Source organism: Alnus glutinosa, chromosome 7 (assembly GCF_958979055.1).
Source record: "Alnus glutinosa chromosome 7, dhAlnGlut1.1, whole genome shotgun sequence".
Lineage (NCBI taxonomy): Eukaryota > Viridiplantae > Streptophyta > Magnoliopsida > Fagales > Betulaceae > Alnus > Alnus glutinosa.
The window spans coordinates 29392258-29536436 of record NC_084892.1 but is presented as its reverse complement, the minus strand read 5'-3'; the positions used below and the strand labels follow the sequence as shown (position 1 = coordinate 29536436).

The 144179-nt window shown below is 35.9% G+C and overlaps 10 protein-coding genes and 1 non-coding gene across 12 annotated transcripts; all 11 read right to left on the bottom strand.

Annotated features, from left to right (window-relative positions):
* Window positions 1-10126: 10126 nt before the first annotated feature.
* On the bottom strand, window positions 10127-14001 carry LOC133873459 (cationic peroxidase 1-like). Its single transcript, XM_062311158.1, has 4 exons — window positions 13702-14001; window positions 11360-11542; window positions 11054-11225; window positions 10127-10672 (listed from the first exon to the last, which is right to left on the bottom strand). The coding sequence occupies exons 1-4, from the start codon at window positions 13948-13950 to the stop codon at window positions 10287-10289; spliced, it is 990 nt and encodes a 329-aa protein (XP_062167142.1). The 5' UTR covers window positions 13951-14001; the 3' UTR covers window positions 10127-10286.
* Window positions 14002-23411: 9410 nt separating this feature from the next.
* Window positions 23412-25050, bottom strand: LOC133873782 (cationic peroxidase 1-like). The gene is made up of 4 exons (XM_062311536.1): window positions 24735-25050; window positions 24400-24582; window positions 24149-24314; window positions 23412-24003 (listed from the first exon to the last, which is right to left on the bottom strand). Exons 1-4 carry the CDS (start codon window positions 24966-24968, stop codon window positions 23618-23620), a joined length of 969 nt encoding a protein of 322 aa, XP_062167520.1. The 5' UTR covers window positions 24969-25050; the 3' UTR covers window positions 23412-23617.
* Window positions 25051-41337: 16287 nt separating this feature from the next.
* LOC133873450 (uncharacterized) lies at window positions 41338-42453 on the bottom strand. The gene has a single exon (XM_062311150.1). The coding sequence runs from the start codon at window positions 42451-42453 to the stop codon at window positions 41338-41340; it is 1116 nt and encodes a 371-aa protein (XP_062167134.1).
* Window positions 42454-42486: 33 nt separating this feature from the next.
* On the bottom strand, window positions 42487-43074 carry LOC133873449 (uncharacterized). The gene has a single exon (XM_062311149.1). It carries the CDS (start codon window positions 43072-43074, stop codon window positions 42487-42489), a length of 588 nt encoding a protein of 195 aa, XP_062167133.1.
* An 8862-nt stretch (window positions 43075-51936) lies between these two features.
* Window positions 51937-53607, bottom strand: LOC133873601 (cationic peroxidase 1-like). The gene is made up of 4 exons (XM_062311332.1): window positions 53285-53607; window positions 52921-53103; window positions 52657-52822; window positions 51937-52482 (listed from the first exon to the last, which is right to left on the bottom strand). The coding sequence occupies exons 1-4, from the start codon at window positions 53516-53518 to the stop codon at window positions 52097-52099; spliced, it is 969 nt and encodes a 322-aa protein (XP_062167316.1). The 5' UTR covers window positions 53519-53607; the 3' UTR covers window positions 51937-52096.
* Window positions 53608-69606: 15999 nt separating this feature from the next.
* Window positions 69607-69692, bottom strand: LOC133874434 (small nucleolar RNA snoR118). Its single transcript, XR_009901294.1, has one exon. It is a non-coding gene; the product is annotated as a small nucleolar RNA snoR118 (small nucleolar RNA).
* A 5614-nt stretch (window positions 69693-75306) lies between these two features.
* LOC133873493 (cationic peroxidase 1-like) lies at window positions 75307-78322 on the bottom strand. Its single transcript, XM_062311194.1, has 4 exons — window positions 77998-78322; window positions 76527-76709; window positions 76261-76426; window positions 75307-75877 (listed from the first exon to the last, which is right to left on the bottom strand). Exons 1-4 carry the CDS (start codon window positions 78235-78237, stop codon window positions 75489-75491), a joined length of 978 nt encoding a protein of 325 aa, XP_062167178.1. The 5' UTR covers window positions 78238-78322; the 3' UTR covers window positions 75307-75488.
* A 4530-nt stretch (window positions 78323-82852) lies between these two features.
* LOC133873504 (cationic peroxidase 1-like) lies at window positions 82853-85173 on the bottom strand. 2 transcript variants are annotated; one of them, XM_062311210.1, is made up of 4 exons: window positions 84857-85173; window positions 84009-84191; window positions 83748-83913; window positions 82853-83364 (listed from the first exon to the last, which is right to left on the bottom strand). In XM_062311210.1, exons 1-4 carry the CDS (start codon window positions 85085-85087, stop codon window positions 82976-82978), a joined length of 969 nt encoding a protein of 322 aa, XP_062167194.1. In that variant the 5' UTR covers window positions 85088-85173; the 3' UTR covers window positions 82853-82975. The 2 variants fall into 2 exon arrangements, with proteins under 2 accessions (XP_062167194.1, XP_062167196.1); XM_062311212.1 differs by lacking the exon at window positions 84857-85173 and adding an exon at window positions 84379-84511.
* Window positions 85174-90689: 5516 nt separating this feature from the next.
* On the bottom strand, window positions 90690-93787 carry LOC133872923 (cationic peroxidase 1-like). Its single transcript, XM_062310585.1, has 4 exons — window positions 93480-93787; window positions 91875-92057; window positions 91613-91778; window positions 90690-91266 (listed from the first exon to the last, which is right to left on the bottom strand). Exons 1-4 carry the CDS (start codon window positions 93708-93710, stop codon window positions 90878-90880), a joined length of 969 nt encoding a protein of 322 aa, XP_062166569.1. The 5' UTR covers window positions 93711-93787; the 3' UTR covers window positions 90690-90877.
* A 15313-nt stretch (window positions 93788-109100) lies between these two features.
* LOC133873814 (cationic peroxidase 1-like) lies at window positions 109101-111674 on the bottom strand. The gene is made up of 4 exons (XM_062311585.1): window positions 111359-111674; window positions 110324-110506; window positions 110063-110228; window positions 109101-109636 (listed from the first exon to the last, which is right to left on the bottom strand). The coding sequence occupies exons 1-4, from the start codon at window positions 111587-111589 to the stop codon at window positions 109248-109250; spliced, it is 969 nt and encodes a 322-aa protein (XP_062167569.1). The 5' UTR covers window positions 111590-111674; the 3' UTR covers window positions 109101-109247.
* A 10868-nt stretch (window positions 111675-122542) lies between these two features.
* On the bottom strand, window positions 122543-124063 carry LOC133873447 (uncharacterized). Its single transcript, XM_062311148.1, has 2 exons — window positions 123728-124063; window positions 122543-123640 (listed from the first exon to the last, which is right to left on the bottom strand). Exons 1-2 carry the CDS (start codon window positions 124061-124063, stop codon window positions 122543-122545), a joined length of 1434 nt encoding a protein of 477 aa, XP_062167132.1.
* Window positions 124064-144179: the final 20116 nt, after the last annotated feature.

Sequence of the window (144179 nt, the reverse complement as noted above, 5' to 3'; positions counted from 1 at the left end):
TTAAAATAAGTATTATCATACTATGTTTTATTCTAAACCTTGCATTTTACAATTGATTGTGGAATATTGTTTAATTATGAAAGTTGAGCTTAAATTGACATCAATGCAATAAGTTGTATTTTTTTTTTAAGGAATTAAGAAGCGAAATTCGTGATTCTCTCAAAGATTGGTGCCACGTTTTTCTCAACAGCTCGAGACACACTATTATCTCCAAGGAAAGTTCCAGCAGCTACACGTTATTTCCAAAGGAGGCATCACTGAGATTTCATGGAGAGTGGAGGCAGATTTTTATGCTTTAACCTGTAGCCATGTGTGGGACCAGGGAAATAAAAGAAGACAAGAAGAAAGGAAATCAGAAAAATAAAAAGAGAAAGAAACATAAAAGGAGAGAAGACGAAAAAGGAAGTGAAGCCAGCAGCGCCATACAGGGTACACGATTCTTTCCAAAGTTTCTATAATGAGCATCACCTTTTCTTTTGTAATCATGTACGTGGGTGAGTGGTAAGAGCCAAACACATAAGGAAGGACGAAGACCTGGCCTGCTGTGCACCTAATTAACTAAGACATGAGATTCTTTCCATGCAAGGGACCGAATAGAGATTCATATGATTTTCTCCAAGCTTAGCACCGAAGACACGTCCCTTAGCAGTGTGCATGCGCCGACCTACCGAGCATTATGTATAAGGGTAATTACCTTTTTCCCCATGAACTACTAACTTTTGCGCAAAGCCCCCACAAACTACCAACTCGACCAAAATAGAGCATTCAACTACCAAAGTCAACCCTTTTCCCCCATTCCGTCAGTTAGAGGAGTTAAAAAAAACTGTCAACGGGTCATGTGCCGTTTTACATGAGGCATGTTAGAAGATGGTGGTAGTTCATGGAGGGTAAAGAAGAAGAAAATGAGGGTAAAACGGCATGTGACGGTCACGTGACCCGTTAACCATTTGTTTTAACCCCTCTGACTGACGGAAGGGGGGAAAATGGTTGTCTTTGGTAGTTGAATGCTCTATTTTGGTCGAATTGGTAGTTTGTGGGGGTTTTGCGCAAAAGTTGGTAGTTCATGGGGGGAAAAGGTAATTACCCCTTATATATATCATGTTTTCTGGTAAAAAGGGGGGGGGGGGGGGGCAGGAGGCAAAGAGCACACTGAAGATTTCTGAAGCAAAGTTTTAACTTTTTCTCAATTTATTTTACATTTAGTACTTTGATTATGAGATTGAAGCCTAGTATTTATTTATTTATTTATTATTATTATTTTTTTTTGTATTTGTGAGACCATTTTATTTGTTGCTCTTCATGGTTTAATAATTGAATGTCAGGGATAATTTTAAGGGTAAATGTATAATAAATCTCTGAGTCGACGCGTGATTTGAAAATGCTCCCTAACTTTTTAATTTTCAACATTGACTCCTTAACTTTTTCGTGTTTTTGAATTGGGCCCTTCCGTCACTTTTCCATCCAATTTTGCAAACTCTATTAGTGCCACGTGTCCATTTTTGCCATATCACCTTAAAATATTATTTTTTTAATAATTTTATTTAAAAAAATTAAAAAAAAAAAAAAGTGTTGGGAACCACCCCTAGAGGTGGCCGAAAATGGACACGTGATACAAACAGAGTTTGCAAAATTGGATGGAAAAGTAACGGAAGAGCCCAATTCAAAAACGCGAAAAAGTTAAGAAGTCAGTGTTAAGAATTAAAATGTTAGGGGGCATTTTCAAATAGCGTGTCGTTGACTCAAGAATTTATTATACATTTACCCTAATTTTAATTTGAAAGAAGTTTCATGATAGCAAATTTATTTTGATTTGTTATTATTTTCGTTTATATCAAATTCTTATTCTTTTTGTTTTGATATGATCTGAATTAATAATAGATGCTTAATTTATTGTGTCATGTTATCAAAATCAAATTCTAATTAAACCATATTTAGTTTATTTTATTTTTAAGAGTGCTTTATTGCCGTATTTTTTGATTAGGAGACTTAAGATTCTACCTAATTGAGCTATCGTTATATGTCTCATGAATAAGTAAAACGATGCTAGGTAGATCCTTGAAACCCTAGTATTTTCCAATAGTTTCTTCCAAAGCCTATTTATTTATTTTAGTTTCATAGTTTACTTTTTAATTTAAATAATATTCTTTTGCTCCACTTTCTAGTGGAAACCAAAATCAAATTTCTATTTGTTTTTCTCTTCTGCATAATAATAAGAATTATTCTCTCGTGTCTGATCATTCCCTATGGATTGACCTCGTACTTACCGAGAATTATTACTTGCGAAAACCTACACTTGGGTTTGCACCATTTTTGGTACAACACTAGATAAGTGGCTCCCAACGCCTAGTACCTTTTCAGTTCAGTTTCCGAGAAAAATCTTAGAAACCAACACTAAGGTGCGTGAACTTATAGATATGGATATTAAAGGGTGGAATTTTGCATTGATAAAAGAGATATTTAACATAGAAGAGGCGGCTACTATAAGTAAACTACCTCTAAGCAGCTTGGTTCAGTTTGATATGTTGACCTGGAGAGGAACCATGCACCACTGGTCAATTCACTGTGCGTAGTGCTTACCATTTGGAAAAAGAAGTGTACGATCACCTGGGGGAAGAAGGGTCAATGAGCAAGGAGTGTAGAGGAATATGGTGGTTAATTTGGAGCCTGAATCTACCTAATGTAGTGAAGATGTTTCTTTGGAGAGCATGTCAAAACATATTTCCAACCAAAGAGAATTTGCTGAAACGAGGTATAGTTAAGGATCCTTTTTATCCTTGTTGTGAAATAGTTGGTGAAAGTCTATCTCATATACTTTGGAGTTGTCCGTCAACGATGGATGTTTAGGGAGCCTGTGGGAATACTTTTCAGAAAAGTCCTTGTAGTGGATTTGAATTTCTACTGGTTGTGGTGAAAATGGCTACCATGTGTAACTCTGAAGAATTTGAGGTTTTTTTTTTTTATTATTTATTTTTATGTGTGTGTGTTTGAGAAAAATTTGGCTTAGAGGTAATACAATGGTCCATGGGGGGGTCAAATTTAAGGGGCGGGGGTGGGGTGAATTTTATTTAACCCAAAAATAATCAAAAGATAAGATACTAAGGTTTTTGAATCCACACCTACCAAATCACAGCAACATATTCTCTTATTCATCAATACATATTTGAAGTTCTCACCATATAAATCTTATGTATGTTCTACTATGCTTCAAAAATTAATTAAATCATTCAATGAATCCATTCTTTACACAAATCACAAAAGATATCCAGTTTAAACCAAATCATCAAATGTATCCGTAGTACGAAACACAATGAATATCCAATATTTTAATAAATAAAAACCCAAGCAATCAATTAAATGAAACTATCTCAAATCATCACATGTATCCGTAAATCACATTAGATATCCAAGAATCATCTCAATAATTGAATTGAAGTAGAACAATTAGAAATAAAAAAAAAAAAAAAAAAAAAAAAAAAAAAAAAAAAAAACTTATAAAATTGAATAGTAAAAACTTACATGAAAATATTGTTGTTCTTCAATGGTGAGGCTTCATCCTCGACCTTAGTTGAGAATTTAGTTACACATGATTATGAAAAATAAAACCTAAACCTAAAGAAAAACTAAACTAAAAGGGAGAAAATATGTGGAATTTTGTTTCTGGTGTCCTACTTCATTACAAGAGAAAAAAATATATATATAGACTAATTTGCTACGTCTTTTTTTTTTTTTTTTTTTTTTTTTTTTTTTTTTTTCCGGTGCTTCTATTTCCTTATCAAGGACAACTCGATGCTGCTAAGTCTGACCCTTCTTCATCTCGCGCACGGCTTTATTCACTAACTTGCTTTCTTGATTCTTTCATTCTTAAGGATTTTGTTAGTTTGTAATAGGCCACATTCTGTTGGACAAAATCACTTTCTTTGTAAAGATGCTTTTAACAGGGATTCCGCTATTCAGAGTTCTTCCAGAAGATTCTGTACAATTTACAAGTCAGAAAAATCCGATTCCCTGCCATTTGTTCGGACGACGTGTCATACCGTCCGAACGCCCATCTGTCCAAAGCATCATCCGTCCAAACGACGTGGATTCCGGTCCGGACCTTTCTCTATGTCGAGAAGCTTCAAACTGCTCCAGCTTGCATCTGTCTGGACGATTCAGCAGCCCGTCCGGACGACTCTCGGTGTTTGACAAGCTTTAAGATTTCTTTCCAAAACACAGATATGGGAAGATTGCTACAATCGTCCGAACGATGTGGATTCCCGTCCGGACGCGCTCATCCATAAGGCAAGTATCGCAATTCAAATCTAGACGTCTGGACACCAGTCATCATGGTCTGGACGCGCGAGGATAAAATATGGAAATTGCGTGCATCAGATCAGCCGTCCGGACGACCATCCTCCTAGTCCGGATGCACGAAGCCTTTATATGAAAATTACTTGCAGCGGACGTGCGACCGTCCGGATGACAGGGTACCACCGTTCGGACTGGCTCATTTTAGGAAAGAATTTCGACAAAATTCTCAGGCAATTGATCGCACAGTTGTCCATCCGGACTGCCCATGACTACCGTCTCATTTGAACCGTCAGCCTATAAATAGAGGCCTTCAGGCTTGAAAACAACAAGAATTCGGTATTGAATTCCATTAGTGCTTAGAGAGCTATATTGTGAGTTTTTTGAGCTGAGTTGATCTCTCTAAAGCCGTTGTTATGTGTGTTGTTGCTGCGCTTAATCTGAAGTCTATTTTAGGGGTTAGCCCTAAGGTAAAGGTTTCCATTGAAGACCCCTTCAGGTAGGAGACCTGGTTGGGAGGCGTTCGTGTTGGGTTACACGTTAGAGTGCAAGGTACGACCACTGCATCAGGGGTATGTGATAAGTCTTGAATTATTCGATTCAAGACCCCTTAATTTGCATTTGTTAGACCTAGTTCTTGTTGTATATATAACGTGTTGTTGTAGTTTTTGTGTTTTGTCTTATTTTCAAGTCTTAATTGAAATCTAATTCAAAATACTTGAATTAGACTTGGAAATACATCAAGGGTATTTTAGTCATTTTCAGAGTTTGAGATTGTTCCTGGGAGCTGAAGAATTGGTTAAGGCAATTGGATCAATCGACTTTAAAGTAGATCGATCGAAAATTGGATCGATTGAAATAAAAGTAGATCGATCGACTTCGCGTCTTCCAGAAGGTCAAGATATTTCCAAATCTTTGTGCGATCCAAATTGAAAGTTGAGTTTAATGGACAGAAATGGACGCCGACCAGCTCTGTTTGTGCGGCTAGAATTAACTCTTAATGGTCTTTTGTAAATCCAATTCTCTATATATATGAGATGAGGGTTTTAGGTTAGAATATGCATCTTTTGGGGTTTGTTCGGATTTTCTCAGGTGTATCACTTTAATTTCTCATGTTTTCATTTCCTTTAATGCATGTTTTCTGGGCTTAGTTCTAGAGAGCTTGTCTCCTTTCTTTTTCTTCTTTGTTCTTTATGTTCTAGCTTAGGTTTTTCTCCCTTTTTGTAATCCGAATTTCCTTAGTTTAATATAGTTGTTTTTAATTCATTTCCTTCTTGTTTCTTTACTGTTTTCCTTTAAATTCATGCTTAGATAGATTCAATTCTTGTCTAGCTAATTTAGTTCTTAGGGTTTGATCCTAATCCTATCCAAAACCATGTAGTGTTCTTGATGTTCTTAGGATTTTCTAGATGTGTTTGATGATTGTTGAGGGCTAGTGGATATCAAAACCCATGCTAAAAGGTTTTGGTATCAAGATTCCAATCTATTTATTCATGAAAAAGAGTTAAACTTATCTATGAGTTTTCTTAGATTTCTTGAGTAAAACCAACATTCTTAGAAATAAGAATGATGTCTTTTGCAATGGTTCTATATGACTTGATGTATGACTACCTATTAGAGTCACCTTATAGGGTATGCTAGGGAACACCGATCATTTCATACCTTTGGTAGTATAGAATGTCTTTCCATTGTAGTTTAATCTTTACATGGAATAGATTGGTGTGAAACTAGATACCTTATTATTGTGGCCTAGTTAGGGTTTTCGTATATCTTGTATGCTTATTGGGATGTGTTTTAGAGTAGTAAGCTAGGGAGCATTAGTCACTCCACACCTTTGGTAGAGTAAATGTTTTTCAATTATAGTTTAATCTTTACGTGGAGTAGATTAATGTAAAACTAGGTGCTTTATAACTACGTCTTAACAAAAGTATTTTTATGTCGAGGTCGTCGTAATGGTTGACGCCCATTACGCGCTCATATCAAGCATGTTAGGAAGATCCATATAGACTTTAAGCATTTCATTGGTTGAGGATTGGATAAGATCAACACCCTAAGTTTTCTCTTAGTTTGTTTTCAATTTCCGCTTTCATTCCTTCACTTTGTTGTTGTAGCTTAAATTCTACAACTTTTGCTTTTATTTTTATCTTTAAGTTAAGTTAGATACGCTCTTTAATATTCTATTACGCAAAGCAACCAATAATCTCTGTGGTTCGATCACCCTTACTATAGTACAATCGATACGTACTATTGCGAGTGGTAAACTTATAAATTTAAAATCCACGTAGCCGCTTGGCGCGCTACCAGTATGTGAGTGCTACTACTTTGTAACTAGTCTTGTCTTTTTAATAGTGGATATTCTGGGTTTGGCTGCCACGAAGTGGTTTTTCTCATATTGAGTTTTTCACTTCGTTAACAAAAATCTTGTTTTATTTAATTTCCGCATTGTTATTATTTTGTTAACACTTAGTGCATACACACACTTTCTTTGTGTTAGAAGTCAATTTCAATTTTTCAGATTTATTGCAGGTCTGGCCCTTCTTGGAACAAATCACGTACTGATTGGTGCTATTCTTTCCTTAAAGAAGACGTGCATGACTGTTTTGGAAAGAGAACATTTGCTGCTTAGTATGTTCGGCGCTGCCGTTCACACGTCTTCAAGAGAAAAGCCAACATAATATCACAAGCCCTAAGTTTCCTTTTCAGTTGCTAGCAGCCACATTAATGCACTCGCCCAGGTCTGGAAGAATTGAGTCTTGGAAATAATCGCGTCATGGAAAGACCCGTGTGTTTCAGTGCTGCTCTTGTGCATATGTCTTCTTCGGTTGGTGCTGCACTTGGAAACAATTCATGTGCTGCCAGCTGTGCGTGGATTTGGTCTTCATTTATGGAAAGATGTGTGTGCCGTTTCTTTGGTGTAAGAGGCCAGCAGGCGTGATATATTGAAGAGCTTAGGTTTTGGCACATGCTAAGCTTTGCGAAGAATAAGTTGTTGCTTCCAGTGATGGAGAGTATCACCTTTTTGGTGTTGCTAGGCTGAAGAGAATGTGAGTCGATGCCTCATTTTTACTAAAAAGAAAACTTGTACATGTAAAGGGCTGCCTCTTCTTGGAAAGAATATTGTCTTGATATCTCTTAGTGCTGCATGCCATCCTAGAGAATAATGTGTTTCATATATATCACTCATCCTCATGTGTCTTCCATTAGACAAAATATTATTCTCTCCAAATTTGCAATTTCACATAAAAACCGCTATTTTCTCTCAATGACTTGTAAAACACCAAAACTAACCAAAAATATCAAAACTAAAGATTTAGCAAATACAAATTAAGGAGTCTAGATATACAATATTTGACATTCATCATGAAGGGTCAATAGAGCGAGAAGAAACATTGCCTCTCAAATGAAAAACTCTTCCTGTAGGCATGCAAAAGGTAAACTGGGATGTTGCAGTTGACACTACTACTGGTCGATTGGGAATGGTTTTCATAGTGAAGGATCACGAGGACTTTGTCCTTGCAGCTAGAAGCTAGACTAAAGTGGGGAAATTAGAACTAGTTGCGGCTGAGGCATGGGCAACATTTTATGTAACCGAATTCAGCAGAGATTTCAGTCTAAGAAATATTTTTTAAGAAAGTGATGCATTCCAAGTGTTGATTGCCGTCAAATCTCAAGGTCGAAATTGGAGCAGGTATGGTCATATTATTGATGATATACGTGAAGTACTTAATTGTATACAATCTTGGCAGATTGGCCATGTTAATAGAGTGGTAAATTATGCTGCCCATAATTTAGCAAAAATAACTATTAAACAAGTCATAGATTGGGTATGGATAGAAGAAATCCCTAATTGTATCTGTGACTTAGTTTTGTTAGAACAACTTGCTCTATCTCTATGAGTTTAATGAAAGTTGAATCATTATAAAAAAATAAAAAATAAAAAAAAATTACAAAAGGTCTCGTATAGCTTTATTTAAATTGTGGTGGTGGAGATATATATATATATGACATAAATAAAACTCTCCACCTATTAAACGAGTGATCTTAATATGCATATAAAATTTCTAATCTAGCTAGTATAAATATAGCAATGCATGCGGTGATATTGGAAATTACATGTGAGTGTGAGATTGTTGAGTATATACATATAAGTGTAAAAATGTTAATTCCTGCATAAATACCAAAAAAAAAAAAAAACAGAAGAAGAAGAAGAAAGATGTCGTATCTGCTGGTGGATAATAACGGTCCATTTCGAAATGAAAGTAGGGCTGACGATATTCATGGCATGGATAAAGGCCTCCCCATAGCATATAATTGATATTAAGAATAACCTATAAGATTGATAAAACTTTCAATCGATGGGCAATATATATATTTGTGTGTGTGTGTGTGTGTGTGTGTGAAATGTTGTTAACATGCATGGGTTAAATTTTGTTAATATTGAGGCATGGGTGTTTGTTTTGGCCACCAAACCCAACAAGCTTCCATCGGTTCATTTGGTCGTCAACTTGGAGTTTATAATTATACTTAGAAGAGTAATGTTACTCTTTGCACTCAATTAGTATTGGTTGGTGTGACGTATTTTAAGTGACTTTTTATTTCGGTCAACAATTAAAAAAAATTTAAAATTGTTAGTTTTATTGACTTCATTCTGTTGATAAAATCACTATCATGTAATGTTGCTGTCCGAAACAGAATTACCGTATTATTCAGAATCTCTAGTTTATTAGAGTTTATTTCTCTAAGATAGAAGGAGCCTTATTATGACAAGTTCGTGTCACAAGCATCAAGAAGGCAATTTCAGAAGTTCCAGGAAGATTCAGCACAGTTGACAACTTAGCAAAAGTCGCATCCCTTGTTTTCGTCCGGACGGTCCAGTGTAGTGTCCGGACGCCCTCTAGTGTCTAGAAGTTTCTGACAAGCTCAGTGTTGTATCCGTTTGGACTTCAGGGCAACACCTCTGCACACTCTTCAGTGTTCGAGAAGAATCCAGTTTTCCTTTGCAGATAAGGATCGAGAAAGACAGCTTGCAACCGTCCTGACGCTAGGGCAATACTGTTCGGATGAGGCCTTAATATGAAAATGCGTGAAGCACATTATGGAAAGGTGGTTTCACATTTCACCATTCAGGCGCTCTATAATTCCGTCTGAAAGCCACTTAGAGAAATCTAAATCAGTGGTGATTTAGGTCTTTTAAGCTTATAAATAGAGGCATCTAGGCATGTATTATTTACAGAATTCGGTATTGAATTCTCTATAGCTTAGAAAAGGGTTTTTAGGGAAATATTGTGAAGATCTGCTAGCTCTCTAACTGTTTTCGGTGTGTGGTTACTTTGTTCGTGTGAAGTCTAGCTTAGGGAGGAGCTCTAAACTAAATGAATCTATTGAAGGCCCCTTCAAGTAGGAGACTTGGGTGGGAGGCATTCACGTTGGGTTATGTGTAGAAGTGCAAGATACGATCTCTACATAAGGGTATGTGAGTGTTACTATCTTGTTGCTAGCTTTATTTTCTAAATAGTAGAATTCTTGGGTTTGGTTGCCCCGGAGTGAGTTTTATCTTAATTGAGTTTCCACTTCGTTAACAAAATATCTGTCTCATTTAAATTTCACACTTATGATATTTTGTTACACACTGTTCACACACACACACACACCATAAATTAGAAGTCTATTTTTTTTTTTTCAAAAAGACATAACATCAACTGGTGTGATAAATGAGTGTAAAAAAAAGTATTATTGGACTTAGAAAGATTTGAAATTCAGTATTATAATTCATCACTCCTCTTGAACCAAGATTAAGGTGTATATATATATATTTATATGATAATCCATTTATGTCACATATCATAAAACAAATGCCCTTATTATTTAATACTCAAAAGCACACAATATGTAAACATATATATGCTCTTATTCTGTCACTCGGGCAGTTTAACAACAGAGAATCTTAATTTTATTGTGATCCCCTTAATCTTATTGTTTAGCCCAATAAGTGCCTTAACTCAGTTGACTTTCCTGCAATTTGTCCTGATCTGACCACTCGTGCCCGTAAGTAGGCCAAGGTTACCCATCTTCTTCATTGCCTTCATAAAGTCTTGTTGGAAACTTATCGGGTTAAGCTTATAAGCAATAACTTGAGAGTCGGTGGAACCACCATTAAAGAGCTGTTGGTCAGAGTGAAACAGACCCTTTTGGCTTACCAAATTAGTGTAGTAAGCATTGTCAAAAGACGTTGTGCTAATGGCGTCAAGAGGGGCAAGATTGTCATCACCTCCAATCCTTGGACAGTTTGATTGTCGTGCTGTTGCGAACGAGGGATTTATGTTTGTTTCATTGTATATCCTGTCCCGGAAGACTATGCATCTGGCTTGGCCTATTGTGTGAGCTCCTGAATAAATGTATAAACAAAATATATGGGGGTTATTAACGAGTCTTTTCTATTCGATTTTTTTTTTCAACTCGCTTGTATTGCCCAAAGTTTATAAACATATGATTTCAAAAACCCAAAAATTAGTCCAAAAAGGAGCCCAAAATGTAAAGTGGATGTCACAGGCAGTTAGTACAAAAAAAGTCGCATGTATGTGTGCAGCTTTGGACGGATTCTACAAAGTTTAGATGTGGATATAGATACTAAAATTCGTTCTTTCCAAAGTGCGGATGCGAAATAAGAGTATTATCCCACCCATATAGTGCGATTTACACCCCTATCGTGGACCAATTTATAGGTTAAAATTAGAGTTCTAGAGAATTTATTAGGATTTAGACCCACCTGATAGAGCAACCATTTCTTCGGCAATGAAACCTTTGTTTGCGAACGAACTAATAAGGCCACTAAGATCCAGAAATGGACTAGGGAGGTCAATATTAGCAGCAGTTTTATTTGAGGTGGTAGAGTCTCTTCTGCCCAATAGAACTTGCCATATCCAAGTAGCTCCACCTAGCTGAATTGATTGATTCAATAATATATAAGGAAAATGATACCAAAAGAATAAGAACTATATGATCTGCCAGTATCGTGGCTTATAACAATTCAATATATTAATTATGAAGTTAGAATTTTTCTTTTGTTTCTTACAGCAACAACGGAGTCTCTTGCAGCGACGGTTAAGATGTCAGCACAGGACACAACACCAGGACACTCTTTCTCCAGGTTAGATTTGATGGAGTCGATTACTTCAAATCCCCTTAGTGAATTATTATTGGGAAAAGCTGTTTTCTCTCCATCGATGCCGTCCAACAGCACTGATGCATCACATCCCTGTTACAGAAATGTTACTCAAACTTATTATTAATCTTATTTCAAAGAATCCTATTATGTGTCTCAACACCAGTATACCCATGCTTCAACAAATTGAGGAGATCAATAACAATTTTGAAAATAATAAACAGAATCTAACAACCACGAATAAGGGGGTGGAATAAATGTATACCAAATAAAACATGAATTACAAATAAAAACAACCACAACCAAACAATTACCCAAATATATAAAGTAATAAAACAGTTTACAAAGATATTTGGTTACGAATTGGAAACTCTTTGAACTCAGAGAGAAAAACCACTCCGGGGCAGCCAAACCCAGAAAATCAATTCAATCCGGAAGAATAACAAATTAAAAAATGTTCAGACTCACAAAACCTTTACAATCGTTAAATTCTTGAATTATAACAAGTAACCCACTTGTTTGCTTCTCTCCCATAACATTTGGAGAGTTCTTCTTCTTGATCTCCTTAACCGGAACTCCAATTGGCTTCCAATTCAAGATTGATGGTTGAACTAAAACACTAAGAGAGATATAACATAAGTATCCCAAATTTATAACACTATCTTAGCATACGAAATTCTAGAGTTGAAATTCACAATAAACTATTGCCGAGAAACCTCTTTAAATAAGTTTCAGAAACCCTAATACAAATCAGGAACAGATTCCTAGGCGGCGGCCCTTGAATAAGTTACTCACGTGTCCGGACACAACAAAACAAATGATCTATTTGTAAGATCTGTTCGGATAGGAATATCACCTGTCCGGACACAGAGAAATATGAACTTCCTGGAAGTCCTGTCAGGGCACAGTCACAAGCCGTCCAAACAAGAAACACTTTTTGAGAGAATCTAGAAGTTCTGTCAGGACATGGCTTTTGGTTGTTCGAATAGGAGGAATCTTTGATTGTTATTGGAAGTCTTGTCTGGACACGGCTTTTGACTGTCCGGACAAGCTTGGCTGCTTGAGACCTTTATCTTCATACTTAAAGCACACTCTCAAAAACTAAAAGCTTTTGTCATTGAATGTAGCCAATAAATAAAACTAACAAGTTTCAATTTAGCGCAGTTAATCAAGTTTCTTATTTTTTTTCTTATATATATAGCATGTGAAAGTGAAACATATTAGCAAGTAGGTTGGCCACAAGTGACTGACTTGAGCAGGAGACTGACACAGTCTCTTTTATAAAAGGGAAAGGGACTCGTGAAACAAGGACCGGAATTTCCTAGAATTTTCTATTCAAACTTAAAGAAATTCAAGTAGGGAATAAAAGAGGGGACTCTGGGTCCTAGGGTGCCCGATCAAGTTCCCGAAAAAGTTCGAGTGCAGGGCATATATGTCTGGGATTCGAAGTCCCCTCTTTCATTCTCTACCCGAAAGCGTGATAATTCCAATTGTTCAACCAGGCCTCTTCACACCATTTTAGATCAGGGAAAAATGCTCTACAGGTTCATGAGGCATCACTTTTTTATCAAATCCCTCCCTACGATTTAAATTTTATTCATTAACTTTTTAAGGTTAGAACTGTTATTAATTTTTTAATAGTGCTTTCACACTAAACACAACTAGAATACACGTGTCCCCTCTAATAAAAAATAATAATAATAATAATAAAGAAACTGAATGCAATGCAATAACGGCAAATCTTTATCGAGATGAAATGCATGCCAAAAAAAAAATCCATATATGTGTGTGTAAAACCCTTGAAAAAGGTCATGGTGTTTTAAACAATTCAACAATCATGGCATAAGGCCGATGTAAAAATATAGATTTTCTTTTCTAGCTTTCTTCTCTTTTCCGCGAAAAGGGAGAGACTATGAGGTATATATTCTCGGGGACTATTTTGTACGTCCTCAAAATTTCATGTCATGCACATTTGGTCGACACGAATTGCTCCACCAAATGATTTTTTAAAAAAATATTATTTAATTCGGGAAGGAATAGCTAGGCAAGTGGAATATAATACATGCACTCAGACACTCACAACACATGCAACCTGTTTTAAGATAAGGTGATCACAAATTAATCAGCAACCTTCTCTACGTTACGATTCACAAATTATATTCAATCACACACTCACAACTCATGCAAACATTTGCAGATAAGACACTGAGGAAAGGAAAAAAAAGGAGGAAGTGAGAGATGAGATGACTTGCTTGAACGAAGCAGTCATGAAAATGAAGACGGAGCAACGATGCGCCCATGCGTGCCTCTTTACTCACAGCAGAGACAATAGCTGATTTAATGATGGAAAGGGCTTTAGGACAGGATTTATCATAGAAAGTAGAGGATAATTGGGCAGAGGCCATTCCCGTCATTCCCACAAGAAGTACTGAGAATAAAAGGCACACTTTTGTGGTTGTGTGAACGGAGGGGGCAGAACGATGGGAAGCCATGAGGCCCATGACTAATTGTGACTTCGTGTGATGTGAAGAAGAAGGCTTTTGGCTTGGTGCGTGCATGTTTAGGGCACAAGAGTTGTCGTGTATTTATATAGGTGCTCTACCATTGACTGGGGCATGCATTTTCTCATGCACTTTGTGATAGCGATCCACGTCGTCAACAAAAAGAACACAGACATAACTACAAATCACTGTACACGCCCGACTCGCAAGGCATGTCGAGCTAGAGCCTATCGGCCGCTCGAAAACAGTACGGCTAAAACCGGCTTGGTACATCAACAAAGCGTCCCCGTTTGACCTTCAACCGGTCCGAAACCACGTGCACGGAAATCATTGACGCAGACGATCTGGGTGTACTGTCGGGTGTCGAGGCCTAGAAACTTGCGCCACGGGGCTTGACTTTTTGGATTAGGTGGTAGATTAAGGATGATGCCACTGGTTGATCTGAGCCCCATCCTTAGCTTTAATTCTCCGGCGGCTCCAGTTGACCACCCCTCGCATTTTTTTTTTTTTTTCCCGATCAGGGTATCCCAGGGAGCCCATTTGCGGATGATACCACTGGTTAACTGGCCCACACACAATGATAGTATCCGTGTGCAGAGGTCCACGAGCGTCTACAGGCTAATCCCCGGCCCCAGACCCATGGCCACTCAGAATCGAAGCGTTGAGTCGTAGGCTTTTCACCTAGGTGGCTGGCCCCAAGAAGTTGGTAGCACCATGAGGATTCGATCAAGCGACCTCATGGGGTTATCCCCTATAAGCCCCTTGTCTAACCACGTGGTCAACCCCAAGGGGTTGACCACCACCACCACATTGCTCGCAAGAAGGTGGTCATTGGTCTACTTGAAACGTTTTGAACGAATGAGTGGTTGATTTACTTGGTACGTAAACACACTCTGACGAGGGAATAAGGATTTGGCTTGCATCATGTAAATTTTTCAATGGAAATTCCAGTTCGAAAAACACGAATAAACAAGATCGTACGGTTGGACGAAAAATTTAGGGAAACTTTACTTGTACTTTGATTTATCAACGTTTTTTTACAATCACGATTTCGAACTTTTATTTTTTGTAATGTTGGTATCTTAAGAAAATTTTTTTTCTCTTAATTTTACTCAATTTTTTGTTAAAAGCCCCCCCCCCCCCCCCCCCCTTTTTTTTTTAAAGAAAGTAAAAATGACGTGCCACCAAAAATTTTACTTTCTCCTTTTAAAAAAAAATAAAAAAAGGAGAAATTTTGTAAATTTTAACAAAAAATAGTAAAATTAAAAGAGAAAAATGATTTGACATTGAAATAATTAAAAGTTCGAGATTATGATTGCTTGAAGTTTCTCCAAAAATTTACTTATAAGAATCCCTTTCGATCGGTACATGATTTCTTAGCTTCTTCATATATATATAGATTTTTTCACTAGAAATAATCTTGTAAATCATGTAAATTTTCAGTGGAGATCTTGGGCTAAAAAACAATTGATAAGATTATTTTTAGTGAGAAAATAAGGGAATTTTTCCTCCACTCTTGTTTATTATTTTACTGATCTCCACTGATAAAATTAATTGCAAAAGCCAAAATCGAGGGAATAATTGACTTCTGAGTTTTTTGATGAAGAAGTACTTAATTGATGGGGTCTACAGAGGGGTTAGTGAATAGTGATCATCAGTCATGCATGTCTACGTTAGGACTACGTAGATGGAGATCGAGGTTAAGCTATAATATATAATTTGGTAGACAATTGCCCTGATTGTAGGACTCTTGAAAGTGTTGCACAAGGCAACATAAATGGCTCTTGGCCTTAATTAAACCTATTTTAGAAATTTCTGTCCATTAATTAAACCTATAATTTATAAGAAAAACATAAGGAATTATTAGTTTTTCCATTCTTTTCTTTTAACTATACTAATACAACAAACCCTCGTTGAGAATCGATCCTAAAACTGTTGTGTAATGTAAATGGTGTTTTAAATTCCTAAGATTTTAAATATCAATGATATATAAAGCATTATTTTGAATATCATATGAAAAAAAAAAAAAAAAAAAAAGAAAGAAAGAAAGAAAGAAAGAAAGAAAAAGAAAACAGCTCTTTTTGAACATTTCAAAACTTGATGGAACCTCGAATCCTCCCAACCCAAGGCGCATACCTTTATAATGTGTGCCAAAATTTCAACTCACAGTTTGAAGTTAACATACATGCAAAGAATGAAAGAAATTACAAAAGAAAAAAAAAAAAAGAAAAATCAAAGAATATTGACTTGTGCATCATTCCATTTTGAATTGCTTTTCATGCTCCCTTGAGTCCCTTGAGTCCTGAGGTGGTACCATTTAGCTAAATCAGTTTGTAAGAAATTTATAATAAAAGCTTTAGTATTCCTAATAACGCTTAATTTTTTTATTATTATTATTATTATTTTCATCCTACAAAGTTTACATCCTAAAAATTGAAAATTAAAAATGAACAGAACTATCAAAATCAAGTACCGAAAAGTCTTTTGCATTCTCTCAGCATACTCACCTAACATGGCGCACTCAATTTATCATTGATTTTTTTTTTTTCTTTTTAATTATCTGTAATAGATTAATTGCTTCCTCGATCAACTTCATCACCTAATAATAGTAATGTATTCTATTCATAAGCAAGGCCAAAAATGGTCGAGAAATGACAAACAACCCTTAGCCGGCCTGGGTTGCCTGCCTTTAAATAATACCACATTTAATAGACTTTGATTTAATACCCAACGTGAAAATAGTGCAATCCACTTTGTAGGGTACTACCCACAAACGACAAATAAAGAAAGAAAAATTGGGTAAAACATGATGAGCAAGTCATAAGCTCGTAGGCCGTAGCCATGAAGTTTGGTAAGTTCGAGAGAGAGTAAATGTGGGTAAACGAGAAGATAACGAGCTTTTAAAAGCCTACCACACTTTAAAAAACGGACTCCCAACACAACTAGGAGGAGGTTGAATAGGTGTATTTAAAAAAAAAAAAGCCTTATTTAAAAATAAAATTAACTTCAAATAAATAATTACCAAAATATGAAAAATAATAATAATAATAATAAAGTAATTGATACAGATATTTAATGACGATGTGAAAACTCTTTGAAGTCAAAGAGAAAACCCACTTTAAGGTAACCAACCCAAGAAATCAATTCTATAAGGAAGAATCCGCGAATTACAAGATGTTAATATTCAAAAAACTTTTGCAATCGTCACACTCTTAAATTACAACAAGTGACTCATTTTTCTGCTTCTCACCCAGAATATCTGGAGAGTTTTTCTACTTGATCTCCTTAACCGGAATTCATGTTGGCTTCAATTATTAAAGGTTGATGGTTAAACAATAACCAAAACTCTAAGAGAGATATAACATTAACACTCAAAGTCTAAAACTCTCTCACACTGAATTCTAGAATATAATTCTTAACAAATTCGTACCTCCAAAGGCTCTTAAATAGACATGGGAAAATAACCCTAATTCTGCAAGTTAGTGGTCCAAAAATATCACTTTTACGATGCCTGTCCGAACGGGTAAGTGGTCCGTCCGGACCAGAGCCTGTTTCTACATTTCAACTTTTAGTCTTTTCTTCACATCCCTTTTTGAGCCTCTAAATGTTGGAATTAGAAAATTGTTATCAAAATGCAAAGTTGTATAATTTCAAGTCAGCTTTCCAACGCTGCAAAGTTTGCTTCCATCGGATCTTGGTTTCAAAAGTTATGACCATTTTAGTCTTACTAGGTCAAAGTGGCAACACAGTTCTGTCCGGACACATTCATAGGCCGTCCGAACATCTAGGATTTTTGGAGCTTTTTGAAAGTCCCATCCAAACATGTTCAGAGGCCGTTCAAACATCCAGGATTTTTGAAGCTTTTTGAAAGTCCCATTCGGACATGTTCATAGGCTGTTCGAACACATTCATAGGCCGTCCAGATTTTCAATATTTTTGGAGCTTTTTGAAAGTCCCATCTGGACATGTTCATAGGCTGTTTGGACACATTCATAGGCCGTCCAGATATCCAAGATTTTTGGAGCTTTTTGAAAGTCCCATCTGAATATGTTCATAGGTCGTCCTGACATGCAAGTTTGAGATAGCTTCCTTCAGCAATATATTCATCCTTTCTGATTTTAGACTTGAGCACTTGATACTCCATTGTCCCAAAACGTAAGCAACAAGTTCTTACACCGAATGGGCAATCTAAAAACCTAACAACACTAATCAATCTTTATACTATCTATATGCAATACAAATTAATTACTACATGGTATAATCAGGCCACGTTGCTCATAATAACACAATACCCCTCCCCCCCCCCCCCCCCCCCCCACCTTTTTTTTTTCTTTTTCTATTTTGCAGGTGTGCCACAATAATCATTTTTTTTGCTATTCATGAATGCCATTTAAATAAATGATTATATATTGTTGAAAGAACTTTTTCAGTAAAAAATATTGTAAAAAATCAATTATGCAACTGAATGAATAAAGAATATTGATATATTTAAAATTATTAGCAATGAAGAAATCATGCAGCAATTTTAAAATATTCAAACTCGTCAAGGACAACTGAATAAATTAACTTTTACATGTTTAAAACAATAATTAAAAATTTGTTTGATTTATATTCTTTACCAAATTTTTGTTTGACACTATCTCTATGAATCAAAAAATCATAGCTAGCTCCGCCACTATGAATCAATAATATAATTGTAAAATTAACTGAAAAGTTTGGGGGTTGAGTAAAATTTAAAATCAATGTGAAATGGCAAAGAATATTTTCAATATATAGTCAGCAAAGGACATTCAAATATTGATTTGAACAAGAAAAAATTACTTGAAAATTAAGATATCGATTAAAATTGAAATATGTATGGAGGACCACAAAGAAGGATTGAAAATTCAACAGTGCATGAATATCATAACGAGTTCCTTTTAATGGTTCCCCCTAGCTATGTCTTGCTTGTATACTCATTTTGAGTTGACGTTATGATAGAGTTATTGTACAATTAAATATTCATGACCAAAGAACACAATCTAATTGACCCCGCAAACTATTTTGGGTACTTAATTATTTTTCACCTCTTTTTCTTCACTCTGGAAGTCGTATTATATATGTCGAATATATATATAATTTGTTCACCGGCCGTCTAAGTTTATCCTTAAATGGCCGGGTTCTTGGTGAAGTACACACCTCTTCCATATTTCCTTAAATGGACAAAGACCCGACTGCTTGTCTTCTTGTAGTCGGGTCTCCAAGTTTTTGCAATGTTCCAAATTCGAATACTTCAATTATGGTTGTAATAAGATGCAATTCAAAAGGGGGTTCGGACATAACTTTTTTGTAAATTGGGTCGTAAGAGTTCTTATAATCTAATCTTTAAAAAGTGACATGCGTATTTTAAGAGTAAAAAAATTACAGGCTTTCTTATTGATGCTATTTAAAAAAAATGTGTTTTTCATGTATTAAGAGAAACATGTTACTTGTTTAAAAACTGATTTGTAGGAACTCCTACAACCCAGTTTGTAGGAAACTTAATTATGCCATTCTACATTGATATAAATGTGCTACTTTTATGAGGGAAAGGGCTGGATTATTTGTTTGATATCGAATAATGGCCAAAAATGATTATGGAAGGATATTGATTTCGCGAGGTGATCAACGTCTTTGATTGGATCGATCTAAGCCTTGTCAACATTTTGTAAGTCAATGTGCCCTTCAATTTCAACGATTCGGGCTTCCATTTCGAGTAACAGCTTGAATTGAGTTACATGAACATAGCTTTTAAAAAAAAAAAAAAAACCCTAAAATAGAGCGGCCAGCTAACGTTTTACCTTTTGAGAGAGCAATAAGCCTCGCGTCCAAAGGAAGTGGTAAGAATGGTATACTGGTATGACCACCCCTCACCCTTTGAAAGGGTCCATGAGTATGGTTGGGGCGATTAAACCACCCTCAATGAGGTGGCTGCTACTGCGGACACCAATTATACTCTTGGCTTGATTAACTAGTCTGACCACGCTCTTGAATGGCCGACCACCTTAACAAACGGTTTAATCACGACCACTTTTTTTTGACTTTATGTATGAGGACACGTAGCATTACTCTTACTATAATAGATTAATGGGGAATAATACATGTACTCATGGTGCACTACCACAAGGCACAATGAAGAGTGAAGTTCACTCCATGAGTATTTTGAACATTTCCCTAGATTAATTATTTCCTCAACTTCAACACATAATAATAATAATAATAATAATAATAATAATAATAATAATAATAATGTATTCTACTTCACAAACAAAGCCAAAAGCCAAAAATGGTCGAGAAATGACAAACAACTCTTAGCCGGCCGGACTTGGATAAATGAAATGGAGAGTATCCATTTAGTTATAAATGGAGGGTATATTGGTTTTTTCACACTTTCATAAAGTGTGAAAAAACCAATATACCCTCCATTTATAACTAAATGGACAAATGGAGGGGATCCTATTCCTAGCCGGCCTGGGTTGCCCACCTTTAATTAATACCACATTTAATAGACTTTGATTTAATACCCAACGTGAAAATAGTGCAATCCACTTTGTAGGGTACTGCCCACAAACAACAAAGAAAGAAAGAAAAATTGGGTAAAACATGATGAGCAAGTCGAGGCTCGTAGGCCGTAGCCATGAAGTTTGGTAAGATCGAGAGAGAGAGAGTAAATGTGGGTAAACGAGAAGATAACGAGCTTTTAAAGCCTACCACACTTAAAAAAAGGGACTCCCAATGCAACTAAAAGGAGGTTGAAAAAAAAAAAAAAAAAAAAAAAAAAAGAAGAAGAAGAAGAAAAAGCGCTATTTAACAATAAAATCAACTACAAATAAATAATTATCAAAATATGAAGAAAAAAATAATAATAATAAAGTAATTGATAAAGATATTTGATGACAATATGAAAACTCTTTGAAGTCAAAAAGAAAAATCACTTTGGAGTAATCAACCTAAGAAATCAATTTAATAACGAAAAATCCGTGAATTACAAGATGTTAATACTCACAAAACTTTTGCAGTTGTCACAGCCTTAAATTACAACAAATGACCAATTTGTCTGCTTCTCTCCCAGAACATCTTGAAAGTTTTTCTTCTTGATCTCCTTAACCGGAACTCCGGTTAGCTTCAATTATTAAAGGTTAATGGTTAAACAATAACCAAAACTCTAAGAGAAATATAACATTAACACTCAAAGTTTAAAATTCTCTCACACTGAATTCTAGAATATAATTCTTAACAAATTCGTACCTCCAAAGGCTCTTAAATAGACATAGGAAAATAACCCTAATTCTGAAAGTCGATGGTCCAAAAATATTACTTTTACGATGCCTATCTGAACGGGTAAGTGGCCCGTCCGGACCAGAGCTTGTTTCTGTGTTTCAACTTTTAGTCTTTTCTTCGCATCCCTTTTTGACCCTCTAAATGTTGGAACTAGAAAATTGTTATCAAAATAGAAAGTTGTATAATTTCAAGTCAACTTTCCAACGCCGCAAAGTTTGCTTCCATCAGATCTTGGTTTCAAAAGTTATGACCATTTTAGTCTGACTAGGTCAATGTTGCAGCACGGTCTCGTCTGGACACATTCATAAGCCGTCCGGACATCCAAGATTTTTGGAGCTTTTTGAAAGTCCCATCCAAACATGTTCATAGGCCGTCCTGGCACATTCATAGGCCGTTCAAACATCCATGATTTTTGGAGCTTTCTGAAAGTCCCATCCGAACATGTTCATAGGCCGTCCGAACACATTCATAGGCCATCCAGATTTTTAGGATTTTTGGAGATTTTTGAAAGTCCCATCAGGACATGTTCATAGGCCATCCGGACACATTCATAGGTCGTCCAGATATCCAAGATTTTTGGAGCTTTTTGAAAGTCCCATCTGGACACGTTCGTAGGCAGTCTGGACATGCAAGTCTGATATAACTTTCTTCAGCAATATATTCATCCTTTCTGATTTTAGACTTGAGCAATTGATACTCCATAGTCCCAAAACATAAGCAACTAGTTCTTGACGCCGAATGGGCCAGTCTAAAAATCTAACGACACTAATCAATCCTTTTACTGTCTATGTATGCAATTCAAATTAATTACTACATAGTATAAAATAATATGCGTTTTTTATATGTTAAGAGACACATATTACTTGTTTAAAGATTGATTTGTAGGAACTTTTATAACCTAGTTTGTAGGAAACTTATGTTTTTCTAAATTGGCAAAAAGGTGCTACTTTTATGAGGGAGAGGGCTAGATTATTTGTTTGAAATCGAAGAATGGCCAAGAATGATTACGGAAGGAGATTGATTTCGCAAGGTGAGCAATGGCTTTGATTTGATCTAAACCTTGTCAACATTTTGTAAGTTGGTGTGCCCTTCAATTTCAAGGATTCGGGCATTCATTTTGAAGAATGGCTTGGATTGAAACACATGAACCTAGCTTTAAAGAAAAAAAATATATACTAAAGGAGAGTGGCCGGCCGACTTTTATCTTTTGAGAGGACAATAAGCTCCAAAGAGAGTGGTACTGATATGACCACCCCTCACCCTTTGAAAGGGTCCATGAGCATGGTTAGGGCGATTAGACCACCCTCAATGGGGTGGCCGACCACCGCGGACTCCAATTACACTCTTGGCTTGATTGACTAGTCTGATCACACTCTTGAATGGCCATCCTACTTAACAAATGGTTTAATCACGACCACAATCGTTTGTATAAGTAAAGGGCAGCAGAAGAATTGCATAAAAATCTGTTTTTAAGATTGGGCAGCGCTGCCCTCAAGAATGAAAAGGTAAAAGAAACAGACGAAAACATTGCTTATTTGGGCCAGGACTCTTAGCCTGGTTGGGTCAAATGGGCCTCTGAAGCTATTGAAGTGCCCAGCTTTGACAAGATTTGAATAAAGTATTCAAGCCCCATCAAAATCGAGTACTGAGGTGAAAGCTACTTATTCTGGGCCATTACTCTAGCCTGCCCAGCAAGATGGATCCCTGAAGCCTAGGAGCCGGAAAGAATATGAATTCCCTGTTATTCTCCCTACAAATATGAGCGACAAAAATAATAACAATTATCCATGGAAATGACTCATTTACCCGAATTAGCTCATTGTCATGTAGAAAAGCCCTATTTACATTAAGTAGGACTCTCTGCATTTTATAGTTCATATTAAATTTTATAGTATCTAATAGTATATGTATTATTTATATTGTCACGTCATTTTAAATTTTTAAATAATTTGAAATACCTTATATATAGTACCGTTAGATGTTTGAAAAATTAATTTGAACAATAAAATAATTAATTTTCATTTCACTTAAAATGAAGAGGATCTTATTGAATAGTTATTTCAACTCACATTCCCTCGACCAATTAAACAAAAAAGAGACATAAATTTCTTCCTTTTGAATCTATTAAATTGTAATGTATATATCCTCTAACACACTCAACAAGTTCTGAATATAATATTATAATTTATCATTCAACTGGGGGATGTAAATATATGATAGTCAACACATCTTTAAATATAATAACAAGATTTCTCCGAGATTGTTGTCTAACTGACTACAAAACGAAATCACATCGACAACATTCAAACAAACACCATTATTATTGGACACCCAAAGCCACCAGAAGAACACTCCGGTCCTTCGATTTTTAGTTGGTTTTCCTGCAGTTTGTTCTGATCTGGCCGCTCGTGCCCGTAAGTGGGCTAATGTTCCCCATCTTCACTATGGCGTTCGCGAAGTCTGTTTTGAAAGTTGCCGAGTCGGAGCTGTAAGTATCAACTTGAGAGTCTGTGGAACCTCCATTATAGAGCTGTTGATCCGAGTGCAACAGACCCTTTTTGTTTTTCAAGTTCGTGAAGTAAGCATTGTCAAAGGTTGTCGGAGAAGTGACGTCAAGAGGGGAAAGATTGTTGTCCCCTCCGGTGCTTGGACATTTCGATTGTAGTGATGTTTTGAATGAGGAGTCTATGTTGGTTTCATTGTATGCCCTGGCCCGGAAGCTAATGCATCTAGCTTGGCCTATTGTGTGAGCTCCTGAAGAAATAAGACTTCAATAACGTGAGAGAGAAAATCGACTATTGAATTAACATGCAAGAGCTCGTAAAAAGTACGTCATATTAATTAATCGTCCAGTAATCTATTAAATATCATTTCTCATTTGTTAAATTTAGAGTTTTACCGGAAAGAGCCACCAATTCATTGGCAGTGAGACCTTTGTTTGAGAAGGAAGTGATAAGGCCACTAAGATCCAAAGTTGGAGCAGGGATGTTGGAATTAGCATCACTTGCACTTGAGGTGGTAGAGTCTCTTCTGCCCAATAGAACTGTCCAATAAGGCCCACCTAGCTGAATTCAACAATTCAATATCATGAGGAAAATTACACCAAAAATAACATGATTTATATAAATTAAAAAATTTTATTTTTCTTACGGCAACAACAGAGTCTCTTGCAACAACGGCTAAGATGTCAGCACAAGATACAACACCAGCACATACGCTCTCTACTTGAGATTTGATGGTATCTATTACATCAAATCCCCTTAGCGAACCATTATTGGGAGCAGCTGTTTTCTCTGAATTGGGGCCATCCAACAGTACAGATCCATCACATCCCTGTAACATAAATTTTATGCAAACTTGTTACTTTCTTTGTTTCCAAGATCCCAAATCATCAACCTGTCTTCTTTGGATTTCACTATATATACTACAGAACGACAAAAACAAAAAAAACAACGAGAGAGAAAGTGATCAGAGAGATGACTTGCATTAACAAAGCAATCATGAAAGTGAAGACGGAGCAACGATGCCCCCATGCGTGCCTCTATTTCCACTGCAGCATCAACAACGGTTTTAATGGTGGAAAGGGCTTTGGGGCAGGATGTATCATAGAAAGTAGAGGATAACTGGGCAGAGGCCATTCCCACAAGCAGTGAAAATAAAAGGCAGAATTTTGTGGTTGTACTGGGAATGGAGTAGGGGATAGAGCGATGGGAAGCCATGACTAATGCTTTCGTGTGAAGAAGCTAGAGGAAGAAGAAGAAGGCTCTTCGCTTGCTGCGTGGTTAAGGCAGAGGAGTACGTTGTCATGTATTTATATTACGTGCTATACCATTGACCGGCATATATATTTTTCTCATGCACAGACCAAGTCAGCGTTGTGAACAAAAAGAATACAAAATGCAATAATTATATAATCTACTACGCCCCTGCTCAGACTTAGTAAAGAACTAAAGATATCTCAAATTTTTTATATAATCTGAAAAGAAAGAAAAAGAAACACAACTTTTAATTATTAATTGGTTTAAAGAAATTGAGTTATAGCACCTTATATATATATATATATATATATATATATATATATATATATATTTTCCTAAAAATTAAAATAACCATCAAAATTAAATATCAAAACTTTCATATTGAAGTTTTTGGAAGTGAATAGCTAGCTAGCTATTTGGAGACTCAAAAATAAATTGGATTTTTATGAACATATACTCTTCTCTCTCCCCCCAACTCCATCCCACTGTATTTCCACATCCGACATTTTTAAAAAAAAAAAAAAAAAAAAAAATCAACCCAATAAATTAAAACAAGGTATGCAAAATAGCATTTTTCATTCATAAAATATATTTTGATTAGCAAATATTTCTTGTGTCTCTATGAGACATTAGACACAATTGGGCCTTCATAGTAGAGAATTGGGGTACGGAACTTTCAATGAAGGGTGATTCCATACAATTGTGGACTTAACAATTGTAGGAGATCCCGATCGACTTTCAATAGACCTTTAATAACAATAATTAATTGCACCAATAATTCATGACTTCGAAAGATGAACTTACGAATACATTAATTTTTGCTTGAGTTAGATGTCATGCGGTTCTATTAATTAATGCCAAAACATGTCACACCTTTGTATTATTGTATAGAATTGATTGGTCAATGGAATTCATAGTAAAACTTTAGGTTAAGTTTTTTTTTTGTAGATGTCCCTCTGGAGTCTGGATGTCGGAAGGTTTGTCACTTTTATAAAACAATAGGCTACTCATCAATGAATTCTATATAATATTAATTGGGCAAAACCGTGTTAGCGTACAAAAAGATAAGTTCTTGCATTCAGGCACCACTGAGGCAGGCTGTTGTTTGTTGAGCTCGTGTCTTAGCAAGAAGAAAAAATAAAAAATCTTCCGAGTGTACCGTAAATATTGTTTGTTAATTTACTTGATATATTTATATATATAATTCAGGCACCACTGAGGCAGGCTATTGTTTGTCGAGCTCGTGTCTTCCGAGTGTACCGTAAATATTGTTTGTTAATTTACTTGATATATATATACACACCTACCACTAAAGAAAACTATTCTCAAGCGTAAAAATAAAGATTGATGCAATTGTGTCACGTTCGAAATTAAAGTTTGAGGTATACTTTGCAAAGAATGAAAGAGAGAAATTGGTCATGTATTGCTATCAATACAAAAAACAAAAAAAGAAAGAAAGGAAAAAAAAAAGGCAATTATTGACGGTTTTTTTCTAGATGGTTTCTACTGGTCATGTATTGCTATCACTACCCAAAAAAAAATAAATAAAAAAAAAAAAAAGCATTTTATGGATTTCTACTGTTCAGTTTTTTTTCTAGATGGTTTTTTTCGAAACCGCCTGTAACAAATTTTTTATGGACGGTTTGTTTAAACTGTCCATAAAATTCCAGACAGTTTTTTCCGAAATCGTCTGTAAATGTTATTCCCAAAGAATTTTATGGACTATTTTTACCAAACCGTCTTTAAAGTTTCAGTTCCAGACGATTTCTTTTGAAGTCGTCAGGAAATATTTTTTCCCACACCATGTCATCAATCCCCGTGATACCCCTAGATTTCACCACATCCATCCGATTTTTTTCCTAGCCAAAATCACAACGGTCCATTTCTTTTGAAAGCCAAAAAATTTCCCAACCAAAATTACACCCCCAATATTCAGCACATTGTAAACAAATAAATACAAAACCCTAACCCTCCAGACCTTGAATCGAGTCGATCTAATTCCCAAACAAACGCAGACTGCCCAGAAGAAGTCGACAGAGGAAAGGCTTCTTCTTCACCGGCTTCTTCTTCATCGGTCTTCTCCCACTACGATAGCACCCTGCAGCTCCTCTACACTGGCTCCCAAGTTGGTTTCATGTTCATCCCCACTGGAAAGATCAACCCCGGTTAGACCTAGTCCTTCTCCTTCACGGCCCCGAAAATCGTCGAAGCTATGGGGCCCCAGCTTGCCAGCAGTGGGTTCCGCATGAACCTGTGGGGCTTCTTTCACGTGAACCATGCCTTTGGGGTTTTGATTGGATTTGAGTGGCTGGATTTGGCCGTCTTCTCCGTCGTCGATCGACCTTGTGGCATTTTTCTGGCTTGATTTGGCCAGAAAAATAAATCCAACTAGATAAACAAATCCCGACAGAAAATAAATAAATCCCGACAAAAAATAAATAAATAAATAAATCCATAAAGGAAAAAAAAAATTACAAAATCTAGACGATTTGGGCCAAATCGTCTGGAATTGCGGACTATTTGGCCCAAACTGTCCATAACCCCGATTAGCAACCCATTTGAAACCGTCAAGAAAAAATCATCTGAACTTTTTCTAGACCATTTTTTACAATTTCTGAACAGTTAGAAACCATCAAAAATTCCAAATTTTTTTATAGTGCACTATATACGTTTTTCTGAATCTTTCGTATCATATTGTGAAGGGAAATGCTAGTATTCCCACCCCCATCCCACCAACCCTAAGCACTATTTAGTGCTTAGGGTTGGTGTGATGGGGGTGGGAACACTAGCATTTCCCTATTGTGAATATTTAAAAGTGGGGCCCATAAATTAATTGCATAAAGAAAAATGCTTCCCTTTTATTCATTTTTTTTTTTTTGAAAACTTTGCTTGCCTTCTGAGCCACCAATTAGACCAAATCAACTGTTAAAAAAAAACAAAAAATTATACCAAATCAACAAATTCAGAAGACATTGTCAAGAGATTTGCGTGTTGTCCGCTACCTTTCGCCACCTACTTAGAGAAATGCTTCTCACACTTTTACTTTCATAAATTTTTACGTAACTTTTAAAATTATAATTGTATTAAAATTTAATATTAATAAATTTTAAATTTAATGTTGATTATTAAAAACTATGTTAGGGAGCTTGTTAAGAATGTGAAAGTGAAAGTGTATATAAACCTCAAGGGGGTGTCTCAGTTGGTCAAAGCAGGGACGGAATCAGAAGTTCTTATGAGCAGAGGCGAAGGGCAAAAAAAAATTTATTGATAGGGATCAATAGGTTAAATTTTATTTTTTTAACCTTGTGATTTTGTTTTTCTTTTTTGAAATTGAGGGGGGGCCATGGCCCCTGCCAGCCCCCCCTTATGCAAGTCTCTGGGTCAAAGCTTGGGATAGTAGGGTATTTCTCCCTTCTAATCCTAGGTTTGAATTCTCCTGAATGCTACTTCCTTCTTTGAGCCAGCTACCTGAGTATAACTCGTGATTCAAGCGCTCCATGTAGATAATGGCGGTTCTCATGAGGTACAGATCGGAGATTAGTCTGTGAATCTAGGTTAGGCCTTTATGCTCGATAATTACACTAGTCCTTTGAGTCAGTTATTCCGAAGTATTATTCAGCTATTAGTAAAACAGGATACCCTGATAAAAAAAAGAAAAAAAAAAAGAAAAGGAAAGTATATTATTATTATTATTATTATTATTACTATTATTACTACTACTACTAAGGAAAAATGGCTTTTACTTTCTTTTTTAAAATCATTATTCTTCACCACCAAGACTTTTTGCATGCGGCATGATCATTATTATTATTATTATTGTTATTGTTATTATTGAAAAATGACTTTTACTTTCTTTTCTCTTTAAAGATTTAAGATTTTATTTACACTGCATAATACATGCACTCCTACCTTAGAAAATGTTTTTTATTTTTATTTTTTGCTGTAACATTTGAGAAAAAAATGTAAGAATATTAATTAAATAATAGGGATATTTAGGAAAATGATAATTATATGATTTTAAACTTTTAAGATAATTGATAATTTAATGTGCATAGTATCAATGTAAAGGTAGTTCAAATTCTCAGTAAAAAGTATATCGTATTTTAATTAAATATTTTAAATATAAAAAAAATTAAGAATTCCTTTAACTGTTAAACTGTCAATCGATCATCAGTTATTACACTGTGTACCATTGGAAATACTTGAACAATTCAAGATTTTGGCTGATTTATTTTTTTTTAATGGATACGGAGATTGAGCGTTTCTAGGTGTGATCTGATGCAAATGCATGTGACGCCCTTTGAATTTAGGATATTATTATGTAATATCCTTGACTCATAAATTTCATCCAATTAGATTGAAAGATTTTTTTCTAATTCAGCCTATAAATTGTTATGTGTTTTTTAACATGTAAAAATCAAATAACTTTTTAAATTAGCATGTGAGAAAAAAAAAATATATGTTAATTCTTACATGTTCAAAAAAACACTCAACAATTTTATAGGCTGAGTTAAAAAATTAGCACCGCCAAAATATTAATCATCCCCCCTTGGTAATCCTCTTCCTCTTTTCCCCATGTTGAATAATAAAAAGAAATATTAATCAACACCACATGCACTTCTTCTCATATGGACATGCATGGTACATTCTACCGACTCTATGAGCATTCATATTGAGCTAGCTAAGATGTTATATCGGTTTGTTTTGTAGTAAAAAAATAAGTTTCAAATCCGACGAATCATTTTGATTCAGGATATGACTAGTTATTAGAGTATCTTTAACAGATGAGCCATTTTTCAGTTTCCTTTCTTTTTGATTCTTTTCCTTTTGATTTTGTTTTTGTTTTTTTTTTTCTCAACATAAATTTTTTAGAGAGCCCCTTTTATACAGTCATGCTGTAAAACACTACTTTTACAACCTCTAATAGAAGTTTGACACCTCAATTAAATACATCATGTAGAGTAGAGATGAAAACACCAGATTTTTCAACCAAATCAACCCACACCCATCGATCCCTTTCTCCAAATTTTTCAACCAAACCCCCACCACGTACCGGACAGAAAGCCATCGCCGAAAACTGTCTCACTTGATCCAGACAGCACCAGCCACGCCCATGTTCTCTCTCTCTTTGCCCACTCTCATCATGGGCTTCGAGAACTTGGGTGGCCTGGCCTCTTGTAATTCATGTGATTATTGCTAAATGTCTGTAAGGAGAATATGGTGAAAATAGTTTTTGTGTTTGATTATACGTGCTTTCCATATGAGTGTTTTGTGGGTGACGAACGGATGGTGAAGAATGGAGAAATAGGTGAGAAGTTGAAAAAGAAAGGGTATCTGATGCCAAAAACACTACAAAAAAATGGCATTTTAAGCTGTTTTTAACTAAAGCGGCTCTAATTAGAGCCGTTTTAAAAAAAGCGGCTCAACTTAATTTTAGTTATTTTCGTTTAAACGGCTCCAATTAGAACTGTTTTAACTAAAATGGCTCTAATTAGAGTCGCTTTTTAAAAACGGCTCAAAATTAATTAGAGCCATTTAACAAAAGCGGCTCTAATTAGAGCTGTTTTTCTTAAAACGACTCTAGTTGGAACCGTTTTAACTAAAATAGCTCCATTTCGAACCCTTTTTTTTTTTTTTTTTTGTTAAAACAGCTCTAATTAGAGCCGCTTTTTTAAAACGGCTCAAATTTGAGCCCTTTTTAAAGCGGCTCTAATTTGAGCTGTTTTAACAAAAGAAAAGGGTTCGAAATGGAGCCGTTTTGAAAACAGCTCTAATTGCAGCCATTTAAACAAAAAAAAAAAAAATGTTTCACATAGATCGTATCACGATCGATCACATAGATCATACCACGATCAATCACATGATCGTACCACGTTCCATCACATATATCGTACAACGATCAATCACATAAATCGTATCACGATCGATCACATAGATCGTATCACGATCGACTATTGATCACATATATATATCGTACCATGATCGATCGCTTAGATCATACCACAATTGATCACATAGATTGTACCACGATCGACCGCACGTGATCATACCACGATCGATTGCACATGATCGTACCACAATCAATCACATAGATCGTACTACGATCGATCACACTTAGATCCTACCACTATCGATCACATAGATCGTACCACGATTGATCACACTTAGATCCTACCACAATCAATCGCACATGATCGTACCACGATCGATCGCATAGATCGTACCACGATCGATCACAGCTAGATCCTATCACGATTGATCGCATAGATCGTACCACGATCGATCACAGCTAGATCCTATCACGATTGATCACACATAGATCGTACCACGTTCGATCACACGTGATGGTACCAACGATCGATTACGTAGATCATACCATGATCGATCACATAGATCGTACCATGATCAAACACACATGATGGTATCACAATCGATCAAATTGATCGTATCACGATCGATCACATTGATCGTACCACGATCGATCACATTGATCGTACCACGATCAATCACATGGATCGTACCGTGATCGATCACACTTAAATCCTACCACGATCGATCACACTTAGATCCTACAACGATTGATCACACATGATCATACAACAATCGATCACACATGATCGTACAAAGATCGATCACATAGACCGTATCACGATCGATCACACTTAGATCGTACCACGATTGATCACTAGATCGTATCACGATTTATCACACATGATGGTACTACAATCAATCACATAGATCGTACCACGATCGATCACACTTAGATCGTACCACGATCGATCACACATGATCGTAGCACGATCCATCACAGAGATTGTACCATGATCATGTTATAGATCGTGGTACGATCAATGTGATGGATCGTGGTACGATCAATGTGATCGATTGTGGTACGATCTATATATCCCCCTCAAAACTACCATTCAATTGTCAATGTCCCCCCTCAAACTACCAAAAAATATCAATGTTCCCCCTAATGAAAAAAATACCCCTCATATAATTATTTAAATTAAGAAAAAATATAAAATAACAAAAAATTATAGAAGATAAAAAATAAAAATAAAAAATAAAAAATAAAAAAAACTGGTTTTAATTTTTTTTGATTCAGAGCTAAGTAGTTAGTATATATGTTAACTAATACACACACTTATAAATATTAAGTAGCATATGTAACATATATTAATAAATTGAGTAAAAAATGTATTAACAAATTTATTAAAAATTAAAAACTATTGGAGCTATATATTATATTTAATTAACTAGTATACTATATGCTTATTTAGTGTATATATAAATATATTTTGTTAAAAAATTTAAATTAGTGATTACAGCCGTTTTTGAAAAAAAAAGCTCTAATTAAAGTCGTTTTTGCCGTAAAACAGTTCCAGTTGGGCTCTAAACATCTGTTTTTTTGGGGGTGGGGGGCAGGACACGAACTCTGAAAAAAATTCAAAATTGTTGAATTTTGATTTTTTTTTTTTTTTCTTTTCTAACCCATTAAAGGCTCGCGAGACATGAAAATCGCATGGACACAAAAATACACGAATTTTCGTGTCCCGTGCGCACATCTCCCATTAATTTCAAATCAACTTCCCTTTTTTCTTTTTTCTTTTTTTTTTTTCAAAAAGGCTGGACACAGCCTATCTCCCTCAACTCAAGCTTTTACTACTCTCTCTCTCTTTCTCTCTCTTCTTATTTGAAAATAAATCTCAACTCTCTCGTCTCTCTGACTCACTCTCTCTCACTCTTTCATTAGTCTTTCTTCTTTTTCCTTTTTTTTTTTTTTTTTTTTTTTTTTTTTTTTTTTTTTTTTTTTTTGCAGAAGACGAGGACTCACCCCACCGGCCGCACGACTCGGTCGCCACTACCCGGAGAAAGAGTTGTCATCCAGGATTTTTTTTTTTTTTTTTAAAGCTTTGTTTTTTGGGTCACCGGTGACCATGGAAGATTGGGGCCGATTTTCCTTCGACGGGGAAGGAAAATACCCTCAGAATCTCGCCGGATCTCGATGACATCGAGATATCTCCTCTCGAGTTCGTTGATTTCGATGAGAAATCCTCAAGCCCAGATATCTCCTGGTAACTTTCCTCTTCCACTTCTTTCTTTCATTTGTTTTTCTTGATATGTGGTTTGTACAATCAGGTCCTCTGTGTCTTTCTTGCTTGCGTTATTGAACTTATTAAATCTGGCAGAAGGGTCTTATTGATCAAGTCGAAAGATTTGTTAGAGCATTCTTTCCATTTTATTGAAGGCGCTAGTGTCTACTGTTCTCAGTTTTTGTGCTTATTGTTAGAACAGTTTCTGGTATGGCAGTTGATGAATCAGAAGAGCCTATCTCCGTTGTCCTGCAAAATAGAAAAACTACGTCGGGGGGAATCCGACAATCCCACTCCGATGCCTTTGTCAGTTTTATCCCAAGTGTATATCACTCTTTTATCACAATGAGCAATCTGAATTTACCTGTCCAGTTGTGAAGTATTTTTACATAAAATGTTGAGAGCGATCCAGTTCTTCAATTGGACCACGTGTCAGATCTGGAGCACTTATCGACTACTCAAATCGTGGGATTGGGGCACATGCTTCACGATCGTGGCCAAGTCGGTCTTTAACCGTCTTGAGATTGTGGAGTCATGGTTCGTGCTCCACGATCATTCTGGAGTCGATTTTCAACCGTCTTGAGATCGTGGAGTCGGTCCTCAACCGCCTTGAGATCGTGGAGTCGGTCCTCAACTACTCTTAGATTGTGGGGACACCTTCCTTAGTGATAGTTATTGTGTAGGTAGTGGGCTTTCTTCCTTGGTTGCTACAAGGTCGGTTTTTACCGTCCTTGACCTTTACGTGGAGTCAGTAAATTACCGACTTTGTATACCTTTCTCGGCAATTAACCGAGAAAGATTCTAATGGGCTGCAATTTTGGCCCATTGGGCAGAATCGGGATTATTTCCCAACAGTTACCCCCCAATTCCTTTTGCACGAAGTAGTTTTGGTGAAAGGAATTTCTATGTGCGTCCCTGCCTAGTTTGAATGTGAAGTAAGCTGGAAATTGTTCATACACCAAGAAATTTGAAATTCAAAAGAGATTTTTTTTTTTTTTTTAAGGAATCGGAACCATCCGAAATAATGGACTTAGTCATCATGAGATTCGGAATCTGTTGTCAGGTCGGTCTGTATTCTTGTGCTGCATGGCTATGACTAGGTTGATTCAGGTTGTTACGCTGCGTGTAATGACACTTGCTGGCCTTTTGGCTGTAAAATTTGTGTCACGCGCTAAGACGCGGGTTTGGCTTGTCTTTCGAGGCCAGCTGTAAATCCGACGGTTACAAAACCTTTTAACCCGGCGCATTCAATGAGCGTCTTTTCAGCTACTTCATGAAGGAGTATATAAACCCCCATCCCTCATTCTTACTTTTTACCACTCATTATTCTGTAAAACACCACTGAGTTTTCCGGCGAGAACCCTCTTTTTCGGGCAATATTTCCTATTTCCCGATTACCTTCAAACTGTTTACCGACTTGCTTCAAACATTTGACAGACTTCCTTCAGACCTAAGTCGCGCTAGCTTCGATGGCTTCTGATTCTGATTATGACGATGCTCATGTTGGTGGCGGCCCCACTCTCATTCCTCATGAGAACAGATTCAAGTCTTTGATTCTGGCCTCTGAGGAGAGCCGCCTCCGCCAGAGTTATAACATTCCGTCTTCAGTAATCCTTCATTTCCAGTAGCCCGAGCAACTTTCCATCGCAGGCGGCGATGTGACAATCACAGAGCAAATGCTGATGGCCGGATTTCGGTTTCCTTTTCCCGAGATAGCCCGGGAATTGTTAGTGCGGCTCGGGGTGGCCCCCTCCCAAATAAAACCGAACGGGTGGAGGTATTTGTTTGCCTCTTATGTTCTTTGGAGGACCAAGCTTCAGAAGAGGATGACTATAGACGAATTCCTCACAATTTTCCGGGCCAGTTTCCGGCGGGACGGTACGGTAGAATTCACCGTTCACAAGAAGCCGTCTATTATTCACCTCGCTTGGAGATATTCCAACAACAAAGAATGGAAGGAGCAAACATTTTGGGTTTCTGGCCAGTGGGAAAAGCCGGAGCAGTTACTATCCCCAGAGTACCAAAGGGTTCCTCGGGACTGGGCCCGCATGAGAGTCGGGGCGTCGGAAGCCCCCGAACTAAACGATGATCAAGTCGATAATGTCGACGCCATACTTGCCTTTGTGAAGGCTACATCAGCCAAGGATGCTAAGGTGGTGCTGGATTTCAACCACCTTGTCACAAACGAGAATATGCGAAACATTCTCGGTTACGAGATCCCGATTTCCGATCATCCTTTTTTGAAGGATAGGAAAGGTAAGGCTCAGAAACCGAAAGAAGACTCTGCGCCTATCACCCTTAAGGGTAAAGAGAAGGTCTCCGAAGGACCGAAGAAGTGAAAGGAGCCAAAAGAGGCTCCAAAAACTGTGAAGAAGCTCTTTACAGATGCCCAACGGATAGGGGCCGAACAAGAAGCTAAAGCCAAAAAGGTGGCCGAGGAGAAGAAGACCGCCAAGTTGAAGGCTACAGAGAAACCGGCGGGAAAATCAAAGGCTTTTCAAGAAAGGCCTCAATTGGGCAAAGAGCCTGAAGGGGAACCTGTTAGGAAAAAACCAAGGATTGAGGCGGCACGGACGTACCTTAAATCGATTGGTTCGGAGGTTAAGGATATTCCCATTCGCGTCGAACCCTTGGCGATGACTGCTTTCGAGTGCTTACCTTAAAGTACCGAGAAGGAGGCTGTGCCTCAGCACCCACCACTAGGTGAAGAACCAGTACTTCGTGACGAGGACATACTCAGCATGGAACTTGTGGGCCAGGATGTGACCCTTCCGTCTATGGTTGGGGAAAGGGTGGCCCAGACCGCCCCTTCTGAAATAGATTCGGCCTTACCCGAGTTGCTAAATGCACAAGTAGAAGCCGAGATCGAGCCTCGTCAAATATCGCAGCCAAGAGGAGAAGCTGAGGTCGGTGATGACACGGGATCTATCCAAGTAGAAGCCGAAAGCGCAGCCGCAGGACCAAGCGTCAGACCTATAGTTTGCCCTGTGGCAGAGAGGGCAAAACCGAGTTCTAGTAGGCCTTTCGTCGAACTTGGAACTGAAGAAGACGGGCCAACGAAGGGACCTACTCGCGATTCTGTCGGGTTTTTTAGGCCAATCTGGGAGTATGAATTTGACGAGGCCTCCTTGGAAGAGCGTTTAGTTGGGCCAATTATGGATGAGGTTCGGGCCCTAACTCTAGCCGACTACTTAGGGCAAAGTACCGTCGGTTGCATTTCGACCGAGGATATGATCGCCTCATTAGTCCGATTGCAAACCATGGTAAGTTTCTTTTGATCCTTTATTTGGCTTTTGATGTTTTTATTTTCTAAGTTTCTTCTTTGCTCGGCAGCAATTGGTGGATACCTTTGCTCTTTTTGACCAGCATAGGGATTTCCACCGAAATCAGGTCCCGGTAGTGGCCGGACTTCAACAACGGATTTCTGAGCTTGAGCTCGAGTTGGCCCGGAGACTATCCCTGGAATCAGAAGTGGCCCGGCTGAGTAAGCTTCTCGCCGAGCGGGAATCAGAATTGGCTAATCATGATGCACTAATTGCTGATGTCGAGCTTATGCGAAATACAGCCGAGGAAGCCAGTCAAGGACTATCCGCCCAACTGGACGCGCGGACTCGTGAATTGTTTGCGCTTAAGGCTCATAATGACAATGTCGAGGCGAGGTATTCGGCCACATCATGTAGTAATACTGTGCTGCGAGCCGATTTGAGTGCTGCGAAGGCGCAAAGGAGAAACGTCGAAGATGCTCGGCGGGGTGCTGAAGAAGCTCAGAGTGCCGCGGAGGAGAAGTTAAAGGAGGTTGAATTGAGCTTACAAGCTGCTCAGGCCGATTTACAAGAAGCTAAACTCAAGTTTCGTGAGCTGCGGAAGAAGTCCAAGCATTATAAATCGAAGGCTGCTCATTATAAATCAAAGGCCGATCGGTTCCATAGTCAAATTCTCGCATTCACCAAGGTTCGGGATCGAACCTGGGTTAACAAATTTAGCTGGGGTTTTGATTCCCTCAAAGAATTTGTGCTTTACCCTTTGATGCCTTCCCCAAATTTTGCAGGGCTGAACTATACCGACTTTATGGATGTTCTCGAGCAAGCTATATTAGAGCTACGGGAAATAGGCCGAGACTTGATTCCTGATATCCCGGATTGGGTTGGTGAATATGCCGAACCTGTTGATGAGGTGACCGAGCCGGCAGACTTAGATGCTTCGACTAAGGCCACTGATATTGAGGCTCCTACTAGCCAAGTTTCCGAAGAACCGAATGTAGACAAAACTTAGCATTTTTTTTTTTTAATTTTTTGGCACGCCTTTTGTTTGGGAGTTTTTGTAAGCCTTTGCTTTTCTATGTTTATAACATTCGGTACTTTTGCAAAAAATTTATGTTGGTGTTGTACCTTTTACTCTATTCTTCTGCTCTGTTCCCGTACCGTCTAGGTTTTACACTTAGCCAAAATTGGCTAAGTGTAAATTTTTGAATTTGGCCTAAGTTTATTAGGCTGCATTTTCTTGTATCCTTGAATTTTGATTCAAAATATTGAACTTCGGACTTGAGTCAAGGCATTTCTTTGACTTGAATCCCCTCAACGTGATTTAAGTCTCGGAATTTGTCCGACTTGAATCCCCTCAACGTGATTCAAGTCTCGGCATTTCTTCGACTTGAATCCCCTCAACGTGATTCAAATCTAGGAATTTGTCCGACTTGAATCCTCTCAACATGATTCAAGTCTCGGCATTTTTTCGACTTGAATCCCCTCAACGTGATTCAAATATCGGAATTTCTTCGACTTGAATCCCCTCAACGTGATTCAAATCTCGGAATTTGTCCGACTTGAATCCCCTCAACGTGATTCAAGTCTCGGAATTTGTCCGACTTGAATCCCCTTAACGTGATTCAAGTCTTGGCATTTCGCGAATGTTGTCTTTTGGATCTAATATGCTGTCTGAATCTACATTTTATTGATAAACATTAAGTTTAAAAACAAACAGATTACATATAATATAACCAGAATTACATATAATACTTCCGGAGATGCTCGGCATTCCATGGTCTTTGCAGCTTTTTCCCGTTTGTATCTTCAAGCTGGTATGCTCCTTTTGGATTGCTTCTAATAACCCGGAATGGTCCTTCCCAGACCGGCCCTAGTTTCCCTTCTGTGGGGTCTTTAGCTGCCGTTGTTATCCTCCGAAGCACCCAATCACCAGTATTGAACGATCGGGGCTTTACTCCTTTGTTATAATACCGAGCTGCTTTTTCTTGATAAGTAGAAGTTCTGACTCTCGCATCTTCTCGTTTTTCTTCCAGAAGATCTAGGTGTAGCTTTAATCCTGTGCTGTTGAACCCAGGATTATAATGCTGAATGCGGAAGCTTGGGGAACCTATTTCAACTGGGATCACTGCTTCGACTCCGAATGCTAGTGAGTAAGGAGTTTCAGAAGTTGCCAAGCTGATTGTCGTTCGGTATGACCACATGACTTCCGGTAAGTATTCTACCCATCTTCCCTTACGCTTCGGGAGTTTTTTCTTCAATATCTTCACTAGAGTTTTGTTTGTTGCTTCGACCTGCCCATTTGACTGCGGGTGATATACTGACGAGAAAACATGTCGAATCTTAAGCTCATCGCACCACTCCTGGAATGGTTTGCAGTTGAACTATGTTCCATTTTCAGTTACTAGGTTGTAAGGTATCCCAAATCTACATATGATCACCTTCCAGAGGAAATTTTTAATTGCCCCAGTTGTAATAGTCATTAAAGGCCCCGCTTTTGCCCATTTCGTGAAATAATCCACTACGACCACTAGAAATCTGCAATTCCCTTTTCCTGTGGGCATGGGCCCTACAATGTCAACCCCCCATTGGGCAAACGGCCATGGTGAAGAAACCGAGCTGAGTTCTACTGGTGGTTTGGTTTGTAACTTTGCAAACCTTTGACACTTGTCACACCTTCGGACCATTTCCATTGATTCTTGATTCATCGTTGGCCAATAGTAGCTAGCTCGTACAGCTTTGTGTGCTAACATTCTACCCCCCGAGTGACTGCCACAGACTCCCTCATGAATTTCCTTTAACACATACTCAACCTCATTCGCTGAGAGGCACTTTAATAGTAGAATTGAATAGCCTCAGTGATATAGAATGTTACCGACAAGAGTGTATCGTGTTGATTGCATCCGGATTTTTCGAGCTTCTTTTTTGTCATTTGGCAGTGGCCCATCCTTAAGATATTCAATCACGTACCTCGCCCACTCAGGAATTACGTAGGCGTCATGGATCTACATTATCGATCCAGCATCATCCACGGAAGGCTTGTCTAGAATGATAACCCGGTGTTTTGAGGCTGAAATCATTTCGTCCGTTGCCGATCCCAGCCAAGCTAGTGCATCGGCTCGTCTGTTTCAGCCCTCGGGATCTGTGTGACCACCAATCGTTCAAAACGGTCCCAAAAACCCAACACCTTGGCAAGGTACTTTATCATTTTTTCACCTTTGGCCTAGGATCCTCCTTGGATGTGGCCGACAACAACCTGTGAGTCGCTTCAGACTTAGAGGTTTTTTGCTCCTAGATGTTCTGCCAGGCTAAGGCCTGCTATTACTGCTTCGTACTCCGCCTCGTTGTTTGTGGTTGGAAAGTCTAACTTTAATGCCACTGCAATTTCCTCCTTATCCGGTGTTATCAAGGCCACCCCAGCTCCGCTTCGGGACTTCATGGATGATCCATCTACATAAGCTATCCATGCTTCTTTTGCAGGCGTTTCATGGCTCTCGGGGAGATTGCTGAATTCTGCAATAAAGTCTGCCAGAACTTGGGCCTTGATGGTGGTTCTCGGATGAAATTCCAGGTTAAATTCTCCGAGTTCCACAGCCCAATTTACTAACCTTCCTGAGAGGTCTGGCTTTTGCAATATTTTCTTCAAAGGATACTCTGTGAGTACCCTTATAGCATGTGCCTGGAAGTATGGTCTCAACCTCCTGGCTGAAGTGATAAGGGCAAAAGCTAACTTCTCAATTCGAGGATACCTTTCTTCGACCCTGTGTAGCGCCCTGCTGGTGAAATATACTGGCTTTTATAGACCCGACTCCTCTCGGACCAAGACCGAGCTAAGAGCTGATGGCGACACTGCTAAGTATAGGTAGAGAATTTCTCCTTCCTCTGGCGAGCTTAGGAGTGGTGGGTTGGCTAGGTATTCTTTCAAATGACCAAAAGCCATTTCCCACTCGTTACTCCAAACAAGCGCCTTCAGGAGTATCTTGAAGAAAGGCAAACATTTATCTGTCGACCAGGAGATGAACCGGTTTAGGGCTGCAATCCTCCCAGTCAATTGCTGCAGTTGTTTTGTTGTTCGGGGAGCTTACATTTCCAGCACAGCTCGGTTTTTTCGGGGTTTGCCTCGATTCCTCTACTTGAGACCATGAATCCCATAAACTTTCCGGATGAGACACCGAAAGCACATTTCGCTGGGTTTAACTTCATTCAATATCTCCTTAATGTGTTAAAGGTTTCTTCGAGATCGGCTAGATGGCTGGTCGCTTTTCGGCTTTTCACCAACATGTCATCCACATATACTTCTACATTCCTTCCGATCTGGTCACAGAACATTCTGTTGACTAGCCGTTGATAGGTTGCACCGGCATTCTTCAAACCAAATGGCATCATATTGTAGCAATACAACCCCCGGTCAATGATGAAAGAAGTTTTTTCTTCATCGAGCTCGCTCATGTGGATCTGGTTATACCCCAAGAAGGTATCCATAAAACTTAAGAGCTCATGCCCCGAGGTGGAGTCGATTAGGACATCCATCCGGGGGAGAAGGAAACTATCTTTTGGGCAAGCCTTGTTGAGATCAGTGAAGTCCACACACATTCTCCATTTTTCGCTCGACTTTTTCACCAAGACAACGTTGGCCAACCACTGAGGGTAGTCCACCTCTCGGATAAAACCGGCTTTTAATAGCCTCTCCACTTCTTCATGTATGGCCCGGTTTCTTTCTGGAGCAAAGCATCTTCTTTTTTGCTTAACTGGCCGGTGGTTTGGGTCGACATTTAGCCTGTGCGAAATTACCGAAGGATCAATTCCTGACATATCGTCATGGCACCAAGCGAACATGTCGGTATTATTTCGAAGGAAAGCTACCAAAGATTCTTTGATTTCTGGAGATAACAGAGATCCGACCCTAACTTTTTTCTAGTTACCTCATACTTCAACCTCTTCCATCTCCTCTATTGATTCCCCCTGTTATGATTGCTATTGCTCGCCTTTCTCCCTGCAGCTACTTCGTGAAGGGGCTCCTTTCAGCGTTATATTGTAACACTGACATGCCACTCCCTGTTCTCCCCTTACTTCCCCAACACCTCTCTCGGTTGGGAATTTGATCTTCAAATGTGAAGTGGAAGTGATCGCTTTCAGATCATTAAGCGTTGTCCTTCCAATAATTGCGTTGTAGGCCGAGGGTCTATCGATCAACAAAAACTTAACCATAATAGTTTTTGTGGTCGGATAATCCCCAGCAGTCACAGGGAGTTCGATAGACCTGACCGGCAGGACCTGTTCCCCGGCAAACCCCACCAAAGGGCAGGTAGCCGGGATCACCTTTTCCGGGCTAATCTCCATGTTTCGAAAGGCCGACCAATATAGGATATCAGCCGAGCTCCCGTTATCGATGAACATTCGATGGATTCGGTGGTTAGCCACCTGCAGCGTGACCACGATCGCGTCGGTATGTGGAAGTGAAACTCCTGCATAATCTTCATCTGAAAACCCCACCATTATAGATTCCCTTCGGTGGGATTTGTGGGGTCTCTCTATAGGCATCACCTCCTGATGTTTCTGGTACCGAGCATAGGCCTTCCTATCTGCACTCGTCTTTCCCCCTCCGCCAAAACCTCCGAATATAGTTCGGATGTCGGCGATGACCAGCTCATTCCGCAGTCCATGACCTTGTGCCCCTCTGCTTCTGCTTCTGTCTCGCTGAGGTTCCTCCCTTCTTCTGCCTCGGTGATCTTCATTATGTCTCTGAGGAGAACGCTCTCTATGTCTCTGCTCTCGGTCTTGATGCTCTTGAGGCCTCTGATTCTGCCGAGGCTGGCCCTGGTTGTCTGCTATGAAACGGAGTAGTTTTTTGTTTTTTATGAACATCTCGATAAGGATTCTGAGATTTCTGCATTCCTCGGTGACATGACCCCGAGCATCATGGTACGCGCAGAACTTGTTTCTATTTTCTTCCCTCACACGCTTATTGTGAAGGGGATAAGGCCTTTCGTATTGCGGATCCTTCTTGATTTCCATCAATACCTTGTTAATGGGAGAATTCAAGGGAGTCCATTCATCTATGGAGAACTGGTAATACTTTGTTGGTTCCATGGCTTTTTTTGTTTCAGTCTGCTTCTCTTCTTTCTAGCCCTTTTTTTTTCCTTTTTTTCCGAAGTTGTTTGACTCCGTAACCTTCTGCTTTTGGAATTCCCTCAGAGCCGTGAGGGTTTCCTTTTGGTTTACATACTTCTCAATCACGTCCGTGAGGGCGGTCAAATTTTTAGGATGATTGAGAGCAATTTCTGACATCAAGGGCCCTTCCACCCGTAAGCCCTGATAGAGGGCAGCATAGACCATTTCTTCGGTTGGATTATCAACTGTGAGCTTCGCTTGATTGAATCGGACCACATAATCTTTCAGAGACTCGCCTTCTTTTTGGCGCATCGCCATCAGTTGCCCAGAAGGCTTCTTCCTCTTGCGGGGCAGGAATTGAGTTACGAATTTCCGTTCGAGATCATCAAAACATGTGATGGAACTCGAAGGGAGTTTTCGGAACCAATCCCGAGCTGAACCAGACAAGGTAAGTGGAATGGCTCGGCATTCCATCTCCTGAGGAGTCCCCTGCAGATCCATGTGCATCTTATAGTTGTCGAGATGCTCGGTGGGATCTTCAATCCCGGTATAAGTTTGGATGGCTGGAATTTTAAATTTCTCGGGGAGCTGAATCGCCATGACACGATCGGTGAATGGGGAAGACCTGTTCAACAAGCTGTCCACCCGAGAAATTTTTTCTTTATTGTTTTGCTGGATTTCAAGCTACAACTGGTTATATTTTTCTTCATACTTCTCATCGAGTGTGGCGATGGCTTCGTTAAGCCTTCTTTCTTCATATTAAGGATTCACCATACCTTCACCAGGAGGAGGGTTCGTGATTCCTTCACCAAAAGGAGGGTTCGCGACCCCTTCACCTTGCTGGGGTCGGTCTTCAGGTTGGGTTCTTTCCGTGACCCTTCTGCTCTCCCTGTCTTCTTCATTATGGGTATTGCTTTCTCCTTCTTCATTTCCCTCAGCCACTTCAGGAATTCGTTCGTCCGATAGACTCCTCAACAGACGAAGGTTCTGTTGAGTTAGAACCTCCATGTCCCTAGACATCTGAGCTATTCGTGCCTCCATCTCAACTGCATTCTGGTGAGACACACCCCTCGTCTCGTAACGAAGGTTGTTTGCTCCTGAAGTCTTGGCTCTTGTTCGTACCATTTCAAATAATTTTGTTTGCGTAGTAAACGACGTACATTTGCTAGTCGTTTCCCACAAACGGCACCAAACTGTTAGAACAGTTTCTGGTATGGTAGTTGATGAATCAGAAGAGCCTATCTCTGCTGTCCTGCAAAATATAAAAACTACGTCGGGGGGAATCCGATAATCCCACTCCGATGCCTTTGTCAGTTTTATCCCAAGTGTATATCACTCTTTTATTACAATGAGCAATCTGAATTTATCTGTCCAGTTGTGAAGTATTTATACATAAAATGCTGAGAGCGATCTGGTTCTTCCATTGGACCACGTGTCAGATCTGGAGCACTTATCGACTACTCAAATTGTGGGATTGGGGCACATGCTTCACGATCATGGCCAAGTCGGTCTTTAACCGTCTTGAGATCGTGGAGTCGTGGTTCGTGCTCCACGATCATTCTGGAGTCGGTTTTCAACCGCCTTGAGATCGTGGAGTCGGTCCTCAACTGCTCTTAGATTGTGGGGACACCTTCCTTAGTGATAGCTATTGTGTAGGTAGTGGGCTTTCTTCCCTGGTTGCTACAAGGTCGGTTTTTACCGTCCTTCACCTTTATGTGGAGTCGGTAAATTACCGACTTTGTGTACCTTTCTCGGCAATTAACCCAGAAAGATTCTAATGGGCTGCGATTCTGGCCCATTGGGCAGAATCGGGATTATTTCCCAACACTTATCATTCTTTGTCGTAGAGAGCTTTGATCTGGAAATCCGCAAGTTTCCCATATGGCTTTTTGCAAAAAGCTTTGAAATTTAGTGTGGTTCTTGGCAAGAATGAGAGAAAGAAGGTAGTGGATACTTGTGCGCTTGAGCGTGTTGCTATGACAGATGATAGATTGACATACATAATATCAATGTTATGTGGGATCCTGACCTTACTTGGCCTAGGAAACAAGTAAATTTCATGAGAAAACAAAAAGTATTGAATCCTTGGTAAAGCTGCAGTCTTCGTTGGAGGTTGGAACTTGGGCATTTGGATCTGGGTTTCAAAAATTTAACTGAGTGTTCTTTCTTAAAAAAAAAAAATAATAAAAATATTATTATTATTATTATTATTTTTATTTAGAGTTGTTTTAGAGACCTTAAAAATAAATTTAGAGCTGTTTTAGGGTCCTTAAAATAGGTCCAAAAAAAATAATGGTTTTATTTATTTATTTTTAAAATAAAATTTAGAGTCGTTTTAGGGTCCTTAAAATGACTTCAATTATTTAGAGTCGTTTTAGTTTAAAATGACTCCAACTGGTTTGAGCCGGTTTTATTAAAACGGTTCAAATCGGTTTGAACCGTTTTTCTAAAACGGCTCAAAACGGTTGAAGTCGTTTTAGTAAAGACGGCTCAAATCAAGACTTTAATACTTGATATGTGGAGCCGTTTGGAAAATAGCTCAAAAAAAAAGTCTCAAACCTTTTTGAGCCGTTTTAATGCCTTAAAACGGCTCCAAAAAAACTGTTTAAAACACCTATTTTTTTGTAGTAAAAGTGTGCGTAGGGGCATTGGGGATTAAGAAATCAAGAATAAATGGGTCTTCAAAATTTTCGTGGAGAGAATTGAGACCTTGAGGTCAATGACTCGGATGGAATTAGAAGAAATATTGATAAAGATTACCTGAAACTTGTGGTAGGAAATTAAATATTTTTTGTTCTTCAGATTTGCCCAAGTGTAGGCCAGGACACGAAGTATTGGCCAAAGTTGGATTTGTCTCTGTCGCCAAATTTTTCTTTCGCCGGATTTTTCTCTTTCCGAATCTGTCACCAAATTCGGACAGTGGCTCCATGGATTCCAGCAGTAGCTTTAGCCAGCCTTACTGGTCTTTGGGCAAGGGTACAGCGGAGGTTGCATGGGAGATTAGAGAAGAACAGAGATGAGTAGGAAAAATATTGGGTGTTTTCATGTTTATTATAATTTTTATTGTATTTTTTAGTTTTTGATGAGTTGTCCACTTATAATTGGTTGCTGTAAAATGAAAGTTTTACAACAGCTCATCCTTATTGAAGGTATTCTAATTTTTCTATTCTTTTTTTTTTTTTTTTTTAAACCAAAGAACCCACAAACATGCCATAAGTGAAACCTAGGTTAGTTTCACAGCAACAACTTTGTGGCGACAAAGGGCTTTGGTAGTGAGGCAGATCGGATTGACAAAGAAGACAAATGGAAGTGGTGAAGGCAGCGTAGCTGATCTAGAAGATGACTGGCATGTGAGGCTTTCGTGACCAATCTGGTGGCAGAAGTACGATTGCCAAGATCAGACTTGTGTCGGCAAATTGTGGAACACGGCCGATTGTGGCTGATTGATGATTATAGTTGGCGATAGTCGGGATCTGGCAGTCATGGCAGGCTGAGGCCGACGATTGACAAAAACGACCAATAGTAAGAACCCACTTGGGTCGTTGATTGGATCAAGATCCATATGTGAAAAAGCATGAGAAAACTATCTTGATTTTTTTTTTTTATTTATTATTATTATTTTGTCTTGTTTCCATATGAGACAGGTTACGCACACCACTTGTTTGACAAAAAAAAAAACAAACCAAAAGGAATTTATTTATTTATTTTTTCAATTAGAGGAGAGGATAGGAAAAATAAAATAAAACCAAAATTTCACAAGAAAATAATAAAGGAATTCACACGATCATAGGATCGAATACTAGCTTTAGCCTATAACTCTGATACCATGAATGTTGGGCATCACTTATTAAAAGAAAATATGAGCTCATATGTGAGAGGAGTGTTAAAACATATGATTAAATGAATAAATTTATCTCTTTTTATTCATTTAAGCTTTTGGGACAAGTAATTATTTAATATGGTATTAGCACTGAAGGTCGTGAGTTTGATTCTTGTTTCAGTCATTCACTCAAATTCCAGTTCAATATGAATCAATAATATAATTGTAAAATTAACAGATAAGTTATTAGGTTGAGTAAAATTTAAAATCAATGTGAAATGGCAAAGAATATTTTCAATAGTCAGCAAATTAAAGGACATTCAATTATTAAGTTGAACAAGAAAAACATAGTTGAAAATTAAGATACTGATTAAAATTGAAATGTGTATGGAGGACCACAAAGATGAGTATCATAACGAGTTCCTTTTAATGGTTCCCCCTATGTCTTGTTTGTATACTCGATCATTTTAAGTTGACGTTATGATACAATCTAATTGACCCCGCAAACTATTTTGGGTACTTATTTTTCACCTCTTTTTCTTCACTCTGGAAGTCGTATTATGTTGAATATATATATATATATAATTTGTTCACCGGCCGTCTAAGTTTATCCTTAAATGGGTTCTTGCTGAAGTACGCACCTCCTGATCCATATTTCCTTAAATGGGCAAAGACCCTACTACTTGTCTTCTTGTGATCTGGTCTCCAAGTTTTTGCAATGTTCTGTAATAAGATGCAATTTAAAAGGGGACATATATTACTTGTTTAAAGACTGATTTGTAGGAACTTTTATAACCTAGTTTGTAGGGAACTTATGTCATTCTAAATTGGCAAAAAGTTGCTACTTTTATTAGGGAGAGGGCTAGATTATTTGTTTGAAATCGAAGAATGGCCAAGAATGATTACGGAAGGAGATTGATTTCGCAAGGTGAGCAATGGCTTTGATTTGATCTAAACCTTAGCTTGTCAACATTTTGTAAGTTGGTGTGCCCTTCAATTTCAAGGATTCGGGCTTTCATTTTGAAGAATGGCTTGAATTGAAACACATGAACCTAGCTTTAAAGAAAAAAATATATATATTAAAGGAGAGTGGCCAGCCGACGTTTTATCTTTTGAGAGGGCACCCCTCACCCTTTGAAAGGGTCCATGAGCATGGTTGGGGCGGTTAGACCACCCTCAATGGGGTGGCCGACCACCGCAGACTCCAATTACACTCTTGGCTTCATTGACTAGTCTAATCACACTCTTGAATGGCCAAACTACTTAACAAATGGTTTAATCACGACCACAATCGTTTGGATGAGTAAAGGGCAGCAGAAGAATTGCATAAAAATCTGTTTTTAAGATTGGGCAGCGCTGCCCTTAAGAATGAAAAGGCAAAAGAAACGGACAAAAACATTGCTTATTTGGGCCAGGACTCTTAGCCTGGTTGGGTCAAATGGGCCTCGAAAGCTATTGAAGTGCCCAGCTTTGACAAGATTTGAATAAAGTATTCAAGCCCCATCAAAATCGAGTACTGAGGTGAAGCTAGATATTCTGGGCCATTGCTCTAGCCTGCCCAGCAAAATGGATCCCTGATGCCGGGAAGCTGGAAGGAATATGATCGAACTCCCTATTATTTTTTATCCCTACAAATAAGAGCAACAAAAATAATAACAATTATCCGTGAGAATGGCTCCTTTACCTGAATTAGCTAGCTCCTTTGATCTCATATAGAAAAGCCCTTCTTACATGAAGTACGATTCTATGCATTTTATAGCATCTAACCGTGTATATATTATTTATGTTGTCACGTCGTTTTAATTTTTTAAATGATTTGAAATGCCATATGTATAGTACTGTTAGATGCTATAAAATTTAATCTGAACTATAACATGTTTCATTTCCATTTCACTTAAAATGGAGATCAGATCAAGGGCGGAGCCACCTTCCAAGCCCCCATATTTCTCCTAAAAAATTAAAAATTAAAATTAAAATTTTACACTTAAATTTTTTATTTTTTTAGTTTTGTCCTTCCATTTTTTATTTTTTTATTATTCTTTTTTCAATTTTGCCCTCCAAATCTCAAATGCTGCTCCACTGGGACATAAATTTCTTCGAACACAACCTATAAAATTGTAATGTATATATCCTTAATTTTAAGGCTTTAACACACTCAACAAGGTCTGAATATAATATTATAATTTAGGATCTGGCTTCCATGCGGTAGTTTTAAACTACCGCATGGGTGCTGTAGTGGAAAACTTCCACTTAAAAAAATTTGCAAATTTTTTAATAAATTTAAAAATTATAAAAATAATAATAATAATTAAAAACAAAAAATATAAAAACCTAAAAAAACTAAAGGGGTGGCCAGCGTTGCCCAAGGGTGATGCAGGAGGAAATCAGACGCAACTATAGAATTAATTGGTCTATGATGTGGCGATGTGATTGGCTTGATTTAAGCAAGAAAGGAAAGGGTCAACTACTCAAGAAGGAAAGAAGAGACCTTTAGCAAGTTGTGATTTAGAAGATATTCTTTACCAATTGTCAACATCCATCAAGGGAAAGACCAAGAAGGAAAGAAGAGACTATTACAAATCTCTTGATTCATCTTTTAAAGAATTCTCATAATTATATTTACGTAGTCGTTAAGTAATATTATAGTTATTATATTTTCCCTAATATGGTAATTCTTTGGCACCAAATATTTCCCATTAATTTGGAGATATTCTTTGGCACCAAGTATTTTCATAATATGCTTATTTGTATTTATTTCAAGTCTTAGGAGATTTTATTAGAGTTTTGCTATTTTTAGTAAAATCCTAAAGGTCGAATTTTCAACTATATTAGCTCAGCTTGTGGGCGTTTTTCCGACAGTTTTGTTATTATTGATAATTTATCAAATTCAAAGTTTTCTCTCTGTTTTTGGGGTGAATTTCCTGTCTTCTTCCTTGCAAACTACTTGTTGATTAGCCTGCAGAATAATCGTTATTCTGTTCCAGCGTCAATGACAGAATAGCGATTATTCTGTAGGCTAACCAACAGGTAGTTTGCAAGGAAGAAAACAGGAAAACTACCCCAAAGAAAACAGAGACAAACTCTGAATTTGATAAAATTATCAATAATCAACAACTGTTGGAAAAACGCCCACAAGCCGGGCTAATATAGCTGAAAAGTCGACCTCTAAGATTTTTACCAAAAATAGCAAAACCCTAATAAAATCTCCTAAGACTTGAAATAAATACAAATAAGCATATTATGGAAATACTTGGTACCAAAGAATATATCCAAATTAATGGAAAATACTTGGTGCCAAAGAGTTACCATATTAGGGAAAAAATAATAACTATAATATTACTTAACGACTACGTAAATATAATTATGGGAATTCTTTAAAAGATGAATCAAGAGATTTGTGATAGTCTCTTCTTTCCTTCTTGGTCTTTTCCTTGATGGATGTTGACAATTGGTAGAGAGTATCTTCTAAATCACAACTTGCTAAAGGTCTCTTCTTTCCTTCTTGAGTAGTTGACCCTTTCCTTTCTTGCTTAAATCAAGCCAATCACATCGCCACATCATAGACCAATTAATTCTATAGTTGCGTCTGATTTCCTCTTGCATCAGTCTCACTGGGTTGGAAAGAATTCATCCTCGAATTCGAACCTTCTTTACCTCGATCTTTTGGATGGCCGGTCAATTCATTTCATTCTGTATTTCTCAATATCAAACTAACTTGAAACCAGAAGATAAATAAATTGCAACCCATCACAACGACTAGCCTCACACTAAATTGAAATAATTCTTTCCAACCCGATGAGACTGATGCAGGAGGAAATCAGACGCAACTATAGAATCTCCTAAGATTTTTACCAAAAATAGCAAAACCCTAATAAAATCTCCTAAGACTTGAAATAAATACAAATAAGCATATTATGGAAATACTTGGTACCAAAGAATATATCCAAATTAATGGAAAATACTTGGTGCCAAAGAGTTACCATATTAGGGAAAAAATAATAACTATAATATTACTTAACGACTACGTAAATATAATTATGAGAATTCTTTAAAAGATGAATCAAGAGATTTGTGATAGTCTCTTCTTTCCTTCTTGGTCTTTTCCTTGATGGATGTTGACAATTGGTAGAGAGTATCTTCTAAATCACAACTTGCTAAAGGTCTCTTCTTTCCTTCTTGAGTAGTTGACCCTTTCCTTTCTTGCTTAAATCAAGCCAATCACATCGCCACATCATAGACCAATTAATTCTATAGTTGTGTCTGATTTTCTATTGCATCAGTCTCACCGAGTTGGAAAGAATTCGTCCTCGAATTCGAACCTTCTTTACCTCGATCTTTTGGATGGCCGGTCAATTCATTTCATTCTGTATTTCTCAATATCAAACTAACTTGAAACCAGAAGATAAATAAATTGCAACCCATCACAACGACTAGCCTCACACTAAATTGAAATAATTCGAGGACGAATTCTTTCCAACCCGGTGAGACTGATGCAGGAGGAAATCAGACGCAACTATAGAATTAATTGGTCTATGATGTGGCGATGTGATTGGCTTGATTTAAGTAAGAAAGGAAATGGTCAACTACTCAAGAAGGAAAGAAGAGACCTTTAGCAAGTTGTGATTTAGAAGATATTCTCTACCAATTGTCAACATCCATCAAGGGAAAGACCAAGAAGGAAAGAAGAGACTATCACAAATCTCTTGATTCATCTTTTAAAGAATTCCCATAATTATATTTATGTAGTCGTTAAGTAATATTATAGTTATTATATTTTCCCTAATATGGTAATTCTTTGGCACCAAATATTTTCCATTAATTTGGAGATATTCTTTGGCACCAAGTATTTTCATAATATGCTAATTTGTATTTATTTCAAGTCTTAGGAGATTTTATTAGGGTTTTGCTATTTTTGGTAAAATCCTAAAGGTCAAATTTTCAGCTATATTAGCCCGGCTTGTAGGCGTTTTTCCGACAGTTTTGTTATTATTGATAATTTATCGAATTCAGAGTTTTCTCTCTATTTTTGGGGTGAATTTTCTGTTTTCTTCCTTGCAAACTACTTGTTGATTAGCTTGCAGAATAATCGCTATTCTGTTCCGGCGTCAAAGGGGGTGGCCGGCCACCCCATTATTGGCCAAGGGGGTGGCTCCCCTTGGCCGATTTGGGGTGGACAAACCAGCCCAATCCGCTTTGGGGGTGGTCCGGCCACCCCCAAAAGGCCAAAATACAAAACCAAAAAAAAAGTTGGGGGTTTGGGGGGTGGCCGGACCACCCCCAAGGGCCTGGGGGTGGTTTCAACCACCCCATACGGCCGATTTCCACCCCCAAACCCATAACATTTTTTTGTTTTTATTTGTTTTTTGGCTTTTTGGGGGTGGCCGGACCACCCCCAAAGCCGATTGCGGCGGCTGGCCACCCCCTTGGGCAACGCCGGCCACCCCTTTAGTTTTTTTAGGTTTTTATATTTTTTGTTTTTAATTATTATTATTTTTATAATTTTTAAATTTATTAAAAATTTTGCAAATTTTTTTTAAGTGGAAAACAGTACCGTTTTCTACTACAGCACCCCTGCGGTAGTTTAAATTACCGCATGGAAGCCGAATCCTATAATTTATTAATCAACTTCAACAGGAGCCAGGGATGTAAATATATGATAGTCAACACGTCTTAAATATAATAACAAGATTTCTCCGAGCTTGTTGTCAAACTGATCGACTACAAAACGAAATCACATGGACAATATTCAAACAAACACCATTATTATTGGTCACGCAAAAGAACACTCCGGTCCCTCGATTTTTAGTTGGTTTTCCTGCAGTTTGTTCTGATCTGGCCGCTCGTGCCCGTAAGTGGGCTAATGTTCCCCATCTTCACTATGGCGTTCGCGAAGTCTGTTTTGAAAGTTGCCGAGTTGGAGCTGTAAGTATCAACTTGAGAGTCTGTGGAACCTCCATTATAGAGCTGTTGATCCGAGTGCAACAGACCCTTTTTGTTTTTCAAGTTCGTGAAGTAAGCATTGTCAAAGGTTGTCGGAGAAGTGACGTCAAGAGGGGAAAGATTGTTGTCCCCTCCGGTGCTTGGACATTTCGATTGTAGTGATGTTTTGTACGAGGAGTCTATGTTGGTTTCATTGTATGCCCTGGCCCGGAAGGTTGTGCATCTGGCTTGGCCTATTGTGTGAGCTCCTGAAGAAATTTAATAAGAAAACAATGGGGTTATTTTTAGTTTCTTATAAGTTAAAACTCAAATAATAGTAAAAATAGACTTTTAAATTAGTAAGAGCTCGTAAAAAGTATGCATATTAATCGTAGAGCAATTTACTAAATATTATTTCTCATTTGTTAAAATGAAAATTTTACCTGAAAGAGCCACCAATTCGTTGGCAGTGAGACCTTTGTTTGAGAAGGAAGTGATAAGGCCACTAAGGTTCAAAGTTGGAGCAGGGATGTTGGAATTAGCATCACTTGCACTTGAGGTGGTAGAGTCTCTTCTGCCCAATTGAACTGTCCAACTAGGCCCACTCAGCTGAATTAAACAATTCAATATCATGAGGAAAAAATTACACTAAAAATAACATGATTTATATGACGTGGAATTAAATTGGAAACTTTTCTTTTTCTTACAGCGACAACAGAATCTCTTGCAACAACGGCTAAGATGTCAGCACAAGACACAACACCAGCACATACGCTCTCCACTTGAGATTTGATGGTATCTATTACATCAAATCCCCTTAGCGAACCAGTATTGGGCGCAGCTGTTTTTTCTGAGTTGGTGCCATCCAACAGTACAGATGCATCACATCCCTGTTACAGAAATTTTATGCAAACTTGTTACCTTCTTTGTTTCCAAGATCCCAAATCATCAACCTGTCTTCGTTAGAATTCACTATATATATATATATATATATATATATACTACAGAATGAATGAATGAAAAAAAATAAAAATAAAAATGGAGGAGAAAGTGATCAGAGAGATGACTTGCATTAACAAAGCAATCATGAAAGTGAAGACGGAGCAACGATGCCCCCATGCGTGCCTCTTTTTTCACTGCAGCATCAACAGCTGTTTTAATGGTGGAAAGGGCTTTGGGGCAGGATGTATCGTAGAAAGTAGAGGATAACTGGGCAGAGGACATTCCCACAAGAAGTGAGAATAAAAGGCAGAATTTTGTGGTTGTACTGGGAATGGAGTAGGGGATAGAGCGATGGGAAGCCATGACTAACGCTTTCGTGTGAAGAAGAGGAAGAGAAGAAGAAGTAGTAGAAGAAGAAGGCTCTTCGCTTGTTTGCTGCGTGGTTAAGGCAGAGGAGTTGTCATGTATTTATATTACGTGCTCTACCTTTGACAGGCACCCATTTTTCTCATACACACACCAAGTCAGCGTTGTGAACGGAAAGAATACAAAATGCAATGATTGACCCGGAAACTTCTACGCCTCTGTTCAGACTTAATTAGTAAAGATATAATATATCAAATTTTTTATATTATCTGAAAAGAAAGAAAAAGAAACACAACTTTTAATTATTAACTGGTTTAAAGAAATTGAGTTATTGCATCTTAAAAAAAATAAAAAAATAAAAAAATTTATCTTCCTACAAATTAAAATAACCATCAAAATTAAATATCAATACTTTCATATATTTTGAAGTTTTTGGAAGTGAATAGCTATTTGGAGACTCAAAAATAAATTGGATTTTTATGAACATATACTCTTCTCTCTCTCTCCCACTTCCATCCCACTGAATTGCCACATCCACCCTTTTTTTTAAAAATAAAAATTAAAAATAAAAATTCAACCCAATTATAAAACAAGGTGTGCAAATAGCATTTCTTATTGATGAACTACATTTTGATTAGCAAATATTTCTTGTGTCTCTTAGACATTAGACACGTACAATTGGGCCTTCGTACTAAAGATAGAATTGGGGTATGGAACTTTCAACGTATGGTGATTCCATACAATTGTGGATTATCTGCAATTGCATGCTCTTTGTAACAGAGCAAACAATTGTGAGAGGTTCTTGATATGGACTTGAAGACCTCTTAACAATTGTAGGTGCAATTAATAACAATAATTAATTGCACCTACAATTGACTTTGAAAAATGAACCTATACATGTGAAGACATTAATTTTTGCTTGAGTTAAATTTCATGCCGTTCTATTAATGCCAAAACATGTCATACCTTTGTATTGTTGTATATATAGATCGAACTGGTTGGTCAAAGGAATTCAAAGCAAAACTTTAGGTTAAGTTTTTTATTGTAGATGTCCCTCTGGATGTCGGAAGGTTTGTCACTTTTATAAAACAATAGGCTAGTGATCGATGATCAGTTTCATATATGGTTTTACCTACTTTATGAATTCTATATTAATTAATTGGGCATAACCGTGTCAGCGTACAAATAGATAAGTTCTTGCATTCAGGCACCACTGAGGCAGGCTATTGTTTGTCGATCGTGTCTTAGCAGTAAGAGAAAAAAAAAAAAAAAAAAAAAAAAAAAAAAAAAAAAAAAAAAAAAAAAAAAAAAAAAAATTCTTCCGAGTACGTGTTCCGTAAAATATCGTTTTGTTTAATCACTTGTCAAATACTGAAATCTCTCTTCTTCTTTTTTCTTTTTGTTTTTCATTGAGTGAATATTAATTACTGAAATCTCTTCTCAAGTGTAAGAATAAAGATTGATGCGCGCAATTGTGTCAAGTTCGAATTAAATTAAAGTTAGGGGTATACTTTGCAAAGAAATGAAAGAGAAATTGGTCATGTATTAATTGCTACTATATATATATATATATATATATATATATATACGTTTTTTCTGAATCTTTCGTATCATGTCGTGAATATTTAAAACTGGGGCCCATAAATTAATTGCATAAAGAAAAATGTTTTCCTTTTATTCATTTTTTTTTGAAAACTTTCCTTGCCTTCTGAGCCACCAATTTAATTATACAAAATCAACTGTTCACAAAAATAAAATTTATACCAAATCAACCGATTCAGAAGACATTGTCAAAAGATTTGCGTTTTGTCCGCTACCTTACTTCACCACCGACTCCGAGAAATACTTCACATTTTTAAGATTTGTTTGGGTTTGCGATTTTAAAAAGTGCGATTTAAAATAACGATTTTAAAATGTGTGATTTGAAAAAAAAAAAATTAAAAATTAAAAACACAGTTAAGCGTTTGGCAAAATCACAGTTTAACCTTTAAAATCGCGAATTTACCTTTAAAATTCTGTATTTTCAAAAAAGAATCATCTTATCTGCGATTTGAAAAAACAGATTTTCTACGTTTTCAAATCGTAATTTTTAAAAACGCAGTTCCCAAACAATCTATGTTTTGCGATTTGATTTAAAATATATCGCACTTATTGTTTACAAAATCGCAATCTCAAACGCACCCTTATTCTGACATTCTATCATAACTTTTAAAATTATTATTGAAAATAATGATTAATTTTAAATATAATGACACAAAAAAAAAAAAAAAAAAAAAAAAAAAAAAAAAAAACGTGTTAGGGAGTGTGGGAATATGTATGGCATTAGGAAAGATTAATTTTACATTCTTTTTTCTTTAAAGAGCAAATATTTTATTTACACTGCATTACTACATTAGGAAAGATTTTTTTTTAAAAAAAATTTTATTTTATTTTGGTACTGCATTTTAGACAAAAAAAAAAAAAAAAAAAGTAAGAATATTAATTAAATGATTTATTTTTTTTTTAAAATAACTAATATAACGTAGTTTCAAGGTAAACGTAGTTTAAATTCTGACTAAAAAGTATACCCTATTTTAATTAAATATTTCAAGCATTTAAAAAACAGAATTTCTTCAACTGTTAAACCGTCAATAATCAGTTATTACAGTGTACCATTAGAAATGCTTAATGAACAATTCAAGATTTTAGCCGAGTTTTTTTCTTTTTAAAAAAAAAAGAAAAGAAAAAGAGATTTTAGCTGAGTTTTTATTTTTATTTTTAATGATTTTCTTTAATGGATACAGAGATTGAAATCAATGATTTGCGCGTTACTAGCCCACTAGGTGTGATCTGATTCAAATGTGGCACCCTTTGAAATTAGGTTATTATTGTTATTATTATTATTAGTATGTAATATCCTTGACTCATAAATTTCATCTAAATTAAATTGAAAGAACTTTTTTATTTTTTTTAATTCAGTCTATAAATTGTCATGTATTCTCTAGCATGTGAAAAATATATAATCTTTTTTTTAAAAAAAACTACTAAAAAATATATGTTAATTTAATTATCGATCACATGTTGAAAAGACACCTTAACAATTTTATAGACTGGATTAGATAAAATTCTTCCAAATCAATTTTGAAGAAATTGCAGTCTTATCTATAATGCATTGTTATTTTTTCAACTTAATTCTTAGAATGAAATTAATTAGCACCGCCAAAATATTAATCAACCCCCCTTGGCCTTGGTAATCCTCAATTCCTCTTTGAGTAATGCTACACATCATCCTCTTGTCCTCCTTTTGTCCTCCCAAAATTGATGTGGCTCTTAAAATCACCATTGGATCAAAATTCAATAATGATCTATCATAAATTCAATGGTGATTTTACGAGCCACATCAAATTTGGGAGGACAAAAGGAGGACAAGGGGATGATGTGTAGCATTACTCTTCCTCTTTTCCCCATATTGAATAAAAAAGAAAAAAAGAAATAGTCAACAATCGACATCGGTCATGAAAATGATATCAATTAATATCGTAATAATACAATTTTAAATAGTTAGGTGTCATATTCGGTCGGGTTTGGACATTTGGTTAGGCCACCGCCAACCGGCTTTAATTTGTTGTTTGTTGTAAAGTCTCTTTGGAGATTAACTGCCGTTTCATACGGAGTCTAATGTGAAGAGGATGACAATCTTTTCTTTTCAAAAGTCAAAGCTGACCCACACGCTTGCCTTTTAAGGTACCAGTCTTTTTTTTTTTTTTAATTTGTTTGCAAGGGACACGGGATCCTCTACAGCTCATATGTCTAGAGTACCGCACGAAATTGTAGGAACTGTAAAAAGCCTTGGATAGAATCTATTTACCCGACCAAAGAGACCAAAGAGCCCAACGTTTACCAAAGAGGTGTTTGATTTTTTTAACTTTGAATTCAATTATAATGTAGTGTGCGAATTTTGAAACAAATAAAGTTAAAAAAAAACTGTTTAAATAGTTTGATTTTGTGAGATAAAATTAAAAAAAAAATGAGATAAAATCTTATTTGTTTTTTAAAAACTAAAACACCGTAACAAATAGAATCAAGATTCTTCTTGTTTTTAAACATTCTAGAGACTCGGTTAGAGATTTTCAATAATTTTATTATTAAGATCGACGAAAAAGTTAATAAAAATAAAATTGTAGAGATGCCCGACTGTAAGGATCCATTCACATTATAAGGCCCTTAAATTTTGAGTTGCATGGCAGAAAAAGAAACATATTTTACCATGTTAAGATTTGTTCTCAAATACAAAAATAATAGAGAAAGTAAAAGAGAGAAAAGAATACAAAGAATTATGGGTGTGGTTCGCTGTTAGATACTTATATCAACTACTTTTAAAAATCTCTAAAACTTGTTCATTAACTTGATTATTTACAATACACATGTTCATATTTACAAATGAATAAGTCAATATATACAAATAAACTTAAATCGACTTATTTATATATATATATATATATATATATATATCCAATTGCTTATCTCTTCCCTTAAGGTAGGAAGATTCCTAAAAGCATATAATGATGAGATGTTTGGGTGAAGAAAGAATAAAAAGTACCACATCTTTTGATTTTCTAGTCATTATTTCCAACCGCGTCTCTTGCTTTTTGAGAGCTGGATCCCATGCATGCGTCTCATCCTGCTGATTCCTTTCCCATTGAACGCGGTATAACACGTTGAGTAGTATGCTAAGGTTTCAACCATAAAGAGCTCATTCAAAAAGTTCAAGAAAACTTTTCTTTCTTCTTCTTCCCTTTTTTTTTTTTTTTTTTTTTTTTATAAAAAAAATTATACTTTATCTCCTAAATTACCATCCCAGATTCTCATTTGCATTTATATTTCTAAAATTTAACTCACTATAATTCGTCTTTGTGAACTATATATCACTTTATTTTGAGTTGCACCCCGGTTGATATTGGGCCGTTAAAGTTAACAGTATTCGTCACATGTGATTCTCACGTGACACAGGGTTATATATATGCACAACGCGTATATTATAAGATAAAATAGGTGTTAAAAAAAATAGTAGTTTGTAGGGGCAAATTGCACACAGTAAAAGTCTAAAAATATGAGTACAGAAATAGAGCGATAGTTACCTAGGTAACTTGTATTTTAGCAATGTGGCCACGTGCACTACAAAAAAACATGTAATTAGCCACGTGGCTACAGTAGTCGTTACTGTAGCCACGCAGCCAACTAGCCACGTGTATTAATTACACGTGGCTAATTGGCCACGTGTAATTAATACGCGTGGCTAAAATATTTATATTTTTTTTTTATAATTTTTTATATTTATATTTGTAATTGGCCACGTGTAATAAATACGCGTGGCTAAAATATTTATATATTTTTTTAATTTTTTATATTTATATTTGTAATTGGTCACGTATATTAATTACACGTGGCCAATTAGCCACGTGTAATAAATACGTGTGGCTAAAATATTTATATTTTTTTATAATTTTTTATATTTATATTTGCAATTGGCCACGTGTATTAAATACACGTGGCCAACTGTTTTTGAAAATATATTTAAAATATAAATATAAAATAAAAAAAAAATTATATATATATATATATATATATAATAAAAATAAAAATATATTGTAAATCAAAAAGAATTTGGCCACGTGGCCAAAATTGGTGCAGGTAGGTGCGCGGGAGTTGTCCCGCGCGCCTACCTGCACCAATTTTGAAATATATCATATATATATATATATATATATATATATATATATTCTCACCATCTCAATTCTCTCTCGCTCTCAATTCTCTCTCTCTTTCCGTCACTGTTCTCTCTCTCTCTCAGTGTTCTCTCTCTCTCTCCCTCTCGCTCGCTCTCTCTCTCGCTCTCGCTCTCTCTCTCTCTCTCTCTCTCTCTCTCTCTCTCTCTCTCTCTCTCTCTCTCTCTCTCTCTCTCTCTCTCTCTCTCTCTCTCTCTCTCAGTGTTCTCTCTCTCTCCCTCTCGCTCGCTCTCTCTTGCTCTCGCTCTCTCTCTCAGTGTTCTCTCTCTCTCCCTCTCACTCGCTCTCTCTCTCGCTCTCTCTCTCTCTCCATCAGACGCGCACCACCGGCCATCTCTCCGTCAGGCGCGCACCACCGGCCAGCTCCCCGACCACCGTGTGGCCGGCCTTCCCGACATCGACGTCTCTCTCTGTCTCTAATACCTCTCTCTCTGTGTCTCTCTCACTCTCTGTCTGTCTCACTCTCTGTCTCACTCTTTATATCTCTCTCTCACTCTCCAGAATATTAGGAAGGAAAAAAAAATATATATATTAAGTATATTCCAGAATATTAAGTATACGTGGCCCAAAAAAATATAATTTTTTTTAAAAAAAAAATAAAAAAATACATTTAGCCGCGTGTATTAAAATACACGTGGCTAACCCAAAAAATATAATTTTTTTTTTTTTTTAAAAAAAAATACATTTAGCCGCGTGTATTTTAATACACGTGGCCAAATGGTCGCGTGTATTAAAATACATGCGGCTAACCCAAAAAAATATAATTTTTTTTAAAAACAAAAAAAAAAAATACATTTAGCCGCGTGTATTTTAATACACGTGGCCAAATGGCCGCGTGGATTAAAATACACGCGGCCAATTGTTAGCCACGTGTATTAAAATACACGCGGCTAACTGTGCAGTTAGTGTCACCCGGATCCACCACGTGTATTTACGTGGCCACTTGCACGTGGCCAACAATTCGCCACGTGTACAGTGACAGTACACGTGGCGAACTGCAAGTGGCAAAAAACAATTTTTTTTTGTAGTGGTGGCAGTTTCGCGACGTGGTGATTACTCATATCGCGATTTTGCCATGAAGGTAATCCACCATGTAGCGAAATGCTTTGCGTAGGTAACTAGCCACATGGCTAAAATATTCATGTTTTTTTCAATTTTTTTCAGAAATTGAAATTTTTCCGAATTTTTTTTTAGGTTTGAAATTTTAGCCACGTGATCTATTGGCCATGTCGCCAATTAGCTATGTGGCGCATAAACCATGTGCCTAATTTATTAAAACTTATTTTAAAATTTAAAATTTTAGCCACGTGGTTTATTGGCCACGTTGTCAATTGGCTATGTGGCACATAAATCACGTGACTAATTTATTAAAATTATTTTAATTTTTTTTATATTTAAAATTTTAGTCATGTGGTTTATTGGCCACGTGGCACATAAACCACATGGGTAATTACTTCCCTCCAATCCATTTCTAATTTCCCTCTTTAATTATCTCTCTTGTTCTTACTTTTTCTAATTTTCCCCCGCCACCTTTTAACTTTTCTTTTCATTTTCTTCTTCTTTTTTCTTCATTCTTCCCCTTTTTCCCATGGAGGCCTTTCCTTTTTTTTTTTCTTTTTTTTCTTTTTTTTTTTTTTTTCACATAGAGAGGGAGATGGAAGAGGGAGACTGAGAGAGCTGGAGAGAGAGAACTGGAGCGATTCTGAGAGATAGCCATGGTCGACGACGGCGCCAGAATCCGGAAAGTCAAGTTCCGACGCCGGTGAAGCCAAGGGAGTGTTTTTCGGGCATTTTTTGGGGTTTTTTTTTTTTTTTTTTTTTTTTTTTTTTTTTTTTTTTGTAGTTTCATTTCGCTACGTCTCCGGTAAACATGCATCTTCACTGGTAAAACAGGAACGGCGACGTGGTCATTTTTGGTTTTTGTTGGTGATTTTTTATGATTTTTTGGTAATGCAGTCGACGGAGGATTTTTGGGGGATTTTTTAGATTTTTAGATTGGATTTCATGGGGGAAGGAAGGGGAAGATTTCGCCAGCCTTGAAGAAGTTTTCGGCGAGGAAAAAAAAAAATGTGGTGGTTAACAACGTGGGTTAGTTCCACGTGGCTAATAGTACTTTATTTTTCTTCAAAAATAACATGCATTTAGCCACATATGAGTGGCACGTGGATAAAAGCCATATGGTTAAGTAACTACATGTATAAAAATACCACATTGCTAAGTGACATTTAACAAAAACCGGATTAATCACGCAGGACCCACGTGGCTAACTGCACGTGGCTAGCAGTTAGCAACGTAGATGACCCTCATTCACATGACTAACTGCATGTGGCTAAATACCAAATTTTTTGTAGTGCCTGAACAATACAAGAATAACAAGGGATCTGTTCATTTCTTTGTAAACGTTAGATATTTAATTTAGAAACATTCAAATTCTAAAGAACTGATTCATTTTCACAAAATTGTAGTTGTATATTGATAATTCTAGGTCACTAATAAGGAACTTTCAAGGTTTCTCTTTTTATGTGAAAAATATGCATAATTTTATTAAATAATATGTCGACATATTTATCACGGGACATTATTTATACAGTTAATTAATACATTAAATTCACTCTGGCCTCTATAAAGGATCACATTCAAAAGAACATGAATATCATAAGTTTTTTCGGAAAGCTTCAACTTTTATTTACGTCGTGTAGTTTGAGACTTTGATCGAGTTGACTTTTGGACCACAAAGCCACAACAGTGCTAGCTAGACTTTCTCTCCAGTGATAAAAAAGAAGGAAAAAGGAAAGTAGAAAGAAAATAAATTACAATTAATTGGTCTGTTATTGTTTAAGCCTTAAGGTTCCCTTTTCTATTATTTGAGTATTTATTTTTATTTTTTATTTTTTTATGAATAAAATCTTTCATAGAACAGCAAACACTTAATTACAACACTCCAGTGAAAAACTGGAACCCAATCCGAACACAATAGAATCTTCGAAACTCAAATGGAGATGAGCCTGTTAGTTATATAGAAAGGTATTTTAATAATTTTACATTCCCGTTCAATCCGAACAATACGAATCACAACGGCAGCTCAGCCCACAAAGAACAAGCTAACAACAAACTTCAGCCTACAAAGAACAAGTTAACAACAAGCCATGCTACTACCGACATCCAGGTAGGTGTTGTTTTCTGTGATAACTTCCTGTGCAGGACCTCCATGCAATCTTTCTCTCAAGTTCCTGGAAAATAAACAACAGTCAGTACAGCACTTCATTGTACAACATCCAGTGAAGATCTGGGGTGGATTTTGTGCGTGGAAGTGGATTTTGTGTGTGGACGTTAACATTTGCCATATTGCTGTTGCAGGCTTGCAGCTCTGGTGGAATAGACTAACATATATAAAGAGATGAGCATTCCTGCTAGCTGCAGCAAGAAAATATGCTGCCAGTAATATCTACCTTCTTGCCAAACGCAATGCAGATAACCGTGTGGCATAAATGAAACTCTGTTCACCTCTGTTTTAGAACATGAAAACAGAGGTGAACAGAGGAGCTTGTTGATAAGCGCTGAATGTTGTACATTCAAGCCCCTTAACTTGCATATGTTAATTCCTTAACATTATTATTTGTTTGATTTTGTGTTATTTTAATGTTTTCAGATTTTAAATAAAGATGCAATTAATTTCATTAATTTTGGGTTTAAAACACACTTTGAGAAGACCTAGAAGATATGTTTAAGCTTAACCAATCATAATAGAATACCTATATGATGTGGTTAAGTTTAATCAAATCAAGTGAAGAATTAAATCAGAATTTCTCTACTAAGAGTCAAAATCGGATTGGATTCAAATTTGGATTCTGCATATGTCTCAGTGTTTGGATCATAATGTTTGCTTCAGATATTGGATTGCAATGAAATTGGTGGCGTTGGAAAGCTAATAAAATATTCAACAAATATGTCAGAAATATCTTTTCTCTAATTCAAACGTTTACTATGCTAAAATTGCCTCGCAATAAAAGACCGCAATTCTTGCCGAATTTGGAATCATTTTGCTACTTGGATTGAAGTTTCAATCTCCTACTTGGACAAGAAGACTCAAGAGACGATTTTTCTGGAATTTCAAGGGCTTCTAGGACTTGTGTGCTCCCTATAAATAGACCCCTAAGCTTCAAGAGAAGGTGTGCTTGGTGCTTGGGCTTGTGCTTAGATTTAGACAGAAAATTCTTCTCGGAGGCCTGAAAAGTTGAAGAGGAGAAGAACATGGCAAGAGGCCATCCCAGCACTACGATGAGCGGCTAAATTCCTAATAGGGTGTTGATGTAGCCCTTTTCAAGTAACGATGGTTTAATTGTATTTTAATTTGAGATTTTTTCTATGCATGATAGTTGTATAACTGTTAGAATTGATTTTAATGTTTATATTCAATCATTATGAATTTCTTATATTGTCTTAGAAAGTCTTTTATATTGATTGAACTCAATCCTTCATATTTTCTATGATTATGTGAATGATTGTTATACAACGGTTTTAATTGACATATGATCAAGAGGATTAGATAGACCATGCCTAGGGAAGACGGATTGTACTACACCCTAGTTTAGTGTAATTTAGGTAGACAGTATGTGCCAACCGAAGCTGGGTTATACTATTCCATTGATTGTGTGTATATCCTATTAAAAACGTAGCTAATCCATGCCTAGGGAAGACGGGTCGTACAGCATCTTAGTGGTTAGGTGGACGGTCCGTGCCAACCGAAGATGGATTATACTTATTCTTTAGAGGTAATTTCTTGACTACTCGAGTGAGACGAGTCCTATATCATGCATAGTATGAATTTTCCTTGTTAATTTATGATTGACCATTGTTATACGGTGAGTGGTGAAATCAATCCCCTATTCTTTATCTCATCAATACTATCTTTAAATTTATGTCTTTTACTTTTATGCATTTATTTTTAGAAAACAAAAACCAAATCAAACATATTTTTAATTAAGTTATATTTAATCTCGATAAGCTTGATAATAATACCCCTGCAGTCATTGAGGTTCAACACCCTCTCTATAGCCTTATCCTACAAGGATTCATTCTATTGCGAGTGGTTAATTTTATTATTGATATATTTTGGTAAACAAAAGACCACATCACTTGTCCCGGTGAAAAAAAAAAAAAAAAAAAAAAAAAAAAAAAAAAAAAAAAAAAAGATAAAAAAAACACACACAACGTAAAAGCAAGACATATAACCCCAGAACATAAAAACTACAAACAAATCAATTGAAAGCATATTAGAGCTGAATCCAAAACGTATTTTTGAAGAGAACTGGTTCTCATCATCAACTCTGGTCTGCTAATTTGGCGGTACGAAGTTGAGCAACAACGGAGGCGGTTGAGTGTTTGATGGGAACGCTGGTTCAGGCATCAGGAGTTCTTCCTTGGTTTGGTGAAGACAAGTGGGGTCAAGGTTCATGCGTGCGTGTGGTTTAGTAATTTGTAGTTGAAACTCGCAGAAGTGTAGCCTGACACATTCGTGCGTGTACGGGTACGGGAACAATATGTCAACTGCATGTGTGTTGTTTATATTGGATGAAATAAGGAAGAGGTTTGTCAAGCAAATGGCACACTCGGCCTTAGTCCCAACCAGCTTCATCCCAGCTGAGAACACCAGCTTCACATCTCCAGATTCTCCACCCGTGAAGCTCTGATTCTCTGAAAGAGTGTGTGCTCAGTCAGTGCCCAACTGCCCATGAAGCTTTACGCACTCGTCTCGGCCAAAAAGACTAGCTTTACAATAAGTATTTGAACAACCTCTTTGAAGTGGACAGAAGGTGCATGACGTGGTTTGTGGAAAGAAATGGAATGTACATAGGCTACACGTTCTGCATGGGCCTAGTTTTCTACACGTGTACACGTTCTTTTTAGTGTTTTGTAAACTTTTAAGTTAAACAGTGCGTTTTGTGTTGTCTTCTACCTTCCTTCTTAAACTTTGCTGCAAATGGCTATGGCTATGCACAGACCACTACCGCGAGTTCCTGGAATCCTGGTCACACTGGCCTGCACCGGTAACAGTCGCAAAGAGCTTCATGGTGAAGCAAACCATCAGACTGTAACAAGTGCTTGGCGAGGCCAATGGAAATAGCTCCAGCAATGCAGCCCATCCCACCAAGGCTATAGCTCAAAACATTCCCCCTTGTAGCGTTTGCTACCTCGTAATTACGCTAGCGAGAAAGTTTATAGAGAGAGAGAGTGAGAGACAGAGAGAGAAAGAGTTTGAAGAAGGTGGTGTTGTGGTGGTGGTGTTCGGGTTGGAGAGAGAGGACGATGAGAAAGGAAGACATAAAGGAGTGAGAAGGAAGCATTCAGAGTCCATGTTGGAAACAGGGCAAATGGAAGGGAAAAATAGTCTTGATTTTTGTTTAAAATGTCACGTGAATTGCATGTGACCTTTTTTCCATCAAAAATGACGGGTGAATGAACGGAAGGTCTACATTGCCACAAGTAGCTAACATCAAGGGTGTCATCTACCAAAAATTAAACATTGGGCGTCAGATTGCCAATGGATGGATACATCAGGGAGGGTAAAGTGTACTTTCCCCAATTTTTTTTCTTTAACAAAAGTTGATCCAAAAGCGAATGGATACTGATCCATTAGTTTAATAAGTTGAGGGTGTAATATATAGTATTGCATTAAATCGAGTAGAATATTAGTATAAGAAAATGACAAACGAAATGATAAGAAAAGTTATTGTAAACCAAATAGGATTCACTTTTTCAAATTATTAATTAACTATTTTTTCAAATTATTCGTTTCAAATCGAAGGATAAAAAAAACTGCATTATGCCACAGGCATTTCGCCACGTGTACGGACACAATACACGTGGCGAACAGTTTGCCACATGTAAATGGACACGTGTGCGACACGTGTTAGATCCGGTTGTAACTAAATGCACATTTTGCCGCGTGTATTCTAATACACGTATTCAGGCGGCCACGTATATCACAGTACACGTGGCAAATTTTTTTTTTTTTTAAAAAAAAATTAAAATTAAATTTATTTTTTATTTAATTCTTTTTCAAATTATTGATTGTATTTTTTATTTAATTCTTTTTTAAATTTTTAATTGTGTTTTTATTTAATTTAATTTAATTCTTTTTTAAATTTGTTTTTTAATTTAGTTTTTTTTTTTTTTTTTATAAAAAAAACTTTTTGGATTAATTACTTTTTTAATCTAATTATTGTTATTATTTTTTTTTTTGTAATTTTCTTATTTTCGGCCTAAAATATCGCAAAATCTATTTTACCCCAAAATATCACAAAATCAAATTACACAAATCAATAATTAATAACGTATTTATTAATTACACAAATCTTTACAAACAAAAAATAATTACAAAAAATAAATATATTCATTACTAACAAAAAATAATTACAGGAAATAATTACACAAAATATCTACAAATTTGGAGGGTGTCCCTGTGGATCAGGAGGTATCGTGGTTGGCGTGTACTCGCCAACCGGCGATTGTTGCGCACGGAATGGTGTAGCGGGGGATGGTGTAGTGATAGGGGAGTGCTGGCTCAACCGTCGTCGTGTAGGCGACAACGGACCAATCATTGTCGCATTACCTGCAAGTAATAAAAACAATTAAAGTATATATAAGTAAATGCAAATTTAAACAAGTAATGAACACAAATTGAAAATAATTTTGTCGTATACACAATATGAATCACCTGCAGATGCACTACTAACAGACGACATACTACCTACGTTTGTAGGTGAAGACTGCTAAGCACCTATTGTGCCATGTGATACTCCCATAGAGGACATGAATGCCTCGAACTGTCGCATGCGCTACTCCAAGATGTCATTTCTCTCTCACTCAGCACGTAGCATCTCCCGCATTTCTGCCATCTCCCGGGCATGCTCGGCCTAATCCCGAGTTGTGCCCTCAAATGGTCCCCCTTGTGAGCGAGCCCTGTACGAGAAACATGTCCCACGAACAGAAGTAACGTTTGGCCCAACCTGGCGAACCCTCCCCGCATACTCAGGCCTCCCAACTGCCTGTTCGTACGCGTCGTTCGGTGCCCAACGCACCGTGTCTCTTGAGACGCTCTGCGTGGCGGCAGGATCACTGGATAAACCCTGCATCATCCTCTCCTGTACGTCGTCAACATAAAGTACACATGTATTAAATAATGCCATAACACACGCATAACTTAGAAATATAAGTAAAATAGATCTGTAGCATACGCATAGGACCCGTGTACGTTCATTCAGGTAAGGCATGTACATCTGGGGGGCATGCCAGATTTACATGCCTGTCGCCATCAAGTTGAAATATATAACAAACACTAGAGTGAGAAAATAGTGTTAAAAAAAAAAACAATTAGCAACAAGTATGAAAAATATATACATATATTTGTTTATACCTCATCGTGATTAAATCTGGCATAACTTTTGGAGCCCAGACAATAAGGGAGGTCATTCTGCTCTCGCAGCCGCGTCATCCGTTCAGAAGTCGCCTATGCATTGAACATTTCACAAAAATGTAAGCATTGACACACTTAAAGTAGTAATAAAATTAAATGAACTGTTATTAAAAATGAACTCAAATTTTGTAATACAATCAAAGATCTACATACCCTTTTTTGCTCAGTGCACCAATCGCTCAGCAGATACTCCACATCTGCTGCGTCAAACTTCTCAAAAACTTTCTCCGGCACTCTCGCACGTATAATCTCAGGTGTGTCACTTTCTTGAATATGTAGCTTGGTTTTAAACTTCGACTTCTACGATCGGTGCTTACGGTCAATATCAGCCCACGCTTCATGTTGTGCCTTGCGCTCGTCAACTGATACAGGTAGATAAAACTCTTCTTGCACATTCAATTTAAGCATTAATTTTAACAGTTAAACAAGAACTAAATTTTAAGTTTAATTTAAATAAATAAAACTTATAAACAAATAAATAAGTTTAATTTCAAACCGTCTATAAATAGACGGTTTTATATTACCGTCTATAAATAGATAGACGGTTGAAAAAAACCGTCTGGAATTTTCTAATTCCAGACAGTTTTTTAACAACCGTCCATAACCTAATTTTCTAAAAGGAGTAATTAAATCCCTCATAGTACCGGTTGAGATCGATCCCCTGCTTCTAGCTCTCTCTCTCTCTCTCTCTCTCTCTCTCTCTCTCTCTCTCTCTCTCTCCCTCTCCCCCTCTCTTTCTCTCTAGCTCAGGATCCGTCGGCCGGCTTTCTCTCTAGCTCGTACTCCGTCCGGCCCCTATCTCTGTCAGATCGAGAAGACGCCGGCCCGCCCTCACCTTCTCCGGCGACACCCGACGCATCCCTACAGCTAGCAGTCCCGGGAGCCACACCCCCGATCGACGCCCGGTGCGTGTAAAGGTAAGTGCTTCAATTTCTTTTCCTTTTTTTTTTTTTTTTTTTTTTTTTTTTTTTCTATTTGTTGTTTTATGAGTTTGTGCATTTAGTTTATAGGGATAAATATATTTTAGCCTCCCAAACTACTACATTTTCTCCGGATGGCCCCCCAAACTACTAATGCTTAGATCTGGCCCCCCAAACTACCACTTTCTAATTTTTTAGCCCCATCCGTCCATTTATGCCGTCAATTTTTTGACCAATTTCTGTTAGAATTGACGGCATAAATAGACGGATGGGGCCAAAAAATCAAAAAGTGGTAGTTTGGGGGGCCATCCGGAGAAAGGGTAATAGTTTGGGGGGCTAAAATATATTTAACCCTAATTTATATGTTAGTGGTTTCCGATTTGCTAGTGCTGATGGGTGTTATAGAAAGATGTAGGATACAAGTACTGAGGATTTATGATACATATATTTAACATATAAAGGGTTTTGGTATCATCTCTTGCTTGACCTGGATTCAACGAATCTGAGCCAGCAATTAATTTTTTTTTGCCCAAATTTAATTTTCCTCAACTCCCTACCCAAGCCGAAGCTATATATTTTGAGCCATACCCACAGACCTGCATGTGTAGGCCAATTATTTTCTTTAATTTTTTTTCTTTTTCTTTTCATATTTTTCTCCTCCACTGATTGAATGAAGCTCATCAAATAAATTTTGAGCCTATTGTAAATGCATATGCAAATACAATTAGTCCTTAGACTACTTAAGGATTAATAACTACAGCAAAGAACCAAAACAGCAGTACAACTAAACAAATCCATCACTATGGCTCAGCGGAGTAACTCTAATTACCAATAGAATGTAACCCCACATCAGATAATTCAAAAAACATGACATCTAAAACATAAACAAATTAAATACACTACAAAGTGTTTTAAAAAAAAAACTAGTCAGATATAGCTTTCTAGGCTGCATTTCCATGAATAATGCAGCAAAAAACTACTCAGAGCCCAATGCGTTTATCATTATTCACTACATAAATATAACCCAACTCGAACCCCAAAAACCCATTAAGAAAAGCTTGTGTAAACCACTCAGATATCATTGATAGGAAATCCATTAAAAAAAAAAAAAAAAGCGCAAAAAAACCACAGCAATAAACAAACAAACAAACAAAAACAAAACGAAACAAAAAAAATGAAGTGAAATTGAACTAAGACGGCCAAACTGGCTTTGCAACACATGCATGTGAAAAATAATATCAATGTATGTAAATAATATAATGCATTACTCGATGAACTCCTCGTGATTCATGAATTATGATCGGTGTGTTTCATAAACCTTTTTTTAAGAGGAATTATTTTTTGTGTTTAATTGAAAAAGTTGTTCTAATATGATATAAATCTGAAAATAATTTTGATAATTTTATAATTACTTTTTAGTTTTTAGTATGTTAATATTTTAATTTTATTTGTGTTTTCTTATTTTTAATGGTAAAGATTATAATTTACATATTTAATGATAAAAAATTATTTAATCATATGATATATATGTTGTCACAATATCTAAATTACGGATACTGATTATGTGTTGAAATAATCAGAATTTATTTTTTTTTCTTTTTCTTTTATCATATGCTAGTCATCGGTTAATGATCTTGGTTTTTTGTGAATGATTTAGAGGAGTTGGTCCATTTGATTCCAACCAAAGGACTAATCACACTATATGATCAAAAAAAGTTTAAAAGAGAAATAGAATTGCAATTTTTGTCTTTCAAATTATTAGGAAATTGAGTAATAAATATGAGTTTCGTTAATATGGAACTCACTTGTCCAAACAAGTTTTGAGCTGTTTGTCTACTTGTTTGGGCAAGTGAGCTCTATAAAATCCCTTTTGCATTTGTCATCTAATTTGCTCGAAATCTGGATCCAAACATTTCTATGTTTTTATCTTTCCAATTGCCCAATTGAGAAGTTAACCTCTTGTGAATTTTTCAGACATCTAGCTAATCAGTATATCTTAACCACAAAAAAATCTAGTGATATCTGAACAAGTTTTCGTCCAAATTACAAGTTTGGTTTGACAAATTTGAACGAGAAGTTGGGTAACAACTATCATACGTCTATCATCAATTAATGCTTGCTTGCTTAGCAGTTACCAGGCATTTTGGATCCTTAATCAACCCAATTTCACTGGAAACTTAGTTTGATATTACTCGAAGATGCTTTCATTATGAGAAACACAAAATTATGTGAATAAGAAAAAGATTAATACTGGCCATATGCCAGATTTCCAAACTTATTTCTAACTCATATTCCCCACTTGTTATTTCCTAATGATAGAACTTATGAAAAATCTGATTTCTAAATCATGATTGGTTTTGAAAACTAGTGTTAGCATCTATATATATATTGTGAGGCCTTTAATTCTATTTTTGTTCTGGCCCACCCATATATATATATATATATAGGTGATATATCTTCATAGTATCTTGATTTTTTTTGCTCTTAAGGTATCTTATCTCAAAATATTTGGACTATTTTGTGATGTAGTTAGAAAGATGAATAAGAGTTGGATGAAGTTGTCGTGAAGTTCGCGAGAGTATATTCGCAGGGTTATGGCGTTTGTGAAATTTGCACGTGAACATGAGAATAGAAAATGGGTCATTGTGTGCCCCTGTAAGAAGTCTTCGTTGGGCAAATCATGGTCCTGTGAAGTTGTATTTGCCCATTTAACGTTAGGTGCCGGGATTATTGAGGGTTACACAGAGTGGATAATGCATGGGAAATCACTTGTCCCTCTCATTGATAACGAGACAATATATGAAGCTTCCATGACACTTCAAGTGGATAGCATTCCACTACATGGGGGTCCAGTGGGATGCAAGACATGCTTATTGACTTTTTCCCGATGCATGATGTTTGTGTAAAATTCGGTGGGTCTCAAGTGGGAGTTGAAGCCGAAGCCGAATATGTGAATGTTGAAATTGAAGACTCTAACAGGGTGCCAAATAAATTAGAAGAATTGCTAAAGGATGCCGATACGCCACTCCATGGAAATACAAAACATAGCAAATTGAGAGCTATTGTGCGTCTATATAGTATTAAGTGTATGAGCAGTTGGAGCAATACATCATTCTCCATGTTGCTCGAATTCATCAATGAGCTGATGCATCCGGATGCAAGTTTGCCTAAAGACACATACGAGGCGAAAAAGTACTTGAAGGATTTGGGCCTTGAGTATGAGAAGATATTGGCTTGTCGCAAAGGTTGTATGTTGTTTTAGAGGGAAAATGAAAAGTTGGACAAATGTACATTCTGCAATGAGTCCAGGTGGAAGGATGACTTAACTAATGAAGATAGGTCGACAAAAAGTTCGAAAAAAAAAGCCGGTCAAAGTGTTGGGTTGGTTTCCTCTAATACCAAGGCTGCAAAGGTTGTTTATGTCACATCATACATCGCCACATATGAAGTGGCACGCTTAAGGCCGTACAAAAGACGATGTGTTGAGGCATCCGGCCGATGGAGAAGCATGGAAGGCATTCGATTCACGTTACCCAGTATTCGCATCAGACCCGCGAAATGTGAGGCTAGGTTTAGCGTCAGATGGCTTCAATCCTTTTGGGAACATGTCCTCTAGTCACAGTATTTGGCCGATAATGTTATTACCCTACAATTTGCCTCCTTGGATGTGAATGAAGCAACCGTATTTCATGTTAAGCTTGATTGTCCCTGGTCCGAGTGCACCAGGACAGAATATAGATGTGTACCTAGCGCCCCTTGTAAGTGAGTTGAAAAAACTATGGGAAGTAGGGGTATAAACTTTTGATGTAACATCGAAAAAATATTTTACAATGCGTTCGACCTTGATGTGGACGATAAATGATTTCCCGGCATACGGTGATTTGTCAAGTTGGAGTACACATGGACGGAAATCATGTCTTTGTTGTAAGCATGAAACGCAATCAATGTGGCTAACTTATGGTAAAAAATTATGCTTTATGGGACATAGGCGATGGTTGCCTCCGGATCATCCATGGAGAAGAAACAAGAGATGATTCAACGGTGCGCAGGAAATCTTTGGTCCTCCCAAAGTGCCGGATAGCGATGAGATCATGAGACAATTAGAGTGTGTTGTCAATCGGGCAAGGACCGGACAGAAGCTACCGGCTGGGGAAGTAGATTGGAAGAGGCAAAGTGTATTATACGATTTGCCTTATTGGAAAGATCAATTACTACGCCATAACATTGATATGATGAACACAAAAAAAAAATGTGGTTGATAACATACTTGGCACGCTATTAAACATGAATGGTAAAACTAAAGACAACCATGAAGCACGTCAAGACTTGCGTAAGATGAAATTGAGACCAGAACTTCATCCATTTATCGCGGAAAACGGTAAAACACTTTTGCACGCAACTTGTTTCATAATGAAGAAAAAAGATAAGACTGACTTCCTCCAAGTGTTCCATGATGTTAGAGTGCCTGATGGATATTCTTCAAATGTGTCATGTTGTGTCAAGCTCAAGGGATGTACTGTTGGGGGGTTTGAAGAGTCATGATAATCACATAATCATGCAACAACTCATGCTAATTGCACTTCGAGGAACCTTACCGGATGATGTTGGAGGCCTTTAATTGAGCTATGTTGGTTCTTTAGGGATATTTGTTCAAAAACACTGCGGGTGGAAGATCTGGATCGTCTAGAGAATCAAATACCCATAATCTTGTGCAAATTGGAACGAATATTCCCTCCGGGTTTTTTTACATCCATGGTGCATGTAATCATCCATTTAGTACGTGAATGCAAACTGGGCGGACCGGTACACTACAGGTGGATATATCCCGTTGAGAGGTAATGTTAAAATTCTGTTAACTTGACATTTGTTCAACCGAATGACCTATTAAAATATATATGTCTTATGTGACGGTCTCATGGTCTGACTTTAATGTAGGTGCCTTGGTAGATATAAACGTACCGTTCGTAATAAGGCCGCACCCGAAGGGTCTATTGCAGAGGGTTACATTGTAGACGAATTGTTGACATTTTGCTCGCGATATTTAGTGAACGCACCAATGGTCCACAATAAGGCCCCAAGACACCAAAAGGAATCAAGAGGGGTGATCATTTGGATAAAACTTGATAAGATCACGTTTGAGCAAGCACACTGATATATTTTATTTAACTATGACGATTTCCTCCAATTTCGCGCGTGAGTCACACTAGTAAATATGTATTATACGCCTCTAAATACAATGAAAAGTAACAAATACATCTTTTGTTGACGTATAGGATGCACATGGAGTCGCTAATGGAACCAAACAATAGGGAACATATCTTGCATCAACAGTTGGTGAAGCAACAGAGGGACCAATTCTGTAGCTAGTACAAGTCATACGTAAGAGAATTGTTGGTTTGAATAATTATTTGCCTATAAAAGCATCATGAAACCCGGTTTTTTAAACAAGGTGTCTAAATCACAGGTTGATAAGTTGGTCGAGGCAGATAGAATGGCATTGGGAGAGAAACTTGTAAGTCATGCCAAAGGCCCAATGTTTGATGCTGTAGAATATAAGCGGTATGTGGTTAGTGGAGTGTTGTACCGCACCCTGAATGTCGACGAATTAAAAAAAAGTCAAAACAGTAGAGTGTGTGTCACCACTGAAGATGGTCCCACCTACTACGGTAAGCTAACTCAAATAATCGAGATTACATACTACGACTTGACGTGGTATGTGCTTTTCAAGTGCGATTGGGCCGACATTCAACCGAATAAGGGATACAAAAAAGACGAATATGGATTTGATCTTGTAAATTTCAAGAACCTAATACACATGGGTGTGCGACTAACCGATGATCTGTTAGTACTACCAAATCAAGTATCGCAGGTGTATTATGTCGAGGATCCTAAAAATCCAAATTGGACTATTGCTGTAAGGACAAAACCTAGAAATGTGTACGATGTTGGCAGTGGTAAAAGTGATGATTATGCTGAGGCTGACAGTTATCATGAGCACGAGCTGTTCAACGTCAACGTAACGGAAGACGTTGGCTTTGATGACATTGATTGTGCACGTACTAATGTACCGGCCACCCAAGCAACATAATAATTGTATGTATGAATATGGTTAAACTATTATATAGAATTCAAATATATGGTGTCTAAAATGACTTACTTATAGTCGTCTCACTTTTATTTTCTAAGCATGTCGTTTCTGTTGCTAAAATATTGTATATTTTATTTACTATTAAAGGTGACCCATTTTCATGTGTTTGCAGGTAGACATGACCCCTAAACAAAGGATGCTGCAACCGAGGAAGGATTTTTGGACGCCTATAGACCGCACACCGGTTGAGCGATCGGTTGTAAGGTCAGACAATATGACACAAGACCCTAATGAGACACAAGGGGGCGTAGATTGTCGGTATGTACGCCCCCTTGATTTTATTTTTAATTATTATTACTATTTATATTTTTTGTTATTCTTTGCTAATACGTTTTTGCATAAAAGAAAAAAATTAAATTAAATTATAATTATAATGTAATCATTAAAAAAAAAGTGCAAAAATAAAAAGAGGAATAGTCAAAACGATGACAAGCGTAAGCACTTGGCACGTTTCCAAATAAGGACATGCACTTAACTAGCAAGATTTGAATATAATATTATAATTCATCATTCCATTTGAACGAAGATGCGGCGATTGTCAATCTGTGACCTTCATTATTTATTTCCACTAAGCAATTCGTGTCTTTCAAGTTTCATATAATTAACGAACGGCGCCGTCATTCTTGAACACGCACAAGCATACCCTGAGTACCTTGACTCAACTGTTGACTGTCCTGCAGTTTTTTCTGATCTGGCCGCTCGTGCCGGTGAGTGGGCTAAGGTTCCCCATCTTCTTCATGGCGTTCGCGAAGTCTGCTCGGAAAGTTCCCGTGTTGGCGATGTAAGCATTGACTTGAGCGTCTGTGGAACCTCCATTAAAGAGCTCTTGATCCGAGTGCAGTAGACCCTTTTTATTTTTCAAGTTCGTGAAGTAAGCATTGTCAAATTTTGTCGGAGTAGTGACGTCAAGAGGGGAAAGATTGTCGTCTCCTCCGGTGCTTGGACATTTCGATTGTAGTGATGTTTTGTACGTGGAGTCTATGTTGGTTTCGTTGTATGCCCTGGTCCGGAAGGCTACGCACCTGGCTTGGCCTATTGTGTGAGATCCTGAAGAAATTTAACAATGGGGTTATTCAGTCTCTTATTAACATTTAGATCTACCTGGTTAGAATATTAGATAAATATGATTAAGTTCATCTTTTATTATCGGTTTAAGTTTTGGGAACAAATGATTATTTAACTTTAGTATATATGAGAGCAAAATGTTATGTATTTGTCATTCACCTTTCACTTCAATGATTCACTTTGAAATTTGAATCCACAAATAAGCTAAGAGATAACGTTACAGTATAAGTTGAATACAATTAAATTCATTATTTTTCATCAATTTAACGGAAAGAGATCTGTAGCAACTAGCAATTCGAAAAATAAATTGTTAAGAATTCGAGTCCCTGTTTAACATTTTTAGAATAAGTAGTAATTTAACACACCTGATAAAGCCACCATTTCTTTGGTAGTGAAACCCTTGTTTGAGAATGAACTGATAAGGCCACTTAGATCCAATGTTGGAGCAGGGAGTTCGGAATTAGCACCACTTTGACTTGAGGTGGTAGAGTCTCTTCTGCCCAACTGAACTGTCCAACTAGGTCCTCCTAGCTGAATTGACGAATTCAATATTGTGAGGAAAATTACACCAAATTAAAGAACATGATTTATATAACATGGAAATTGAAATTGAAATTTTCTTTTTTCTTACAGCGACAACAGAGTCTCTCGCAGCAACGGTTAAGATGTCAGCACATGACACAATACCAGCACATGCGGTCTCCACTTGAGATTTGATGGTGTCTATTACGTCGAATCCCCTTAGAGAATTAGCGTTGGGCCCAGCTGCTTTCTCTCCATCGCTGCCATCCAACAGTACAGATGCATCGCATCCCTGTTACAGAATTAAACTTGTTATTTTCTTTGTTTTCAATTATCTATCTCACTAATAAAAATATAAAAATAGTTTTCTCCTTTACATTATATCCGAATACTTTAAACAAAAAAAAAAAAAAAAAAAAATCCCAAATACATTAACAAACCAACTTAATGCATGCTTCCACATTTTATGGCTTTACGCTTTACAATGTGAATTTCTTTTGGGAAAACAATTTTATGATTTTATATGGGTCGTGAAACAATTTAATGCCTATGGCATGTGAAACATTTCAGCAAGCAGCCTGGCCACAAGTGACTGAAATGAGAAATGATCCTTACACTTATTTCTCACAACAGTCCCACAACAAACTGACGTGGCTAGTAATATTTTATTATTTTTTTACAAAAAGAAAAGAAAAGAAAACAAAAAAATAATAAAATATTACCAGCCACGTCAGCTTGTTGTGGGGCTGTTGTGAGAAATGAGTGTAGGGATCATTTCTCGACTGAAATAACCTCTTATACAAAGGTTATATATATATATATATATATTAGTGTGCGTGTGTGCAAACCCTTCAAAGAGATCTTATAGTATTCGAAGCAATTCAACAATCAAAGTATAAAGGTTGTGTAAAATTATTGGTCTTTTTTTCTTCTATTTTTCCCCCATTTCGCGGAAAGAAGGAGACTATATATTGTGTATTCTCTAAGACTAAATTACTCTCCGTACGTTCAAATTTTGGGAAGGAAAATTGAAAATAGAATTTTTTTAAAAAAAAAAAATTGAAAAAGGAAAGCCTTGTAAGGATTTTACATTTTCCTTTATTTTCACTCGTGCTTCAAAAAATAGGAGTCAAAAGGAAAAGTAAATATAGATAAGAAATAAACCATTCTAAGGCGGCGTACTGTTATTTATGACTTGGCTCCCTCTCATTCTTTTGTCTTTTTGAGACTCAAAGTAGGACTAATCTTGGGAGGTTTTTGGCCTCTTTTGACTGTGATATTTTTGGGTGTTTTGTTTTTTTAGCAAAAATAAAAAATAAAAAATGAAAACATTAACAAACCGCTCCAAATGTAAAACACTTAAAATTACTTTTATTTTTACGTCACATTAAAAACTTTTTAACCAAAATTAAAAAAATAAACAAATCATCCACCTCTCTAAAGACGTTGCTATTCACACTATGTAATTAACTACATGCACTCACACGCACATATACAACGCATGCAGACATTTGCAGGAAAGATATTGAGGAATTCAGGAAAAAAAAAATAAGGAGGAAGTGAGAGATGAGATGACTTGCTTGAACGAAGCAGTCATGAAAATGAAGACGGAGCAACGATGCGCCCATGCGTGCCTCTTTACTCACGGCAGAGACAATAGCTGATTTAATGGTGGAAAGGGCTTTAGGGCAGGATTTATCATAGAAAGTAGAGGATAACTGGGCAGAGGCCATTCCCGCCATTCCCACAAGAAGTACTGAGAATAAAAGGCACACCTTCGTGGTTGTGTGAATGGAGGGGGCAGAACGACGGGAAGCCATGACTAGCTAATTACGACTTCGTGTGAAGAAGAAGAAGAAGAAGAAGAAGAAGAAATGGCTTTTCGCTAGCTTGCTGTGTGGGTTAAGGCAGGAGAGTTGTCATGTATTTATAAATGTGCTCTACCGTTGACTTGTCTGCGCTTTTCTCATCCACTGATCGGTCAACGTTGTGAACTGAAGGATACCAAATGCTATAAAAATGTGTATATATATTATAATATATACCAAGGGAGACGATGGTGAGCGGTGAGGCGGTGTCTTCTTTAGTTTGTTTAAGCTAGTGGATCGGTAGAAGGGTTCGTGGGTGTAGATCGATCGAGTGGTTTGGCTGTAATTTGCTCGAAAATTGACTGGTCACGATCCTTCTCATTAAACATTAATTGACCCGGAACACAGGCACTAATGCACAGGCTTAATTAGTATTTTAATTTCTTCAAAGAAATAAAAAGAGATTCAGTTGAATGATTGGTTTAGAGCAGAGTATTGACTTTTAGCATCTTTAAAAAATAAAAAATCAAAATAAAAATAAAAAATCAAAATCAGTTAGATTGATTTAGAATAAGGTCGGTATGGTAAAAATATGTTATAAAAATTTCTTGTGGTATGCCAAAATAATAAATAAGTATTTACTATTAACTTCCGCTTAAAATCTTAACAATTAAATTTCGTTAGTGTTACTTCAGATTCAATTATATAACTATATGTATAACTAATAATAAGAATATATATAAAAAAATTAAAAACTAAAAAACAAAAAAAAAAGGACTGGGGATCGAGGGTGCATGGAGAGAAAGTTCCTAGATATAGTTAATTACCGTATGCACTGTTACCCTAATAAAAAAGATTAGTCAATTTAACTTAGGTGGCAATCACATGCATGGCGTGATTATAAAAGTATTACAGAAGCAAGCTGATCCATATGCTTTAGGGAAAAACGTGTCGGTGCCAAAAAGACAAGTTCATGCATGTGTTCACGAATTCAGGCGCGCACCACTGGGGCCGGCCGTTGTATTCTATTATTATTTTCCATATCGGTCTTGGCCGGTTTTGATACCAAAGGTTTTTTTTTTTTTTTTTAAGTAGATATCAAAGGTTTCAATTGCATAAAATACTTCCCGGCCCTACCAAGCCACCGCGCCGCTGATACCAAATCAACGAATTCACACGATATGGTCAAAATATTGAGAGAGAGAATTTTTTTTTTTTAATTATAAAAATAAATCATTAAATTTGTAATGAATTTTACAGATGTAATTGTTAGTTTTTAAAATAAAAAAATGAGTGAATAACCCAAGTATATATACTAAATAGCGTATTTATTTTTTTTAAATGTCGTATAATATATATTATTAAATATAATAAAATAAAATATTGACCATAAAATTATTGGAATGGAAATTATGTGATTACTATTATGATTCAGATGACCAAAGGTATGTTGAATGTTGAATATTGAATATTGAAAACGAAATGAAAAAGATCGGTGATCGAGCTTATCTATAATACATTGATTGTTTGGCAACATCGATCTTTCTAGTTTGTCAGCTGTTTGAAACAATTTAATGGTCCAAATCGCATATTTCAGTGTACCGTGTGTTCGATCTTGTCATCTAGTTGATTTGGATAATAATCAAACACGTACACATGCAATATAATAAACGTATTAAGAAAATAATATCTTTTTTTAAGGGTGCGTTTAATATCTTTTTTTTAGGGTGCATTTAAGATTGTAATTTTGTAGAGAAAAAATGTAATTTTAAACCAAATCGTAAAAAATGAACCGTTTGAAAACTGCATTTTTAAAAAATTACGATTTGAAAAAGCAGAAAAATGCTTATTCAAATCGTAGGCAATGTGGTGTTTTTTTAAAAACGCAATATTTTAAAAGACTAATATGTGATTTTGCCAAACGCTTAACTGCGTTTTTAAAAATTACTTTTTTACAAATTGCACATTTTAAATTTGCTATTTTAAAATCGCACTTTATGAAATCACAAACTCTAACAGACCCTTAATAATCTACAATCTCAGATCGATGGTTATTAGCTTCTTCTTCTTTTTTTTTCTTTTTTTCTTTCTTTTTTTTAAAGTTGGTAGAAAAATAATTAGCATAGTGATACCAATTATCATCACATGCATGCCAGCCTTATATTACACTCCTCAAAAAACAAATCTGATCTGCTCTCTCCTTCCCTCTATTTTTCTTTCTACTCATCACTCCTACACTCTCCCTCTTACTCTAGGTTTTTTTTTTTTTTTTTTTTTTTTTTTTTTTTTTTTTTTTTTTTTTTTTTTTTTTTTTTAAGGTTGTGTTTTCTGACAAGATCAACAATTTTGGTCTTTCCGCTATACATTTGTCCATTTACTTCTGTACTGTGCAGTTCATCTTCTTTCTAGCCGATGCTGCTATTTGCTGGTTGTATTTTTGCTTTGAATAAATGTTATTTTCTAGCTTTTTAGATCTACCATCATTGGCGATTTATGGGATGAATGTTTGTCAGATATGAGGAGTTATCTCTCACGGCTTAGATAGTTCGGTGCAATGGATTATATTTCATAGCCGATTTACATAAATTTTTAGGATACTTGACAACCTTTGTCTTAGATCTAGTCTATTATTTAATTATTTTTGTACATGAATTTGCGGAAGATCAAATTCAAATATAGTACTTTATTGTAAGAATTTTATTTGTATTTATGACTATATATATAATCTCACAACATGTAACTATGATTTTATAAAATTTTATGCTCGTAATCTTTAAAAAATAAAATATTTAGATCTTTCCTTTAAAAAGAAAAAGAAAAAAAGAAATCATATGCAGTTAATAAGTATCATATTAAAGTTCGATTTGCACAGTTATTTATTTATTTATATTTTTGTTAAATCACTGTTAAATCTCTTTGCGTGTAAAGTTAAACTCTTTTTTAAGAAGTAATATCCAACACGTAAAGTATCTATTTAATACGTTATTCGTGTTTCATGCTGACTTTGCACTGCCCACCAGCTAGCTGTGACCGGTTAAAGTACTTAGTAGTATTTGTTTGGCATGCGATTAAGACCGATTAAACTTTTGATTATCCGCCTTGTTTGTTAAGTGATATTATACAACAGAATAGAACAAAATAGAGGATCGTTAATTTTAGAATTAGTAAAAAATAACGATGTGATATAAAATAAAAAAAAGGGTAAAATATATTTTAGCCCCCTAAACTATTACTATTTCTCCGGATAGCCCTCCAAACTACCAATGCTTAGATTCTGACCCCCAAACTACCACTTTCTGATTTTTTAGCCCCATCTACCTCTCTTTTTGTGACAAAGAGGCATTCCAAGAACTTTTATGGAGGAGCAATAAAAGAGCTGGTATTAGTTTAGTTTGCTTGTTTAGTGACATCCCGTCTCTTGTTTAATTAATGCCTTCCTTCTTGGCATTTTTCCTTTCCTTGTCTTTATCATTGGCATTGGCCTAGCTCTATCATTGACATCCGCTTACAAAATTTCCTTTAGAGTGTACCTTCCTTTTATTTATGCCGTCAATTCTAACAAAAATTGGCAAAAAACCCAAAAATACCCCTTCCTTAACCGTGGAAATTTCAAAGTGTAGAAGGGGTATTTTCAGATTTCTGTTTAAAATTGATGGCATAAATGGATGGATGGGGCAAAAAAATCAGAAAGTGGTAGTTTGGGGGGTTAGAATCTAAGCATTAGTAGTTTGGGGGGCCATCCAGAGAAAGGATGGTAGTTTGGGGGGTTAAAATATATTTATCCCTAAAAAAATGTGTAAAAAAGTGAAAAAAAAATTTGTATTGTAGTGAGTTTTTTTATTTTAATAATAATAAAAAATTATTGATGTGATATAAAAAATGAAAAAAAAAAAAAAAGAATGTTTTGATGTTGATTGGTATTAAAAAATATGAAAAAGTTAAAAAAAAAAAAATCATCTTTGGCTATATCCCAGCCGTTTCCAAAATTACAGCAAATTGTACGGTACTTTTTAGTACCGCACAGTAACCGGATCCATTATAATTCATCATTCCATTTGAACGAAGATGCGGGGATATATATTGTAACGACCCACCCCCAATGACACAATATTGTTCGCTTTTAGCTCCCCAAATCAGACTTCCCAAGAGGTCACCCATCCTGAAATTGCTCTCGCAGAAACACGCTTAACTGCGGAGTTCTGATAGATTTACGACCATCACGGCTTTAAAACGCGTTGTGTCATAAAGAGTGCATTTATACATATAAGCACATTCTCATTCCCAGGCGATGTGGGACGTCACAATCACCCCCTCTTTGGACCCAGCGTCCCCGCTGGCGTCCCTTATTGGGCTTATGCACGCTCCCACCATCTCAGACTGGGCAATGGCTCTGATACCATTTGTAACGACCCACTCCCTATGACACAATATTGTCCGCTTTTGGCTCCCCAAATCAGACTTCCCAAGAGGTCACCCATCCTGGAATTGCTCTCGCAGAAACACGTTTAACTGCGGAGTTCTGATAGGTTCACGATCATCACGGCTTTAAAACGTGTTGTGTCATAAAGAGTGCATTTATACATATAAGCACATTTTCATTTCCAGGCGATGTGGGACGTCACATATATAATATAAAGATTGTCAATATATGACCTTCATTATTTTTTTCCACTTATTCGTGTCTTTCACATAATTAACGAACGGCGCTGTCATTCTTGACCACGCACAAGCATACCCTGAGCACCTTGACTCAACTGTTGACTGTCCTGCAGTTTTTTCTAATCTGGCCGCTCATGCCGGTGAGTGGGCTAAGGTTCCCCATCTTCACCATGGCGTTCGCGAAGTCTGTTCGGAAAGTTGCTGAGTTGAAGATGTAAGTATTGACTAGAGCATCTGTGGAACCTCCATTAAAGAGCTCTTGATCCGAGTGCAGTAGACCCATTTTATTTTTCAAGTTAGTGAAGTAAGCATTGTCAAAGGTTGTCGGAGTAATGACGTCAAGAGGGGAAAGATTGTCGTCTCCTCCGGTGCTTGGACATTTTGATTGTAGTGATTTTTGGTATGAGGGGTCTATGTTGGTTTCGTTGTATGCCCTGGTCCGGAAGGCTACGCACCTGGCTTGGCCTATTGTGTGAGATCCTGAAGAAATTAAACAGTGGGGTTATTCAGTCTCTTATTAACATTTAGATCCACCTGATTAGAATATTAGATAAATATGATTAAGTTATTTTATTATTAGTTTAAGTTTTGGGGACAAATGATTATTTAACTTGGTATATATGAGAGCAAAATGTTATGTATTTGTTGTTTATATTCTATTTCAATGACTCACTTTGAAATTTGAGCTCACAAATAAAGGATAATATTATAATATAAGTTGAATATAAATTATTTTTCATTAATTTAACGGATAGAGATCCTTAGCAATTTTGCTATCTGGATTATTAGCAAATCGAAAAATAAATTGCCGAGAATTCAAATCCCTATTTAACATTTTTAGAATAAATAGTAATTTAACACACCTGATAAAGCCACCATTTCTTTGGTAGTGAAACCCTTATTTGAGAATGAACTGATAAGGCCACTTAGATCCAATGTTGGAGCAGGGAGGTCGGAATTAGCACCACTTTGACTTGAGGTGGTAGAGTCTCTTCTGCCCAACTGTACTATCCAATTAGGTCCTCCCAGCTGAATTGACGAATTCAATATTATAAGGAAAATTACACCAAATTAAAGATCATGGTTTATATAACGTGGAAATTGAAAATTTTCTTTTTTCTTACAGCGACAACAGAGTCTCTCGCAGCAACGGCTAAGATGTCAGAACATGACACAATACCAGGGCATGCAGTCTCCAATTGAGATTTGACGGTGTCTATTACATCGAATCCCCTTAGTGAATTGGCGTTGGGCCCAGCTGCTTTCTCTCCATCGCTGCCATCCAACAGTACAGATGCATCGCATCCCTGGTACATAATCAAACTTGTTATTTTCTTTGTTTCTAAGAAGCCAATTATCTATCTCACTAATAAAAATATAAAAGTAGTTTTTTCCTCTACATTATATCACAACACTTAAAATAAATAAATAAAAATAAAAATAAAAATAAAAATAGGAGCCAAAAGGAAAAGTAAATATAGATAATAAACAAACCATTCTAACGCGGCGCATTGTTATTTCTGACTTGGCTCCCTCCTACTCTTTTGTCTTTTTGAGACTCAAAGTAGGACTAATCTTAGCTTGGGAAGTTTCTGGCCTCTTTTGACAATAATTTTTTTTTTTGGATAGTGTTTTGTTTTTTAGCAGCAAAAAATTAAAAAAATAAATAAATAAATAAATAAAGAAAAAAAAAGAAGAAAAAAATAAAGAGGAAAAAAGGTAAAAGCATTAATAACCGCTCTAAACATAAAACACTTAAAATTATTTTTATTTTTACGTAACGTCCAAAATAAAAAATAGAAAGGATCCCAAATCATCCACCCGTCTACGTTGCTATTCACTGTGTAACTACATGCACTCACTGCTCGCACACACATACACAACTCAACGCATGCATGCAGACATTTGCAGTTAAGATATTGAGGAATTCAGGAAAAAAATTAAGGAGGAAGTGAGAGATGAGATGACTTGCTTGAACGAAGCAGTCATGGAAATGAAGACGGAGCAACGATGCGCCCATGCGTGCCTCTTTAATCACAGCAGAGACAATAGCTGATTTAATGGTGAAAAGGGCTTTAGGACAGGATTTATCATAGAAAGTAGAGGATAATTGGGCAGAGGCCATTCCCACAAGAAGTACTGAGAATAAAAGGCACACTTTTGTGGTTGTATGAATGGAGGGGGCAGAACGATGGGAAGCCATGACTAATTACGACTTCGTGTGAAGAAGAAGAAGAAGAAGAAGAAATGGCTTTTCGCTTGCTGTGTGGATTAAGGCAGGAGAGTTTTCATGTATTTATAAATGTGCTCTACCATTGACTTATATGCGTTTTTCTCATCCACTGAGTCAACCTTGTGAACTGAAGAATACCAAATGCAATAAAAATGTGTAAATATATTAATATATATCAAGGGAGACGATGGTGGTTGGTGAGGCGGTGTCTTCTTTAGTTTGTTTAAGTTAGTGGGTGGGTAGATCGATGAAGTGGGTTGGTGTAATTTGCTCGAAAATTGACTGGTCACGATCCTTCTCGTTAAACATTTCCCTCCGAACACGGGCACTAATGCTCAGACTTAAAATTTTCTTGAAAGAAAGAAAAGGAGATTCAATTTAATGATTGGTTTAGAGTACACAGGAGAGTATTGACTTTTAGCATCTTTTAAAAAAAAATAAATAAATAAAGAAAAAAGGAAAAAAAAAGAAAAGAAAAAGTGGTTAGATTGATTTACATTAAGCTCGGTATGGTTAAAAAAATGTTATAAGAGTTTATCGTGGTATGTCAAAAAAATAAATAAGTATTTACTACTAACTTCGATTCAAAATCTTAACAAATTTCGTTAGTGTTAATTCAGATTCAATTATATAACTATATGTAATACTAATAATAAGAATATATAAAAAAAATTAAAAACTAAAAAAAAAGGCCTGGGGAGGGTGTGGATAAAAATTTCTTATATTACCCTAGACCCTAGTTAAAAAAGACTAGTCAATTTAACTTAGGTGGTAATCACTTTCATGGCGTGATCTGCTTTAGGAATTCAATTATTAGTAGAAAAAGTATTACAGAAGCAAGCTGATCCATATGCTTTAGGGAAAAACGTGTCGGCGCCACAAAGACAAGTTCATGTGTTCACGAATTCGGGCGCGCTCCACTGGGGCCGGCCATTGTATTATATTATTATTTTCCAATTCGGTATGAAAAGGATTGCATAAAATAACTTCCTGGCCCTTCTAAACCACCGCACCACTTATACCAAATCAACGACTTCACACGATATTGTCAAAATATTTAGAAAGAGAAATGTATTTTTTTATCACTCTCTTATTTTTTTTATTATAAAAATTAATCATTAAATTTGTAAAACTCATATATGAATCCTACAAATTCATTGGTTAATTTTTAAAATGGAAAGATAGAAGAAGGATCAATGTGTATTAAATAGTGTTTATATTTTGAATGTCGTGTGCTATGTACATTATTAAATATAATAAAATAAAATTTTGATCCTAAAATTATTCAAAGAAGATCTTGATTCGACTTGTGCTGCTGTTTTATAGAAAAAATTTTAATAATGGAAGGAAATTTTTCGGTTATTTTATTTATTATATTTTGTGAAAAAAAAAAATAAAGGTCAATAATTTCTTCAATTTGTTTCTTCTAAATCATCAATTATTACACTGTGTATCGACTTGAACAATTTAAGACTTTGCATTGGCTGAATTTTATATATGATTGTGTTTAGTTAATACAGAAGGAGATTGAAAACATGCAATGACTTCTATCTGCTAGCTTTGATCTGATTCAAGTGCATGTGGTATATATATAGTACTTGGAAATTAGGTGATTACTCTTATGAATCAGATGACCAAAAGAAGGTTTAATATTGAATATTGAAAACGAAATGAAAAAGATCGTGAACTTATCTATCAAACTGTACGTTTAATGGTCAAATCGCTTATTTCAGTGTACTGTGTGGTCGATCGTGTCATCTAGTTGATTTGGATAATGATCAAACACGTACACATGCAATATAATAAAGGTATAAAGAAAATATATATATATATATAAACACGTACACATGCAATATAATAAATGTATAAACAAAATATATATATATATATATATTAATAATCTACGATCTCGATCGGATCGATGGTGACTAGCTTTTACCTTATTTTTTTTTTTTTTAAAAAAAAAACTTGGTAAAAAAGTATTACTTAGCATAGTGATACCAATTAACATCATCACATGGCTGCCCTAAACTTCATCTATCAAAAAAATAGTTATGATCTGCTCTATCCTCCTTTTAATTTTTTTTTTTACTCTCCGTTTCTACCGTCCCCCTCTTATTCTGGTTCTTTCTTTTATTTGTAGATCATGTTCTCTGACCAGATCAATAATTTTGACATCTCCGCTATACATCCGTCCATCTACCTCCGTGCTGTGCCGTTCATCTCATCCCTGACTGCTAACTACTACTGTTTGCTGGTTGTGATTTCGCTTTGAATAAAAGTTTTATTCTCTTTAGATCTACCCTCATGAACAATCTATGTGATGAATGTTAGTCATGTACGAGGGGTTATCTTTCACGGCTTGAATAGTTCGGTACTAGAGATTATCTTTCATGGCCGGTTTACGTAAATTTTTAGAATATTTTGCTACCATTGTCATAGATCTAGTTTGCTCAAAACAGATCTGCTCTTTAAGTATTTTTACACATGGGTTTACGGAATATGAAAGTCATAGATAGTACTTATAAAAGAATTTTATTTGTATTTATGACTATATATGTAATCTCATAGCATATCACTATAATTTTGCAGAGTTTTATATTTATGATCTTTGATCAATGAAATATTTAAATATTGTTTAAAAAAAAAAATGCTGTTAGTAAGTAAGTGTCATATTAAAGTTCGAATTGCACAGTTATTTAGTTTTTTTTTTTTTTTTTTTTTAAATTACTGTTAAATCTCTTTGCGTGTAAAGTTAAACTCTTTTTTAACGAGCAATATCCAACACGTAAAGTATCTATTTAATACGTTATTATTCGTGTTTTCATGCTGACTTTCCACTACCTACCAGCTGGGACTTGTTAAAGTAGTAGTATTTGTTTGGCATGCGATTAAGACCAATTAAACTTTTGATTATCATGACAGAAAGGTACGCTTTTAGGCCTTTAATTATTCAATTATGTTTGCATTTGTCAATCAAGGACGTTATTATGTCATAATTGTGTTACCAGCAGGGACTACATATAATTGGAAAAGCGTGAGACACGTTCAACTAAAAAGCGAAAATGCCAATAATTTATTAGAGTAATGATTGAATATCACTCAAATATACAACTTTTCATCACCTTACTTATATAGAAAGGTGGTCCTCTACTTTAATTTATTTTTAAAAAATAAAAAAAACTCAAAAAACAGTAGGAGACCACCTTGCTACATAGGCAAAGTAGTGAAAAGTTGTATCTTTGGGTGGTATTCAATCATTACTCAATTGATAATGATTAATCAAATTCATGTGCCAAAAATATAGACCATACACAACGGACAATTAAAGTGCTGGAGAACAAGAATAATATTGCATGCATGCAGTTCGAATTAAATCACAACGACCCAATGTTTGTATTTTAGTTCAAGGTGAAAATTCCTGTTTGTGTATTGGGTTTGAATGGTGATAAAATATAAGTATAATGTTATATAAGTTAACCTTAATTCCAACTTATTTAATTAATTAAACTGATCAAGCCTTTCAACCCTAACCTGTTAGTTTCGTGTTAAATTTAAATCGGATTCACGGATCGTATAAAAAATTGTCGGTTATAACTTTCGTTTTGTATGGAATCTATTTTGAATATATTCTTGTCTTTAAAAGAATTAAAAATAAATAAATAATTATCATTTAAGAAGGTATGTTAAAACTTACATAATACTTCCTATCTTGAGTTTAATAAATGATATATCTCATTTAAAGGATGATCGAACCACTTTCAAAAGCTTTCTCTCACTCTAAAAGGATGGTCAATCACCTTTTCATTAGCTTTTGAAGTTACCCCAACCACCTTATCACTTGCATGAGATTAGATGGACCATGATATATAATAAAGAAGTTGTAGGATTGAGATAATTGGATCATTCTCTTACTAGCATTTGAGGGTAGACTAATTTTCCTTTCATGCTGAAAATTAGTCCGACAAATATCTCTTCAGTAGACATTCAAGGATAGTCGGACCACCACTTCACTGCCCACAGAAAAAAGAAACCCTAATGAACGACCAATCCTAACAAGAAGTACTGAGATTCACTCTCTTGTCTTGTGCACCCATTAACGATTGACCTCAAGCACACCACCACCCCACTAGTTACCACCATCACATCCTCTACAATTTCTTGATTGTGCTCTCACTATCATGACTCATTTTTCTTTTGTAGATTCCAACCATTTTCTTTGCTTCCAAATTCACTAATTCCGTGTGTATGCTTCCGAATTCATTGCTTCCAAAAACATTAAATCTTGATAAAATATATTGTAATTGTACAACTCTTGTGCATTACTCATATCGCTGTAATATTTATATATGAGCTCTATTACCATCGACTACTTGTATTCATTTTTCCCATGCGCTGGTACGGTGACTGGTGATGCGGTATTGTCGATCTTCTCGTGTTTGTTTAAGTTAATGGTCGATAAAAGGGTTCGTGGGTGTACGTATAGATCGAGTGGTTGGCTGTAATTTGCTCGACAATTGTCCGGTCATTTTCATTAAACATTGCACCCTTAATTAAGCCACTGTCACCGTTCAGAGTTGGTAAATGATGTGTCAATTTTGGACATTTTCTTAAAAGAATAAAAGAAAAACAGATTCAATTCAATGATTGATTTAGAGAACATAGTTTTTTATTTTATTTATTTAGTTAGTTTTTTATTTTTATTTTTTGTAATTATATAGAGATCGAATAGAGAATTGACTTATAGCATCTTAAAAACATTTTTAGTCCCACAAAGTTGATGTACTCATAAAATTAAAAGAACCACAAGTTTCATATTGAAGTTTTTGAAAGTGATCAACAACCTCTTTGCAGGGACTCCAAAAATAAGAATCTTTCAAATAAGTTGGATTTTTATTAACAAATATGTTATTGGGGTCACTATTTTTTTTTTCCCAATAAAAAAAGGGGTTACTGTGCATTTTGGCATCCTAAGTTAGGATTTAAAGAAAAATTCCGGCCGAGTAAAATTAAAGTGAGCTGAAACATGAAAAACTGACATTACAAATTTTGATAATTCAAGGTTAGCATTACGAACTCTATGTCACTTCAGGACGCGTGGGGGAGGTTTTTTTGGAACCATCTGAAATACTTCTTTATTAAAGAGAGAAATAACAAACAAAACTAACAAGTGAAGTTTCCTTTTAATAAAAAGCAAGTTTAAAAATAACCAAAATATAATATATAAAATGGTTTTAGTGTCAAAAACCAGGTAGGACTTTATGACTGTTTTTGCTTGTTTAATGTTGATTTAATTGGATCCATCCAATCATCATGGAGAAATCATTTTTTTTTTGAATTTAATAAATTCCTCTAAAACTTTATTTATTTTTTATTTATTATTATTATTATTACTATTTTTATTTTTTGTTATTCGTTGCTAATACGTTTTTGCGAAAAAGAAAAAAATTAAATTAAATTATAATTAAAATGTAATCATTAAAAAAAAAAAGCGCAAAAATAAAAAGAGGAATAGTCAATAACGATGACAAGCTAGCGTAAGCACTTAGCACGTTTTCAAATAAGAAGGACATGCACTTAATTAGCAAGATTTGAATATAATATTATAATTCATCATTCCATTTGAACGAAGATGAATATAAGATTGTCAATCTTTGACCTTCATTATTTTTTTCCACTAAGCAATTTGTGTCTTTCATATAATTAACGAACGGCGCCGTCATTCTTGAACACGCACAAGCATACCCTGAGTACCTTGACTCAGCTGTTGACTGTCCTGCAGTTTTTTCTGATCTGGCCGCTCGTGCCGGTGAGTGGGCTAAGGTTCCCCATCTTCTTCATGGCGTTCGCGAAGTCTGCTCGAAAAGTTGCCGTGTTGGCGATGTAAGCATCGACTTGAGCGTCTGTGGAACCTCCATTAAAGAGCTCTTGATCCGAGTGCAGTAGACCTTTTTTATTTTTCAGGTTCGTGAAGTAAGCATTGTCAAATTTTGTCGGAGTAGTGACGTCAAGAGGGGAAAGATTGTCGTCTCCTCCGGTGCTTGGACATTGCGATTGTAGTGATGTTTTGTACGAGGAGTCTATGTTGGTTTCATTGTATGCCCTGGTCCGGAAGGCTACGCACCTGGCTTGGCCTATTGTGTGAGATCCTGAAGAAATTAAACAATGGGGTTATTCAGTCTCTTATATTAAGATTTAGATCTACCAGGTTAGAATATTAGATAAATATGATTAAGTTCATCTTCTATTATCGGTTTAAGTTTTGGGGACAAATGATTATTTAACTCAATATATATGAGAGCAAAATGTTATGTATTTGTCATTTACCATTCACTTCAATGATTCACTTTGAAATTTGAACCCATAAATAAGATAATGTTATAATATAAGTTAAATACAATTAAATTCATTATTTTTCATCAATTTAACCGATAGAGATCCTGAAAATTTGAGTCTTTATTTAACATTTTTAAAATAAGTAATAATTTAACACACCTGATAAGGCTACCATCTCTTTGGTAGTGAAACCCTTGTTTGAGAATGAACTGATAAGGCCACTTAGATCCAATGTTGGAGCAGGGAGGTCGGAATTAGCACCACTTTGACTTGAGGTGGTAGAGTCTCTTCTGCCCAACTGAACTGTCCAACTAGGTCCTCCCAGCTGAATTTACGAATTCAATATTGTGAGGAAAATTACACCAAATTAAAGAACTTGATTTATATAACGTGAAAATTGAAAATGTTCTTTTTTTCTTACAGCGACAACAGAGTCTCTTGCAGCAACGGTTAAAATGTCAGCACATGACACAATACCAGCGCATGCAGTCTCTACTTGAGATTTGATGGTGTCTATTACGTCAAATCCCCTTAGTGAATTAGCGTTGGGCCCGGCTGCTTTCTCTCCGTCGCTGCCATCCAACAATACAGACGCATCGCATCCCTGTTTCAAAATTAAACTTGTTATATTTTTTGTTTCCAAGTAGCCAATTATCTATCTCACTAATAAAAATATAAAAATAGTTTTTTCCTTTACATTATATCATAACACTTTAAAAAAAATAAAAAAAATAAAAAAAATCCCAAATACATTAACAAACCAACGTCTTAATGCTTCCACACTCTGTGGCTTTACGCTTTACGATGTAAATTTCTTTTGGAAAAACAATTTTATGATTTTATATGGGTCGTGAAACAATTCAGCAAGCAGGCTGGCCACAAGTGACTGAAATAATCTCTTATACAAAGTTTGTATATATATATATATATATATATATAGTAGTGTGCGTGTGTGTGCAAACCCTTCAAAGAGATCTTATAGTATTCGAAGCAATTCAACAATCAAAGTAAAAGGTTGTGTAAAATTATTGGTCTTTTTTTCTTCCATTTGTTTCCCCCATTTCGCGGAAAGGAGACTATTGGTATTCTCTAATTAGTCTCCATACGTTCAAATTTTGGGAAGGAAAATTGAAAGAGAATTTTTTTAAAAAAAAAAAAAATTGAAAAAGGAAAGCATTACGTTGCAAGGATTTTACATTTTCCTTTCTTTTCACTCGTGCTTTAAAAAATAGGAGTCAAAAGGAAAAGTAAATATAGATAATAAATAAACCATTCTAAGGCGGCACACTGTTATTTATGACTTGGCTTCCTCTCACTCTTTTGTCTTTTTGAGACTCAAAGTAGGACTAATCTTAGCTTGGGAGGTTTCTGGCCTCTTTTGACAATTTTTTTTTTTTTTTTTCTTTCTTTTTTTTATAGTGGAGTTGTTTGGCAAAGACATGCACAGAACAGAACAGAATACTGGATTATTAATTTTGAAATTAGTAAAAGATGATGTGATATAAAAAGGTAAAAAAGTTTTTTTTGTAGTGAATTTTTTTTATTTGAATAGTAATAAAAAATTATTGATGTGATATAAAAATAAAAAAAGTGAGAATGTTTTGATGTTGATTAATAGTAGAAAATATAAAAAAGTAAAAGAAAAAGTATATGAACAGTATATGCGTTACTGTGTACTGTTCTGTAACTTAACAAACAAGGCCAGTGTTTTGTTTTTTACCAGCAAAAAATTAAAAAGTAAAAAAAAAAGCGAGGAAAAAAAGTGAAAGCATTAATAAACGCTCTAAACATAAAACAGTTAAAATTATTTTCATTTTTACCTAACGTTAAAAACTTTTTTGCCAAAATAAAAAATAGAAAGGATCCCAAATCATCCACCTGTCTACGTTGCTATTCACTATGTAACTACATGCACTCACTGCTCGCGCACACATACACAACTCAACGCATGCTGACATTTGCAGGTAAGATATTGAGGAATTCAGGAAAAAAAATTAAGGAGGAAGTGAGAGATGAGATGACTTGCTTGAACGAAGCAGTCATGAAAATGAAGACGGAGCAACGATGCGCCCATGCGTGCCTCTTTGCTCACAGCAGCATTAACAGCTGTTTTAATGGTAGAAAGGGCTTTGGGGCAGGATGTATCGTAGAAAGTCGAGGATAACTGGGCAGAGGCCATTCCCACAAGAAGTACTGAGAATAAAAGGCACACTTTTGTGGTTGTGTGAATAGAGGGGGAAGAACGATGGGAAGCCATGACTAATTACGACTTCGTGTGAAGAAGAAGAAGAAGAAGAAATGGCTTTTCGCTTGCTGTGTGGATTAAGGCAGGAGAGTTGTCATGTATTTATAAATGTGCTCTACCATTGACTTGTATGCGTTTTTCTCATCCACTGAGTTGTCATGGTGAGTGCATGGTAAGGCGGTGTCTTCTTTAGTTTGTTAAGTTAGTGGGTGGGTAGATCGATCAAGTGGGTTGGCTATAATTTGCTCGAAAATTGACTGGTCACGATCCTTCTCGTTAAACATTTCCCCCCGAACATGGGCACTAATGCTCAGGCTTAATTAGTATTTTCTTGAAAGAAAGAAAAAGAGATTTAATTTAATGATTGGTTTAGAGTAGACCGGAGTGTATTGACTTTTAGCATCTTTAAAAAAATTTTAAAAAAAAAATAAAGGAAAAAAAATGAAAAATTGGTTAGTTTGATCAAAATAATAAATAAGTAATTACTACTAACTTTGGTTCAAAATCTTAACAAATTTTGTTAGTGTTACTTCAGATTCAGTTATATAACTATATGTATTACTAATAATAAGAATATATATAAAAAAAAATTAAAAACTAAAAGAAAGGCCTGGGAAGGGTGTGGATAAATCTTTTTTATGGATTTACAACACCATCACAACGATTACGCAACACCTCTTGACATGGATGTGAGGCCTAGTGTGTGGGGCACATGCATCCTCATGTGAGGGTGTGTTGTACAATTATTGTACCGGTGAGATGTAGGAATCAAACCCCATTTCTTATAGTTACAGAATATATACACCGTTACCCTAGTTAAAAAGACTAGTTAATTTAATTTAGGTGGTAATCACTTTCATGGCATGACTTGCTTTAAGGAAATGCTACTTTTAATTACAACACCAATACAACATAAGTACAACACCTTTTTACAGTGAATTTCACATTCATGTGAAGAGATGTTGTGTCCATATTATGAAGGTGTAGTGCAACAACATGTCCTCATTCAATTATTAGTAGAAAAGTATTACAGAAGCAAGCTGATCCATATGCTTTAGGGAAAAACGTGTCGGCGCCACAAAGACAAGTTCATGTGTTCACGAATTCAGGCGCGCCCCACTGGGGCCGGCCATTGTATTATATTGTTATTTTCCAATTCGGTATGAAAAGGATTGCATAAAATACTTCCCGGCCCTTCTAAAGCCACCGCACCGCTTATACCAACTCAACGACTTCACACGATTTTGTCAAAATATTGAGAAAGAGAAATGTATTTTTCTATCATTCTCTTATTTTTTTATTATAAAAATTAATCGTCCAATTTGTAAAACTTAGATATGAATCCTACAGATTCATTCATTGGTTAGTTTTTAAAATGGTAAGATAGGAAAAGGATCCAAGTATATTAAATAACGGGTCTATTTTTTGAATGTCGTGTACTATGTACATTATTAAAATGTAATAAAATAAAATTTTGACCATAAAATTATTCGAAGAGGATCTTGATTCGACTCGTGCTGCTGTTTTATAGAAATTTTTAATAATGAAAGGAAATTTTTTGGTTATTTTATTTATTATATTTTGCAGAAAAATAATAATAAAGGTCAATAATTTCTTCAATTAGTTTCTTCTAAATCATCAATTATTACACTGTGTATCAACTACATCGACTTGAACAATTTAAGACTTTGGCTGAATTTTATATATGGTTGTGTTTAATTAATACAGAAGGAGATTGAAAACAATGACTTTTATCTGCTAGCTTTGATCTGATTCAAGTGCATGTGGTATATATATATATAGTACTTGGAAATTAGGTGATTACTATTATATATGAATCACATGACCAAAAGTAGGTTTAATATTGAATATTGAAAACGAAATGAAAAAGATCGTGAACTTATCTATAATACATTGATTGTCTGTAACATCGATCTTTCTAGTTTTGTTAGCTGTTTGTTCATCTAGTTGATTTGGATAATGATCAAACACGTACACATGCAATACAATAAATGTATAAAGAAAATATCGAGTTTTGTTAGCTGTTTGTTCATCTAGTTTATTTGGATAATGATCAAACACGCACACATGCAATACAATAAATGTATAAAGAAAAAATATATATATATATATACGATCTCGATCGGATCGATGGTGACTAGCTTTTACTTTCTTTTTCTTTTTTTCCTTTTTTAAAAACTTGGTAGAAAAGTATTAATTAGCATAGTGATACCAATTAACATCATCACATGCCGGCACTAAACTTCACTTATCAAAAAAACAGATTTGATCTGCTCCATCCTTTTCTTAATTTTCCTTTTTATTTTCCGCTCTAGCCATCCTCCTCTCATTCTAATTTTTTCTTTTGTTTGTAGGTCATGTTCTCTGACCAGATCAACAATTTTAGCCTTTCCGCTATGCATCGATCCATCTACCTCCGTACTGTACCATTCATCTCATCCCTAGCTGTTAGCTGCTGCTATTTGCTAGTTGTGATTTTGCTTTGAATAAGAGTTTTATTCTCTTTAGATCTACCCTCATGAGTGTTCTATGTGATAAATGTTAGTCAGGTATGAAGGGCTATCTTTCACAGCTTGGATAGTTCGGTGTGAGGGATTATCTTTCATGACTGGTTTACATAAATTTTTAGGATATTTCGCTATGTTTATCTTAGATCTAGTCTGCTCGGAGCAGATCTGCCCTTTAACTATTTTTATACATGGGTTTATGGAAGATGAAAGTCATAGATAGTACTTTTATAATAATTTTATTTGTATTTACGACTATTTATATAATCTCATAGCATGTGACTATAATTTTGCAGAACTTTATATTCGTGATCTTTGATCAATGAAATTTTCAAATTGTTCGTTAAAAATAAAAAAAAACGCTGTTTGTAAGTGAGTGTCAAATTAAAGTTCGAATTGCACAGTTATTTAGTTATTTTTTTTTTCTTTTTAATTTTAAAAAAATTACTGTTAAATCTCTTTGCGTGTAAAGTTAAACTCTTTTTTAACAAGGAATATCCAACACGTAAAGTATCTATTTAATACGTTATTATTCGTGTTTTCATGCTGACTTTCCACTGCCTACCAGCTGTGACGGGTTAAAGTAGTATTTGTTTGGCATGCGATTAAGACTAATTAAACTTTTGATTATCATTACAGAAAGGTACGCTCTTAGGCCTTTAATTATTCAACTATGTTTGCATTTGTCAATCAAGGACGTTATTATGTCATAATTGTGTTACCTGCAGGGACTACACATAATTGGAAAAGCGCGAGACACGTTCAACTAAAAAGCGAAAATGCCAATAATTGATTACGATTAATCAAATTCATGTGCCGAAAATATAGACCATACACACCGGACAATTAAAGCGCTGGAGAACAAGAATAATATTGCATGCATGCAGTCCGAATCAAATCTCAACGACCCAACGTTTGTATTTTAGTTAATGGGTAAAAATTTGTGTTTGTGTATTGAGTCTGAATAGTAATGAAATATGAGTATAATGTTATATAAGTTAACTTTAATTTTAACTTATTTAATTAAACTGATCAGGTTTCTCAATCTTAACTTATTAATTTAATGTTAAATTTAAGTTAGATTCGCAAATCGTATAAAAAATTGTTGGTTATAACTTTAGTTTTGCGTGGAGTCTATTTTAAATGTGTTCTTGTCTTTAAAAGAATTAAAAATAAATAAATAAATAAATAAAAAATTATCATTTAAGAAGGTATTTTAAAATTTACATAATACCTCATATCTTGAGTTTAATAAATGATATATCTCATTTAAAAGACGAATTACTTCTGAAAGTTTTTTCTCACCCTAAAATGATGTAAAAGGATGGTCAGCCATCTTTTCATTAACTTTTGAAAATTAATATGACAATCTCTTCTGTAGACATTCAAGGATAATCGGACCACCACTTCACCTGCCACGGAAAAAAGAAACCCCAATGAACGACCAATATTCCTAACAAGAAGTGGGCCGGAATTCACTCTCTTGTCCTATGCACCCATTAACGGTTGACCTTAAGCACACCACCACCCCACTAGCTACCACCATCACATCCTCTCCAGTTTCCTGATTACGCTCTCACTATCATGACTCATTTTTTCATTTGAGGATTCCAACCATTTTCTATGCTTCCAAATTCACTAATTCCGTGTATATGCTTCCAAATTCATTGCTTCCAAAAACATTAAATCTTGATAAAGCATATTGTAATTTGGAGTATATACCTTTGGAGCTGTACATATGTCTCCAAAAAGCCAAATCCTCTGCAATTAGTCAATAGTCATGAACTACTGGCCAATCGAAATGGACAATAAATAATATTTAAAACCCGGCCAGAATATTGCGTTTTAGGTTTGTCGGTTGGGTGCCATTCCTCAAATCAACATGAGTATAGCAGCCAGATAATAAATACAGAAACTGGACTTAATTATCACTAATTTGTTCTTGAATTTGACAGGGTTTGGTGCCGGCCAGAAGATGATTCCAAAAGCTTAATTGTGAATGCGTAAAATGTAAGTGTACGGATTTAAATACTAATGGTTATATTAAGAGAAGTATTGATTGCATCTTTGTTAGAAAAATAAATCACTCAAACACCTCACTACTTGAATATAATTGCACAAGCTAGCAATATAAAGAATAACTCTTATTTTCATGACAAATAACTGCATTATTCATCATACAACTTTAGCCTGTCACGTACGTAGCAAGCATCCAGATGCCATATTTAGAAGCCTCTTACATTAAAACGCGACTATCTTTGAAGATTTCTTCTTTCTTTTTCTTTTTCTTTTTTTTTTTTTTTGAAAAAAAGGCCATGATACTCTCTCTCTCTCTAAACTTTTTCCTTTAAATTATTTTGTCAACATAATGTACTGACTTAAGAATCAAAGTATCCCCAATCTATTGGGAACCGATAAATTTTTAGCGACTATTTTTTATATTTGGAAAGTAGCCCGTCTCCAGTTTAGCCATCGAAAAAATTGCTTCAACAATCTTCATTTATCTTGACCTCCTTGTATTTATAAACACTACGAAAAATATATATAAGGGGCCGGCTTAACGACCTAAATTTATTTAATTTTATGTTTTGTCAAATCAAAAGATGAGTTGTATCTTGCGAATTAAATTTGAAAACGTTGTAATTTTGTAAAAGTAACGAACAACGACATTTTCAATAATCAGCAACGACATCCAATTATTTGAAAAGGTAAACATGGATAGAAAAGAAATCGATTGAAATTGAAATGAGGTTTCCAATGATTTCAATTCACTTTTATTAAATTACTATTTGTTTCAAAAGTTAAAAATTTAAATCATTTAATTGATAGTTTAATATTCTCCTAAAAAAAATTGTTATAACATTATGTTAAATTACTACTTATTTTAAAAGTTTAAGTGAATAGAAAATGGTAAATTTATTTATTTAATTAACACTCTAACAATCTTTTCCATTAAAAAAATATTTTAAACTATAGATAAATAAGAAAAATGTTTGAGATATTATAACTTTTCTTATAAATTTATGCAGAAATATTTTAAAATAAAAAAGTTAAGCTTAATTCTCATATCAATTTATAAAATAAAAAAAATAAAAAAAAAACCCTGTAATATTCTTTCTGATGGGTTTGAAGCGCGAAGCTGCACTGTTCTTTCTGGGATGATTTTCGCGCACGTCTCTCGTTTTGGAGTAGGAGCATGTGATCCAGTTTTCATAAAAACGTGATGTTAATTGACAACAAGATTCCAAGCGGTGTCGTATTGTCGTTTGACTTCACATTCATTCAACACGGTAACGCATGTGGATGTATAGTTGAAGTTCGGCGGCACCGCAAAGCAATGCTGTATATGCGGAGGGTTTTAGGCACCGCCATCAACTCTAGTCTTTTCGTTAACACTACTACATTTATTTCTTTTAATTTATTACCCAATTTGTGAAGTTCTTTCAATCTTTCAACTTAGTTAACGTATATTACTAATATGTCACTGAAGTTGCAATGTCTCCGATCTTCCTTACGTCTCTAAAATTATAAAAATACTTTGCATTAAAAAAAAAAAAATTATTCATCTTATGCAAGTTATTTTTGTTGTTTTGAGTTGATACTGTGAATCGATTGCTCAAGCTAGACTCAAGCGACTTAAAACGCTTTTTTAGTGGATTGTTTGGAGGGTGGCCCGGCTACTTCTTGGCCATGTGAGTGGTAGTGCCCACCCTTGACACTCATCAGGAATGATAAGGTCACTCTCGATTCATGCATTGAGGGTAGTCTCACAATCTTAGCCGTCTCTAATGGCAATGACACTGGGGTAGTTGAACCACCCTTAGTGTTACGTTGGACTGGTTGGCTATCTATAAAATATTAAAAAGTTTATTTTCCTATGTATCAAAGTATTAAGACAAAATAAAGGTCATTCAATATTTATTTTTTGAGTTGAATATATATATATATATACACACACACGACGAAGCATTGCAAATTGAAAAGATTGAAAATAACAAAACGTCCCTATTTGTCACTCCCAAAGCTTCCAATTAGTTTAAATGAGTAGACGACTTTTTGTTCAAGTTGACATCCTTATGGGCCACGAAAGCCACAATTCTTGACTTTTTCTCCAATGCCGAAAAGGAAAGTTGAAACAAAATAAAAGGTCACTACCCCAATTATTTTCTTTAAATTTAAAAGACAAAATTAATTTTTAATATTCTATTTAAAAATAGATATAAATTTTTTACAAATCGATTTGTAGAAAATTTCATACAAACTATATTTAAAATTGAGATATGTTTGTGATAAGCACATGTTTTTTTAATACCATGTGCTTCTCACATGTTTTTTTTAATTATATTAATAAAAAAAGGATATAAATTTTCTACAAATCGATTTGTAGGAAATTTCATACAACCTATATATAAGAGTGACATGTATCATTTAAACATGTGGGAAACACATTTTTTTTTATTAATGCTATTAAAAAAAATACTTGAGAAGCACATGCTATTAAAATAACATGTATTTTTCATATGCTAAGGAACACTTATCAATCTTATATATGAGTTGTATGAAATTTCCTACAAACCGGTTTGTAGGAAATTTTTGTCCATTAAAAAATATGTGCTTCTCATATGCTTAAAGGACACATGTCACTTTTATATATGGGTTGTAGAAAATTTCTTACAAACCGATTTGTAGAAAATTTATGTTCTTTAAAAACATTCTACAATAGATTTCCTTAATTTTTCCCTAAACCATTAATATATATATATATATATATATTACTTTTACTTTATTTTTTTCTTTCATTTTACTCGGTCAGCCACTCCTTCCCTCCAAATCGACCTTGTTTAGCTTCTGACGCTCTGATTTTTGAACAAGTCATAGCAAGTCTTCTAATTTTGGACTTGCCTAAAAATCTTTGACATGTTGGTGGTGGGTTTATTGAAAATCTGTTGAAAATCTAAACAAACTTGGACTTGCGTAGGAAGCAGTGATGGTTGTGCCACTGTCACTACACTTGGAAAGCAGCTGAGGCAACGGATTTCGATCAAGTTCCGACGAGCTCTAGACCGAGATTGTCATCCAATCTCCTCAATATCACTTTCTAGACCAGATGGACCTCCGATCTCCCCTGACAGAAAATGCTCCACCGCCGCCAACTCCTCCTCTAGTGAGCTATCCGCCTCCCACATCGCTTCCTCTCGCTTAATCTCTCTCTCTCTCTCTCTACAAGAACCAAGGGAAAATGGGGAATTACTTGAACAAAAAAGAAGAAATGGATGAAGGGTTGGGGATATGTGTAGAAGGAGAGAAGAGGCGAGAGGACAGAGAATTGAGTTTATGATTATAATAATCATTGGGAATGCTACAGTGCTTCCCAATGCATTAGAAGCACTATAGAATTTCCAATGCTTAGGGAACCTGTAGGGAATCTATTGCAGGTGATTTTTTGTGATTCTTTTTCCACATTTTCCTTATATTTAGGGAAATGAACCATATATAGGGTATCTGCTACTAGTACTCTTATGCATTGTACTTGTTGTTTTTCTTTCTTTTCTTCGGTCTGTTTGAATATGTAATTTAAAAATATAGATTTTAAAATATGCGATTTTGAAAAAATAAATTTTTAAAAATGCAATTAAACATTTGACAAAATCGCAGTTTTGCCTTTAAAATCGCAGGTTAGCCTTTAAAATTATGTGTTTTCAAAAAAACACAACTTTGCCTGCGATTTGATTTAAAATTTCAATTTTTTGTATACAAAATCGCGTTCTCAAACGCACCATTAGACTACAGATTTGTTTGTTTATGGATGTGTCTTCTTTTTATGGAAAATATTTAAGGTATTATAATTTTTATTATAAATTTACATAATTATTGTAACCTCATAGCATTATGACTACCATGCTATGAGGTTACAAAGTCATAGATACAAATAAAATTCTTTCTGCTAACCCATGTACAAAAATAATTAAAGATCAGACCTACTTCAAGCAGACTATAGCTAAGATAAAGGTAGTCAAATATCCTAGAAAAATTTATTTAAACCAGCCGTGAGAGATAACTTCACACCGAAATTCTTACAATAAAATGTAATCTATGACTTTCATCTTCTGCTAACCCATGTACAAAAATAATTAAAGAGCAAGCTCTGAGCAGACTATATCTAAGACATAGGTAGTAAAATATCCTATAAAAATTTAGGAAAAACTGCAATTTACCCCCCTAATGTTTACACCAATTTGCAATCCTGGTACTAATGTTTAAATTGCTTCAATTGCACTCAAGAAAGTTGACGAAATTTGCAATCCACTACCTTCCGTCCTATTGCTCCGTCTGAAGTGACGAAAGTCACACCACGTGCGCAACATGTGCATCTTTTGGTCCAAACTTATCGAAAATACCCTTATTTAAACGGCAGCATTTCTCATTCAAATTCTTTTATATTGAAAAACGGCGTCGGACCAAAAATTGCCAAAAAAAAAAAAAAGAACAAAAATCTCAACTCCACATTGTCGTCTTCTTCGTCAAGGACCGCCATGCATTCCTGCGCATGCTTCACACGTCCGTTCATCTCTTAGTCTCTTGCTGACACTACAGGGAGTCCGTACAGGAGTGCATGGGCCACTCTATTCACGTGTGCAGAGCTTTTTCTGGGGAGATCATATACTAGTATGTGTGTGTGGCAAAGAGAATCATTTGCCAGGATTTTCAAAGCTATAGCAAATCAACCCGACATTGTTTTTGTTGGCGACGGGTACGTAAGTGGAGTGGAGCGAGTCGGGAAAATAACCAGATGGCTTTAGTTTGACGCATGGCTTTAGCACACAGTAGCGCTAAAACTGTCTCATTGGCATGAATAATATTTTGCTAGTGTTTGAAATGATGCTTCAGAAGTGGAAGAAACTGTCTTCAAGTCATTACTCTGCATGATCATCCATGCTGGGTTTGCTTTCATTGTAGCACCACTGCTTCCCTTTGTGTTCAGTTGATATGCTTCGAAAGAATACCTTTGTTTTTGTCTTCTCTACGTTCTTATCAACCCAACCAGCCCAAGTCTTCATGGCAATCTCAAATGCTGATTCAATCTCCATCTTCTCAACCACTTTTCCATCGTACTCAAACAAATCCCACCTGCAATAATTAATTGTCTCTCCTATTAGATATAAATCTCCTCCCAAGTTCTAGGATGCGTGCAGTTTATGTTAGAAAAATAAAGATTAAACACAAAACGAAATGCTCTTGAAGTGCCTTGCTGAGTCGATCACTCTCTTCTTTCAAGACTCTTCAACACGTACGTTCCATTTAAAGCAGTTCCAAAGCACAAAATAGATATAAAAATTTATGAACTTGTCATGATATATAGTTCAACACATACGTGGTTGTCATGGAACAGTATGCAAAGCGGGGTGATATATAGTCATTATTATTAAGGTCGTATTCAAGCATTGCATTAAATAACTCTGTTGAATCATATCATGCTTTCAGATGAAGACAACAGCAGATGTATGTATACTTTATGACATCAACAAAAAGCAGAAGCTGTAATGTCTTTCAACTGTTGATAGATGTCCCTACATTCTGCCTTCAACACCCATTAATCTTGTTTGATTTTTGCTTTGGGAGTAGCAAATGGAATCACTGTATATCAATTAATAGTCAACTAATGGAAGTTTGTGACTTTTAAGAGTATTTTTCTCCATGGTGATGCGGGTGCCCTTGGGCCAAAGACGGGTTCTCCTTGTTCATTTCATTTTGGCCTTCTATTTTTGTTTTTGACTTCATCTTTTTCCCACTTGTTCTGTCTATATTGGGCGAGTGTCATAATATTACTGAACAGTCTGGACATGCCTTGCAAAGGCTGTCCTTAAATGGCTTGAATATTGATCACTGATTACTTGTTTCAGAGTGTGTATGAATGATTAGAGAAAACTTGGTGAGTGGTGAAAAATGTTTTCCCCATATCGTAAACAAACCCGATTGAAATTGTTGTTGTACAACAAAAGGTTAATGAGATTTTCAGACGCTTCCTTATGGCTTTGTTCACCTCTGTTTTAGAACATGAAAACAGAGGAGTTTGTCCTGGTGAAAAAAAAAAAAAAAAAAAAAAAAAAGGAAAAAAAAAGGAAAAAAAAAAATTTTAAATGCCAAATTTCAAAACCCTTTATTACCGACCCAAAAACAAAAACGAGAAAACGGTCTCGCACCTTGTGCTTGTCCTCTGGTGAGAAGATGGTCAACATTCCATATCCATATACAAGAGGAAGCACGTAATTGAGAAGATGGTCAACTTTTGTCATTCATTTCCCTCCTTAAAGATGAATGAACTTGTAGTTCTTGCCCTTAACATGACCAGTCTTTGAGCCGCCCTCTTACAATTGCCCAGCTTCGTTTCCAACGAGTACGATGGCGTCTTCCCCACCCCCTTTTACTGTGACGTGCATGTAAAGAACCAACCTAAACGCATTGTTTTAAATAAGGGCATTTCAGTCCATTTTAGTTTAAAAACGCACGTGCCGCGCATGTGTTTGAGTTTCCGTCAATTGAGACGGCAATTTTGGACGGAAGGGGGTGGATTGCAAATTTTTGAAACTTTTTGGGGGGCAATTGAAGCAATCAAAACATTGATACCAGGATTGCAAATTGGTGTAAATATTAGGGGGGTAAATTGTAGTTTTCCCAAAAATTTATTTAAACTGGCCGTGTGAGATAACCCCTCACACCGAACTAACCTTCATCTCATAGATCACACATAAGGACAGATCTATGGAGAAGAAAACTCTTATTTAAAGTAAAAACACAACTATCAAATAGCAGCAATGGCCATGGAGGAGATGAACAGCACAACACGAAGGCGATGGACGGATGCATAGCGGAGAGGCCAAAATTGCTGATCTAGTCGAAAAACACCTACAAACAAAAGAAAAAACCAGAATAGGAGGGGGAGGGTAGGAGCCGGGAGTAGAAAGGAAAAGGGAGAAGAGGAGGGAGTAGATCTACTACTTCCTCCTCCCAGATCTGTTTTCTATGAGTTTTTTCTCTCGGGCCGGTAGAGAGTATATTTTTCCAAGTCGTAATAGCTCAAGGTTTCAAACTAATGATTAGCAGTGAACTTTTTCCTTTTTGCACCGACTAAATAATTAATTTATTAAGTTTATTTAATTTTAAACAAAATAAATAAATAAATAAAACGTAATAATTGAAAAATAATAATAATAATAATTCCTAATGAATGAGATTCTCACATTCATGAAATCTTAAGCTTTGTTTGATAAAACTTTTTTCTTCTATTTTTTATTTATTTATTCAAAATAAAAGCATTAATTAATAAATAACTTAAAACATAAAACATTCAAAATTATTTTAACCATTATATCACATTTGAACACTATTTCAAATATATATATACCTTTTAGAACACAATATGAAATAGAGTTGAGATTCCGCTTTTTTCCTTTTGGTCGTGCATTATTTGGTGGCTGATGACCTTTTATTTTTTTGGGCAAATAAAACACAACCAAATCAAACTACTATTTAAAAAGAAAAAAAAAGAAAAAAGAAAAAAGAAAAAAAAAACCAAGGAGAAACTAGACTTTTTTTTTTTTTGAAATGGAGAAACTAGACTTGGGAGTTAAGATCAAGGGGAAGTGATGAAATGAGAATGTATCCACCTAGATTAGTAGAGGCGACCATCTAATTCAGGGCTAATTACTACTGCGATGGACTTTGCAAATAGACTTGCGGGGTTAAGATCACTAATATAAATTATAACAATTAGGGAAAGTGATGAAACGGGAATGTATCCACTTAGATTATAAAGAGGCGACTCATTTAATTAGGTTATGTGCACGCTAATTACCACTGCAATGGACTTTGCAAATATACCAGACAGGGATTAGACTCTTTAACTGTTGGACTTTAGCGATTTTTCCAAATTGCTGAGGGAACAAACTATTGGCACAGCCCGATTCTGTTGGGCTGGACAGGGACAATCTAGACCATGCTTAAGAAAGATAGAGACCAAGTCCTAAGAGCACTTCCAATGACTTATGTATATCTCAATTTAAAATAGCTAACAAAAACCCATTTTATCTAGTTTAGCTAATGAATTTAAAAATGCATCATATATCTGATTATCTATTTTTAACTCTATATTATACAGTCATTTTTCTAACTGTCATATGTTTAACAGTTGTATTTGCCAACGATAAGTATTTGCAAACCAGTAAGAAATACTATAAACTAAAATTAACTGTACGTATCTTTAGCTGCATTTATAATATGCCATAAAACAAAAATAACAAGAAAGATAAATATGCAATGTTGTAAAATAGAGAAAAAAATCTAAGAAAAGAAAAAGAGAATAAAAAAGAAAAATCGATGGGTAGCAAAAAATAAAAAATCGATTTCATTTTTTTTTTCTTCAAATGGTTTGTCATGTGATTGGAAAGCAGACCCGTTTTAATTACGAGCTATTTATTCTCTATTTTGGTTTGCGTATGTCGTAATATGCATAAGTGATAATTCATGTTTGCGTGTTGAGTTCGGATTAGGTATGTATATAAAAAAATATATAAGTCAACTATATATAGGACCCATTAATTACACGGGTTAGACTATTTAACCCTAACTCGCTCATTTTGTGTTGAGTTCATGTTCGATTTTGCGGGTTGTGTCAAAATTTGTTATCCTTAAATGTTTCATATCAAGGCATGGATATAAGACTATATAGGTCATTCTTAACTCTATCTATTTAACAAAATAAGTCAGGCTTCTCAACTATAACCCGCTAATTTCGTGTAGAGTTCGTTAGTCGTGTCAAAATTTGCCAGCCTTACTATTGGTATAGCTGGTTTTCAATGGATTCCAACAATTGAGCGGATGTTGTGGATTATTAAAAAGTGTCCAACGGTCATTGAAAACTTTGTTGTCATGATTCTGGTGAGGCTTTATGTACGTGGGATATTATGGGCGCTAGATTAGGCCAATTAACCAAGTAACATATAATTTTAAGGGCCTAACTTTCCATGCTCCACCAGTTCTGGAGCTTTTAGCGTATCAATTAGGTATTTAGCATTGGTATCAGAGAAGGTATCACGTCACATGTTTGAATCTCAGAGGGAGTGACCTATGAAAAGGGTTACTTGGTGCCTGAGGGAAGCTTCCAAAAAACTAGAAAGGGCAACCGACCGACCAACCACTCTTTCATCGAGTTCGTCAACTTCGATTTGATATCTCTTCTTCGTCACCAACCGACCAACCACTCTTTCTCCTCCTCGGCCACCAATCCTTCAAATAATCCCTCCTTTTCACAATCCTCTCGTTTCCAATAATTTGCCAGTTTCCCCCAATTCAATCATCACACAGACACTCACAAATACACATGCATAAAACCACCGTCGATTACCTTAAATAGCCTCTTTATGCATAGCAGAGAGAACAGTTGATTTAACGGTGGAAAGGGCTTTAGGGCAGGATTTATCATGGAAAGTAGAGGATAAGTGGGCAGTGGCCATTCCCACAAGAAGTACTGAGAATAAAAGGTAGACTTTTGTAGAACGATGGGAAGCCATGAGTAATTGATTTCGTGTGAAGATCGAAAAGAAGAAGGCTTTTCGCTTGCTGTGTGGTGAAGGGCCCAAGGCACGAGAGTTGTCATGTATTTATTTATGAGCTCTACTACCATTGACTACTAATTGTATGCATTTTTCTCATGCGCTGGTGATTGGTGAGGCGGTGTCTTCTTGTGTTTGTTTAAGTTAATGGTCGATACTCAATAGAAGGGTTCATGGGTGCACCGTGCATGTACGTGTAGGTTGGCTGTACTTTGCTCAACAATGGTCTGGTCATTTTCATTAAACATTTCGCCCGTAATTAAGCTACTATCACTCATGTTCAGAGTTGGTAAAGGATGTGTCAATTTTGGATATTTTCTTAAAAGAATTAAAGAAAAAGAGATTCAATTCAATGATTGATTTAGAGAATATAGTTTTTATTTCTATTTTTTATTTTTTGGAAGTAGAGAATAGAGAATTGACTTGTAGCATCTTAAATACATTTTAGTCCCACAAAGTTTATGTACTCATAAAAATTAAAAGAACCACAAGTTTCATATTTAAGTTTTTGAAAGTGACTACCTCTTTGGAGAGACTCCAAAGATAAGAATCTTTCAAATAAGTTGGATTTTTATTAACAAATATCTCTCCCCTCATTGGATTTTTATTACCAAATCTATCTCTCTCTCTCTCTCTCTCTCTCTCTCTCTCTCTCTCTCTCACCATACACACACACACACATATGAGTATATTAAAAAAAAGAAAAGACAATATATATAAAAAAAACTAAATGTGACCCATAATGTCGGTCACTCAGTGTTTTTTTTTTTTTTTTTCCAATAAAACAATGGGATATATTTGGCATTTTGGCATCCTATGTTAGGATTTAGCAGAAAATTCTGACATATGAGTGAAATTAAAAAGGGCTGAAATATGGGATACTAACATTACAAATTTAGATAATTCAAAGTTAACTCTACAAAGACTATGACACTTGCAGGGGTGGTGGCGGTTAAGTGAAGTTTCCTTTTAATAAAAAGTTGAAAATAACCAAAATTTTATATATAAAATGGTTTTAGTTTGACTAACCATATCTTCAATCCAAAATTTATAACTTTATTTGGTCGTTTAATGTTGATTTAATTCGATCCGCCTATCCATATCTTCATATGGAGAAATCAAAAATTGTTTGAATTTAATGAATTCCTCAAAACATTTCTTTTATTTTTTTATTATTATTACTGTTTGTATTTTTTGGTATTCTCTGCTAAGACATTTTGGCAAAAAAAAAAAAAAAAAAAATTAAAAATAAATAGGAAGAGGAATAGTCAATAACGATGACAAGCGTAAGCACTTACTATTTGGCTCGTTTCAAATACGAAGGACATGCATTTAATTAGGAAGATTTGATATAATAACGAACGGCATCGTCATTCTTGAATACGCACAAAGCATACCCTAAGTACCTTGACTCAGCTGTTGACTGTCCTGCAGTTTTTTCTGATCTGGCCGCTCGTGCCGGTGAGTGGGCTAAGGTTCCCCATCTTCTTCATGGCGTTCGCGAAGTCTGCTCGGAAAGTTGCCGTGTTGGCGATGTAAGCATTGACTTGAGCGTCTGTGGAACCTCCATTAAAGAGCTCTTGATCCGAGTGCAGTAGACCCTTTTTATTTTTCAAGTTCGTGAAGTAAGCATTGTCAAATTTTGTCGGAGTAGTGACGTCAAGAGGGGAAAGATTGTCGTCTCCTCCGGTGCTTGGACATTGCGATTGTAGTGATGTTTGGTACGAGGAGTCTATGTTGGTTTCGCTGTAAGCTCTGGTCCGAAAGAATAAGCACTTGGCTTGGCCTATTGTGTGAGATCCTGAAGAAATTAAACAATGGGGTTATTCAGTCTCTTATTGACTACCCCAGAATTTATTGAGATTTAGATCCACCTGGTTAGAATATTAGTTAAGTATGATTAAGTTCATCTTTCTTTATCGGTTTAAGTTTTTGGAACAAATGAATAAAATGATTATTTAACTTAATATATATGAGAGCAAAATGTTACACATTTGTCATTTATTTTTCATTTCAATAACTCAATTTGAAATTTGAGCCAATTAACTAATAAGGGAGAATGTTATAATATAAGTTGAATGTAATTAAATTCATTACTTCTTATCAATTTAACGGATAGAGATCCTTAACAATTTTGTTGTCAAGATTACTAGCAATTCGAAAGACAAATTGCTAAGAATTTGAATCTCTATTTAACCTTTTTAGAATGAGTAATATTTTAACACACCTGATAAAGCCACCATTTCTTTCGTAGTGAAACCCTTGTTTGAGAATGCACTGATAAGGTCACTAAGATCCGATGCTGGACCAGGGAGGTCAGAATTAGCACCGCTTTGACTTGAGGTGGTGGAGTCTCTTCTGCCCAACTGAACAGTCCAACTAGGTCCTCCCAGCTGAATTAACCAATTCAATATTATGAGGAAAATTACACCAAATTAAAGAACATGATTTATATAACGTGGAAATTGAAAACTTTTTTTTTTCTTACAGCGACAACAGAGTCTCTCGCAGCAATGGCTAAGATGTCAGCACATGACACAATACCAGCGCATGCGGTCTCCAATTGAGATTTGACAGTGTCTATTACGTCGAATCCCCTTAATGAATTATCGTTGGGCCCAGCTACTTTCTCTCCATCGCTGCCATCCAACAGTACAGATGCATCGCATCCCTGTTACATAATCAAACTTGTTATTTTCTTTGTTTCCAAGAAGCCTATGTCTATCTCACTAACAAAAATAAAAAAACAGTTTTCTCCTTTACATTATATCATAACACTTTATATATATATATATATATCTCAAATACATTAACAAACCAACTTAATGCTTCCACACTTTATGGCTTTATGCTTTACAATGTGAATTTATTTTGGGTAAACAATTTTATGATTTTATATATATATATATATATATATATATATATATATATATATATATATATATATATATATATATATATATATATATATATATATATATATATATATATATATGGGTTATGAAACTTACAAATTAGAAAATTAATTGAAAAAGGAAAGCGTTGCAAGGATTTTACATTTTCCTTTCTTTTCACTCGTGCTTTGAAAAATAGGAGTCAAAAGGAAAAGTAAATATAAATAAGAAATAAACCATTCTAAGGCGGCGCACTGTTATTTATGACTTAATTGGCTCCCTCCCCCTCTTTAATCATTACTCATGAAGACTCAAAGTAGTACTAATCTAGGGAGGATTCTGGCCTCTTTTAATTTGACAATGTTTTTTTGGATCGTGTTTTGTTTTTTTGAAAAAAAAGAAGAAGAAGAAAAGAGAAAAGAAAAGTGAAAGCATTAATAAATAAAAACTTTTTTACCAAAATAAAAAATAAAAAGGATTCCAAATCATCCACCTGTCTACGTACGTTGCTATTCACTATGTAACTACATGCACTCACACACACACAACGCATGCAGACATTTGCAGGTAAGATATTGAGGAATTCAGGAAAAAAAATTTAGGAGGAAGTGAGAGATGAGATGACTTGCTTGAACAAAGCAGTCATGAAAATGAAGACGGAGCAGCGATGCGCCCATGCGTGCCTCTGTACTCACAGCAGAGTCAATAGCTGATTTAATGGTGGAGAGGGCATTAGGGCAGGATGTATTGTAGAAAGTAGAGGATAACTGGGCAGAGGCCATTCTCACGAGAAGTACTGAGAATAAAAGGCACACTTTTGTGGTTGTGTGAATGGAGGGGGCAGAACGGTGGGAAGCCATGACTAATTATGACTTCGTGGGAAGAAGAAGAAGAAGAAAGAAGAAGAAAAAGCTTTTACCTTGGTGTCATGGTGTGTGGTTGAGGCAGGAGAGTAGCCATGTATTTATAAATGTGATCTACCATTGACTTGTATGCATTTTTCTCATCCACTGAGTCAACGTTGTGAACTGAAGATCGAATACAAAATACAATAAAAATGTGTATATATGATAAATGTTGCTGTTTCTAGTTTTTTTGGGGGGTCTTTTTATGCAATATGTCACCCTGTTTTTTTTTTTAAAATAAGAACTTAAAAAAAAAAAATTAAGTTGTAGTTTTTTTCTATTAAAAACAAGTTGTTATGTCAGCATAAAATGACCCTAAAAGGACACTAAAATGAGTTCTATCATTCTTTTATATAAGAACTTAAAAGAAAAATTAAGCTGTAGTTTTTTTTTTTATTATTATAAACAAGTTGTTATGTCAGCATAGAATGACCCTAAAAAAACACTAAAATGAGTTCTATCATTTATATATATATATATATATATATATATATATCAATGGAGACGGACTAGACTGTGGTGAGTGGTGACCGGTGAGGTGATGTCTTCTGTAGGTTGTTTAAGTTAGTGGGTTAGTAGAAGGGTTCATGGGTGTAGATCGATTGAGTGGGTTGGCTGTAATTTGCTCGAAAATTGACTGCTCACGATCCTTGCCATTAAACATTTCACCAGGAAGCTACGAGCACTAGTGCTCGATCAGACTTAATTAGTATTTTAGGGTAATTCTAAATATTCACAATTTGATCAAAATTTAATAGTGATCAATCATACAAGTAATTCTAAATATACATTAACTTTTCATCAAGTGTTCATCAAAAAATGATGTGGCTTTTAAAATCATTATTTGATCAATCAAACGCCTAATGATGATTTTAAAAGTAATATCATTTTTGTATGGACACTTGATAGACAATTAATGTACATTTAGAATTACTCTAATCATACGCCTAATGATGATTTTAAAAGCTACATCATTTTTAGATTAATAAAATATGGATTTCTAGCATTATTTTTTCTTGAGAGAAAGAAAAAGAGATTCAATTGAATTATTGGTTTAGAGTAGAGTATTGACTTTTAGCATTTTTCTTTTTTTTTTTTTTAAAAAAAAATTAAAATTAAAAGGTTAAAAATGTAATTGAAAAACTGTTACTATAACGAATTGTTAGCCACACTGTATGCACTGTTACCCTTATTAAAAAGATTAATCAATTTAAAAACTTAGGTGGTAATCACTTTCATGGGGTGATCTGCTTTACGAATTCAATTATTAGTATAAAAGTATTACCGAAGCAAGCTGATCCATATGCTTTAGGTTTAGGGCAAAACGTGTCGGCGCCAAAAAGACAAGTTCATGGGTTCACGGATTCAGGCGCGCACTAGTGGGGCCGGCCATTGTATTATATTACCTTCATCCGGAAATTTTGCTTTTCAATGGCAATATTTACAATAATGCCATTGATAAGCAAAATTTCCGGATGAAGTCCGAAAATTTTGCTACATCGTAGCACTGCTCATTACCTCCAGCAAGATAAATCTTCTTGCTTAAAAGATACGGACACGTGTAAGCTCCCGAGTGGATCACAGTTCAACTTCTTCAACTATGAAAACAATTTAAACAAAACAAGGCAAAAGACAAGTTAGTTTACCTCGTCAAGAAAAAGAAGAAAGGAAAAATCCAAATGTTATCAAAACTTTGATAAGAAAATGTCGATGTTACCTCAATCGATTAATGTATTTAGATGAACACTGGAACACTAGAGTGAGAGAGAGAAAGAAGCTAGGGATGGTGCAGGCATGGGCAGATGGGTGACAAGGAGTGATTCTAGAATTTTTATTTAAGTAGGCGGGAGCAAAAGGGTTAGGGCGCCGTGTGATTCGTGAAGGATGAAGTTGTGAATCTAGGATTTTCGAAAAATACGAATATATAGTCGCATTAGAATTTGCAAAACGTCATCGTTTTACTCATAATAAGGAGTAAAAAGACACCTTACCATTGTCGGGTCGGGTTGGGTCGGCTACCGCCAAAAAATATCCATTACCGATTACCGACCCAATAGTAAATTTGAAATTACATTTTCTTTTTTCGATAAGTGGTTCGTTGGCGGTCGGCAGGTTTTCGGTAGTTAGTAATCGGATAATTTGCCCACCCCTAAGCAAAGGTTTCAATTGCATAAAAGACTTCCCTTCTAAGCCACCGCTTATACCAAATCAATGAATTTAGGCGATACTGTCAAAATATTGAGAAAGAGATTTTTATTTTTATTTTTTATTTTTTGTATTTTTCTATCATTCTCTTATTAATTTTTCATTGAATTTGTAAGACTCACACGTGGATCCTATGTAAATTTTTAAATCGAATGATTAATTTTTAAAATGGAAAGATGGGAGAAGAACCCAAGTGTATTAAATAACATATCTCATTTTTTGAATATTGTGTACCATGTACATTATTAGATGTAATTAAATAAAATATTGACCTTAAAATTTTCGAAGATGACCTTGATTCAACTTGTGCTGTTGTGCTATAGAAATTTTTAATTATGAAAGGAAATTTTTTGGTTATTTTATTTATTATATTTTGCGGGAAAAAATATAATGAAGGTTTATAATTTCTTCAATTAGTTTCTTCTAATGCTCCATTTGTTTCAGTGTAAAATGGTTTCTGAAAAATGATTTTGGCATTTTTCGGTGTTTGTTGGGGGCGAAAATAATAGTCAATCGGAAAATGATTTCCGTTTGACCAAAAAGCTTAGTAAATTTCAGAAAATGATTTACGCTTTTTAAAAGTGTAAATCATATTCCCCAAAGGACAGACGCATTCAACCCTCTTTTAAACGACGCAGTCGACCTTCGTATTCAAGCAGTTAACCACCATCGGAATATAGCCGGTGTCGGAATCTGACAACGTTCGGCTACTGTCGCTAGAATCCGATCAGTCCAGATTTTGACGACTAGAATGGTCGGATTTTGGCCAGCTGGCCGGATTCCAACAAAAAATGTCCAGATTCCGGCCATTTTTCGCCAGCATTCGACCAACCCAGATTCTAATGAAATTGTCCGGATTCCGGTAACACTAGCCAAAATCCGGTGAAAGTAGCCGGAATCCTGTCGATTAGTGACGGAATCTCATCACCGATAATTTTTATATTATTTTAGATTAATATTTATATGATGTGAATAAAAATTGATTTTTATAAATTAATATGATTTAATGAAAATATGAGAAATATTTGTGATTTTCCATAAGCATCAAATACTGAAAAATATTTTCGACGAAAAACATTTTTTTTTAAAATAATTTTCTGAAAATAATTTTACGACAAAAATTATTTTATGTCGAAATAAATGAAGCATAAATCATCAATTATGACAGTACTGTGTATCAACTACATCGACTTGAACAATTTTTGAGTACTTTGGTTTAATTTTATAGATGATTGTGTTTAATAAAAAAGGAGATTGAAAACAATTACTTCTATCTGCTAGCTTTGATCTGATTCAAGTGCATATGGTAATTACTTCGAAATAGGTGATTACTATTATGATTCAGATTACCAAAAGTTGGTTCAACGAATATTGAAAACGAAATGAAAAAGATCGTGAACTTATCTGTAATTCATTGTCTGCATGTAACATCGATCTTTCTAGTTTTGTTAGCTGTTTCAAACTGTTTAATGGTCAAATCGCTTATTTCAGTGTATGGTGTGTTCGATCGTGTCATCTAGTTGATTTGGATAATGATTCTTGCAAAATAATAAATGTATTCGAAAAAATATATATTTTTTAATAATCTACGATATCGGATCGATGGCTAACAGTTTTTTTTTTTTAAAAAAAAAACTTGATAGAAAAGTAATTAGCATAGTGATACCAATTAACGTTATCACATGCCGGCCCTAGACTTTATTTCTCATCAAACGAATTTGATCTGCCTCATCCTCTTCTCTCTTAATAATTTTACTTCCCATTCGTATCCTCCTCTTCTTATTCTGATTTTTTCTTTTGTTTGTGGGTGTTCTTCAACTAAATCAACAATTTTAGCCTCTTTGTTATGTTATACTGTGCCGTTCATTTCTTTCTTGACCACTTTATAGACGATCTATGAGATGAAGGTTAGTTAGGTTATTTTTCACAGCCTGAATAGTTCGGTGTGAACGGTTATTTCTCACGGCCAGTTTAAGTAAATTTTTTTAGGATATTTGAATACTATTGTCTTAGATCTAGTCTGCGCATAGCATATTTGTTCTTTAACAATTTTTGTACATGAGTTAGCGGAAAACAAAAGTTATAGATATCACTTTATTATAAAAATTTTGTTTGTATCTATGACTATATATATAACCTCATAACTTGTGGCTATACTTTTACATAACTTTATGCTTTATGATGTAAAAGTTTTATATTTGTGATCTTATATCAATGAAATACTTAGATTTATCGTTTGAAAAAAGAAAAAAATAAAAAATAAAAACATAATCACATGCAGTTAATAAGTGTCATATTCAAGTTCGATTTGCACAGTTTTTTATTTTTTTGGTTAGATCACCGTTAAATCTCTTTTTTAAGAAGCAATATCCAACACGTAAACTGTAAAGTATCTATTTAATACGTTATTATTCGTGTTTCATGCTGACTTTCTACCACCCACCAGCTGTGACGGGTTAAAGTAGTAGTATTTGTTTGGCATGCGATTAAGACCTATTAATTAAACTTTTGATTATCATTACAGAAAGGTACGCTTTTAGGCCTTTAATTATTCAACTATATTCGCATTTGTCAATCAAGGATGTTATTATGTCACAACTGTGTTACCTGCTGGGACTGCATATAATTGGAAAAGAGTGAGACACGTTCAACTAAAAAGCGAAAATGCCAATAATTGATTATGAATTAATCAAATTCATGTGCCGAAAATATATAGACCATACACACCGAACAAAGTGCTGTAGAACAAGAATAATATTGCGTGTATTCATCCAAAAAAAAAAAAGAAAGAATAATATTGCGTGCATGCAGTCCGAATTAAATCACGACGACCCGATGTTTGTATTTTAGTTAAGGGTGAAAATTCGTGTTTGTGTATTGGGTTTGAATGGTAATGAAATATGAGTACAATGTTATATAAGTTAATTTTAATCATGACTTATTTAATTAAACTGATCAGACCTTTTAACTCTAACCTGTTAATTTCGTGTTAAATTTAGGTCGAATTCGCAGATTGTATAAAAAAATTATTGGTCATAACTTTAGTTTTGTATGGGAATCTATTTTAAATGTACATGTTCTTTTCTTTTTTTAAAAAAAAAAAATTAAAAAGAAAATTATCATTTAAGAAGGTGTGTTAAAACTTACATAATACCTCCTATCTTAAGCTTAATAAGTGATATATCTCATTTAAAAGATGATTGAATCACTTTTAAAAGCTTTCTCTCACCTTAAAATTAAAGGATGATAAGCCACCTTTTCATTAATTTTTGAAGTTGCTCCGACCACCTTATCACTTGCATAAAATTAGTTGGACCATGATATATAATAAAGAAGTTGTACCTAGGATTGAGATAATTGAATCATTCTCTTACTAGCATTTGAGGGTAGACTAATTTACCTTTCATGCTGAAAATTAGTCTGACAAATATCGATCTCTTCAGTAGACATTCAAGGATAGTCGGACCACCGCTTCATTGCCCACAAAAAAAAAAGAAACCCCAATGAACGACCAATCCTAACAAGAAGTATTGGAATTCACTCTTTAGTAGTGCTGTGCACCCATTAACGATTGACCTTAAGCACGTCACCACCCCACTAGCTACCACCATCACATCCTCTACAATTTCCTGATTGCGCTCTCGATCACTATCATGACTCATTTTTTCTTTTGTAGATTCCAACCATTTTCTATGCTTCCAAATTCACTAATCCCGTGTATAAGCTTCCAAAAACGTTAAATCTTGATAAAGCATATCGTAATTTGGAGTATATACCTTTGGAGCTGTACCTATGTATCCAAAAAGCCAAATCCTCTGCAATTACTCATGAACTAAAGACCAATCAAAAATGGACGATAAATAATATTAAAAACCCAGATTATTGCCTTTTGGGTTTGTCGTTTGGGTGCCATTCTTCAAATCAACATGAGTATATATAGCAGCCAGATAATAAATAAAGAAACTGGACTTAATTATCACTAATTCGTTCTTGAATTTGGCAGGGTTTGGTGCCAGGCCAGAAGATGATTCCAAGAGCTTGTGAATGTGTAAAATGTAAATGTATATACTGGTTTAACTTTAAGTCCTAATGATTATATTAAGAGAAGTATTGATAGCATCTTTGTCGGGGAAATGAATCACTCAAACACTTCACTACTTGAATACAACTGCATAAGCTCGCTATATAAAGATTAATAACTCTTACTATCATGGCAAATAATTGTATCATTTATCAGACAACTTCAATCTGCCACGTGGTAAGCATCTAGTGGCCATGTTCAAGAGTCTCTCACATTAAAATGCGAGTATTTCCAAAGATTAAAAAAGAAAAAGGCCTGGATACTCTCTCTCTAAACTTTTTCTATTAAATTATTTTGTTAATATAATGTACTTACAATAGCATCAAAGTATCTCCAATCCCTCATGAGCTGATAAATTTTTAGTGACTATTTTCTATATTTTGAAAGTGGCCTGTTGCTGGTTCAGCTGTCAGAGAAATTGCTTCAGCAATCTTCATGTATCTTGACCTCTCTGCATTTATAAACACTATGAAAAACATACAAGGGGCCGGCTTAAAAACCTAAATTTCTTTAATTTTATGTTTTGTCAAATCAAAATATGAGTCGCATGTAGCTTGCGAATTAAATTTAAAAACGATATGATGTAATTTTGTAAAAGTAACGAACAGCATTTTCAATAGTACGTCAGCAAGGGCATCCAATTATTTGAAAAGGCAAACGTGGATGCTGTCAAAGAAATCGATTGTAATTGAAATGAGGTTTCCGATGTTCTTTCATTACACCTTTGTTATCCCTTATCTCAAAAGTTATGTAAATTTAAATTATTTAATTGATAGTTAAATATTCTCTTCATTTAATTGAAATAAATTATAAATAACGGAGATAAAATTCGAATTAAAAATTTTTTGTTATTATATCATGTTAAATCACTGGTTATTTTAAAAGCCTAAACAAATAGAAAATAGTAAATTTAGTTATTTAATTAACACTCTAACAATGTTTTCCATTAAAAAAATATTTTAGACTATAGATAAATAAGAAAAATGTTTGAGATATTATAATTTTTCTTATAAATTTATGCAGAAATATTTTAAAAGTAAAAAAGTTAAGCCACAAAATCTGAAAAGATAATTTCAATTATTTAATTATTTAACCTAGTAAGTATCAGATTAATTATCATATCAATTAATTATGATGGAAAAAAAGACGTAATCTTCTACTAGCAGTAAAAAAAAATAAAAGAAAATAAAAAGGCCAAAACAAAAAACACGAATGTGTGTACTTTTCTGGTGGGTTTGAAGCGTGAAGCACTTTTCTTTCTAGGAATGATTTTCACGCACGTCTCTCTTGTTTTGGACTCGGACGGAGCATGTGATCCAGTACGTTTTCATAAAAACATATTGTTGACAACAAGATCCCAAGCGGTGTCGTATTGTCGTTTGACTTCCCATTCATTCAACACGGTAACGCATGTGGATATGTAGTTGTAGTTCGGTGGCACAACAATGCTAGCTGTAGATGGGGAGGGTTTTAGGCACAGCCCGTTAAAATTGTTTCACAACATTAGGATTTTTTATTTTACTTTAAGCTCTTTATAAGTTATGATGTCATCTTCTCTCTCAAAGCGTCTTTTGAGAGAGTCAATAGGCTCATTAACTTTTTCATGGTATCAGAGCGAAATGTCTTAAATTCGAACCTTGACTTTGTCATTTACCATCCATTTCAATTAAATATTTTACATGTTAGGCATCACCTATTAAAAGGAAGTTTGAGCCCACACGTGAGGGAGAGTGTTAAAATATTAATTAAGTGATTAAATTTACCTTTTGCTATCAGTTTAAACTTTTGGAATAAATGATAATTTAACACCGCCATTAACTCTAGTCTTTTTGTTAACACTACTTTATTTATTTCTTTAAATCTGTTACTCAATTTGTAAAGTTCTTTCAGTCTTACAATTTAGTTAACTTATATTACTAATATGTCACTGAAGTTGCAAATTGCAATGTCTCCCTTACGTCTCTAAAATTATGAAAATAGCTTGCATAAAAAAAATTAAAAAATAAATCCTTTTTCTTATGCAAGTTATTTTGTTTTGAATCAATATTGTGAGTCGACTACTCAAGCGAGACTCAAGCTATTTCAAGCTCTCTTTAAGTGGATTGTTTAATGGGTGGCTGCGACTATTTTTTGGCCATGTGGGTAGTCTTAGCCACCCTTAATGCTCATTAGGAACGACTGGATCGCCTTCGATGAGTATTGAGAGTAATCTTACTGTCTTAACCACCTCTAATAGCAATGACATTAGAGATGATTGAACCACTCTTAGTGTTACGTTGGGCTGGTTGGCCATCCATAAAATATTAAAAAGTTTATTTTCCCACGTACCAAAGTATTAAGACAATATATATATATATATATATATATATATATATATATATATATATATATATATATATATATATATATATATATATATATATGGTGGCCTACCACGAAGCATTACAAATTGAATAGATTGAAAATAACAAAACTTCCCTATTTGTCATGACTCCCAAAGCTTCCAAATATTTTAAACAAGTAGACGACTTTTTGTTCAGAGTTTTACATCCTCATGGGCCACTAAAGCCACAATGCTTGACTTTTTCTCCAAAGCCGAAAAGGAAAGTTGAAACAAAATAAAAGATTTTTATTGAGTAATTCTAGATATTGTATCCATATGTTTTTTTTTTTTATTAAACTTTTAAAATTATCATTTGATTAAAATTAAATTTTGATCAATCACAAGTTCAACAGTAATTTTAAAAGCCACCTCATTTTTAAATAAATACAAGAAAACCATGAATATAACATCTAAAATTACTCATTTCCATCACTTATGTGCTTTGCTTGTTGTTTTTCCTTCTTGTCTTCGACTACACAGATTTGTTTGTTACGGATGTGTCTTCTTTTAATGGAAAATATTTAAGGTATTATAATTTTTATTATAAATTTATATAATAATTATATTTTAAACAAATAAGTGTAACGTGAACTATTATTTGACAATTCATACTTTAATAACTAACGTTATAAACATTATGTTGGCTTGTAAATATTATTAGTATCATGAACTATTACGTATCAGTTTATATTTTAATGATTGGCGTAATAAATGTTATATTAATTTATAAATATGAAAAATATTATTTGAACCGTCACCAATCTAATGGCTAATGTAGCAAGAATCACTTCAGTAATTACAATACTCCTATCAACAGTCAACACTCTTCTTTTATTTGTATATTCAATTTGAGTTGACGTTACGTGATTAGATTTTTTTTTAAAAAAAAAAAAATTAATTGAAACATCTTTTTGTGTGGCAGCCAGCTAGGATTTAGTGACAACTGACAACCAGTGGAGTTGCTATTATCTTATCACGAGAAATTTCATTGATTTACAAGATTATTGGTCCCTAAAATTTCTCTCAATTTTAGTTAATATTGCAATAGGAATAAATGAATTCAAGGTTTCAAACTAGGATTTCGCTTAGGTGTTGCAAAAATATACTATAGCATAAATGCTATAATTTTTTCAATACTTTAGATCTAATTTAAGTATTTTATAAGAACGAATGAGAAAATGGAGTTAGATCTTGACCATAGAAAAATTATAGCACCTATTCTGTATTAATGATTGGTAGTGTACTTTTTTCTTTTTGCAACGACTAAATAATTAATTCATTAAGTTTACTTACTTTTTAACAAAAAAAATTAAAACGTAATAACTGAAAAAATAAATAAAAATATTAGAATACTAATGAATGAGAGAATCCCATATTCATAAACATCTCAAGCTTTGTTTGATAAAACTTTTATCTTCTATTTTTATTTTCTTTCTTCAAAATAAAAAATATTAACAAATAACTTAAAACACAAAACACTCAAAATTATTTTAACTATTATATCACATTTGAACACTATTTCAAACATAAACAAAAAGGGAAAAAAGAAAGAAAGAAAGAAGCTTTTAGAACGCAATATCAAATAGATAGAGTTGAGATTTTGCTTTTTTTCTTTTGGTTGTGCATTATTTGGCAGCCGATGACTTTTTTTTTTTTTTTTTGGCAAATAAAACTAGACTTGGGAGTTAAGATCACTAATAAAAACTAAAATTTTCTGGGAAGTGATGAAATGAGAATGTATCCGGACCTAGATTAGTAGTGGTGACCATCTAATTCAGGGCTAATTGCCTAATTACTACTGCATGCAATGGACTTTGCAAATAGACTTGTGGGGTTAAGATCACTAATATAAATTATAACAATTAGGGAAAGTGATGAAACGGCAATGTATCTACTTAATTAAGATTAGATAGAGGTGACTCATCTAATTAGGTTATGTGCACGCTACTTACCACTGCGATGGACTTTGCAAATAGACCAGACAGAGATTAGACTCTGTAATTGTTGGACTTTGCAAAGCAGATAGAGATCAACTCGGCAAGAGTTGTTCAATTTCAACCATTGGGCCATTGCTTAATGTGGGCTTGATCAATCGAAAAGGGCAACATGTAGGGACGGAGCCAGAAAGTATTTTGAGTAGGGGCCAAGGTATTTTTGAACCAAAAAAAAAAATATTAAACAAAAGTAATTATAGAAAATAAGGGTTTCATAATACATCAAATTTCATCCAAAACACCAATTAAAATGGAACTTGCCGTTTTTTTGAATCCCGAAAATCATTTATGATTGAATCTATGCTAATTGTAGCAGCAACTTCTCTTTCGATGTACACCATTAAGGAATCCGTCAGAAACTCATCTTCAATTTTGTTGCGAAGCCTAGTTTTGACAATATTTATGGCTGGAAATGCTCGTTCTGTAGTTGCGGTAGAAACGGAAAGAGTAAGCACAAGTACAATAACTCGAAAAACAAGTTGGTAGATAGATGATTTTCCAGTACTAACCAACCATTGGCACAATTCAGAAATATTTGACAGTGCTTGGAAACTCGAATGTTGAACTACATTATGCTTATAATGGTTAAGTTCTATTTCCAACTGTTCCTTTTCAAGATCAGTAAAATCTTGTGGATAAAACTTGTTTACCAACTGAAAAATATCATTAATTCTAAAAGATTCACGTGCGGCTCGAGGATCAAGAGTTGAGCCGAGAATAAGCAACTCCACTGCATGCTCACTAAATCGGTGATTTAATTCTTGCAATTGAGAATCTATAGAGGCACAAAAAATATTCACTCGATAATGTTGCTCAATTATAAAGTCGGCTTGTTGATGGCGAGCTCGACCTCGCCTCTCAACATAACGGGCATTCATATTTGGGACATCTATATTGCGTTTCTCGCAAAATGACTTCACATTTGTAAGTAAATCATCCCATTTATCATCTCTATATTGTTGGATGTATGCTTTAGTTGATGAAACAAGATTCATGGCACTTAAAATGTCTTGAGATTTTGATTGCAATTCTTGACATAGATGATCAGTAATCTGCATCGTTTCTTTCATGAGATGCAATATAAAGACAAATTCAAATGAAGTCATTACCTGATAAACTGAATCTGCTTCTGCTCCTTGGGAAGAAGTAGTTCCCACATCAATGATTTTAAGAATAACTTCACAAGCTGGACTAAAATTTTTGATCAAGCTAGAAACTGATCTCAAGTGAGAACTCCAACAAGTATCTCCAGCCCGTTGTAAAGTACTAATTTGATTAAGTCCCCTTCCACTCTCAATCTCATTAATTTTCATCAGGTAAGCAATTTCAGCAGTTTGATAAATCTGCAATTCTTCAAATCGATTGCATGAGGCATAAACAATATTGACAATAGAATTCAAATTAGTGAAAAATTGATGAACAAGAATAACTTCTTTTGATGCCGCCACTAATGCCAATTGCAAACGATGTGCGAAACAATGAATGTAGTAGGCATATGGACAATCATTTGAAATTAAAGCTTGCAACCCATTCCACTCACCACGCATGTTACTTGCGCCGTTATATCCTTGCCCTCGAATATTTTCCATGGCTAACTTATGTTGATACAATACAAAATATATACCCTTTTGTAGGGTTGGTGCCGCAGTATTAGCAACATGAACAAGCCCAAAAAAAGGTTCCCGCACAAAACCATCTTTGTCGACAAATCTTAAAACTATAGCCATTTGCTCTTTCATTGACTCATCACGAGCTTCATCAACCATTATGTAAAACTTTGCATTACCAATTTCTTTGTGAATTGCCTCCTTCACTCTGGTTGAAAAAATATGTAAAATTTCTTTTTGTATCATTGGTGATGTATAAGAGGCATTTTTTTGGAGCTTTAGCTATCACTTCAGCAATCTGTTCATTATATGAAACAATTAAATTCAATATTTCAAGAAAATTTTCACGATTCGTTGAATCTACACTTTCATCCCGACCTCTAAAAGCAACACCTTGAAATGCAAGCACAAGAACAACATCAATCGAGGCTTTTAACTGCAGTCTATTGTTTGCAATTTGTTCAGAAGTGAAATTTTCAAACACATTTTGTATGTGTTGAGATTGGTTCTTCAAGTCTTCATATGACCTCTCAGCAATTCTGTGAAATGAATTAGGATCTTTTCCTATATGATTGAGAAAAACACAATTTTTTCCATCTCTAACTTTTTTCCAATTCTTGAATCCATCTATAGTGAATACACGTTGTGTACGTAGGATGTCCAGATGGCTTATTAAAGAGAAAGCATGGTAGACAAAATGTTGTATCTTTTTCGCGCGAATATTCAAGCCATGAAGGAAATAGATTGAACCACGAAGGTTGAAAGCTACGAAGATGATTTCGATCTCCGGATTTTGGGTTGTATGGGTGGATAAATTGGTACGGACCAGCTTTAATGTAAGCTCGTCGAATTTCATCCCGTTGATTAACATTATACTCTCATATCTGACGACGCATTCCAGGATCAAACTCCAATGAACTAATATCAAATTCATTGACGTCAATTCTTCGAGAACAATAGTTTTTACGTGTTAAATTCTCTAATTAATTGTTTAGACTTATCAACTATAATAACCAATATTCTCAATATTTAATAACCATACTATTCAAATTATAATACCATTTATATTAAGAATTCAACTTAGAAAACTAACCTCAAAAAGTGCGACTTGCATAGAGTGGTTTCGCACCGCTTCTGTGTTGTGAATTAATTGTTGTTCTGTGTCGTAAAAATCAAATTAAATCAACAATTTCCAAAATCAAAATTTTATAATATTGTAAAGTAAAAACTAAAAATAATAGTAATAATAAAATTGTCAATAAGGCATTCAATAATCACTAAACAAACTATTTAAGTTATTTAATAATTCTCACCGTTACCATTTTTTTCTTTTTAATTAACCTATTAACTCTACTTGGACCACTTTTCTGATCCCCAACTTTAAACATTATTATAATTTATCAATAACACAAATTAATCTCACAAATGACACAAATAATCAGTCTCACTCTCATTGTTATCAACTTCAAACAGTAAAAGTAGCGGTTTTGAATTTTTGGTTTTGAACTTTTGGTTTCTCCTGATTCTTTTACTGTGGATGTGAGATTTAAAATTTTTGGAGTAAAGAAATTACCTGAGCAATGCAGACACTTGTCCTAATTCTCCTAATTCTTTGACTTGCTTGTCCTGTTGTCCATCGGTGCAGATGGAGAAAAATTGAAAAGACAAATACAAATTATACATGACTTTTTTTCTTTTTTCTTTTTTTTTGAAGGACAAATTATATTTATACATGACTTGCTTTGCTTGTCCTGTTGTCCATCCATTCACTGTATTACCGTAGTAGAGAAAAGCTTAAAAAGCAAATACAAATTATATTATTATACAATTACACTTTTTGACTTCCTTACCTTTCCTTTCCTTGACTTATTCTCTTTCTCTAGTCTAGACTCTTCTAAAGTTCTAAACTCTTCTTGTCTTCCTCTTCAGACTTCACGTTCAGTTTTCTTTCTTCTTCTTCTTCTTCTTCTTTTTTCTTCAGTTCTTCACCATATATGACCAGAAAAAATGATTTTTTTTTTTTTTTTTTTTTTTGGGATTTCAAATTTGAGAACTTACAAAGCGATATTGTAGCAATATTGTGCTGGCTGGGCGATGGGTCTGTTGGCTCTGTGACTCATTCCTTGAAATTTCCGGTGCAGTGATCGGTCGAATGGTCGCTTCTTGTGTAGGAGAAAGATGGTAAATCTAGAAGTGGTGATAGGAAAATTTGGTGGGTGTGGGTCGGCTAACAAAACTGTTAGGATCTGGAGGAGAGGGGTGGAGAAGACTAGAAGAGGTATTCTTGTTTGATGTTTCAGTTTTTTTTATTTTTTTTTTATTTTTTTTTTTTTATTAAATAATAAATATTTTTGTTTAAGTTGTTTGGTTTGGCTGTGATGGAATTTGGAAGGGCACCGACCCTCTGTTAAGTGCTTGACGGCACTTTTGATGTCTATAGCAAATCTGTGGATTGTAGAGGGTTTTTTTTAGGTTTATTTGGTTATGGCAAAAAAATTTAATTGGGTAAGAGCCAACATAATTTTTTGAGAAGCAACATGCAGTAGATAATAGATAGCCCATAGCTCATCCATCATATATTTCAATCACTCGATTGGTGTCCCTTTTTTTTTTTTTAATCAATATAAGGGTGATCGGTTGATAAGGGTGATCTGCTATTGATCATAATCGACAAATTCATGTTTGTGTGTTGAGTTTGGATTGGGTATGTTTATAAAAAATTATATAAGTCCACCATATATAGGACCCATTAATTAAACGGGTTAGACCATTTAACCCTAATCTGCTCATTTTGTGTTGGGTTCATGTTCAATTATGCGAGTCATGTCAAAACTTGTTATCCTTAAATGTTTCATATCAAAGTACGGATATAAGACTATTTAAGTCATTCTTAACTCAATCTATTTAATGAAACAGGTCAAACTTCTCAACTATAACCCGATAATTTCATATGAAATTTGCGAGTTGTGTCAAAATTCACCGGTCTTACTATTAGTACAACTGGTTTTCAATGGATTCCAATAGTTGAATTGATGTTGTGGATTATTCAAAAGTGTCAATCGATCATTGAAAACCTTGTTGTTATGATTTTGGTTAATGTGGGATATTCTAGGCTCTAGATTAGGCCAACATTATAACAGATAAGTTTAAGGGTCTAACTTTCCGTGATCCATCAACTCTGGAGCTTTTGCTGTATCAGTTAGGTATTTAACATTGATATTAGAGAAGGTATCACGTCACATATTCAAATCTCGGAAGGAGTGACCTCTGAAAGGGTTACTTGGTACCTGAGTGAAACCTCCAAAAAAAAAGTAGAAAGGGCTACCAGATTTTGAGTTAAAGCCGTCGAGATAGAGTGGATCATCGTAAACGTCGGCACGAAAGCATGGTAGATTATTATGATCCTGGTGAGGTCCAATTTGGGGTAAGAGTGTTAGATTATGCATTTTATATTAATTATGAGGGGTTTAAAGGCGTAACTTTTATCATTTCTACAGTTTTTAGCGTATTAATTAAGTACCTAACACCCGTCTACGGTTTGGATCAATTGGTTGATTGGCTTGAATTTCAATTTTGGTTAGGCCAATTTGAGCTCGCCATGTCACTTGCCTAAGTAGAGAAAAACACAGATGTTAGCTATTTCTTTAACTTTCATCGAGTTCTTCAACTTCGATTTGATATCTCTTCTTCGTCACCAACCGACCAACCACTCTTTCTCCTCCTCGGCCACCAATCCTTCAAATAATCCCTCCTCACAATCCTCTCGTTCCCAATCATTTGCCGGCCAGTTGTTGCCACCAATTCGATCATCACACAAACACCCACAAATACACATGCATAAAACCACCGTCGATTGCCATAAATAGCCTCTTTAAGCACAGCAGAGACAACAGTTGATTTAATGGTGGAAAAGGCTTCAAGGTAGGATTTGTCATAGAAAGAAGAGGATAAGTGGGCAGAGGCCATTCCCACAAGAAGTACTGAGAATAAAAGGCAAACTTTTGTAGAACGATGAGAAGCCACGACTAATTGATTTCGTGTAAAGATCGAATAAGAAGTTTTCGCTTGCTGTGTAGTGAAGGGCCCGACCAAGGCACGAGAGTTGTCATGCTTGTATCTATATATGAGCTCTAGCTACTACCATTGACTACTTGTATAGATTTTTCTCATGCGCTGGTGACTGGTGAGGCGGTGTCTTCTTGTGTTTATAGAACAATAGAAGGGTTCATGGGTGCACCATGCATGTACTTGTAGGTTGGCTGTAATTTGCTCAACAATTGTCTGGTCATTTTCATTAAACATTTCACCCGTAATTAAACTACTGTCACTCGTGTTCAGAGTTGGTAAAGGATAGATATTTTCTTATAAGAATTAAAGAAAAACATATTCAATTCAATGATTGATTTAGAGAATATAGTTTTTATTTTTATTTTTATATTTTTTGTAAATAGATAGTAGAGAATTGACTTGTAGCATCTTAAAAACATTTTTAGTCGCACAAAGTTTGTGTACTCATAAAAATTAATCAAAAGAACCACAAGTTTCATATTGAAGTTTTTGAACGTGATCAACTACCTCTTTGGAGAGACTCGAAAGATAAGAATCATTCAAATAAGTTGGATTTTTATTAAGAAATATCTCTCCCTCATTGGATTTTTATTACCAAATCTCTCTCTCTCTCTCTCTCTCACACACACACACACATGAGTATATATATATATATATATAAAATAGAAAAGACAAAATATAAATAAATAAAAACTAAATGTGACCCATAATGTTGGGCACTTGGTGTTTTTTTTTTTCCCCAATAAAAAAGGGGGTATATTGGCCAGGCATTTTGGCATCTTGTGTTAGGATTTAGCAGAAACTTCTGACATATGAGTGAAATTAAAATGGGCTGAAATATGAGATACTGACATTACAAATTTTGATAATTCGAGGTTTAACATTGCAAAGACCATGACACTTTAGGACGTGCAGAGTAGGTGGCGGTTAAGTGAAGTCTCCTTCTGATAAAAAGTAAGTTGAAAATAACCAAAATTTAATACATAAAATGGTTTTAGTGCAACTAAAGCCAAGTAACACTTTTTGACTGTTTTTGGTTGTTTAATATTGATTTAATTCGATCCGCCCAGCCATCTTCATTTGGAGAAATCAAAAATTGTTTAAATTTAATGAATTTCTCTAAACATTTCTTTTATTTTTTATTATTATTACTATTTTTTTTTTTTTATTCTTTGCTAAGAAGTTTTTGCAAAAAAAAAAAATAAAAAAATTTAAATTAAATAATTAAATAAAATTGTAATGTATTCATTTAAAAAAAAAAAAGTGCAAAAATTGAAAGAGGAATGGTCCTTAATGTATTCATTTAAATTCATCATTTTTATTTTTATCAGCTTAAGTTTTTATGATAAGTGATTATTTAACTCAGTATGAAAGTAAAATGCTATGTATTTGTCATTTTACCTTTCATTTCAAAATGACTCATTTTGAAATTTGAGCCCACAAATAAGGGATAATGTTGTAATTAGTTGAATATAATTAAATTCCTTATTCTCTATCAATTTAACAGATGGAGATCTTTAGCAATTTTGCTGTCTTAATTACTAATAATTTGAAAAGCAAATTGCTGAGAATCCGAATCCCAGTTTAAACTATAGAATAAGTAGTAATTAATTTAAGACACCTGATAAAGCGACCATTTCTTTGGTAGTGAAACCCTTCTTTGAGAAGGCACTGATAAGGCCACTAAGATCCAATGTTGGAGCAGGGAGGTCGGAATTAGCACCACTTTTACTTGAGGTGGTGGAGTCTCTTCTGCCCAGCTGAATTGTCCAATTAGGTCCTCCCAACTGAAAATTATTCCAAATTACATAACATGATTTATATAACGTGAAATTGGAAATTTTCTTTTTTTCTTACAGCAACAACAGAGTCTCCCGCTGCAATGGTTAAGATATCAGCACATGACACAATACCAGGGCATGCGGTCTCCACTCGAGCTTTGACGGTGTCTATTATGTCGAATCCCCTTAATGAATTAGCATTGGGCCCAGCTGTCTTCTCTCCATCACTGCCATCCAGCAATACAGATGCATCACATCTCTGTTAAAGAATCAAAGTTGTTGTTTTCTTTGTTTCCAAGAAGCTAATTATCTATCTCACTAATAAAAATATAAAAACACTTTTCCCCTTTATACTATTATCATAACACCTTTTTTGATAATAATAATAAAAAAAAATAAAAAATAAAAAATCTTAAATACATTAATAAACACAACTTAATGCTTCCACACTTTCTGGCTTTACGCTTTACCATGGGAATTTCTTTTGGGTAAACAATTTATGATTTTATATGGGTCGTGAAACAATTTAATTAATGCCATAGCCTATGGCAATCATGTGAAACATTTTAGCAAGCAGGCCGGCCACAAGTACTAACCGACACAATCTCTTATAAAAAGGATGTATATATATCTATTTATATTTATTTTTATAGTGTGAATGTGCGTGTGTGCAAACACTTCCGAGAGATCTTATAGTGTTCGAAACAATTTAACTGTCAAAGTATAAAGGTCGTGCAAAATTATAGGTCTTTTTTTCTTAAGAAATGCTAGACATATTTCTAGCATCATTCTGAATAACATGAATTTAATAATAATAAAAAAATTATCTCAAAAAGTGACTTACAAAATGCAACTTTTAAAGAAGAAAAAAAAAAAATTAAATTCACGTCATCCAGAATGACGCTAGAAAGAGTTAGCTGTAGCATTTCTTTTTTTTTTTTTTTTGCTATTGCGGTTCCCCCATTTCGCGGAAAGAAAGAGAATACTATTGGGTATTCTCTAAGATTAAATTTATCTCGCTCCGTTCAAATTTTGGGAAGGAAAATTGAAAAAGGAAAGTGTTGCAAGGATTTTATAATTTCCTTTCTTTTCACTCATGCTTTGAAAAATAAGAGTCAAAAGGAAAAGTAAATAGAGATATGTTAGCTACACAACTTTTATACAATAATTGCACAACAATGCTTATTTGTAAGTGAGTTTTCCGTTCTCCTAATATTCTCCAACATTTTTTTTTAAAAAAAAAAAAAAATTAAAACTCACTTACACTTAAACATTATTATGCACTTGTTTTATAAAAGTTGTGCAGCTAACATATTTCAAGTAAATATAAATAAGAAATAAACCATTCTAAGGACCGTTATTTATGACTTAGCTCCCTCCCCCTCTTTAGTCATAAAGAGTACTCAAAGTAGTACTAATCTGGCTTAGGAGGTTTCTGGCCTCTTTTGACAATATATATTTTTTTTTGGATAATGTTTTGTTTTTTTTAGCAAAAAAAAAAAAGAAAAGAAAAGTGAAAGCATTAACAAACAGCTCCAAACATAAAACACTTAAAATTACTTTCATTTTTATCTCACATTAAAAACTTTTTTTACCAAAATAAAAAAAATAAAAAATAAAAAAAAAATCCCAAATCTTCCACCTGTCTACCTTACTAATCATTATGTAACTACGTACGTACACTCACACACACATACACAACTCAACGCATGCAGAGATTTGCAGGTAAGATATTGAGGCATTTAGGAAAAAAATTAAGGAGGGAGTGAGAGATGAGATGACTTGCTTGAACGAAGCAGTCATGAAAATGAAGACGGAGCAACGATGCGCCCATGCGTGCCTCTTTACTCACAACAGAGACTAGCTGATTTAACGATGGAAAGGGCTTTAGGGCAGGCTTTATCATAGAAAGTAGAGTATAACTAGGCAGAGGCCATTCCCACAAGAAGTACTGAGAATAAAAGGCACACTTTTGTGGTTGTGTACATGGAGGGGGCAGAACGATGGGAAGTCATGACTAATTATGACTTCGTGTGAAGAAGAAGCTAGCAGAAGAAGAAATGGCTCTTCGCTTGCTATGTGGTTAAGGTACGAGAGTTGTCATGTATTTATAAATGTGCTCTCTACCATTGACTTGTATGCATTTTTTTCATCCATTGAGTCAACATTGTGAACTGAAGAATACAAAATATATAGGTGGTGAGTGGTGATTGTTATTTATGAAAGGCAATTTTTAGGTTATTTTATTTATTTTATTTTACAGAAAAAAAAATAATAAATGTCAATAATTTCTTCAATTAGTTTCTTCTAAATCATCAATTATTACACTGTTTATCAAGTACTACATCGACCTTGAACAATTTAAGACTTTGGCTGAATTTTATATATGATTGTGTTTAATACAAAAGGAGATTGAAAACAATGACTTGTATCTGCTAGCTTTGATCTGATTCAAGTGCATGGGGGTATAGTACTTGGAAATTAGGTGATATTCACATGACCAAAAGTAGGTTCAATATTGAATATTGAAAACGAAATGAAAAAGATCGATCGTGAACTTAGCTGTTATACATTAATTGTTTGTAACATCGACCTTTCTAGTTTTGTTTTTAGGGTTAAAGACATTTTAGGTACCTATAGTTTAGAAACTTTATTTTTTGGTATCTCAATTTCAATTCGCATCGCAGATGGTTTCTGGGTTTTGGGTTGTTAGATTGTACATATGGATTGTCCCACATGGGCTATTGATGTATGTTAGATTGTACGTAGGTATTGTCCCACATGGGCTATTGATGTATGTTTCTGTGATTACTAGCCTATATATATATAGGCCACTCATGTATAGCATAACGTGTGATTCAATATACAACTTTTCTCTCAACATGGTATCAGAGCACAAGTTCTGAATCACCTTTAATTTATATTATTTTTTTTCCCGGCCTCTTCCCAGCAATTTTCCAGGGCCGCTATTGCTTCCACCATCCCTCATCTCTCTGTTTTCCTCGGTTTTCTTTCTCCTACTCCTTGTTTCGAGCTGGTGCATATACTAATCGAAACCTTGGGAGACAACCATGCTAGAGCCGTCGAAAACAGCCCAATCGGAGACTCCATGCACCTCCACACGCTGCCTGAAGATTCTGCCGCCGCCAGACGTTCCAGCCGTTCGATCACTCCGGTTCCAGCCCAGATCGATAGATCCGCCTCCTAGCTGCTCCGAACCACCGAGATTGTCCTGATCCAACGGCAGACGCGCCCCCACGTGCCGGTAGAAGCTTCCTGTCCACTGGTTCACGCACCCACGCGCCGCCACTCCTCCCGCGTGTACCACATGCGCCAGTCTCTGCTAGGCCACGTCAGCCAAGTGCCACATCAGCACCATTGACCGTTGACTTCTGCATCAGTTGACCAGGTGTTTTTTACTTATTTTTTTCATTCTGATTTCATTTTTCTGGTCTGTTTCTGCTTTTGACATCTCTAGATGGCTCAAAACGAGGTTCTTGCTCATATTCATGTTACATTAGATGGCACTAACTACACTGTTTGGTCCCAATCTATGCGAAATTTTCTTAAAGGTCGCAAGCTTTGGCTCTATGTCACTAAGGATATCCCCAAGCCAACTAAAGTCACTGTTGAAAGCGATGATGCCTTCCGCACTTGTCTTATTGATTGGGACAGCAAACATCATCAGATTCTTACATGGTTTCGTAATACCACCATTCCCTCTATTGCAGCATTATTTGACAGTTTTGATGATGCTCAGGGCACTTGGGATATGCTTGTTTCTCGTTACTCCTCGATTGATGGTTCTCGAGAGTACCAGATTATTCTTGATCTCTTTCGTCTGAAGCAAGAATCAGACCAGACTATTACTGATTTTTTTGCTCGCATGTAGTTTTTATAGGACCAGTTGGCTCTTTTCTGATCCTGCTTGGAAAGATCCTACTGATACTCAGATGTATGCTGATCGCAGGGACCAACATCGTCTCTATTTGTTTCTGATGGCTCTGTGGGATGATTTTGAGCCTGTTTGTGGGCAAATTTTGCACCACTCTCCTTTTCCTACTTTGGATCAGGCTATCTGTGAGCTTGTTCGAGAGGGGACCAGATTGTCTACCTTGGGCTCTCAGCACACTCCGCATACTCCTTCAGTATTAGCTGCTCTATCTCCTCAGACAGAGCACTCTGACAGATCCGGCCGTGGACCTTCCAAGAATCGTGACAATCCTTTTCGTCGCTATTGTCCCCGTCGTGGGTATACTATTGACAAGTGTTGGCGCAAGGCCAAATCTTCTGCATCTGCCGCAGTCGTTACCACTATTGAGGGTGCTTCTTCTTCAGCTGCTCCAGCTACTTCCTCTAGCGACTTTACAGGCTTTGCTCTCACCTTATCTCCAGCTGACTTTAAGGCAATTATCAACCAGGTCCTCGCTCATTCTGGTAATGCATCTTCCTCTGTCCTCTCCGTTTTGCCAGGTAAATCTTCCTCTTGGCTTTTTGACTCCGCCTGCTGCAATCATATGACGCCATATGCCTCCTCCTTTACCACTTCTGTCCCTCCATCACATGCATCTTTAATTCACACAGTTGATGGCTCTTCTATGACTGTTCAAACCACAGGCACTATCCATACACCTACCCTTTCTGTTCCTGATGTCTTTTATGTTCCTAAATTGTCCTTTAATCTTCTATCTGTTGGGCAACTGTGTGAATTGGGCTATAGACTTATTTTTTACTCCTCTAGTGTGTCTGTGCAAGATCCTCGAACGGGCCAAACTTTTGAGACCGGGCGTAGAGTTGGGCAACTGTTTGAGCTTTCATCCTTACACCTTTCCATCCCTAGTGTCTCTGCTACTACCACTTCATCACCGCCATCTCTTGCTTTTTGGCATTCGCGTCTTAGTCATGCATCTGTGTCTCGAGTACAAGTTTTAGCTTCTAAGGGTTTATTAGGTTCAGTGTCCAATAAGTCTTTTGATTGTATTTCTTGTCAACTTGGAAAACAACCAGCTTTGCCTTTTAATAATAGTGAGTCTATTGCATCTGCTTCTTTTGATTTAATTCATTATGATGTTTGGGGACCTTCCCCTGTTCCTAGTATGAGTGGCTCATGTTATTTTGTGATTTTGTTGATGATTTTTCACGTTACATCTAGGTGTTTTTAATGAAATCACGTTTTTATTTATTGGATATCTATTGCAATTTTGCAAAAATGGTTGAGACCCAATTTTCAAAACGCATTAAAGATTTTCGTTCTGATAATGCCTTAGAATATATTCAAAAGACTATAGCACTGCTCCTCACTTGTCTTGTCCAGGCACCTCTCAGCAAAACGGAAGAGCTGAACGTAAACTTAGGCACATTCTAGACACTGTTCGTGCTCTTCTCGTTTCCTCTTTGGTTCCTACTCTTTTTTGGGGTGAAGTCACTCTCATAGCTGTCTACACTATCAACAAGTTGCCTACACCTCTTCTTGCACATTGCACCTCTCACGAGCGGTTGTTTGGCTCTTCTCCCACTTACCATCAACTTCGTGTTTTTGGTTCTGCCTGTTTTGTTTTACTCCAACCTCATGAACGCACCAAACTCGAGCCTCGTTCTCGGTTATGTTGCTTTATTGGGTATGGGGTGGAGCAAAAGGGTTATCGGTGTTATGATCCCGTGTCACACCGTCTTCGCATCTCTCGTCATGTGGTCTTCTAGGAACATAAGTTATTTCACGAAGTAGGGAAATTTTGTATGCCCTCTTCCCCTCCCTTTACCACACTTCTAGAGACGCCTCTCTCTCATTCTACCACTGGTGATATTTGTCCTAAGTCTTCCTCGCTTGAGCTGCAATCTTCGACTGCTCATGATGTCGCTCCGCTTGAGTCCCCAGATTCTGTTCCATCCGAGGCTCCTGCTCATACCTCCCCACCTGCTCTTCGCCGATCCACTCGAGTAAAATCTCTTCCATCCCATCTCAAGGACTTTCATTGTTTTCATGCCTTAGCTACTTAACATGAACCTCACTCCTATCGTGAGGCGTCCACTAACCCTCTTTGGCAGGACGCAATGAAAGAGGAACTTGATGCTTCACACAAGAACCATACATGGGATCTGGTTGACTTGCCTCGAGGGAAGTCTGTTGTTGGGTGTAAGTGGGTCTACAAAATCAAGACTTGTTTTGATGGTACTGTTGACAGATACAAGGCTCGTCTTGTGGCCAGAGGTTTTACTCAGGAGTATGTGTGGATTATAAGGAGACCTTTGCTCATGTTGCTCCCCTATCTTCTGCGCGTGCTCTATTGGTTGTTGCCGCTTCTCGACACTGGTCCATTTCTCAAATGGATGTAAAAAATGCATTCCTTAATGGCTATCTCAGTGAGGAAGTCTATATGCAGCCACCTCTTGGCCTCTCTTCTCCTCCGAACAAGGTCTGCCATCTCCGTCGGGCTCTCTATGGCCTAAAGCAAGCTCTATGGGCATGGTTTGCTAAATTTAATGCCACTGTCTCTAGTCTTAGCTACTCCATCAGCTCGTACAACTCTACCGTGTTTATTCGCCGCACAGATCACGACATCATTCTTCTGTTGTTATATGTTGATGACATGATTATCACTGGCGATGTTTTTATTGGTATTCTGGCGCTCAAGCAGTTTCTCAGTCAGCATTTTGAGATGAAGGATCTTGGCACTCTCAGCTATTTTCTTGGCCTTGAGATTTCTTCTTCTTCTGATGGTTTCTATTTGACACAGACCAAGTATATATCTGATCTGCTTTCCCGGGCCAATCTCACCGACTGTAAGATCGTCGACACACCGACTGAGCTCAATACTCGTCTTAATCTACAAGATGGCGAACCTTTCCGTGATCCCACTCACTATTTTCATTTGGTTGGTAGCCTTGTCTATCTCACTGTTACTAGGCCTGATATCTTGACGCCGGACAGAATAGCGATTATTCTGCAGGCTAATCAATAAGTAGTTTGCAAGGAAGAAAACAAGAAAATCACCCCAAAAACAGAGAAAAACTCTAAATTCGATAAATTTATCAATAATCAACAACTGCTGGAAAACGCCCACAAGCCGGCCTTATATAACTGAAAAATTAGGTCTTAGGAGAATTTTGCCAAAAATAGCAAAATCCTGAAAACCCTAATAAAACAAAATACGGAATAAAATAAGTAGTCTGCCGAAAATCTGGCGCAAATCGGGCTCAGAATCACCTCCTAAACAATAAACGAAAAATTACCATAAACGGAAAAAAAATATCTAAAATTATGGTTTTGACAATGAAAACAGTGGATTTTGGGGCTCGAAACGAGGCGCACCGAGTGTAGGTCAGTGGCCACGGCGTGCGCGCCGAAGAGAACTTTCCGAACTGGGGTCATATGCGCGAATCGAATACTCGTAGCCAAAGTTATGGCCAAATTACTGCAGCACACTCGGAAATTGCCCCAATTAGGCCAGATTATGATTTCTTGCCAATTTTGCGCTGATCTGCCTGCTCCAGGTATCTCAGTGCCATTAATGTGCAATCTGACAGCTCAGCTTCAGCTGACTCGGATCCTCCTGCATCAGTCACCCCGGGTTGGAAAGAACTCGTCCTCGAGTTCACAGCAATATCAGCGGAATCCGCAAAATAAGGACTCAAGTGCTTCACATTAAAGACATCAGAGGTCTTCAAATGACTGGGGAGACGCAACCTGTAGGCGTTGTCATTGATCTTCTGCAATATCTCACAGGGTCCGATCTTCCGCTCCTTAAGCTTATTATACTCGCCAACAGGGAACCGATCACGAGTTAACACTGCCCAAACAAAATCACCAACATCAAAAAGTACCTGACGATGATGGCGGTCCGCTCGAGCCTTGTGCTTGTCATTGCTCTCCTAAATGGCCAGTTTCACCTGCTCATGGATGCCCTAAAGATGGTCGGCCAGCTCATCTGCTTTAGGATTCAAACGACCGACACGTGGAACAGGAGCTAAGTCCAGTACTCCTGATGGATTCTGACCATAGACAATCTCGAATGGGCTCATCCCTGTGGTCCTGCTCCTCGATCTGCTGTAGGCGAACTCTGCTTGAGGTAGGGCCAAATCCCACTACTTTGGCTTAGTCCCTGCCAAACACCGCAAAAGGTTGCCCAAACTCCGGTTCACCACTTCTGTCTGGCCATCTGTCTGGGGGTGGTAGGCACTGCTAAAGTTCAACTTTGTCCCCAGTTTTCCCCATAGGCTCCTCCAAAAACTACTGATAAATTTGGTATCCCGATCTGAAGTGATGGATTGAGGGACACCATGAAGACGCACAATCTCCCTAAAGTAGATATGGGCGATCCGAACAGCATCCATGGTCTTCCTGCAAGCTACAAAATGGGCCATCTTGGAAAACCTATCAACCACAACCAAAATGGAATCACAGGCCCGTTGGGTACAGGGCAAGCCCAACACAAAGTCCATGCTGACATCGAGCCACGGAGCGTCAGGAACCGGTAATGGGGTGTACAGGCCTGCATTGGTGAGGACACCCATGGACTTCTGGCACACATAACAACGCTCCACAAAGTGAGCCACGTCGTTGGTCAACTTGGGCCAATAGTAGTTAGAAGAGATAAGAGCCAACGTCTTGTCCCGCCCGAAGTGGCCTTCATTATGAAGTTTGTAACGCCCAGTAATTTCACGCTCTTAAGAAATCATTGATATTGTTGAGGAAACAATGTCCACAAGTTTTTATAAGCAAACCTAAAGTTGTTTTGAAAACTTAAAGATCAAAACCTAAAAACCCTTAAAAACCTAGAAGTAACTTCTAAACTTAAAACTTTGATCGAACCGAAAACTGGTCAAACGGACTCGGATTTAGTTTATTCAAAGACCCTTATTCTCACAAAAGAAAGATCTACCCTATGGTAAAATTTGGTGAAAAGTGTACCAGTTGACTTTTTGACCAATACCGGTGCCTAATTGACCCAACTGTCGAATTTTTAGCAGAAATGAATTAGAAGCTTAACACTAGCCGGCCCTAATATCTTCCAGATCTGTATTTTTGTATTAAAATCCCCTAGTGGCCTAGCCATCATGAGTGAGAGAGAGAGAGAGTTGGCTTAAATTTCATTTCTTTAATTATAATGCAAATGCACTACCTTAGTAATGATGAAACCCATTTGCATTGGAGATAAGGCTATGATGCATCAACTCCCATCCATTAGATCAAAATGTGTCCACTTGATCCTAACCATTCATTCTCCTATAAATGGAACCAAGGTGGAAGGATGCATTACCCATCAAGCTTCACACACACACACATCCATGATCAAAAGAGAAAATTGTGAAATTTGTGTAGTTTTGTGTGGTTCAAAGCTTGAAGTGTGCTAGGAAGTATTTTGGTAATTTTCCAATCATTAGTTTCATTGATCTTATGACCTTTGTAAAATGGTAAAAATATTCTTGTTAATATATATATTTATCGATTTTATCATTATTGCATTCCTTTAAGGAGGCTCTGCCACCTGATTACCCTACCTCTTACATCATAATATCATTATATATATAGATATATATATATATATATATATATATATATATCCCCATCCATATAAATTGTTAAGATTCATGTTTGAGCGTTATGTCACCAAGAGCTACGCTGTGTTTCGGTGCTTAAACATGAATTGTTGATCGTATTTATTTTTATTGTCCTTATGATATATTTTAAATCCTTTAAGTTCGTATTTGGTGGTATTGGTCATATAGCCTCGTCACCAAATCATGAACCAAGGTTTTAAGATTGTTATAAGTGATCATCTCAAAAATAAAGAGGTAATGGATAAAAAGATGAGTGTCTATAAACAATGTTTTGTTTGATAGATAATTGATATATATTTATTATATGGATTGATTTATATGCAGAAAAAGGAGCGAAGAAACTATACCAAAGAGAGTAAGTATGGATGTACTTACTGAAGAATGATTCTATGTTTCATTAGAACTGTGTGGTGTGTGTTTATTGCATGTGGTTGTTCATACATTGCATGTTGTGTCCAATAATATAACGGCTGAGGAGATAACTATCAACAAGCTGATGCAGTAGCAAGTGGAAGGAAGGCTAATCAGTGGACCCAAGGGGTTCAGAGTGACCTAGGGGAGTCCGAAGTCCTAATAAATAACTAATGCTAGGACCGGTAGGATTCCAGTAAAAACAGGTAAGACTTCAAAGTGGGAGGCAACGGACGTAAACGAGTTCAGATAACCTAGGACGAGAGGTCTGAAGAAAGATGATCATAAAACATCAAACTAAATGGTTATTACGATGCATATTCATACAACCCTCGCATTTGCATTCTTTATGAACTGTTATTTGTTTGATGGTAACTTAGATATGAAAATGGATGACTAACTTGTTTATCTATGCAAATATGATAAACGTCATATTTGCATAGTTACTGATGCAGATCTAGAAGAGGAAGGCATGGACTCATATGCCAGTTTTAATGGTTTTTGAAACCATTGCCGAAGGAATATGTGCTAGCCTAGAAAGTGCTAGTCATATTTATGTGTGTTTCATTTCATGGCTTGTAATAATTATGATGATGTTTTGTTTGGCATATTTTATGTTGTATGTTTATGTGCCGTTTGTGGCACTTATTTTTAATGCACCTAGTGTGCAAATAGCGTGTAATGATAACCTATGCAACTTTTAATTAATGTTTCGAGGTATTTCAGTCAGCCCTAACGTGTTATGCTATCAATTCCTAAGTCTTTAGAAGAACAAAAATATATTCCGCTGCGAGAGTTATCTCTGATGTAGTAATGTCACGTGGAAATAGAAATTTTCACTTACGCCTTTTTGTAAAAGGCGGGGCGTTACAAAGTTCACTAATAATCTGCTGCCTTAGTGAACAATCTGAAATGCACAACTGTAACCCACGAAACAGATAACCATTATGCAGAATAAAATCAGAATGGTGACCATCTGTTACCTCCTAAATTATCTTCCCAAAGGAAGGGTCTGCTGCATACATGTCAGTAAAAGCTTCAAACCCTGCGACTCTAGTACTCATGGTGGTGAGGAGCATCGTACAACGACTCAGGGCATCTGCGACACGGTTTAGACTCCCTGCTTGGTGCCTTAGTGCAAAGGTAAATTCCTGTAAGTATGCCAACCACTTGGCGTGCCGTCTACTTAGCTTGTGTTGACCGTTGATATACTTCAGAGCCTCATGATCGGTAATAAGGATAAACTCCTTATGTACCAAATAGTGACGCCAATGCTTCAAAGACTGGACAATGGAATAGAACTCCAGGTCGTAAGTGGAATAATTCTTCTTTGATCCCGATAACTTCTCACTGAAAAAAAAGCTATCGGACGCCCCTCCTAACTGAGAACGCCCCCAATGCCAACTCCAGACGCATTGCAGTTTACTTCGAACACCTTCTCAAAATCAGGGAGTGCCCAAACTGGTGCCTCGGTCATCTTCTGCTTGACCAGTTGAAAACTGATCTCTGCCTCCTCAGACCACTGGAACTCACGACCCTTTAGGCACTCTGTGATGGGAGGGATCAGGGTGCTGAAATTCCTGATGAATCGGCGATAGAAGAACACCAACCTATGGAAACTTCTGACGTCGTGCAAGGTTTTGGGCTGGGGCCACTCCAAAACGGCATCTATCTTGGATTGATCTGCATGGACACCATCAGTAGATACAACAAAACCAAGAAAATTTACAGAAGTAGTGAAGAAAGAACACTTCTTCTGATTGACAAAGAGGCGCTCTGTTCTCAACGTACTGAAAACAGCACGGAGGTGCTCAAAATGTGACGTCCAAGTCGGACTGTAGATGAGGATATCGTTGAAGTACACCACAACGAATTTCCCCATAAAAGGCCGCAGAACTTGATGCATGAACCTCATAAAAGTGCTGGGTGCGTTGGACAAACCAAAAGGCATCACCAACCACCCGTACAACCCATGCTACGTCTTGAATGCCGTCTTCCACTCATCTCCAGGCCTTATTCTGATCTGGTGGTAGCCGCTTTTAAGATCAATTTTGGAGAAGACCCGAGAACCGGATAGCTGATCCAACATATCATCCAAGCGAGGAATTGGGAACCGGTATTTTACGGTGATCCGATTGATTGCTCTGCTATTAATGCACATGCGCCATGAACCATCTTTCTTTGGTACCAACAGGGCAGGAACAGCACATGGGCTCATACTCTCACGGGTATTGCCCCGCTCCAGCAACTCTACCACTTGTCGCTGCAGCTCTTCCGCTTCCTTGGGACTGAGGCGATAAGCTGGCTTATTCGGTAAAATCGACCCAGGAATCAGGTCAATCTGATGCTGGATATCTCGCATCGGTGGTAGTCCGGGGGGAAAATCTTCTGGCATGTGGTCTGAAAATTCTGCTAGCATCTGTTGCACTTCTGGTGGCAATTATGGAGTCTCGTCTACTACACTATTCCCACAAGGCAATAACGCATAAATTCTATCTTCACGCTCAACTTTGACTAAGAACCTGGACATAGAAAGCAGGTTAGTATTATCGGCTACCGGGGCAGGATTGGCTCCATCTCGACGAGGTGCTAACACAATCTTCTTCCACTGTCAATGATCATCTTGTATGGCTTAGGATGACGTTCTGTCTTCATCTGCAATTTCTGGATAGCCTCATCGGACACTACGTTCTCGCAACTGCCACTGTCAATGATCATCTTGCAGACTTTGTCAGCCACTGTGCAAGTCATATGGAAAATATTAGTTCTCAACCAATCGTCTCCAGAGTCCCCCTTGGGAGTCAGCAGACTCTTACAAATGACTAGAGTCTCTTGGCCATCTCCATACAGCACATCTTCATCTCCATCTTCGTCATACAATGGATCTCCAGTCTCCTCATACGTGTAATCTACCACGTCTTCCTCAAGTAGGAGGTTCTTGCCCTTCTGGCTGGTAGGTTTCCTGCAATCACTTGCCCTATGCCCCTGTTCACCACATCGATAACATTTAATATTAGGGTTAGAATTACCCTGCGTTGGCAACTGGACAGGACAGGATTCTTGGTGCCGAACCGGGCGGTTGCCTTGATCGCTTCTAACCACGGGCCGCTTGTTCTGCTGCTTCTCTATGACAAGTGCACGCTGATAGGCCTCAGAAACAGTCCACAACGAGTGCAGGCTGAGGGCATCTTGTAGGGGCTATCGCAATCCTCCCAAATACCGTGCCACCATCTGCTCTTCTGTCTCAGATAAATCGTTCCGTGCGACTAGCTGATAGAACTCCTCGGTGTAATCATCCACCGATCTCATGCCTTGCCTCAACAAGTGAAGTCGCTAAAACAGGGTTTGAGTGTTGCCGAACGGAAGGAAGTGACTCTTCATCTTGATCTTCATCTTCTCCCAATCGGTGATCTTGGCTTTGCCTTGCCTCTCTCTTGACCGCTTCAACTGCTCCCACCACGTAGATGCTCTACCCTTTAATTTGATGGCGACTAGTTTTACTTTGTCGCGATCAGGGACTTCCTTATACTCAAAAATCCGCTCTATCTCATTCAACCAATCGATGAAACATTCGGCTTGTAACGTGCCAGAAAACTCGGGCACGTCTACTTTGAAACCGAGGGCTCCATGATGATGTTCCCGACGGTGGTCCCAGTTTGGAGCGGGATTGTGATACGGGTTGTCGAAGGTGGAATTGGAATCGGAGTTCTCCATCTCACGATTGCCGAATTCCTGCACCGCAAGGCACTGGGCATATTCTGCAACTTGCCTCTGCAAATCCTCAATCATCACATCTTGAACGCTACGATCACGGTGCGGAGCTTCCTCATTCGGAACCTGCCCACGACGACCACTACGACCACCAGCCATCGAAACTGATGAAGACCACGTCTCAGGAAAGTGCTGAAGCTCTGATACCAATTGACGCCGGACAGAATAACGATTATTCTGCAGGCTAATCAATAAGTAGTTTGCAAGGAAGAAAACAAGAAAATCACCCCAAAAACAGAGAAAAACTCTGAATTCGATAAATTTATCAATAATCAACAACTGCTGGAAAACGCCCACAAGCCAGGCTTATATAGCTGAAAAATTAGGTCTTAGGAGAATTTTGCCAAAAATAGCAAAATCCTAAAAACCCTAATAAAATGAAATACGGAATAAAATAAGTAGTCTGCAGAAAAAATCTACCGCAAATCGGGCTTGGAATCACCTCATAAACAATAAACGAAAAATTACCATAAATGGAAAAAAAATATCTAAAATTAGGGTTTTGACAAGAAAAATAGTGGATTTTGGGGCTCAAAACGAGGCTCATCGAGTGTAGCTTGGTGGCCATGGCGTGCGCGCCGAAGAGAGCTTTCCGAATTGGGGTCATATGCGCGAATCGAATACTCGTAGCCAAAGTTATGGCCAAATTACTGCAGCGCACTCGGAAATTGCCCAAATTAGGCCAG

Coding starts and splice junctions, on each gene's coding strand:
- LOC133873601 (XM_062311332.1), bottom strand. CDS start 53,518: ATGGCTTCCCATCGCTCTATCCCCTACTCCATTCCCAGTACAACCACA. Junction 53,104..53,284: donor TTCATGATTGCTTTGTTAAT/GCAAGTCATCTC, acceptor TTTCTGTAACAG/GGATGTGATGCATCTGTACT. Junction 52,483..52,656: donor CGAATTGGTGGCTCTTTCAG/GTAAAATTTTCA, acceptor AAATTTCTTCAG/GAGCTCACACAATAGGCCAA.
- LOC133872923 (XM_062310585.1), bottom strand. CDS start 93,710: ATGGCTTCCCATCGTTCTTCCCCCTCTATTCACACAACCACAAAAGTG. Junction 92,058..93,479: donor TTCATGACTGCTTCGTTCAA/GCAAGTCATCTC, acceptor ATTTTGAAACAG/GGATGCGATGCGTCTGTATT. Junction 91,267..91,612: donor AGAGATGGTAGCCTTATCAG/GTGTGTTAAATT, acceptor TAATTTCTTCAG/GATCTCACACAATAGGCCAA.
- LOC133873504 (XM_062311210.1), bottom strand. CDS start 85,087: ATGGCTTCCCATCGTTCTGCCCCCTCCATTCATACAACCACAAAAGTG. Junction 84,192..84,856: donor TCCATGACTGCTTCGTTCAA/GCAAGTCATCTC, acceptor ATTATGTACCAG/GGATGCGATGCATCTGTACT. Junction 83,914..84,008: donor CGAGAGACTCTGTTGTCGCT/GTAAGAAAAAAG, acceptor TCGTCAATTCAG/CTGGGAGGACCTAATTGGAT.
- LOC133873814 (XM_062311585.1), bottom strand. CDS start 111,589: ATGGCTTCCCACCGTTCTGCCCCCTCCATTCACACAACCACAAAAGTG. Junction 110,229..110,323: donor CGAGAGACTCTGTTGTCGCT/GTAAGAAAAAAA, acceptor TGGTTAATTCAG/CTGGGAGGACCTAGTTGGAC. Junction 109,637..110,062: donor AGAAATGGTGGCTTTATCAG/GTGTGTTAAAAT, acceptor TAATTTCTTCAG/GATCTCACACAATAGGCCAA.
- LOC133873447 (XM_062311148.1), bottom strand. CDS start 124,063: ATGGTTGATGAAGCTCGTGATGAGTCAATGAAAGAGCAAATGGCTATA. Junction 123,641..123,727: donor TAGTGGCGGCATCAAAAGAA/GTTATTCTTGTT, acceptor GAAGAATTGCAG/ATTTATCAAACTGCTGAAAT.
- LOC133873449 (XM_062311149.1), bottom strand. CDS start 43,074: ATGGCGATTCAGCTCCCCGAGAAATTTAAAATTCCAGCCATCCAAACT.
- LOC133873450 (XM_062311150.1), bottom strand. CDS start 42,453: ATGGAACCAACAAAGTATTACCAGTTCTCCATAGATGAATGGACTCCC.
- LOC133873493 (XM_062311194.1), bottom strand. CDS start 78,237: ATGGCTTCCCGTCGTTCTGCCCCCTCCATTCACACAACCACGAAGGTG. Junction 76,710..77,997: donor TTCATGACTGCTTCGTTCAA/GCAAGTCATCTC, acceptor ATTCTGTAACAG/GGATGCGATGCATCTGTACT. Junction 76,427..76,526: donor CGAGAGACTCTGTTGTCGCT/GTAAGAAAAAAG, acceptor TCGTCAATTCAG/CTAGGAGGACCTAGTTGGAC.
- LOC133873459 (XM_062311158.1), bottom strand. CDS start 13,950: ATGGGCCTCATGGCTTCCCATCGTTCTGCCCCCTCCGTTCACACAACC. Junction 11,543..13,701: donor TTCATGACTGCTTCGTTCAA/GCAAGTCATCTC, acceptor TTTCTGTAACAG/GGATGTGATGCATCAGTGCT. Junction 11,226..11,359: donor CAAGAGACTCCGTTGTTGCT/GTAAGAAACAAA, acceptor CAATCAATTCAG/CTAGGTGGAGCTACTTGGAT.
- LOC133873782 (XM_062311536.1), bottom strand. CDS start 24,968: ATGGCTTCCCATCGCTCTATCCCCTACTCCATTCCCAGTACAACCACA. Junction 24,583..24,734: donor TTCATGATTGCTTTGTTAAT/GCAAGTCATCTC, acceptor TTTATGTTACAG/GGATGTGATGGATCTGTACT. Junction 24,315..24,399: donor CAAGAGACTCTGTTGTTGCC/GTAAGAAAAATA, acceptor TGTTGAATTCAG/CTAGGTGGGCCTTATTGGAC.